We start from the raw sequence: 144,179 nt of genomic DNA on the forward strand, positions 1-144,179 counted from the left end.
TTCTGAGAAAAAGACAAGATGGCTGAGAAGGCCCATTCATGCCACTCATTCTGATCTTGTTCTCATGAATATAATAGCTAGGCTAGTGGAAGAGGAGAGGGTGGGATCGAGCTGTGTGGTTTCTGGTGATAAAATGAATTTATTTTAAGACAACAGACTGACCAGACGGTTTTCAATTTGAATTCATCAAGCAATGAAAGGTGACTTTGATGCTGCTAATCAGCCTTTGGGAATGGTGAAAGTTACTGCTTTAGGATCACATTTTAAAACTTTACAAGTGAAGGCATTGGGACATGTATTCATTATACATAATGCACAATGCTGCAAATACATAATGCTGCTAATTGCAAACAGAATGGTGTGTCCCATGGGCGAGTTTGTGAATATTTGTATGGATCTGTGGCTGAAAACAATAAGAAAAGAATTAATCACCAAAAAAGGCTGTTTTGTTATTTTTAAAAATCCACCTGGGGCACTACAAAGTTTGTTTACTCGTTCCTGATTGGCCCAAAGTGGGACTGCATCCTTTGTAGAGGGTGACATGTTTTTGAGAGGCTCGTTCTACCAAAGCATCTCAGTGGACTAAGTGACTGAGGATTTACTTGCAACCTTCTCATTCACTGTCACTACTGTCACTTTGCAAAAATCTAGTGCAGTTCCACCAATTAATGGCTCATAGTAAAGTAATGCTGCATGTTCCATAGACCACCTCTCATTATTTTGGAGCTGTTTGTTCAGTTACAGCAGAGTCACTGGTGGCTAGAGCTTAACAGATGAGGTCTCTCTCTCTGAGCAGCTGTTGCAGGTTATTGATGACCTCATTAGAATGCTGCCTGCGGCACGACGGCTGACTTTGAAGGACTTCCCATATGCAGCGGCACAAACCGCCAGCGAAACGCGCGCCACTCGCTTCATGCCAAACACCATTTCCTAACGGTCTTTTAGACGGAGAAGTCAAAGGCACGGAATTGCAATGCCGTTCAGTCGTTGAGGGGGTCCCAAATCTTCCCTCAGAACAGGAGGCTTTTTATTGCAGCGTGTGATTTGAGCACTTGGAGGAGATCCAGGAAGCAGCTATCCAGGTCCCATTCCCATCACATATTAATATTTCTTATCCCTTTCCTGTGACCGTTCCCAAGAAATGTTGTTTTTCATCCAATTAAAAAAAAAAAAAAAGTTAAAGATGACACACTATATCTCCACATTTAGTTTTTTCCATGTCACGGAAAAAAGGTAATACACTGTCCCATTTACGCTCGGCTACAGGTGCCGTCTCTTTATCTTTTTATATCTGGGACTCTAGCTTGCATTAACAAAGGCTCATTGAGCAATGATGTTCTGTAATTAAATATGACTTTACATTTGGCCTTCCTCATAAACACCGGCAACAAGGAGCTGCAAAAATAAAACACAATGGGGGACATAAATAGTTATTTCCAGCGGCACCGCATTAACATTTTTGTAGCTTTGTGTGGATATTAAAAACAAGTCTTGCACATCGGAAGTCATCTGCAATAAATACCCAAAGTGAGACGCACATTTTAATCATGCACTTTACTGCTACAGTGTGCAGGGCTTTGTGTGTGGCATGGGGAGATGTTAGTTAACTGTCTGAAGCGAGGGGAAACCCTGCCAAGATCTGTTACAGAAATCGGGTCCAAAAGACTTGAAATCGACTGTGGATGGAAATGTATCAGAATATCCCGTGAAAAGATTAATCATGAATAAATGAATAAGAGTAAAGAAATGTAATTCATTATCGTTCACATGTCCAGAGTCTGTTGAATATTCAGGACAACGCATGCTTCATTTGTCACCATTAAAATAGGACTTTGATTTATCTAAATAAATGGCGTATATAAGATATGACAAACTCTTTTTTTTCTTCATCGACATTAACTCGACACTGCCAAGCACCACCTCGGTCTGAGGAGTCCAAAGCAGCTGTTCTTTCACTTAACCACCACATATTGGGTTAAACAAAGCACCCAGCCATCACTTGCCATCCCGCTTGAGGTGCCAAGAGCGTGTGCCAAGTCCCTCCAACTGTCACTTCCTTATTTAATATTAATGAGCAATTTACCGCTCACCAATCCGTGCCACTGCCACTCAAAAAGTCAAATAGTTTTGAACAGGAGTTTTGTTGCCTTGGTGACGGCAGCTTTTTTTTTTTTTTTCCTTCAACGTCCTATTGGAGAGCGATAGAGGGAGAAAAGGGGCCATGGCGGTTTTGGACTCCATCTGCAGGCTGCTCAAATTGGCCTTCACAGCCCATAAACTTTCCCCTACCCAGCCAGACACCCTCTAGCACCTTCCCTGTGGACAGGCCATATAATGTCCTCTTATAGACGAGAGACATGAGAGCTGTCTGGCTTCCATCACTGAGGATTTTTTTTTTTTTTCTACTGAGGAGGCAAAGAGAGCAAAAGATATACTTGAATGTAGTTTCTGGTATAATTACTTCCTCTCTGCATTGGTAAAAAGCAGAATTGGCCTCACCCTCTTGTAGCAAAAGAAAGCCTCCATTAAAGTTATCATTGTGATCAAATCATTACAGCGAGTGTGCCGAGCCAGGGTGGAAGCTGCTAGCCAATTCTGAATATGTACTTTTAGCCCACAGCTGACAAGGCTGTGCAGAGCAGCCAGCACATACCCATTCACCCATAATGTTCGAGGCTAAGACAAACCATTAACGGTAAACATACCCTCTGTTCAATCTCGATGTTTTTTCAGAACCACTCTTTGAATATTGTAAGGACATTTTATGAAGGTTTACATGCTGGGTGCATTGGCAGCTTCCCAAGCTGAAGGATGGAAATGTAGGGATGGAGTTTGACAGAGAATAGCAAATCATCTGCTGGTGAACTTCATCCCCCTCTGGAACCGAATGAAGTCTGGTCCTGGGCCAACATCAAACAGCCTCACTGTAGGCTGCTGGAAACCTTGGGATAAAACACTGACAGTATATCCTCAGGTACTGTGAGCAAACAGGTTTGGAGTTCCTGTTTGATGATGTGAAAGACCTGCCTTACACAACAAATCCAAACTTTAAAAAAAACATACTCAGTTGCTGCTGTATTAGATAAACCTAGCCAGAGCCACTCAGGCAGGTCCAACTGTTTTGTTACAGATGCAGAGCAACTCAAGATACTGGCTAGTTACTTAGACTCGCTCACAAACTGATCCATATTTGTCAGATCCTCCATGTGGGGGAGCTGTTCAGTCATCGCTAAAGGGAATGACAGCAACAGCAGCTACAGTTTAATCTAAGATGTAATTGTAACCCCTCACAGGCGAGCAAAGTAGTACCTGCTTCTGTACCAATTTCAGCTCCATAGCGTCCTCCAGATGATGAACTTCACAGCTCTTCATGCTCCTGAAAACAAGCTTCAACCAATTATGATTTGCATCATTGTCATTAAGGCAATGACATCAGTTAACGATGATTCAAAGCTTTACCTGATTCATCTTGAACACTGAATTTTTTCTACGCACGGTCTCAACAACATGCTAGAAGCAAAGGATCCTCAGCCTTTGATGACTGGATAACATCAAGCGTTTTTCTGAAGCAACTTCAGTGAAACATTCATGCTGCTAACGTTTCATCCAGCTCTTCTCCGGGGTGCTTTGCCGATTGGTGATGGATTGTGTGGTCTGATAAATATTAGTTAGTCTTCTGGCAGCAAACAAAAAAAATGTCTGAATGTGTAGGGGGAGAGGATTGTGTTGAAAATCACATCAAATCAGCACTGTTAAACAAATCTTGTTACTTTGGTGGCAGCTGAGCAAAACAATGTGTGGACTTTTGCAGTCTAAAAGGGAAAGTTTATCCCTGTAGTGCTGCTTTTATTTAGATTATTTTGCTTTGAGTTGCTGAGTATTGTAGTTATCGCCCCAAGAGATGTCTTCCTTTAGAATATAAAAGAAAAGGATGGCACTCGCTTGTGGTGTTTTAAAGTGCCAAAAAACTTGAACTTTTCGGAAATCAATAATCCATGGACCTTTTTGTAAGCAGTTTCATATAGAAACATCTTTCTTACCATATCACTGCACAGACGGAGGCGTGCATCTACTCAATCCCCTCCTTCCTCTCTACGTTACCACATGAATGCACAGCAGAAATCGCCAGACATGGCAGCAAACAAGAGGATCCTGCTTCCGCGGGTTCACGAGTAGACAGGACCGCCTCTTTCTGGAGTTCTCTGTCCTGATTGGACAAAGTGGGCAGGGATACCAGAAAGTTTATTTCCTCTCTTACTGCATGAGCAGAGGGGGGGGAGAGACATGGGTTACAGACGAAACACTCTATAACAGTTATTAATGTTAATATTAATGGAATATAGAGCTATTTAACACTTAATTTATTAAAAAATAAATCACTTACAGCAGCTTTAAGCTAGCTAATGTTACAGATCAGCCGATAAAGATGTCATGAATGGCACAAGCACGGGCCTCTCAATATCCGGCTGATATCTCCAAAACTCTGCAACTCACACCAAAATAATCTAAATGGATATATGTCGCTACAGGTAAGAGGAAAAATATGTATCTTTTGATTTTGGGGTGGACTGTACCTTTAAGTTCCTGAAACCATTATCTGACAGACAATATCTACTTTTTACTACAGTATGATAAACTATGAACTATAAACTACAAATATGAATACTATACTTAGTATAAATGCACTGTAATTACGTCTTATATCTGTGCGATTGTTCCATGTTAGCTGATATTTCACTATAAAATAGACATTGAATTAAGTATTTACATGTGCAGAATACTTGACATTAGTTTACAGCTATACATAGCGAGCGACAATGTGTAGCAATGTAGGAATAGTCGAGCCTTCAAATTCTCGGTACGAAATGGTGGAATGAATGCAATCCAGTATCAACACATCACCACCAGCACCACCGCTGCTGCTGCTGCTCCCATCAGATGGAGTCATATTGTTCACATCTCATTCATCAGCATGTTGCAGTAGAAACCCCCTGCAGCATTTTCCCATTCCACCGTCAAACTGTGCCGCTGTAGCTCGAGCTACTTTTCTGGTTTAACCTCAACATTACAAATGTGCCGTGATATTCTTCGTGTGGACTTGTGGCCCGCGTATCAGCTTGAACGCGTCCTGTCATTCTGACACCCCTTACGAACAAGGTGTTTTTTGCCCTCGGTATTGCAGCTGATTGCATGTGTTTTGTCTGCTGCATACAATTCCTGGTAAGGTCTCTCAGATGCTAGCGCAGACCATTGTTCATTTTTTCGAAAGTAAACAGCATGTAATTATTGCGTCATGTGCATTCCCACATTTGGCTTGACTGTGTGTGTGTGTGTGTGTGTGTGTGTGTGTGCTTTTACGTTGTGCTCAGCCTTCGTTTACATGTGACTCGCTCTCGAGAGGGGTGAGTGATTTACATAAATGAAGAGTTGTATCTAATAGAGTGGCCACTGAGTGATGTTAAACTGCAAAAACACAGTACCTTCTTGACAAACACTACTCCACGTTAAATGTTTGAGAGTGTTATTTTATGCACACGGGGGGGAAAATTGCCTTTCATCCAGTTTTATGTTTATATTCATGAAAAGCCTCCACTCCAGTCATTATCAGGGTCAAAGACAGAGAACAGACAGAGCAAGTCACCAAGGCATTTTGTGGGCAATGTCTCTATCAGGCTATTTCACCTGAAGCCAAATGGATAATTCAATATGATGGTGTGAAGATAAAGCTCTGATACTCGTGGTGTCAGTGATTTGCAATAAAAGAGATGGGGGTCTGGAATAAACAATGGTTTTGTCTCATTCCGACATTGTGCCATATGGCGTCTCCCTGTACAAATACGATACATGTAATGCCAAGCTCATTATGGAAGGTAGAATATGCATGAGTATTCCCACTGTGGTACCACTTCATTAGAGCATTATGGTGAGCTGTAATTACACACTCATTAATTGTTCATCATTTTTAATGTTATTGGGATGGACAGTGCTATCGACCTTATTAGTCTTGTAATCCAGCTTTGGCACGCTGCCCGCAAATGAAAGTGAAAATGTATCCGTGTCAATACAATTGACGTTTGACTTGAATCACGTGAATGCGTGTGATGGTTTTTGCTCAGGATTCTTCTTCAGTTTTGGCGTGTTGGCGGGCCGTGTCCTTCAAAGGCTGCATTTCAAGACCGACTGCGTCACAGTGGCGCAGCAAGGCCGTCCCATTTCGAAGGCTGCTTCGAATGCATCTGATGAATGCGGCCTTCCTTTCCCCGTGCCCACCGTATCCCAAGATTCATTGCACCCTGCTGACAGTTGGATTTGCTTTTCCAAAAGACAGCTAAGTGAAATAACAGCTGAATGCACTTTTTTAAAAACGTAAGTACGGGTTGCGAGTCACTCAAAAAGCTAACGACAGAATTCAAGGATGCTAGGCGACAGGAGTGGCACTTTGTGACGCGGGGCGGGGGAGCTTGTGACATATATAGGAAATTAGACTGCGTCCTTCAAAGGATACAGCCACCGGATTTAGACACAGCTAAAATGTCTACTCCTCCATGATCGATAATTGTAAAATACACTTGCAGTGGAGGTCACTGAAAATATGCTGTTCCCCAATTACAGCAGGCTTTTATTGTGAAGCAGCAGTAAGAAATGTGCATTTTAACACAGCTGGGATAAAATGACAGTAAAGTTGGACTACAGGCTGCATCTTATCCTGTGAATCAGTCATGCATTTAAAGGCAATCTGAATCCAATGCAGACAATGAAATGAAATCTACCACATAGAGAAGTAATTACTCAATGTGAATACATTGAATGGCTATTGCTGAAAAAAAAGTCGACCATTCGTAACATCAAAACCTGGGTTTGATTCCATGAAAATCTTAAGGATTATGACTTTAAAGTTAACTTCCCAAACTCCGGGTTGTGCAGTAATGCCCTCTGCTTTTTTGTTCGAAGGTGATACCTACTTTCATTCCTGCAGAACAATTTTTATTCAGCTGTATCCTTTACAGCTACATATCCTGCGCTTCCTGGAGGGAATTCAGTTTTCTGGGATGATGACAGTGCCTATAATAAGGTTCAGCGCACACTGGCCCCTCCTATCAAGCCAAACCTCTGGTGCTGCTTGAGCTGAGATGGGTCTCTCGCCCAGTGGGTCCACAGAGATGGACGTAGCATGGGTCGGACATTCATTCACCCCCGAAAGGGTCGATGATGCACAGCCACGGGGCTCCAGCACATCGCCCCCCGAGTGTCAAGCAGAACATCACCCACTGACGCGCCCTGTCAAGGTCATCAAAAAAAGCACTAGTCTGGACATGTGCCATCAAAGTGAGAAAACCACCAGGAGCATGCATGTGCAGCAGACCGAGGCAGTCTGTATAGGGGCAAAGATGCTGGAGGTCAGCTTTAGGTTGTACTTTCTCCATGCACCGCTTCACTTATAGTACATGGTGCAGCACGGTGCAATATGTGAGAAAACATTTGGAGACATTAGGTTGAGGACTGCAAAGGTACTGCAAAGTCCTAATGTCATTCATTGCCTCAGCTCTTCACAACACGGGGAGCGCTATGTAAAACCACTCCAGATAAATAGTTTATGGTTCTACATTAGGCTGCAGCCCATTACCGTTAAATCAAACATAGACTTTCCATCATAAAAAAAAGGAAAATTTCCCTTTTCTTAAAAGCCACTCTAACATAATTGAGCACCACCACGTACAACTGCATTTGAATGGAATAATTCTTTTCATTGAAAGCCATTTAGTAGCTGTGCAGTTTATTTTCAAAAAGGCTCATTTCTTAAAATAGTCTATACTCGGTGACCTACTTCCCGAGATTGTTATCTACATTATTGCACCACCAGTCCAGCCTAGAGTTTCAAAGCTGAACATATAGCTAATCTTTTAAAGCGTGTGCACAAAGTAGCTCGTAGTGTTGTATCAGTCGTGGCTTCTCTTTGTTTCACTCATTTTTTTTTTTTTTCCTCTTTTTACTTCTATCTCATCTAATTCCTGCATTGTCTTCCCTCACCGACTGTATCTCCTTTTCCTCTCTGTCATTAACCCGTTGTTCTTCTCCTCCTCAATCTCTGTATAGCTCTCAAATCTTTATGGGTCTCATGATCAAATCACTCCTTCATTCTCCTCGGCTTTCTCCTGCTCTCGCCCGATCTTTTTTTCAATTCACCCCGCTGCTCCGGCTCCCTCCACCTCCCGTGTCCTTTCACATCTCTTTTTCTTCATCTGGCTGGCTCCCATCCTCCCTCGGCCTGCCTCTCTCTCTTTTACATACTCCTGATGCGCTCCTGCTGGCCCCAGTCTGTCCGAAGGGATTAATTGATAGTGAGAGATAATAAATCTTCCCATTAGGCGCAAGGCCCCTGCCCATCGCTCATTATGCGCCCGCTGCTCCTCAACGCCGTGGCCTGGGGTTTCCCCTGCTTTTTTAACACGCGCGTCTGCCATCCCAACGCCAGCAAGGTCAATCTTTGCCTATCACAGTCGATTGGCTACCTCAAGTCACAACACATATTCCCTCATGCACGAACACCACATGAAGCGCATGTGTTTATTCCTTTCTCCCTCTAGTTTTTGCATTGCTGTCTTCTACACGATACACCTGAGTAGCTGTTGCATGCACTGTTGTGGATTTGTGGTCCTAACAAAGTGTACTTTTTCTCTTTTCTTATCTAGTACTTGATGATAGATAAGAAAAAATAAGAAAATCCATTCCATCGGAAAGGTTTAATGGGACTGAATTATTCCTGTTACCTTGAAACGCTTATGGGAGATTTTCAGTCTTTAAAGGTTTCTTTATTTCTTGTTTCAGGACACAGAGCTGCCACATGCATTAGCCAGTTACCAACCTGGATAACTATCCAGGCAGCTGTTTTCTCATCTGTCCTCTCATATCTAATCTCTATTTGAGCGATATAGCATTATCACTTTTGCTTTGTTTGACCTGAATAATAACTGTGGCAATATGAATCATGCTTATTATGACAGGCCTTTGTTTGAGGCCATTGAAAAAGTCATGTTATTATGTTTGTGTACCTTTTTGTTTGACTTTCAGTCACATAATGCTGAAAGTACTTAATTTAGAAAGTCAAAATACTTAATCAGTCGACATTAAATTCCCATCCGTCCTTTGATTGTATTCTTTTATTTATCTCTATTTTTGCATTACTTTTCCTCTCTTTCTTGTTCTGTGATCTTTAGCTTGTTTTATGGCTTTCATACCTTTTACTTGGAATAACTTATATTGTCTTTTTGTGTTTTTACATTTTCTGTTCTGCCTTCTTGTATTAACTCACCTTAGACTGGGTTTCCTTATGTTTGGCCTGACTGAGTGTTTATTCGGCAATAAACCGTTTCCCGCTTTTGCTTGTTTGTGAAAGCAATTGTAAACTGTTTTTAAAGGTCCTATATAAATAAAGTTTAGTCTTCATTATTGGTATCGGTTTCATTAAACTTCTGCTGTCCATCACTTGTACTATAGAATAAAAAAATAAAGTAAATGTGACAGACATTCTGTGCGTCTGACCTCTGGATAATAACGATTGTGGTTTATCCTTATCTCCATTTGCTTAAATTATTTTTCAGTACAATTGCTTAATTATTGGGGTCTTTAAAAATCAAATCTCATTATTTTTGCTGCTAATTTGGAAAAAAACAGCATAAAAGGTCAGGTCAGCTAAGTCAGTGCCAGTGTTTATCTTGGTATTAACTTTCTACATGGGAAACCTAAACTTCAATTTAGTATTACAAACAGGCATTTGCGTTAATTACCAATAAGGAAGCATCCTACAGCATTGCTGATATGTAACTTCTTAATTCTAAATGGTAAATGGTCTGCATTTATATAGCGCTTTTCCAGTCCTCTTGGACAGCTCAAAGCGCTTCACAATACATGCCACATTCACCCATTCACACACACATTCATACACTGATGCCGGAGGCTGCCATGCAAGGCGCCAGCTGCTCATCAGGAGCAATTTGGGCTTCAGTATCTTGCTCAAGGATGCTTCGACATGTAGCTGGGGGAAGCCGGGATTCGAACCAGTGACCTTCCAATCACTAGACGACCCGCTCTACCTACAGCTACAGCCGCCCTCTAAGATTTAAATGAGAGCCCAAAAATAGTAATTTGACCTTTGATAAGCAGATACTGACCAAGGTGATAACATCCACATACATGGGACAAATGTTTCACTTGCTGCATGTTTTCCGCACGGTAACACAACACCAATCAATCAGTAGCTCAACAGGAGATATAAATAGTTTGTATTTTTTATTTAAAACTTCATATAACCCATACAGCAAACTGTACAATTGAATTATTCACAATGTGTTAAAAAGAAAATAATTCAATAGCTTTGTCTATAATATTTCATTGAATTTCCCCATGTTTTACTCAGATGTCGGTTATTCTAATGTTCTCTTAACACATACAGTTACTAGGAAAACAAAATCTTTTTTTTCTTTTTTTTTTACAAAACCTTACAAAAACTATATTCATAGAAATTCTGCATGTCCACAAAGAAAACCCTGGTTGGCACCAACATATTTTCCATTTTGTTTCGAAAGGTTTTCTGCCAAATGATAGAAGCTGTGCAACTGAAAAGAAAAGGTATACATAAAAAAGGCATACCGTCGTGACTGCTGGAAAATCAAAACTCATATCACACACTGCTAATGGAACACAGGTTATGTAGCTTACATTTTGCATTACTTTTCTCTCACATTTCATACAATTTTTGTGTAAAATGACATTATTATTCACATTAATTTATAAAAAGGATGTATATATTCAGTAACCAAACTGACTGACTCAGCCAAATCAGAAACCCTGTTGAAATTCCAACTAATTTTTGATTATGATGAAATTTTCAATTATTTTTCACATATTACAGAGGTGAAATACGAGCAAACTTGAGTCTTTGAATCACCTGCATGGAAAGCTACAGTACACGTGAGGGTAACAGTAATATAGTATAACCACGTTATCGGCCGCGGCCATACTTCAGACCAGGTCCTAATCGGGATTTCAAGAGCAGTAAAGGTCCAGTTACATGAGATAAACTCTGCTCTCCCTACTTGAGGAGGGGGGCCCCCAAATTCTTGGGGAAGCTCAATATTTCCACTTCACCTTTTTAGAAATATAATAGCCATCATAAAAGAAGATTTACATACATTTTTCACCTGGATGATGGTAATCCAATATACTTTAATATAATTAATTTTCATTAAATAAAAAAAAAAAAACAAGGTTTGGGGCTGTGGAACTGGGGTAAAGTGAGGGAGTAGGTTAAAGTGACCTCTAATGAAATAAATTGCATCTATAACATATTTGAATGTGAACAGAATTCATTTATAACCGTATAAATTTAGCAAAATACATTTTCTCCTGCTGATCTTATCTACATACTCTACTTTGCAGAAGGGAATCGATAAACAATTATACAGTGAATCTCTACCAAACCAACGCTAAGTTTTACAGATTGGAGTTTCCTTGAATCGGAGATATTTACGATTTTTTTTTTTTTCTGTATCAACAACGTAAACCTCACAGAGGTTTGCTGTTCATTCGGGTCCCAGGTGACGGCAGCTCACAGACTCCTCGAATCTTCCGACGGCATGACACTTGCTGAAGACGCACACTTACGCAATAGTCATTAAAGTCAACATGAACACACAAAATCGTCTGTCTTCCTTCTACTCACCACATTATCTGTCAGCGTGTTCACACAATTACAAGTAGGGTTTAACTCGGTTCACATAAGATAATTAAACAGAAAAAGCCTTTGACTTTCAAGTCTGAGATAACCTCTGTAATCTTTGCACGATGTCAAACCACACCCTCGCCTAGTTTTCATGACGCTTATGATTCAAAACATCAGTTTCCTGCCAAAATGCCTCGAGATCACATCTGATGGATGCAGTAACTATTCAAAACTGTATTCAGAAGTACAAGGGACATTCGACGGTCCTGTAGCCACACACATGTAGGTCGACGGATACAGTTAAATGCACTCAAAAAATGCACTTCAGTTTTAAGGTCACAGTCTCTTACCTTGTCTCTGCGACTTACAATGCTTTCAAAAGCAGGAAAAACAGATCCAATGCCTTCCAACCCAGTCTGTGCGTTTAACTTGAGGACAAACAATTTTTATATTCAATTGGTTCATGTAATTGCTCAATATCTCTGTGATTATCCCTGTAAGCTTTACAGAAGACCAAGGTTGTGTTTTCACAAAGACATTGTATCAGGAAATTCATCTGCGTTCTTTTCTTATGTGACGATTGTGAATTCACTTTGGATACTATATATTACCCTGCGTGGTTGGAGAAACTCTAATAGCTGATGCTTTAATCATCCCATTTAAACCACTCCAATTGACGTTGCACTGAACACAAAATAAGTGCTCTCTAAAAGGCTAAGCGAGCAGGAACTGGGCCGTACTGTACTCTGTAAAGTTCTGTTGAATTTTCGGATCTTTGGCAATTTAACTGATTTTTAAAATTCAATCATTTTGACATAACAGTACAAATCTAACCCCATAACAACACGATCTAATGGTCCGTGGTTGAATCTCCACGTTCCAGTTAATTGTTTCTGTGGAATTTCACAAGACAACTTCAAAAACGTTACGGTGGAACAGTTGCGTCTCGCCACGTGTTCCCACCAATAACAATGCTGCAGATACTGAATGCTTATCCCTAGAGGTTATCATGTGTCCCTGTGAAGCATGCTTTCAAAAGATCCTGCAGCTTATGACTCAGCCACTCAAGCCTGGACAACATGTTTGAGGTAACATTATTTTCTGCTGTCAAAGGCCATCCGGGAGTTTGTGTAAATCAACGGGATAAAGGTAAGAACTCGATGTCGTAATTTTACTGTGTGGCAAAACTGATCTCCAATGAAAACTGCTCTTTCTTTTGCTCCTCGTATATCTACTGTTTATTGCCATTCTTACCAAAGCGTGTCTTCTTGCTTCAGTCCATAATTCTCCGATAAAATCCTCAGTCTTTTCACTGATTGAGGATTCCGTGAACAGTGTGTATTTTCTTGTGTTTTTGTGTTGCGCACGTAAACATCAGACTTGAAACTGATTATTTGGGTATACTGTTTTCCCAGAACCTCCCCCAAAGATTTCTTTTGTGGTTTGGAATACAGTGGTGAAGGTTGTCATACCTGTGTGGCTGATGCTGCCATTTTCAGTTGCCCATGTTTTGTTAGTGTCCCCATGTCACTGTGGTTAATGGTGAATCTGGTGATTCCGTCTATGCCATTGTCTCTAGTCTCTGGCACCACCCCTGACACGTTGCTCAGGAGGCTCTTGCCCTGGGGGGAACACATTGTCAGGGGAACACGGGGGTCATCCCAGTGCTGCAGCTCATGTTGTCCTTTCCCGGGAGTCGTCGGTCGTTGTAAGCGTGCATGTTGATCACTGCATCCGTCTTCACCATGACTGGAGGCTGAGGCTTGTGCTTCACCCGCCTCTCGCAGGTGAACGACAGTCTGATCTCGTCCACCATGGCACTGCACAAAGACCTCTGGGCAAAAAGGGAGGATTGCGGGGAGGGGGAGCAAGAAGGAGAATAGGGGAAAGGGACGGGGGGTAAATGCCTTAGCTTTAAATTGTTCTGACAGCAGAGAGTGTTGACAGTCTAAAGAGCACAAAATGCATTAGAACATAACATTCATGCTGTGTTACTGCTGGTGTGTGTATGTGTGCATGCGCATCCGTGGCTGTCAGCAATGTCAAATCGCACCACCGCCACATGTAGCCGGTGCACGGTTCATTATTGCTGCTGTGTCAGAAAGAGTGAACAAGTGTGGTGCATGAGCATGCATGCAACGACTCACTTAGCATGACTCAAATTAGTGATTTACAACAGTAAAGGATTCATGCTATTCTGACATCTCCAATGACTAATAATGGATTAATTCTCTATGCTCCAATTTGCAATTATGCCTGTTTAAATAAGTAAATGTTGTGGCGTTATGGCCAAGTACTCCTAGGGATTAGCTGAAGGCATGCAAATCCTTTTTAGAAGATGTTTGAACTAAAAGCCATGAATAGAGCACAGCTTTGATTCGGAGGCTATGTGTATCATGACAAAACGAGCACTGTTAGCAACTTCTTTACTAAAAATCTTGGGTGAAATAAACTGAAATCCTGCTGCAGTCTAATTAAATTAATGTGAGATTAATTCTCCATCCATCCAAATCACAGAGCGAAGATCAAATTCTGAAAATGATTTATGGGGACATCTACCTGCTCACGTTCTGCAGTCTTCCTCAGCTTGTAGATGAATTCAGCAATTGCCACAAAAACCGACAGCACTAGGCCAGATGCCAGCACAATGAATATGCCACCCAGGTTCTGGATACCCATGGGGCCTGTCTCGCGACGCTCTTCATCCAAGCAGCTGCTCCCACTCCACCACTTCTCCTTCAGCATGTGTAGGCGCCCATCCTCCAAGATGCTTAGGATTGCTATGGTGATTTTGTCCCTGTACGGGGAGCCTGGAAGCAACATAAGGCCTGTTTTACTTTGGAACAAACGCCAGCTGGATTCTGCGATAATAAGGTTCATAAACACGTTGTGGCATACTGTCTGACTAGTAGCTAAAATAACACGTGTTATGCCTCTGCGTTGTCTATAAAGTAATCCCTCATCCTTCAAGCAGCAACACATCTTTAGAAAAAAAAAGGCTTGAATTTTTTATTACTCGGTGTCTAAAATATATTCTCTGGCCACTGGCAGGTCTTACCGAGGGGAGTGCCGATGCCGTAGCCTTTGCTGTCGATGAGCCCTCCCACCTGTGTCAGGTTACAGTTCCTCCTGGTGATATAATCGATGGTTGTGGACTCCATAATGAGGGCATAGTCAGACTTTAGCACCCTCTGAATGCCATCTTCAATAGACTTCACCAGCGACGTGCTTGGCTTGCTGCTCATGAAGGCCCACATCTTCTCAAAAGTAGAAACCTTCGATTTCTGGAAGGGAATGAAGGAGAGCCAGTTTTAAAAATGTGCCTTTGAACCTCATTTCAACAATCTGCCTTTGCTGTAGGTGAGGGAAAAAAAGCAGCTGAAAAGTATACAATGATACCACACAGGGAAAAAAAAAAAAAGGTTAAGCTTGGACGAAATTGCTTTTAAACATTATGGCCCACGGTGTTAAAACTGAAAATAGAGCTAACCATGAAATCTCGCTAGTCCTTCTGCGGCCAAATGGCAGAATAAATTTTTTTTTAAACGCTGTCAAAGATCACAGACGTGTAATATATAAGGACACAGATTCTTTCTCGCCAGTGACCAAATAGATTTATCTGAATACTCCCTCTGATCTCCATCGTCACAGGATTAAAGGACAGTAAATTGAAGCTTTGCGCACATCTATTCTCATAAGTGCTACCGATGCAGCAATAATAGAATGCCTCTCCATTAGTCGTGCATCAGGCTATGTGGTATTTCATGCAATTTTATACGAGGTCACATCTCTGCCATGTCTAATCCTAGATAATTACTGTCTAAAGACTATAAGCCATTTCAAATCGTGAAAGATGCTATTATAAGAAGCCCCGCCATTATGTGTTACTACGGCAGAAGCACAGGCCTGGTTGCGTAAAAGTGAGATATTATAGTCCGATATTAAAACTTAAAACTACCAATTAGGATGGAGAGCAAGTGTTGCCAAGGTGGCATCTTTTTTTCCCCCACGAGTAAGCAAGGGCAGAAAGGAAAATGGACCATATAGCAACTCAGTACACAGCCCCTCTTGGTCTCATGGTAATGTATATAGATCCCTTGTCTCTGCTAGCATAGAAACACATCTAGTAATTTCCTTCAACCTTTTAACAGCAGGTGAAAGCTACCTTTTCTTGGAAGCAGCTGACTTGCTGCTGTATGTCCTTCAACGCTCTTGCGCGTCGCAACGTGCAATTTAACAAAACAACAGCTCATCATATCCTCGCTCTCAGGTGACGTGACAACCTCCTGGACAACGGTGGCTACAGATCTGTGGTTAAGTTTCTCAAGCAATGTGTTTGTTTCAACAGTATCATAATGCCTTCTTGTAAGCTCTCTGAGCAACAGCTCAGCCATCACTGAAACATGTGCCAGCTGATGAATTAATTCATGTCTAGTAGTTATAAATTACTGTCTATACCGTGAGTCCAGGATCCATATTTAGAGGTGTACATGTGAGGACACCTACGGTATACAGGAGTGTGTTTCTTCAATCGGGAGAAATGACAAACCAAGGACAGATTTCCACACCAATCCACTCATGTCTTGTGCAGGTGGTGGAGGAAGTGATTCAAATATATAAAAAAACAACAAAAATAGCAAATCAAAGTGGAACAAAGGCCCAACAGGCAAAGATTTGCCACTGGTGGATTTTGCCATAACCACAACGAGAGTTGTCTCCAGACACGTATTCTTGTTTCAGTGTCACAGAACAACACCTGGCTCATAACTGACCATCTGCTATCTGGTGGCTAGTTATAGAGTAGATTAGCCTTCAAGCCACAATCACATCTGAATGGATTTGAGGGAAAAAATTCAAGAACACAAAATTGTCAAACGAATCTCAAGCAAACTTTTAAAATGTCTCAAAAAAAATAGTTAGGTGTGTTTCAATGAAGTAGCTTGGACCAAATAAACTAGGCTAGACAAAGAGTAGTTGCATGAAAAGATGACAGTATATGCAATGTTACGCACAGCTGTAATTGATACAGTAGAACAAGTAGAGGCCGCAAACGGGAACAAGACCAGTTGTTTGCCAACCGCCAATAAACCTCAGAGAAGAAGAAGAAACAAAACCAGTTGCCTTGACCATTTAGGAGGGAACTGATCTCGGAGTGGAGACAGGTAATCAATAAACTTGTGTGAGTTAAATCAGAATACCTTTCAGCACCTCCTTAGTGGTGGATTTGTTTGAACAGGAAGTAACCTCTCCGTAGTTATCTTGACCCGGGAGGCAGCCATTTTCACCTCACGTGGGCCAAGGAGCAGACACATATATCATCCGCTGCCATCTTTTCATTTAAGCTTGTGAAAGCATCATCTGTAAGTATTTTTTTGTGTTATGTAAACTCATATTCCAATCATATGTGGTGATATTTGTGAGGAAGATGCTTTTGTGAACATTTTAAGATGTACGATGTAATTTCTGAGACGTAACATGCTTACCTAGCGTGGAGCTGGCATAAGTAGAATATAGACTGCCTGGGGAACTTTGTATGTGAAGTGTAAGTGCGTCATCCTAATTTAATGTACATTTATGATAAAAATTCCCACATTTTGGTTTATTTAAAATTCATGTAGTGTGTAGCGGCAAGCTATCGCTACCATGTCATTACACAAGCTTGTACATCTTTTTTTTAGTATCTTATATATTTTGTTGCATTGCAAGAGTGAAACTGGAGCAAAAATTCATCCTCGATTGCATCTTCATCATTAAGAGGCACTGCTAAGATGATCCCTGACTCTAATGCACTCATTGGATGGAGTTTGGCCTGCTGTTAAATTGTGTTGCCACATGATGAGAACAAGATAAAGGAAGGAAATTCAGGAAGTATTTTCTTTTTTTTTTATTTATGCCGTTTCTGTCAACCTTTTTTAATGTCATACTTCAAAATGTGCCGAAAAAAAGAATACCTTGATGAAAACGCAGCTACAGACGGTTCCATTCAGTTTAGTACTAACTTTCATACCAAGTCCATTCAGTTACATACATCTGCAAAGCCTTTCTCTACTCCCCAGTCTCCTCAGCATTTATCATACTTCTCCGCCTCATTGAGTCGACATCATTAGGCCTTTCTGTAAGAGCAAGAGGGAGCAGAGGGCACTTGTGCCATGCGACTCTGATGAGGTAATTAAACACCTGTGTCTCCTTCTATTTATGATGCTACAATCAAAACCCAGATTTCATCAATGTACACAGAACGATACAGAATAACTTTCGTTTACACGGCTATTCAGACGAAGCCAAAGGCTGATCTCTTTTCAAAGGGTCAACGAGTTGAGTTGGATCCAGACGCGCTAATTATCATTACATTTCATATTCATGGGATTCAAGGTAAAATGTGAGGAATTTTACAATATAGTGATTGTGATACTTTTTTGGACAACCATGATAGGTTGCAGCTCCAACACATCATGATACCAGTAAAAACCCTGAATCCAATAACACGATAAAGCTAGGGGATCCATTATATTCATATCATTCAGCAGATTCAACAATGAGGCGTACGGCATTTACAAGCTGAACTACAAATTTTGGGGGGCATAAAAACTGGGGCAGACGGATACCCTGGAAGAATCCAAATTTTTTCTTTCTTTCTATTGAATGTCATAAAATCGTGGACCATCTTCAATAGAAATGTGCAGTGTTTTCATTTTCTTATTCGGAGGAACTGTAACTCTGTTACATGTGTTATTCAGCACCACAGCAGCAGCAGCATCTGAAGCAAAGCTCAAAAAATAAAATAAAGTCAAAGACCCTGCAGGCAAAGGCTGAAACTTCGGAATAAAAAAATCATTGTGGAGGAACACTTCAAACAGTGTAGAGAAGAGGAGAAGCTGAAGAATTTGCCTTTGCTCTGGGAATTAAGCTCTAACTTAAAAAAAAATACACACACATATACTATCCAGAAGATTTCTGAAAAGTCAATTTAAAACCCGAGATTTAACATCTTGCTTCATTTCTCAACACATACATTTTTAAACATCATTACTGTACATGTTTTTACTCATGCGTGTTTCAACTACGGTATGACTGTTTCCACACTGTAAAATATAGGAAATCAAATCATCTTCAGTGACTAACTCTATTGTGGTTTATTTATTTTTATTCCATATCTGTGTAGAACATCAGTAATTAATCATATAAAAGCTTGACCCAGTCATAACTACTCATTATTGTGTGTACTGTACCTTGAAGAAAGACATGGTTGCGCCATCTTTGACCACCCCATACTCGATCTTAGTCTGCTTAGCGATGTCATCGGCTGAGTCCACGGGCGAGTCCATTCTCTCCACGGTGAGAAAAGCGGCTAAATTAGCTGTGTAGGATGATATGATGATGAGCGTGAAGAACCACCAGATCCCACCGATGATCCTGGTCGACAGGGCTTTGGGCATCAGCTCTGAGCCTGTACGCAACACAAACCATGAGAGTATTGAGCAATTAACTAGATAGAATTGTACCTGCCAACACTGTAACTGAATGAAACAAATGCAGAAACATGATCGCTTGCATTTTTGTTAATTAGCCTGCAAATGTTGTTGGCAGTGCCACTGGTGTTGATCAAGGTACTGTCAGTGAGGAAACAGAAATTGAAGCCAGTTTGGCAGGTTAGCCAAACTCTATGCAAAGAATTCAGAATAGGCAGATCAGAGCGGTCCACTGGATGTTCCTCAGGCTTCTGTATTAGGTGTAAAAGCCTTTCATGTTCACCTTTTAGAGTTGACAGCATGAACTTCTCACTGTGTACTCTATCAAACGCCATAAGTTTGCTGCAGACAATCATTTCATACTTGTTTTTAGATCTAACTTACTGAAAGGAGACCCTTTTATGCTTTTACATTCTTTTCCCTTTCCTTCAGTGTTTTATATAGGTCCTCGTGCATGTAAAAAATCTTTTAAAGTTAAAAAAGGCCAAATGTCCACACCTACAGAAGCTCCTGTCTCCCGCTGAAAACACTGCTCCTGAAGCGTCTGAGACAGTAGTCAGTAGTGGAAGTTTAATTCCATGACATCATACTAATTTGAATAGAAATCGAGGCCATTTCTATTCAAATATCTGTTGTCCCGACAATCGAACAGGAGAGAGAAGATATTACAGAATAACTGTGATGACAAATGAGAAATTCCGACTAATAGTAACATTGTTAGACAGTAAGTATTGAAGAAAATTCCCTTTTTTGCATCAAATCGTGTTAATAATTAGGCTGTGCATGGCAGAGTTTTTCTTCCATTATGACAGGAAGGAACAAGTCTTCAAATCCTTTTATTAAAGTAAAAGCACCAATACCACACTGTGAAAATACTCAAGTAATGGTCCTACATATTAAACTTTATTTAACTAAAAGTATGTAAGTGCTGTCAGCAAAAATCAATTAAACTATCAAAAGCAAAGAGTACTCATTCTGCAGACAGTGTTTTACCATTATATGATGTTTTTGTGTTAATAATACAGCAGTGTTATGGTGTATGTTGTTTTTTGCTTGTGTACATGTTTAAGGTTGAGCTAAACTTAAAGGTAACCTATTGTATTTTATTTTTTTCAGTGTTTCATACAGGTTCTTGTGCATATAAAAGGCCTTGAAAGTTAAAAAGGTCTGCACCAACAGAAGCTCCTCTCTCCCACAGAAAACACTGCTCCTGAAACGCCTCCTCAGTAGTCCCACCTTTAATTCTGTGACGTTGTGACATCACACTACATCACCATGTCACACATTCGAGAGCTGATTTAGCACAGCTGCTCTGTTGTTGTTGTTGTTAGCTATGCTGGGTCAGGTGTGTGTGAGCTGACCAATCAGAGCAGGAGGGGGGGCCTTAAAGAGACGGGAGCTCAAACAGAGCATTTCAGACAGAGGGCCAATACTTTGCTGCAGCACTGAACAGAATGAGAAAAGTGATGTGTTTTCTGAACAGTAAAGCATCTCAACCCTGAACTCTGAAAATTTGCATAATATGTCTGCTTTAAAAAACAAAGTTTTATTCCAAAATGAAATATGTATCAAAAGCTCTTCATGGGAGAATATAAAAACTACCCCCACACCTAATTGTATTATTTATATCGTAGAGTAGTTTCTGTATTTGGACAATATAACATGGAGGAAAGCTTTCCCCTTTCATTCAAACATTTTCTCTAAGAGCCTGATTCATACTCTGCAATTAGACAACTGTTCACCACTGTAATCACACTTAACAGCTTTCCACTGCTAAAGCACTGCAGGCATTAAGGTACCAATTTAGATTTATCTAGTGCGGATTAACGGTATTTGCAGCTGATCCTAGTCTATTACTGAATCTTTTGCCTGAAATGAGTTTTGTTGAACCAGTTGGCAGACAATTTGATCTGTGGAAACAGCACCGGGATGCGAAATGACACTTCAAATATAAATGAGCAAAATCGAAACATCGCAATGCTCCGCTACGCATGTAATTCACACTATAATCAGGCAGTTTCCTACTGCATTCCTGTTATGTAATTTCAGGCTTATAATATGGACACAATAATGTATTTTGCAAACGAGTGATCATAGCATGTGGAGAAAATGGAGCTGAAACGATCAAGATATAGTACATAGCCAGACTGACAGTACACTTCTGCATCAGCCTTGACTTTGAGTGGTCCTCTGCTGAGTAATACTATGTTTACAATGGCTCACTGACTGGTGTTAAAGTTACTTTATATCTCATCTCTGACAACCTTTAAAATACCCTTGTGCTTTGTGCACTCTGTTACTTTACTGAGAAGATTTATGAGGGCAATTCTAAAGAGTAACAAGCCCACAGAAGGGGGGCAGAGTGGTCCGCTCTTTAACCTCTCCTACCAAATTTGATTGGATTTGTCCTTTGTGGTTTGACAAAGACTCTACGTGGTTACAAACAAGGGAAGACAGTAGCATCCTTTAATTCACTATGACTTCAGAGAGGGACAATCCAGATGCATTCTGTGGTTGCACTAAAAATGTAGTGAAGCAACGGGTAACTCAATTGAATTCCACACTATAAAGTGCTGTTGTCAGCAGGGAACAGTATATGGCGCTGCATCAGAACACTCTAATAAATACAAAAAGCAGATCAGTCATATGGTGCCAGGGAAATAAAACGGTGTCAATATGCCATACATTTCCTTGAGGAAGGACTCGCATCTTGTAAACCAAGGAAATATTAATGCGCCTTCAGTGAGGACGGCACTGATACTATTTCAGTAACCAAAACATCGCATCTATCTCACTGGGTGCTGCGCTGTTCATTCAAATAAACGTAAAGCAGACGCTTCGCACTATACATACTATTACGAAACACTGAGATGCAAATAGCCTATCAATGTGGGATTTGTGTTGTGCATCACAAAGTCATTATGAAACAAGCTATGAGATACAAGGAAAAGTTAAAGAAAGAAACTCTAAACCTCACTAACATCTGGCTTTTGTCTTCAGCGGGAAAGGGTTCAATCTGCATTTATTTCTGGGTCAAGTGACTCTGCAGCAGTAATGGTTGTTTATCAGCTCCAACTCTGATCAGCAGTGATGAAACATGGCACAGGGGTGGACATGCTAATTCCCCCCCCTGTCCTTCACTGATGCAATGCTATGACACGTGTTGAAGTTTCCGGACGTTTGCGCTTAACGCTGTCAGTCTGTAATCAGTTCTGAAAGACGGACTGAGGTAAAAGATATTTAAAAGTAACCGCCGTAACATTGGCACTGGCCTCCATGCTGCTTTCTACTGTTGTTTTTCTGCTCTTCCATGACGTCGAATGCCAGAAGATAAAACGGAAAGGGAAACATCGTCTACCGGCAATGGTAAAGGAGTCACTCGTCTATTTTTAGCGGGTTTACTCACATTTAAGAAAAACCTGCATATACCTGCTAATTAGGGTGTACAAATTGCAGTAGATGAACAAAGACTGTGTAAAATGGGCTTTAAATGAGCAAAAGGTAATCCCTTTCTGTCTCATGTGTCCCTCAGCTTTCGCTCTTTATGCGAGGGTAATCACCTGGCTCCAGCTCCAAACTTTAACTGACAGAAGCGACAGTACGTGATTTTCATCGAACTCTTGGGCAGAAAGTGGACAAGCTTATTTCCTGAACTTTCTCGTTTTAAGGGAGTTATACAGCTTACGACATTTTCTCTTTTTTTGCATTAGAAAGGAAGCAATGAGAGAGGCTGCATTAGCGTAGGTAGCTAACATTAACTAACAAACATTTGCTCGCCACAGCTCTCAATTGTCGACATTTTATAAACATCCAGCGGTAACAAAGAAGGATTGTGACTTGTGTTAAAGTATATTTCTCATAAAAATTTATACAATTCTGAATACCTTTTACACCTTAGTCTGTAGGCTATTCAGCGGCTGACATTATATTGTTATAAAAATCATTATATTGTTATCTAAACATTTGACTGATGGAAGATGGAGAAATTTGTTTTCCATATTTTATGAAATTTGGAGATGGCTTCAACAGAGGTTATAATAGGGAGGCTTTAATATAAAAAAGTAGTCTGTTTTTTCGAAATTTGAAGATTGCTTGAGTTGAGGTCTGTGGCAGCGCTGTTGCATTTTTAACTCCTTTTTAGATCAGTTTTATCATCCAGTTTTATGTTTTATATATCAAAGCGAGCACGGAGTACTTGATGCTCTCCGTTTCCATTCTATGTTTCCACTGTTTCTCTGTGATGCATAAATATTCTTAGTTAACCAGCACTCAGGGAAACTGTCAGTGCTTTTAGACTAAATGCTGACCGAGGCTGAAAGAATTTGAGCGGTCCATTCATTTCTTGTGTGAGCTCCCTTGAATACTATAGACAATAAGGGAGTTAATGTATAATAGATGCACTCTGTCTGCAGTCACTGCTAACATGACAGTGCACATTTCTTAAGAGATCACAAAGAAGTCACTCTGGCACTACTATTCTCCTTTGAATAAATGAACAGAATGTTTTGTATCTAATGATACTGAAATGTTAGTCTGGGGGAGAAAAAAAAAAAGAGCCATTCTCTGTGGACTCTGTAATGCATCGTGCTAAACATGATGCCCCGGTTTTTCTGGAGTGTTTCTTCCCACCAGCGATGCCTCACCTTACCATGAGAGAACAAGGCTTTCCCATGAGAATGATTACCTGCACTTAGCTTTCTCTCTGAGGAGTCATCGCGCAGAAACTCCCTTTTAGAGCTTGAGGCTTTACTCGTAGTTAATTGCTTTTAAATAACGACACTTGGAAATGGAAATGTTTATTCCGAGGCAAGTAAATCTTGAATCTTTAAGAAGAGGCAAGGTCACAACTCTGATTTCTTAACCACTGATTAGTTCTTGCATAAAGAATAGAATGAGCGAGGCTTCAAAAATCATGCATCTTGGTGATATGCAGAGTAGAAATATATTTTTTGAGAATCAAGAAAGAAATGTCAGTGGGAATGAGAGAATTTGGAATAAGGCAACTCACAAATCAAACATACTTTCAAAAATTAATTTATATGGGGAAACCAATTTACGGGAAATGATCAGACATATGTTTGTTGTGAGCGAAAGCCTACCGAGACCCCTAAGAACGCTTTTGAAGTACACAGAGTGTTTGCTTTTGCACCTCCTCACATTTTGTGTTCTTTGTGTTGTGTATGACACCTCCCTCCCACAGACAAGCTGGTAGATTTCTTTTTTTTTTTTTGGATCTTCTCAAACACGTCCATTTGCATTTTAAACATGTCAAGGAAATGGCTTCCGTCTCAGCTGCTGTCACTGTGTTTGGCAGACAAGCAGGGGATGTCTGTTTATGTGACACAGACAAAATACACCTCGCCGCAGATACCGCCATGCAGCATGTGTTACAAGGTGCCGGAGCACAAATGGGCGTCGGGGAAAGACAGAAACAGCCCGTGTCGTGTTTTTTTTTTAAACTCAGACAAATTATGTTCAGGATCATTGTCAAGATATGTTTAACAATGCTCGATGAGAAATTCATGTCGTAATGATCGTGCAACCACAAAAATTCTGCATCATATTTTCTTTATAAATAATAAATCTGTTATAGAGCGAACTGTACTTCATATTAACTCCCTGATGTGAAAAAAATATTCAGGGAACTGTGAATAAAAACTAATTGGGAGCAGCAGCTTCTGTTTACTACTGTAAATATGACAAACGGTGGAGCTCAGGTATAGACAGACAACACTGTGAGCCACACTATGAATTTTAATGGGGAATTCTCCCCTGTTTAGTTTAATAATATAGGCAACTAACTAGCTCATCTTGTTTTGATTCGCTCTCTCCTCTCCCTCCCGGCACGCCGGTGCTAAACTCGTAACCCTCTGCATGCACCGCAAATTGGCAGAGCTGCTATGCAGTTTCACAAGAGTGCTGCCGAGCTTCTGTGCTTAATGAATTGCTGAATGTGTTTGCTATCCTTACGGGCAAAGATCCACTGCTGAGTCTCGCTAAGCCTCCTTGATTTGTCTTGTTACATTGAGGTTAAACATTTTATTACTTGGGTCTTTTTCCTCTGCGTTTTTTTTTTCCTGGCTTTCATTTGCTTACCTGTCCTTTTGAGGCTCACCTAGCAACTGATTTGTATCCCTTTCTTTTTAGAATAAAATCTGCAATAGGAGTTTTAGTTTTAATCGTGGGTTTTTGTATTGAAAGACGAAAATTGCTACTTTTGCTCTGGCTGGTTTAAAAAATTACACATGAGCATCAAACAAGATCGCAGTGACATTTAATTGGCAGGCTACTTGTTGGACAGTTCAAAGCGAGACATATGGATTCCCTACAGCGGGTCACTCTGAGTGCAAGTCGCACAGCGCTGGAAACATCACACCAGCCAGTTCTAGCATGGCTGACAGCCGGTATCTGTCAGACATGCTCCTCAACTTACCCTTTTCGTCCTAACACTCGGAAAGCTCTTGAGCAGGGCCAGCGACTGCGTTATGGGGAAATAAATGCAGCGATGTTTTCCATCCTCAGCTGACAATCTCTGACAAGTGTCTGGCACCTACTCTTCCCTTTTTAAACAGCAGGTAGGTGACAACAGTCTTTCTTTGTCATGTAAGACTGAGCTCTGCAGTTGTTCTTGACAGGTAAATGTCTTATGAAACAGTCACGGAATGGAAATCATGGAGCTTGTCAGTTAAAGAGGCAGAAAGTGGGAGCTAGCAGCGCACAGGAAGAGAGGTGCGGTGTGATAGCATTGTTTCTGACAGGATAGAGGATGTGCGCACCGGCATACCTTGTTGCATTAAGGAGCCGACTCCGAACCAGAAGCTGTTGAGGAGGGTGAAGTTGTTCTCCACCACGTCTGATCCGGGGTTACAAGGATGGGCGTCGTACCATTCATAAGGGCTGAACCTGGGAACGAGACAGGAAGTCATAAAGCTGTTTTTAAAGCTGCATCGGTTGCGAGCTCTGAGAAAATGCGAGAATGGTATCTTTATCCTTCTTGAACACTATTCTCTCCTTAGGAAGAATCACAAAAATTGTATTAGCTTAAGGAGCTATTCTGAGTCACAGCTCCTTTAGAGTTCTGCTTTTGGTTTTGAGTCACAAAATGACTGCATGAGAGCAGCAGCTCCTCGAGGCAGAAGTTGAAGAGGCATTAACAGATTTTTTTGGCCACTTGGAAGCAACAGAAAAAAGCTGTAAACACAACATTGATAATCATTGCAAAGTAGCTGTGGTAAACATTTTAGCAAACAGTCACCAATCCAGAAAAATTTAAATATCCAATTAATACATAGCAACACTAGCACAGAGCAAACAGAGTAATTTGCCTAAAACACTGACCTTGAGTGTTTTAAATACATGTAAATTTTCCATCTAATGCTGTTATATAAGCTCACTGTAAAGGGTCACATTTAATTATTTTTATTAATAATTAAGTTTTTTTTAATCATGTCGAGTGTATAAATTAAATAACTGCATGTGTTATATATCATATCACCTGAGACAGTATCACACATTTGAAATGCATTTATGTATAAAACTTGAATAATAAACACTTGAAAAACACTGAGTGTAGAAGTTCGTTTAACTTTATAATAATTGAATAAACACACAAGTTGTAAGTATGTCTGCATTAATTTAATTTATTCTGACGTTATACATTGACTCAACGTAATAGAGAAAATGTTACACTTAATGTGACACTTTACATACATTAAGCATATGTAATACAATTAGATGGAGAAGGTACAGATAGTACAGAAGTTAAGTTTATGAAATAATAGTTTTTTATGCCTCTGCGCTGGCGATAGCTGCGACCGCAGGCGTTACGTTTTCGGGTTGTCTGTCCGCTTCTCGTGATGCCGTATCTCAAGAAGGCCTTTGAATTTTATGAAAACTGGCACTACCATCCACTTGGACTCAGGGATGAACTGATATGATTCATATTGAAAATATGACAATATCTTACACAGATGGGATTAAATGATAAAGCTATGACAGTTTATATCCAAAAGGTCAAATGTTAACTTCACTTCATAATATACTGCAAAAAAATGTTCTGCCTTTTATTCAATGCCAAAGCTCAGGAACAGCAACTTGACTGGTGAGGCTGTAATTCTAGTCTGAGTGTTGTCTCTGCGGACCCAAGATTGTAAGTTTCAGCTCTGTTTTGGTCTCCACCCACTCCTCAGAGTAGGCGGAGATCCCTTAACCATCGACACGCTCCACTACAGTATGTTCACTAGTTAGGTCATAACTTCTGTCTACCATTTGCTGGTGGGCAGTTATTTTTTTCACTGAAAACAGACGGCTGCTGTTTTCAGTGAGTGCAGATGATTAAAACTCTGTAAAGCTGAGGGCAAGAGCGGAGTTGAGTTATCCATTGTTCACACAGAAAAACTGAATAGCATAGATTTAATAAAGTGACTTTGGGCAGTCTTAATGTGTAGGGAAACAATGTGACCACCCATCCATATATGTTTGAGTTATTACGCAGTTTCATTGGATTTATGTGTATAAAAAGTTTGTCCATCACATCAAAAATATTTTAAAAATCTGATCCTGGTCTTATCTTTAGATATCTTCTCCTGAAGGTGACCAACGAGGCACAAAAATATATATCTTCAGAGGTGTATATAAAATGTCATGTTTGAGATTGTGAGGCATTAAGGCTCCTCTTAAAGTCACATGAAACCCTACAGCATGCATCCCGTCCGTATCTCTGCCATTTAGTTTGACACCTACTAAAAACGCTGTGCACCATCATTTTCAGAGGCAGATGCTGAGATAAAACATGCTAAATGTCACTACTTTCGTCTTTTAAAAATGCATTAATATAATGTGAAGAAATCTTTTTTCTGGTTGTTCTGTTGAGTAGAATTGGATCCCTTAGACTGCAGATAGTATCTCCTCAAAATGTAGCATATCTGTCGCTTTGATGAGATATAGTAGTAAGCGGTAATGGCAGAAAAAAACACTTTCTCCGAAACCAGATAACTAACTAAAACGATCCACAACCCTGGAGCCCACAGTGGTGAATTCTCAAGTGCATATTTTTTAGCTCTGAAGGACCACAGTGGGAGGAATGTAGACAGATTTGATTGAAATATATATTGTTGAAGAGATAGATACACTTCAATCTAATTACATGCTGCAGGAATATTTTCTAATACATCAGCAGTCTATTTTAATCAGACCCTGAACAGGCCTAATGGTTAATCGTGAAAAAGCTTTATAATGGAGTCTTTTCCAGCCGTCGTTGATTGTTGAATCTTAGTTAAGCAATCAGACATCTGAAAGGACGGACAATACAAGTGTTTTTGTTCAGTGTTTCTTGTGCTTTAAAATGACTTCTTTCAAAAATATTTAATAGCATTTTCATCTCAAAGTGGTTCTTTTAATATTCCCAACTCATGTGCCTGTAACGTTTGCAGACATCAGAGAGGCCTTGGGCAGCGCTTGTACAAATGTGGTACTCCCTGCCCTTTCAATTAATCCATTCAGTCTCATCTTGTTTTTTCCTTTAATGTTAAATTGAAAGCCGTGGTCCAACAATGTGTGCTAGTGAAGAGGCATGTGAAGTATTAGAGGCTTTATGCCCATCCAAAGTACACATGAACTGGACTTTAACAGGCCACAAATGAAGAAAAGAGCAATGTCTTTTTTTCACTATGTTGAGTGCAATTTCCACACAGACAATGTTACAGTGCTGATTCAATTCCCCTGCTAATTTCTAAAAAGGTTGTGCTGGCAAACGGAGCCATAAGCTTGCTTCAGACTGCGTGCTGAACAATCCTATACAAAACTGTCTGCTAAACAACACTATTAGCTGCTGGCCAAGAGTACAGCCTACACAGAGGAGCTGGTCTGGAAACAGCTTGGCGTCCAAACATAACAGGAAGCAAAGTATTATGTTGAATTTGTACTACAGCCCTATAATGTACTGTCATGTATTGTTTAAGACTTCTAATCTTTGATGCATGGCCACAAATAAATAATATCATGGGTACATTAAAGGAACAAAGTGTTGCCATCTAAATTCGTAAGATGTACAGAAAAGGGCTGTAACCATAGAGAAACAAGCAATACATTTGGATCCACAAACGTATTTAATACGTTGGACCTATGTGAAGAACGAAACTCAATCGTTTTTCTTGTACAATTCGTTGTAAAAGCTTTATTTATTTCCTCCAGCTAAACAAGAGTAACTACTTTTAAATCTCTCAACATTATTAAATGTAAAGGCAAATACATTATCTCCTTACATCCTCTTAAATCCTTAGTTTTAAGGCACAGGCTTACATGTGAAAATGAAAAGAAGCTTTTGTTTTAACATGCACATTAGCCACGTCATTTATCTTCAACTGTGGACTAAAATGTGCCTTTGGACAAATAAATATAAGGTTCCTTACATCATAATTATTATGGTGCAGCAGCACTGCAAAGTGTCTTCTCCCTAATGCAGTTGGTAATGCCTTGACATCTCTGTCCAGCATTTAAAATTACCTACTTGTGCTGAAGTAGCCCTCTTATTGTTCGCCGTCGTCTCTTTAATGCTCAAATGGCGCACTTGTAGGGATGCAGCTTATTCAGCGATCTAGGCCGGCCTCCAAAAAACTGATGCAACAATTTAAGATGATTTTGTACTTATAAGAAGCCACTCCAGAATTTGTTTGGTCTCACAACAACGACTGAGGATAGAGGAGTGCAGCTGTTTGCTCTCAAGCCCCAGAACTGCTCTCAAAGCTCGCTTTTCTAGAACTTCCTCAAGCACCACTTTGCATGAGAAGCAGCAGGAAACACTGACAATGATGCTAACAGGATATTCATCATATTCATGACCACAAAAAATTTACAAGTGAGATACTTTTCAGCCAATCAAACAGATAATCTCCATCCATGATAATTTTATGGCTTATTACTGCCAGCAATTTCATTTTCTATGCTGATGATCAACTATAAATAGCATCACATCACATCAGGTGTGTATTTTTTTTCTTTTCGTGCCGCTAAACATGATGATTAGAGAAGTGATCATTTTTTGCCTCAGCAAGTATTCATTTTAAATAACCTTTTTAAAGGTAAACCGTCTAAAGCTCTATTACCATTTTTCAAAGACATCACACAGGAAACAAGATTTTGCTCGCTGAATGAGACTTTGCAACTCTTCCTCCTCCCACTGCTGGGCTGTAGAGAGCCCATGCAGACATAACTGCCTTGATCACTACCCATTGAGCAAACACAGTATGAGAAACTGGCTGGTGTAAATTACTATGTCTATTGAAAGACCTCATGGAAAATGTATGAAGGACTGAAAGGACAAATAGTATGTAACTTGTGGACTTACCTGGCAATGACAAAAAGGACACAGCTAACTCCCAGATAGGCCAAGAGGATGTAGACCCAGATGTCAGGAGTCATGGGGTTCAGGAAGGAGAAGAAGCCGTTGTTGGTGGTGTTGGGTTTGCGATACAGGATGCTGATGCCCATGCTCATGAAGGGCTTGGAGAAATCAACGACCTTTTCACGCATGTAGGTGATGGTGAGAGGAGCCACTGCCAAGTCTGCTCTCTGTAGTGGAAAAGCATACATGGACAGTTGTTCTGATTCCTATTTTCATATTGGCAGTGTCGTATATAGCTAGCTCTAGAGGTAGAGGTCCACCACTTTGGTCCAGAATGAAATATTTCAGCCACCTTTGGATGGACTGCCATGAAATTTGGTATAGCTGACAATTACGGTCTCCAGGGGACGAATCCTTTGGGAACTTTGGTAAATCCTTGATTTTTTTTTTTTCCCATTTGTGGCCTTGTGTAAAATGTCTGAACAACTATTGGATGAATGAAGAAGCATCAAGTTCGGTACAGACGTTCCTGTCCCCTTCCGGGTTATTCAATTTGATGATTCCTTAACTTTTCATCTAGTGTGTCTGCTTTGCTGACGCTGGTATCATTGTTGAAACAACCCTAGTTAACATCAGCATTGTCATTTTGATTAGTTACCATTCTGACATTAGCATTTAGCTCAAAATATAGCTGTGCCTAAGCATAGTGTGGGAAATGAGGGTATAGGCTCTTAGACATGTAGCATCAGTGATACTGTGAATTATCCATTAGGAGGTTACAGCAGGGCTGTGCATACTGTATAACATTTGTCATTTATTCAAAGTTTGGAGACAATAATATATGGCTGTGACATTCTCTGTGTATATGAATTTGATAATGTGAATGTGAAATATGTTTCTGTCTCTTTGATGATGTCTTTTGGAAACGGTGGAGACAGATGCAGCTCCATCTATAAAGCCATTATCTCGTGTCACCAGAATGACATATGACACCATATAGCTTTATGCAACGGGCAGGGCTGAGCATGACGGATAAGTTTCAGTCACCTATTATATGCGTATGACTGCATATTCAGAAGGTTACCATTTATATTGGGGCCCCCACAACTCCCCTGCACCATGGCTGGACAGGAGGTTAATGAAACCAGCTGCTCGGTTCACGCTTGAATACCTCTTTCCTCCAAGAAACGACACAACTCACAAAAGGGAGGCTTTCCTTTTTTCTCCCTACGTACTGAGCTGCGAGACAGGAACAGGGCTTGTTCATATATAACTATTTCCCGTTACAGCGTTGTCACCAAGTAAAATGAGATCTTATGTTTGTTTGGGAACTTTATGCAAAGCCATTAGACCTAACCCCACAGGAACTGAATCTGCTTGTTTCAGAAACGCACAACCTGAGTAAAAAAAAAGGTAGCTGAGTGATGCAGCCTTCTTCTTCTTGTGAGGGCATCTTCGTTGTTTCGTAACACCTTAATACATTCATTTTTTTTGCACAATAACGTCTGTTTCTCGACCCTAAGGCTATTCTTAACATGAATTTAACTCACCCCGTGGCTTGGACAGCTCTTTCCTTAGATTCATGCGATAACTACCGCCTGGCAGTAAACAAAGGTCAAAGAGAAAACATTCCCACTTTGAGTGTGGCACTGCGGATTACGTACTCCCGTGGTCAGCGCCGCGGTGGCTAAATACACGGTGGCCTCTGAAGAGATGGAAAGATGGGAAAACCAGTGCATCCTGCAGTGCGTCTGCTGTCTCTCTTAAACTATTCAAATTTGTACATCACATACTGCTCCCTCTGTTCTCCGCTGCCAGCTGAAGCTTTGAACCAACCTGCCACTCAGCCGGAAGATCAACCAGCATGCAGTTCCAGACATCCCTACGGTGGGCTAATATACATGCCGCATGTCCTTGTTCTGCTCACTGCTTAGGCACACAAACTGGGCACAAGCGAGATAACCTGATAGTGCCCCGCTGCGTGCCACATGGCTCAGTGTTATCTGGGTTTGCAGATGGTGAGCTTAGTGGTGTCCTCCCTCCGGACCTCCTCACCTGACGATCGCCGGGGGGATTCACGAAGTCACAACTGACGTGATTCATGCGTTTCTATCTACTGAACATACTTCTTTCACAGCGAGCTGCGTGATAGTCTTTGTTTTTGCAATTGCTCCGGTTCTCGTCATACATTAATAACACACTGCTTACAAAGAAGGCTTTTTATCCCTCAACAAACACACAACAGTTTGTATATGCATTTTACAACTTATGATCACAATGCTAACAAAAGGATTGTCTAGCGCTTCCAGATAGCGCTGTTGTGTTGCTCCTTTTGTTCATTTTATGAACGTTTAGAGCAGACACAAAAGCACAATTTGCTTCAGTGCAATTGCAAAAACACACTTTGCTGAACCGTGCCATGGTTGCCGCAGATAACAGACAGCAATTTTTGCTGTGGGGATGCTGAGGGAATATATAAAAAGTCTGACTGGCCAGTTGTACAATCATTTACGAAACCCACAGCGAGAAGTGAATGCACAGCGTGACACTTCCGTGCACAACAGTAAAGATAATGCCTGAACCCTATTACATAATGAAGTCTAGTATCAAAATACAGAAAGGGCTAATGATGAAGCATACACAATGCAATCAAGAAATTGTTGTTATGCATAAGCAGCGTGTTCAGAGCGTCGTGGCCTAGAATAGTGATTCCCTCAAGGGGGCTTTGGCAGGCGAGACGGACGTGTTTGCTGTTGAGGCAGTTGAACTTTTGCCCTTGCAGCTTTGGGTCAGACACACCAGGTCATCCTGCTGTCGCAGATAAAAATCAAAATCACACTTGTGCACCCACTTGCAGTCACATGCTTCTATAATTTACAGAAACAAAAACCTTAACAGAATGTGTGTTTAACCCGCATACAAATAAAGAAGTGTAGATTTGCATTCAGTCCTAAATCTGCTCGACTATTATCTATCTGTGTCGACAAATAGGGTGTGGGCTGGCTACAGCCTTCAGTCGAAGCATATATTAATTGCCATGACAGAAACAAATGATGTGCTAAGCATGCTATTAACATTTGCATCACGGCATGATTAAAGTGATCATCCATTGTGACTAAATCAAGTTTAACAAGGCCTGTTGCATCATTTAGCACCTTCCAAACAATGCCCTTTGGCACTGCAGTGAGCTTTGTTACTACACAGAGGAAAGTGAAGAGCTGTGTGCTGCACAATGCTGAATCTTTGCACTCGGGAACACTGCAGTTTATCATTACATGCAGAGTAAATCACATAATATTTAACATATCGTTGGACAAACATGATGAGGCAAACATACGCTCTCTTTTAGAGCTTTACTCTATTTCTGTCAAATAACTGTCTCTGTGTTGACCTACAGAGATGAATGAAGCTTACAAACTCACGTCTTGTTCTCTTAAAACGATGTCCGTCAAACAATTTTGCTTAATTCCGCAGTGCAACTATGATTTATGAGGCTACACCATGTGAGCCGATGCCGTGGATGCATGAGCCTTGTGTTTCAGCGGCAGTTTATCAGCCGAAACCAACCGTTTTCCCTTGTTTTCTACCTCAAACTTTATCTAACTCTGTTACCCTTTTTTAAGTAAAGGAACGGATTCCCAGTCAGCTGTTATAGCTCATCTTATCTATGTGTGTTACAAAGATAGCACGATGGGTTTTTAAGAGGTAAATAGAAAGTGGTTATGAGTACAAATTGTACAGATAGCAACTGTGACAGCGGACATTTACTTTTCCATTTTCTATCTATCCCTGTAATTCGAGCAAATGCATATACGCTATGTTCCATTGTATTTGGTATAGAACAGATAAATAAGAGAAGGTACAGTTCTTGTTATATTTGGGAAGAAACACAGCCCAAACATATTACCTCAGTGGAGGAGATGTGGAGGTTTACTCAGCCTCTCATATCAATCCAGGGTCAGATCTCTTGAGCTTGCCTTAAAGTTTATGTTTCAGGTCTGCTGAATCACGATCAGCTTATCCTCACCGACAGAGGGTAAGGGGAGCACTAGACCACAAAATAGAAACGACTAAAAATCGACAAAGAAGACGTCATGCGTCCTTGGCCATGCGATAAGGAGCGGTAAAAGCAATAACTAGCAGTATGGATTCTAATCTTCACTTCTGCCGCTATTTACAAAGGCAATAGACCAAAACAGTTTTTTTTTTTTTTTTTAAATGAACGTACTGTACACTCTTAAAATTCATGCTAAAATGTCTCTAACCGTATCTAATTTAAATTCATATTCCATAAAACACAAGCAAATGGAGCCACTTGTTGGTGTGGATGTGTGCGTTCAGCAGCTTATATTTATATTTACAGTAAGATCAGTCCAGAGGTCTCAATCAGCAGATGCTGCGTCTTCACAAAACGCATGTAAACCTTATGTCATGGTCAAAACAACACTACTTTTTTTTTTTTTCAATCTGGATGCAAAATATTGAACAGATTGTCTGTGGCCACCTGCACATCCTCCCTTTTTAAACCAAAGAACAGACTAATACAAAGAGCATATGTGCCGTTTAATGATGGAGTCATGCATCTCCATTTCGTGCCAGCTTTCTCTGCCTTTAGTAATCCATTTGTTCCCCTCAAGGTTATTGTTATTAACATGGATCTCACAAAAAGCTTGGATGGAGAAATAAAGTGCTGCAGTGGGAGCCCACCTTTCCCAACCCTTTCAGCACCAAGCCATTGACTCCTGCCATACGATTCCCTGCACTAAATGCCACTTAAGCTATTACAAGTTTTCAGCTGAGTACAGCGCTGACCCGATGGGGCTGAGGACAAAGAGAGAGCACTGACAGGGACACTTATGAAATGCCAGGAGAGAATTGCCGCCATCACTTGGATGTGAGGCTGTTTCATGGCCGCTCAGGCTTTGAGTTCGACACGGACAGCTGCGATTGCCCACCACGCCTCAGCAAGATGATTGCCGGTGTTTTCGCCCGCATCCTTACAATATATGCCGTATCGTATGCTCATCCCAGATCCCCCGCTTTATCCAGCTGAAGGAAGTGGTTTGTCTCGCTGAATGGCATCAGTACACTTGTAACTTTTAGGCAACCTTGACATAATTGTGCCATAAATGTAACTGACAGCTTTGCAGGCTCTTCCTGACTTGTGCTCAATCATAACTATATCACTGCCCGCACAGAGGACATAACCTGCATGCAGTTCAATGGCATGCTGTTGTTGCTTTTTTTTGCGTGATGATGTAAAAAAAAAAAAAAAAAACTTTAATTATAGGGATGCAGCACATGATAAAGGAACATATTTACATTTTGGGAAAAATGTCTCATTCTCTGTTTTGCCAAGAGTTAGATAAGAAGATTGAGCCCACAGCTGATTAGCTCAGCTTTGCATAAAGACTGGAAACAGGCAGAAACAGCTAGCCTGCTCAGTCCAAAAGTAACATCTCTTAATCTCACGTATTAACACATGAAACCTCATTTGCTTTAATCACTAAAAAATGAAAATGTGTCATTTAAAGGAGGGGTTTATTCCAGAGGATTCCTTAGCTGGGTGCAGTAACCTCTTGTAGTCTCCCTCTGTTGCCTTGAAACTGCTCAGCTAAGCTATCCAGCTAGGTACTTAGCTATGACATTTGATATCTAAAAGGTCAGAGGTTAAATACACTGTGACATCATAATATTCTGCAAAAACATTTATGCCCATTTATATTCTTTTGCACAGCACTTTGGTCATCTTATGTTGTGTTCAAATGGGCTCTAGAAACTCGACATAAACAATGTAAGGCAGACAACTTGAAGCACAACTTACATGTTCTATGAGTTCCCTGATCATGCCGTTCCACTGGCCCTTCTCATCCTGGGAGCCGTATTTCCCATCAGGCACCAGACGGATCTCATACGTGAAGCCCAGGATGGTGGCCAGCTCTTTGAGCAAGTCGATGCAGAATCCTTCAAAACGGTCGTTCCCCACCAGCGCCTTGTCAGACTTCTTAAGCATGACATATGGCTCCTCCTGCACAGACCCAAAAGATCAAATGAAAAGCAATGGTGAGGTCAGCTTTTTCAATTTGTCTCAGCACATGGATCTAATTGAAGCAAAGTGATCCGAGCTGATGACTCGCTGTCGCGTTTAACAGGCAGTGACAGCAGATTCAAGTTCAGTGTGCGGGTACGGGGAGTGTTAAAATATGAAGGAAGGCTGAGGTTTTTTCCTACACTGATGCATTAACAAGAAGAGAGGAGCGTAATGCAAGTCTTGTAAATTGCAAAGCTGCGACCAGTATTTCATACATTGATGGTAACGCGCGCAGAAAGACTGTTTATACTATCCATTGTGCCTGCAGTGTGTTGAGCTAGCTAAACCCACTGTCTCCCTCACACTGCTGTGCGTTGACCTATATAGCTGGTGCACAGGTCGGTTCATTTTATGGTCAGGTGGCTGACACTCTTTACTGGCCTGTAATATCCTGCCTGGCTGCTCATAATTTGGGTTGTATAAAAGCCTGATTAGGAACAGAATGCCGCAGTGAAATGGAACATGCCCACGACGTAGCCTTCATCAATTGACACCAACCTCCGAGGGAGAGCGACGGAGCTGATGCCTGCAGTGACAATGACTAACACAGAATAGCTCATAAATGATTTCCTTTATTTAGTGCCTGTTACCATTTCCCTGCCAGATAGACTTGCGTATCCCACTGTGCATTTCAAAAACACGTCGGTCCATTTATGCAAGGGCTGTAATACAATTTATTGCCTCGAATAGCCAGATGTATAATTTACAAACTGAGCTCAGAAGCCCAGTAATTGATTCTCTAGTGAAGGTGACCCCTGCTTTGTGTTTTTCTTTTTCTAACTGCAGCTTGTGTGGCACTAAGTAAACAGATGCAGTCAAAGAGCAGAGAATAGGTAGCCACAGCACTGTTTATTCCCTCGGGAAATAGTTTATCATGGTCGGGGGGAGGAGTGGAGGTGGCACGGGTGGAGGTGGGGGCGACAATAATTTAACATCATCTGCTGTTGGCATGTGGACACAGTAATGATGGCCGTTGAGCCGCCTGTAAAGAAAAGTGTAAATCAAACTAACATCCAGCAGGGTGTAATTTATTCAATAAATTCCAACAAAATAAAAACAGTTAACGATCAACATCTTTAATTGTTTGCTCTCAAAAATAAAAAATAAAAAAAAGGAAGTTACTCGGACATTAAGATGGCCTCTTAAATAAATAATAAGTTATGAATACTTGATGACAATGCGTTTAGGGAGCGGGTGCATCATCGCCACAAACTTCGCTAAAGTTGTCCAATTAACTTGATCAAAAAGTTTGCATGTTAAGGGAAAAAGTCATTACCATCTGTTTCTAGCCCTCCAATTCTTGCTATTCCCTAAGGTTTGGACTCAAATCAAAGTGTTTGTACCAGCTCTACCCTCACAGTCGCAGCATGGGCGTGCATAACAGAAAGAGGAGGGAGGTGGGCTTGCGCAGAGACATCACAGGCAATGGAGTGCAAACAATTAATGTAAGTGGGAAAACACATTAAGTGCCTTAATCTCTTCGACAAAGTTATCACTATAAAGCTGTCAGACGTCTTGTTCATGCATCACTGGAATCAGTTTGATGCAATGTCATTACACTAAGAGGCGGGATTGATATTAAAGTTGAAACTGTCTTCAGCAATTTGAAAGTAGCCAGTTTTATCATCTTAAACTAATGATTCCGAACGAAATAGCAAATCGAGTCAGAAAATATTCAAAGGCATAAAGATCCGAAAATTTCTTTTTGGAGATGTGTAAAAAGCCACAGAAACACTTGAACTACTTGGTGAGGAACACATCCACATTAATACCACTCTGGCTGCAACATGAAATCAGCAAATACTGACACTTCCCAGTGCAGCAGTTCAACATCTCACCACTTAAATCCTTTTCCCACTTCTGCTCTTTGAGACAGAATTAACATAGATGGCGCCTGATAGGCATTAATTATGTCTCGCCTTGACCTCACTTGTCATAATTATAGCCTTGTGGTCCAATATAGTCGTAATGATAGTGCTTATCGTTGTGGCTTGTGTATCTGTCCTGAAAAGGTGCACTGTGTCAGCACCTCCTCGATGGCTCCACAAAGACATCCAAACATCCAGTGACAGTGTTAAGTACATACAACTGGGGATCTGGGCTACGATGTGGAGCTGAGGGAGGGAACTCCTCGTTCTCTCTATCCGCACATGTAATTAATGCATTCTCAGGAACAGTTCATTGTGCTTTACTGTCTCCTCCTTTATTTATTTTTTGCTCCAGGCTTTGTACACTTAAGTATGATCATGATGTTAACATCCCATCTGAATCATTGGTAACTGAGTGCCTGTTCTCGAGTCTCCTACCCTCTGACGCTGGGGTAATGTTGCCAAGCTTCCTGTTCCTGCATGGCACATATATGCAGTTTCTGACAATGGTGTCAATTTTTTAACATTTGAAATTCTTTGTTAAACAATATGCAGGCTTCTTAATTCTAGCCGGTGTTTAACTGTAACAACAACTGTTTTTTTTTTATCAGCTGTAGACTAGCTAGCTAATTAAGCTAAGGTTAGTGGTTGAACATGTCTTCCTCTGTGACTTCTTGTGTTTCCAGCTGATTTGTTTTAACACCAGAACCCTGTAAAAGGGGTCTTAGATCCCCTTCACACATGTGTTAAGAGCTACACTTTCTCTAAAGTGTGTCTGACATAGTTTTTGCAGAAAAAAAGTATAATTACCACATTAAAATCCTTAAAACGGCACCTTCTCCCTCGTTAAAACATCCAGAAAACATGAATATGCAAATATTTTCACACCTTTTATTGCTGGACACAACATGTCTCCAACTTTACTGTAAAGTCCATTCTCAGTGTGTGTGCGCTGTAGGCTTCAAATTTCCACGTCACACTTGTGTATGCTACATATTGGACTGCGATTGGCCTTAAATATACACAAGATGGCTGCATGTACGACTGTGGTAGAGGACGGAGGCTAAAGCCAACAGCACTGTTTTTGTTATGCAGTGCAGAGCTAGGTAGTATCAGAATGAGGGAAAATGTAAGATCAGACTCTTATTTTATTCTGACATCGGTTGTATGCATACATGCTGAGAGTTGAGAGTTTAGCTTTTTGCTTTATTCTTCATATTCTCAAAAACTGATCATCCCATTAATGTTTCCCTTTTAAGATTAAAATAAAAAAGGCTTTGAGGAAGAGGCTTAGCAATGATTTAAGACAAGCATAAAGCTATATCTGGTTGTTGGAGTGTAAACTTCCCCATATGCAATAAAGAGCGAGACAGAAGAACAAATATTATAATAAAACTCCAATATCCTGGCTTCCAGACAGTGGGGAAATATGTAAGCTAGCTAGCCAGACATGTTAATTTTCGACTCTTGCCTAAGTGCAGATAAAAGCACTGTTTCAATATTTTTCTCTCCCATTTTTGCTCTTGTGTTTTTGGTTTGGAAAGACAAAAAAAGGAATCATCCACCCAGACCATCCAAACTTTCTTGAATGTATCACACTAACGACAGCACCGTGCGCACCAATGTGTGGGGAAATCCAAAGCTTGACAGGGCCTGCTGTGCCTAGTTTACGAAGTTAACTGCATCATAATACAGTATCTAATGGGAAATCTATGCTGTGTTTATATTTAGCAAATATCTTATGTGTCAGTCTCAGAGAAAAGAAATGAGCACACGTCTTCCAAATGCTGCAGTGAAATCAGAATATAACATGCCTGACGCTTCCTCCTTTGCAACCAATATCCCTTTAGGAAAGAGCTGCTGTTGTAAAGCTTGATTTTCAGTGTATTATCTGGAAGGAGACATGAAGGGTAGGACATCTTTTTTACGGCAGGCTACACAGGTGACCTACCAGGATGGTGGAGATGACGAGGGAGCGGTTAGCCAGGGAATCTGTGATGTTCATCCCTTTTCGCTTCGGCACTTCTGTGATGTTAAGACCTCCTGACACACTCCACTTCCCCACCTGCGGAAGATGAAAAGCATGTAGCTAAGTGTTCTGCGTTTGTTGGCGGGCTGTGACCCCGGCAGCCTCCCCCGCCAACCAGTCTCCCACATTAGTGCCACGTTGAACACATCTCCGGCAGCATTAGATGATTGGCTCAGTCACCTTTTCTATCAGCAGGCCAGGGTGTTTTGGAAAGCAGGGGGGGAGTTGGGTGTTGGGGTGAAATCAAGCAGGACGGACGAATCAAAGAAAGTTGAATCATTTGATGAAATGCATGTTAAAACAGCAGACTTGGTCTAATACTGGAAGATATAGATAAACAGTTTTCAAAAGATTTGAAATAACTGCATCACCTGCCTTCATCTTCAAACTAAATTATGCCAAAAACGATCAAAACAGAAGCACGATAATGTTGAAGTAAAGAGCAACTGTTTAACTCCAACAGATCACGAAACAATTCAGGGAAAATTGCATACGAATAATGACACGCCGTCAATAATACTGATGCATTATATTGGTATATTGATGCTGTGTTTCTTACGTGTGTGTGTGTAGATCCACATGAGAAAAGAAATACGGGGCTAAAGCAAACAGAGCATTATTAAAAACGGCAAATATTGCAAACAGGTTACAGTTAATCTGAATGAAGGTACAGCATGGGGTTGCCGGTTGGATTACGCTGTGAAAGTAATTTTGCTCTGCAGTCTCGGTGAGATAAGCCAAGAGATTTGAACAAATAAAAGCAGTTATACATGCGAGAAGCCCTCAGGCAAAAAGCTCTGCATATTGTAGAGACACAGTCTGGAACATATCATTAGCACAAATAGTCCTGTGGCTGTCGGTAACAATCTCTGTTTGCAAGTCGTTCCCTCCACCAAAACCCTCCTCCCCTGCTCATGCCTCCTGCTTTCTCTATTACAGCAGACACAGCTTTTAATATTCACTGGGGTTTGTGCTTGAGGTGGATCCATTTAAAGACATACAGCCCCCCCACAAAAGAGCATGAACAACTTCTGTTAATGTCCTCCCTGCCTAATCCAGAGAGAGGCATATGCTCTAATTTGAAAAGCATATTAGTTACAGCTTGTCACACAACCAAAGAGGACTCCAGGAGAGAGATTTAAAAATATCTGTGAATGCTTTCCGCTTTGCGAAATTCTTTCTAATTGTACCCCAATTACAATTAGCTCAATTCATTAAACATGATTAGCAAAAGGGCTTGATTCAAAAGTTATTTACTCATGCAACCACACGGAGAGCATTACATGTATTTCCTCCCCTCGCCCTCCCGAGCATGACGACGTTGAGTGAAAGTGGCACTCTGAGAAACCTGCTCATAATTCCCGCACAAGCTCAAACTTGGGCTAATATTCAATTACAATGGATTAGTTGAGAAAAGTCCACATCTTAAACGGCTCAAACTGTTAAAGCCGATTCCACGGATATACAAGAAAAGAAAAAAAAAAAAAGGAAGAAAAAATCCAGCAATCCGGATCAACGTTAACATGCTCGAGCGTAGGATTTGTCGGAGACACAATGAGAAGACGCTAATATGGCATCAAATACTTTTGGAAGATGACTGTGCTTCAACTTAATTGACCGCACGCAGGACAAGACGCCAGCGAAAAGGGGGGAAGAAGAAGACAAATCGTTCAATGCAGTGGTATTACAAGCCTCATTCTTGAACAGAAGGGTTACAAGCTGAAAAGCCCCCGCTATTATATGATGTTGAGCCTTTAGGGAGTACTTGAGGAAGTCATAATGGGACTTATCCCTATTTGATGTATTCATAATGTATAAAAGCCCTCTAGTAGAGAAAAGCTGTTATAGTCCAGAGGGTACTTTGCCTTCCAGTGTAATAAAATAAGTTCTACATTACAAACCTTTTAGTTCTTTTTTTTCCTTTTTTCTAAAACATGTTTATACAGCTCATTACCACCAAACAGCATTTTGGGCATCACCTCAAATTATCATTAAGAGAGGCTGCAATTAACACCCTAATGTGTACCCTAATCCAATTTGCTTTATGATCCACTAACTTATGCTTATGTTGAAACAGCCAATTTGCTTCCTTGTTAGGAGGTAAATGATACTGTCAAATTTGCATTATCCGTTCCACATCCACAGCCGAATCTGAAACCCATTTCTGAAATCAATATCCCATTAAATTCTTTTTATGGGATAGTCATCAGAGAAGTTGTACTTTTTGTATTTGCATTTTTTTTTTTTTTTTTATAGCTTTATTCCATCTCAGCAATGAAATGCCTTAAAAACAAAGAGGTACCTTTTCAAGTCCGTCCTCCTTCAGACTGATGATGTCCAGGTCGAAGTCCGTACGTAGACCAGTTGTCTTGTTGAATGACAGTCTCCCCGTCAATCCATCCCAGTGGGACTGAAAGACAATACATCTGCATTACACATTCATGTAGTAAGTTTTACATAACCAGCTCTGTGGGATACTGCATGTACGAGTCTATGCCCCTGTCCAATCTTATTGCAATCAAGATGATAATCATGCAAGAAATACTCTTTTTGGGGACATATGATGCCTAATTAGTGCAGTTTACATTGCATCAATCTTGTACACAATATTTGGTCTCGTCCATCATTTTGTGCATAACAAAATATACAATATGACAACAATAATGGACAAATAAGCACGTAGAAATTTCTGTCAACACAATACACGTACAACACACTACGACACCCTCTATCTTTCACTGAGAGTAAATTCACACCCACACGCACCGCAAGTACAAACACAAACCATACAGGCTGCATTTCCTTTTTTTAATTACATTTTACATCTCGACGCCTCCAACGTGTTTTCCCTCCAGACTGCGGTGTTAATTAACAACCGTCGCCTTTTGCTTGATTCCCCATGAGGGGGGAAAAACACATAACTGCCCCCTATTACGATTCCCCGATACCCGCCACCTCGTGTTCACAGGAAAAACAAACGCTTCTGCTTCTGCTGCTTTCATGTTCCTCCACCAACGAGGATCGCCATCCTTCAGCACTCACAATGCTTACTCTTACACTGTCCTTGTCTGTTTTAGTTGACTCTTGGCTTGTGTATAATGTAGCATGCTCAGCCATTCGTGGGGGGGAATCCTTTTCTAAAACGCTGTGCCAATATTTATCTTATTTATTTGCTCTTTTGTCTGTTGGGATCTTCATGCCAAAACGCATTTCTAATTGTCTATCGGTGTCACTTTGATTCAGCCCCAGCATGAGTCCCGTTACAATAGAGTAATCAATCCTCGTGTGTCAAGTTGCTGGGCTTTTCTGATATTTAAAACTGAGACAACCCTGCAGGCTATAGCTCTCACCTGTCTTTCCCCGTGGCTTGCCAGAACTTGTTGTGAGAAGATCGAAGCTTCAAGGTGAAATTTGTGGCGCTCGCCTTTTCCAAACCCCCCTCCACCCACCCGTACCTCATCCAATCTGGCCTCTCGCCACCGAGGTGGGTGGCATGTTCAAACAGCTCTAATTCAGAGAGTGACATAAATGCCTCAGCCACGTCACACTCAAAGGGCCAATTCGACCTTCAGAACATGTCACACGCCTGTCTTCTTCGAGAGAGTGTAAATCAGGCCTGAGTAAGTGTTTTTATAACCGAACACTTCAGTATGTTTGGGTAAGGACAATGTAATAATAATTCATTGGCTTTTAGTGACGATCCCTGCAGGTCACCAACATAGCTGCTAATGGTACCGCTTGTTCAGACAGATAACTATGTATCACACACACATCGACACACACACACACACACGAGTCATTGTTTGTTGTGCATTGTAATGGTATAGGCCTTTGTGATATTGTGTTTGCACATTTGGCAGACGAGCACAAATTGTCGCTTCAACTCAGACACAGACAATAGCATTCATGGATGTTGTGCCAATTGGAGATGGTTAGCTCGGAATATAATATGCAACATTAGATTTCGGAGCACATTTCACACAGTGAATTCTTGGTTTTGTAGGAAGGGTTATAAACAGTCACACTATCAGTAAAGTAATTGTATTTTCTCAGCCAAGGTAAAACCTTTTTGTTTTTCGAGCACAGCACTCAAACTTAATGAGTCATTACGAACTGAAGGTTATACTTTCTAACCCTAGTTCTATAATTATGGGCAGGATACTTTCACAGCTCTCCGTACTGGAGGCTTGACCCCTCCTTTTTGCCAAACCACAAACTGAAAATAGGATTACATGTACTTTCAATCCATCCCTATAGGCACTGCTCCCGGCACTGACGCTCTTTCCTCGTTTACTAAAACTTTGGAAACTAAAGAAGCAGCAGGGATGGTTTGTTAAGCCCCTTTCACACTGAGCAAAAAACCCACAAACACCCGCTTATATCTGGCTTTTGTCTTCAGGGCAAAATAACAGCTTCAAAATCATTTCGATGGTACACTGACATGTAATATGGTGAACCATGTGTCAGTCCCAGTATCTATCCCCAATCGCTTGTACTGCACTTTGTAGCTTGGGTGGGCGGGTAGGATCTCCGGGGAGAAGTGCATGATGCTTTATGGCACTAAGTCACACACCACAAACTATTTCGGTGAAACTGAATCATATTTTATGGAGAAAATGTTTGCTGGTTTTCCCTCTCGTGTCCTCTGGCTGCTCTGCCTCAACTCCCTGTGATTTACAGTTTCCTCATGTACTAAGAAAGCCTTGCACGTTGCTAAGGTTAATGCTAGCTGCTGCCAACTGTAATTGCAATTAGCTATTTAGCGCACTGACATTACAAAGCAAAAATGACCATTTCCTAGATTGTGTTGCTTTAATCTGAATGGGTACAATCATCTTTTAGTCTGAGCTGTCTGAGGGTTCCTCTGTCTGAGAAGCTTCATAGATCGAGGGGCAATGCATGATAGCTGTATCAGCTGCTTTGATACTGACAAAACTCAGGTCAACTGATTTTAGCAGAGACATGCAAGAAATAGAACTGTAGATGGTGGTGGGTAAACTTGGCATCACCTCTCTGGCCACAGCACTGAAAACACTACCGCCTCGTCTTTAATCCCGCCAGGTCCCTTTTATAGTGCAGTGCACGTTCCTCAAGAAAGTCCTGAATGCACATCGACTATCATCCTCGCTAAGCAGGAGGAGGAGGGAAACCAGGAGAGTTTATAACATCTATCCTACCCCGCCTATCTTTGCAGCTTAAGAGAAAAAATGGTTAGTTTCTTCCTCATCACAGAAGTGAGCTGAGGATTTGGGCTATGCTGATTCTAGACAGTGTGAGATCAGGCTTTGCTCTCTCAAGGACGATGCCTGCTGGTGAAGAAAACCTTTGGTGGAGCCACAAGCGGTGGCCATTTCAAGCCTCCCACTCACCCACACTTTCCATCAAAGCAAATGCTTTAGGGGAAACAAAAGGTTATACTTTTTCTGCTTTTGAGCCTAGATTCTGCCTCTGCTTACCCCTGAACTGAACTGATCTGAAAGCCAGATCATCAGTTACCCCATACTTAGCTCCCCACATCCTCGTTCCCAAAACTGGATGGGGAATTGCCACTGATATTATAACATGAGTTCGGTCCCCCTGGATTCTTTTCAGTCAGCTGGTTGGGCCACATGTGAAGCCACAAACTCGCTGGGTCAATAGGCCGATAGTATTTGAGAGAGGCTATGTACCCTCTGCTCCCTTGCCTCTATCATTGGAGGCAAAGTACAGGCGAGGCAATGGCACAGTAAGACAAAAGGACTCTGCTTTTTGTGCCAGCTGCAGCTGCACTGGCAGCCTTCTATGACTTTGGCTCTGGGGCCCAATCGTACTCTCTAGTGTCTTTAATATTGTGATGGAGAAGGATGCTGTGGATTAGAGTTGGTTGATGGTTTCGGTTTTAATCTCGTCCAATGGTGGTTACTGGAGAACACCAATAGGCGATCCAATCAGCAGGGGGGCGAAAGGAGTAGGACGGGGTTGGGGGGAGTGGAGATAGGAGAGAAAGAGTTGAGCTTTCTACTGGCACTTTTGGCTGCACCGAGTCAAACCACGCCACTGTGATTTGCTTTTTCATCACCAGTTGAACTGTGCCGAGTTGAGCCGTGCCACGCCCAGTATGGACCCTCTTTGGAGTGGGTCGAAAGCACACCTTTGTCAATGCCCCATTGGTCTCAAAAGACATGTATCATCTTGTATTAACCTTTGCACAAGTCTGTGTGTCTGTGATTAGTGCGACACTGAAAGTTGTGCTTGGCATCCTACGTCATCACACTTATATGGAGAACAGAGGAGCAAGGTTTAAGATCTATAGAAGAGAGGCCACTAACTGGTTTGTAATTTAAGATTTAAAAATCTCTCGTCACCCATGCTCTGCAAATGCAAAAGACCACTTTTTTAACATTTTCGATCTGATAATACCCCTTAATAACAGTACAGGAAAAAGATCAATTGTCGATCATCCCTTCAGTCCAATCTGCACAAGCCTACAGCGGATGGGTGAGTCGTGCTCAACTACCCACTGGCTGTCTCACTGTCATCATTGTAAAGAGGGATCATCACTGAAAAAATAGGCCCAAACTGGCCAAAAGGTATGCTTAAACTAATCACAAATGCTGTCAGCATGCTTTGCACTGAGGCACAAAAAGCACCGGCAGGGTTGGTCAACCGTGGAGACGTACCCTTTGAACGGAGAACAGTTCTGAACAGAAGTTGTCATCCATTTTGCTAATGAAAAGTGGATGAGGAGAGAGGTTTAGCTCTGTCCTTTTATATGGACGGCCCCCAGTAGCCATCATTGTGATTGCTCTGTGGGTATATGCAAATTTATTGGGCTGTTATCACAGATGAGGGATCCTGGTTGGAGGGCAAAGCCTGTTTAAATACAGTAGATCCAGGAGGTTAATGTTTTAATATCACAATAATGGGTGTGATTATAAGAGGGGCAAATAAAATGGAATTCCTGCCATTTTAAATACTTCTAAATCACACCCAGGACACAAACAAATGATTTTATTAGTTTGAACAAATCAGGATACAAACAGTTGCATCTCTGCACGCCCTTAATCTGCCCATTTTCCACATCTTTGTTTGTGTATTCTGAGGCTCTGTCATACTCTCATGTTAGATTAAATAAGAGCCGATTACACTACTTGTGTTTTCAAAAGGTTACAGTACGTGCTTTCTGGAAAAATAGGTTATGAATACAGGGAATTTATAAAGCTGACAACAACGTTGCTTTGATGTGTCTATCAGGGCTTGGTTTGCTTTGTAGGTGGAAATGATTGATTCGCTGGGTAAATATCTAAGTCCCGAATGACTACACAGCACTCACTCCACTCCTGTTGTCACAGTCGCCCTTCAGTCAATGCGCTTCTAATATCAATAACACTTAAATGAAACAGCAACAGGCCAAAGGTTCCCATCACCTCTTTGATGAAACTCATGAAGCGTCCTCCAAATCTCCAGGGTTTGTGGCGGTGGCACTGCAGCGAGTTTACCGTCATCTGCGGCGCGTGCTGGTATGACACGGACACAATGTGGACTGCATCATAGGTCAGAGCTGCATCTGTCTGGAATAAGGGGTGAACATTATTTCAGCTGATGTCTGTGGAAAGACATAAATAGTTTGCTGAACATCAATCTAATCGTCAGACTGTGTATGGAAAGAGCCAAAGGACAAAAGTCTTTTGACAAAGCTTTTTTCCTCAGATCATCCCTTTGACTCCCGTAAAATTAGCATTTAACATGATTTCTTCAAGTTTGTGATTTCTTTCGGCACTTTCATTGTAGACATTAGAGGAGATCTATTATGCTTTTTAGTTTTTTTTCTCCTTTCCTTCAGTGTTTTATATAGGCTTGTATGCATGTAAAAGATCTTTAAAGTTAAAAAGGTCAAAGTCTGCCCCTACCAAAGCTCCTCTCTCCCACAGAAAACACTCTGGAAACGCCTCGTCAGAAGTTTGGTACGTGAGAATTAATTTAGCTCAGCTGCTCTGTTGTTAGCGGTATTATTATTTCAGACTATCAATGTGTTTACTGACAACACTACTGTAGCTTCGCAATCTGTAACAGTCTGAATTCTACTCCAACAGCCTGAAGGCTATGAAACTCTTGCACTATCCTGTCCCTAATGGGCTGTGCTGAGTTTGATGTCTGGATTGTGTGGGCCATCGGAGTAAGCCAAAGTCTCCATCGTTGTCCTAGAAACATACTGAGACAATGCATCATCCATTATAAACTATCCATTTGAAGAAGATCGGCTGTAAAGGGATGCACCTGGTCAGAAACAACGTTTAGGGGGACTGGTGCGTTGAAGGATAATTGGCGCGAAATGAATGTTTTCCAAGCTATTATATCACCCCCATCTGTACTATTGAATGCATGAACACACAGCAGAACAGAACCAAGAATTTTTCTGGCTTTTGTCTCGCCATTAATTTTGGTTCACAGATTTTAGTTCTCACCGTAGCTTAAGCTTTTTGCTAGGTTAATGCGTGTGAACACTCTTGGCTCAATGCTAGCAGGTTGTCCTTTCTGAGTTCCACTCTGTATCTGAATGGTTTACTTAGTTGTTAATTACAAACCCTGAATAGATGCGTTAGCTTGACTGACTCTTGTCTGAATCATTTTTGCCCGTGACAACCCTGAGTTGAGGTGCTACAATAGCTCCTTAGAAAAGACTGGAACGACTCAGTATGGTGCCAATGGAATACCGCTTTTAAAATCTCTTAAAATATGCATCTTTTCCTTTTCAACATTTAGTCGAACTGCAGCTGAACCTCTCAAATCTGTTTGCATACTTTCAACACTATTTGTTTTATTCATACATGAGCCTGAACGAGTCAGCCGTGTGCAAGAGTCAGAAGATGATGGAGTGGTTACTATATGCAATACATAGATAAAATAGTTTATGAGGTTACTCTTTTGGGTTAAAACCATTTGTTACCTTGGGTAAGGGGTATGATAGATAGCTAAGACAGACGGATAGATAAATGTGGTCCCCTTATATTGACATTTTGATGACTGACTTTAAATGGAACAACACAGAAGCAATAAAACATACCGTCATGATGCCCTCCAGCAGGCCTGAGTCAGGTTTAGGTGCTACCTGCCTTTCCATCGACCATTTCTCCACGATAGATGACACCTGGGGATTATCTACGTTGAGGATGCGGAAGCCAGTCATGTTGACACCGCAGAAGCGATATGGCTCCAGGTCAATGGCCATCAGGTCCTTCAGAGAGACAAAAGTAATGAAGGATGGATTTTTATTTAGTCTGCCAGTCTTTGTTTTTAGTATTTTTTTTTCCCCAGATGCTTTCTCCTCACATGAAAAGAAAATGACGCAGCAGCTGATTAAAGACAGACTATATTAAGACCAAAGAGAGTGAAAGGAAGGCGAAATACAGTAGTTTTCAATGTCAAATCAGGAGATTTAAGCATAGAGTCTGAAGCAGCATCTGTGTAGTGAATTGGATCTGAAAAGGCTCCAGAGGCGGAGTCGCCCTTCTGCTGGCAAATCCTTTTATAATTGACGAATTGTTATTGTCCTTGTACCTACATACAGTAACAATGGGTTGCACTGCACAAACTACAAGCTTGTGATATATTTTGTCTGTCTTAATTGAGTGAGCAAATCGTTAAAGGTGGAAAAAGTCTTATTTGTGTATAAATTTAAATTATTGTTGAAAAATTAAAGACGGGACAAATGTCATCAATTCTGTTGGATCATATTAATAATGTAACGCTTGCATTCCCATGGCAACTTCTAAGCAACAAGCAATTCAATTTGAGCCGCTGTAATTTCTGGGGCAGCCATTGTCGCTGAAGTGTGAAGTCACATGTTGACACATGTCGTGTCGGAATGGGCCACGGGGCTTGGAAAAGACATTTGGATGAACATAGATATTTCATTAGCACCCTGTGGGGTTAGTGCTGGGGGAACGAGAGCGTGTAAGACACTTACTAAAGAACAGTCGCCGCCAGTCACTGAAATATTTCTCCTCTATTTTTTTTTTTTCCTTTTCTTTCCCACCAGAATGCATTACAGTACTCTCTTTCATGAACCCGGATCAAAGTAAATCACTGTTGTTCTATATGACATTCACAATTGCTCGGAAAAGTAGATCAGGTTACAAGTTTCTTAGCTTTGAAGCTAAGAATACAAACTAACTGGGACAGAATTGTTTGTAATGAAAAAATATAATTCATCTTTCGTGACATCCTCATTTCTATTAGGGCATTTTGGGATGTCAGAAAAGCAACTTGTTCCAATTATAAGTTCACTTTTTGCAGCGCTGCCTCGTACACACACCTCTAACACAAAATCAGCATAATCCTACAGCAGCATTACACTGAAAATCTTTACCTGGAGAACAAGCTGCGTAATGTTTGAGTGCATACAAAAGTGTTATGGACGTGGCAAACATAAAGCCCTCAGCTTTAGGTTCTCAGAGCTATGGCTAGGCGGGGGCTATGACAGTCTCATTTCAAAGGACAAGGAAGTTATTACCCCATACCCCTCTGCTGCTGCCTTTACATGCTCTAATAAGTCGGCATTTCCCTCACCTCAGAAGATAAAACACAGACATCAGTGGATTCCATCGAGAGGAAATTGTATTGCCATGTATACGATGCAAGTATTCATCATTTTGGATCAAATCAAGCCGCCAGGTATAATCTTCTTAATGGCGTGTCTGTCAATATGACAGCATATTGCGGCTTTAGATATATACCACACTGTGATTCTATGAAGATATCCCTCCGTCGTGTGAAAATATTGACGTTGCAGAAAAAAAACATATCAAATAAAAGTTTTTAAGTTAACCATCTGGTGGATATGTGTCTGTTCCTTCTGCTCGGAAACTGCCACAGTTAAACACGGTTATACATCAGCACGCTAGTTATGTAAAGGAGTTTTTGGTTTCCCCATTAAAGCGACAGACATGCTACACAAACACAATGCATGGCAGACCAATGTCATTGCCACGCTGTCAAGCGTGAAATATGACACACATCATGCCTGCACCTCGGTGTCATATCACATTATCACAACAGACTGGCAGGGTCCGGAGAGACAGGCAGCGTGTGTGTGTGCACGACGGAGTCAGAAACAGAGACAATAACAGAGAGTGAAAGGAACAGCACAGATCATGCTGGTATTCATTCCCATTCAGTCTGTTTGTCACCAGATAGCCGGCGTCTCAGTGAAGAGCAGCAACAGCTCCCTGCTGGGTCTGCTTGTATTAGTCAGACGAGATGATTTCAGCAGAGTGGGAACTTAAAATGATCAAGACGGGATGAAGGTGTAACGTACCCCACTCCCGTTAAACATATCTGATACGGAAAAAAAATCTTCAATCGTTTTTCATTTTAAGAGATAAGGCTGCTGATGCACAGTATTGTTTTGTTGTGAACAGATCTCATGAAAAGATCATAACCAAAAACACATTAGACTCATGATATTTTCCATCTTCTCTGCCCTGTCCGCGGCAACTCATTTGTACATACACACTTATAAACACTGGGTTAACTTGACATAGTGCAGACAGGATGTTCTGAGCCAGTGTCTGGGATGTTTTTGCATTACTGTCAGTTAATGGATCAAAACAACCCTTCTATTAGTTTTCTACCAGTTGGTTGTGACTAAGACTTTTTGACTATTTAAACTCAGTATGGTTTGCTTATTTTTACAGATACTTAACACATACACTTAGTTGTCAGTTTATTAGGTACAGATTGATGATTTTGACTTTTTTACGAAAATGTATGCCAGTTAAGATAAATATATATAATTTAGCACATGGGTGCAATTTTACTCTTTTACAAACTTGGGAGTCAGTTCCGGGACAGCAAGCTGTTGTTTTTTATCCTGCCACCTCAAAGACTACTGTTGACTTAACTATAAAGCGGAGTGTTTACTACAGCACACTGAAGACTCCATTATGCCTCCAGCTTGTCAAACAAAATTGATATTATGGACTGGATCCAAACCCCATTGGCAATTAGCTGCTATTCATCAAAAACTCAAGCGGTGGGGAGATGAGAACAAACGAGACTCTATTTGCATTAACAAGCATGGTACATTACCAGAGTGGTGAAGATATAGTGGTAATACTCTGTCATCATCCCCATGGTCTGGGCCTGCAGGGAGACGGAGACAGAAGATGGGAAAGAAAGGTGTAAATGAATAGAGACAGGATAGAAAATGGTCATTTTGCCACGTTGGGGCAATTTTGAATCAAGAGCACAGTCAGAACAAACAATGCGACACACACGAACAAAAAGACCTTCATCAGTAAAGAAAAACTAGCCCGGTTTCAACGAGCATTTTGTTTTGAGCGCTTGCCGGGATTTCTGAACCATATGCGGTCCGCACAATTACAGAATAGCAACAGTACTTGATGCTTTTCTATGCATTTAAATGGTGTGCAATGGCTCGGGGCATGTGACATTATCCCAGCAGAGAAGAGAGGCTTCAATCAAAAGAGCTCGGTAATCTTTGCCTCATATCCGAGCACTCCATCACCGCCACTTGTTTCACTCAATCTACATTCAAAGGCAGCAGATTCTCATGGCGGCTGTGCTCCCCATTTAATTGTACCATCTGTCGTTAAAAAAATGCCAAGGTTATGTAAATAAGATGCTATGCGACGTGGAGGCAAATTCACTCCCTGATCTATAGACATCAAGCATCAATACATGACATTGAAACTTTTTTTTTTTTTCTTTTTATCAATTGAAGTATTTTTGTCCCACCACTGCAGGATGCATTAACAGTATGATACAAGTCTGTCAGCGTTTCCACTCTTCATCAACCTCTAATTTTACTAAACCTCCATATGTCCCTGTTCCTAACAATGCAGTAGGGTCACAGCACAAAAGTTGGAAATAAAAACACATGGCACGCAGAGTTCTGTTAAAAGACACAAGGAATGCGTTTCCCATTTTCCCCCATCCAGTCTGAGAGTGAATATAACCTGACAGAGGCAGGTGAGCTCGTCAGAGCGAAGACAGGACGCAACGTATTGCAGCTTTTCAGAGGTGATATTAAACCCTTCTTTAAAAAGTTGCATCAGATCCTCCTTTATACACATGCACATGCACCTGCAGTATGTATATATATGTGTGTGTATGTACGTCATGTCACGCTACACATAAATTATTATTTCTACTCTCTGTCTTGAATAGGACCAACCTATTTGTTAAGCTGTAAATGGAGCAGTTTGTAAATCTTATATAGATACTGTAGAGCAGCTGGTTTTTATTCCAAATTTTCTTCAGGTAAGAAAGTAATTTTAGGTGACTATATTTTAGGATTTAATTTAAGAGATCACACTCTGTGCAGTAGTTTTTAATATAAGGCACAGTTACCAGATTTTTATAATATACTGTCATCTATTTTAGTTGTGATTTATTTTATGCTTCTTTTCTCTTTTTTTTTTTAAAGCAAAAAGGCCTAAAATTCTCTGTTTCCAGTCACTCAGATGTCAATGTTTGCTTTTTCTTTCCGTCTTACGTCAATTAACCGGATTTATGAGGTTTTAAGATTGTCTGTTGGCCAATTTTGGGCCGTCTGTGAGCACCTTTCACCCTGGTTTTTGCAATGTGTCGTACACTGTGTGCATTAGTTGTCCCTGAGCATGCTGAAACGGTAGCGGAGTCCGTGTGCGACGTGTTCTCAATCAGAAGCCGCTACATTGGCGAGAGTGGTTTAAAAATCATCAACATGTTTTTTTTTTAAATATGCAGCACTGAGTATTCCTGCTCCCGTTTTGATGCGGGCGCTATGCCGAGTTACTTCCCCTCACACAGACGCAGAATGTACAAGCTAGTTTGCCGTCGGCTGTAGTCTTTGTGGCGTGTTCAGGTGCAACTTTTTAGCTGAGCCACGAGCGACGCGAGGCGATGCAATTATGGGCCTTATCCGCTAGTTCTTCGATGTCAGTTTGATGTGTTTGTGTCTCTTACAGTATCTATATCGGGGGACTATAATAGACAGGTGTGGTGGCTCAGTTTCAAGTGTTATAAATGAAAGGTATCACAGCAAAGCACTGTGTGTGGCACAGCAGAACAACCTTACAATCACAAGCTTAAACGCTGCACAGAACTGACTGTTTTGTGACCGAGCACAGTTGTTGGTATTCTTGGCATCAATCATAACCAATCACCTGTTGGTGTGGGGGGCACAGGCTGTGGTCTGTGCTGTAGCTGCCTGACAAGTTGATCCTGGAAGGAAACTGTGGAGCATTTCTGCCTCCAAACCTTCTCTCACGTCTTCTCTCGGAAGGACGCGGCCACGAGCACATATGTCACCTCGGATCTTAATAACTTGGGAGGACGGAGTTGTTTAAATAACTCAGGAGGAGATGATGCATTTGGTAAACATGTTAACAGAGGCTGACAGCAAACTGAAGAGAGGAGGGGGGGTCCTACCCGCCTGTTCCTGACAACTATAGAGCATTAGACCACCTACACAATCTCTACTCTGTGCACCACGCTGACAGCTCTTTGTTGACTGACGATCATTTATATCAGAATGCACGCATGTACGATTTTGATAATGAAACATTTTGGATCTTATCCCTGTTTGTGGGATGCGTATTGAAGTCAACAATTCACGCTTGAGAAGTGTTTGTAATCTTTTGAACAAGATCAGAATGTGCCAGAGAGTAAAAACAGAGTACGCTGAGTTTGTTGGCATTGTTTTCTATCCTCTATTTTTGATTTTATTGTATTTAACTGGCAAACCCAAGATGCATGAAATCATAAGGGGGCCAAGCTTTATTGTACGAGTGAAGCGTTACATCAATACATTTTCACAGACTGCACAACTAAGTCAGTTCAAACGGATGCAAAAATGAACAGCTGTGCATTGCAAATGATCACGACTCGACATCAAACCGTGAAGTTTCTCTGTTTAAGATTGTACGAACATTGATCAATCCAAGAAGTTCATTTGACATCTAACCTAGGATCCTGGTTTTCTCACTTTTTAAGGTAGTCTGAGGAGGCGAGTAGCACAAGTGGAAAATCCCACAATCTCTGACACCAGAATTTCACTCCTGCTTAATTATTACTGACACTCACGGATGCAGGAACAAGGGCTGCTGAGGGGGTTGCAGCAGCGTGACTATAACATATGGCGAATTTACAAGAAGGCCCAAATAATTAAGAGTTTGTCAGAAAAAGCGCTTCACAAAGTTTACAACTCCACTACTCACTAAATTGCAGATTTTTTAAGGGAGTTTGGGGGATTTCTCTCTCTCTTCCTCCCTTGCTGTTGCTGACTGTAGCTGATGTGGCTACTTTGACCTATAATATGTCGGTGTTCATGTTTGCCGTCTGCTGTAGTGCAAAACATTCTCAACTTGTTGTAAATTATTGTAAATAACGATCAGATACATACTATACTGGCAATTCAAATTAACACAAAACGTGAATGTCACGCACCATTTACCATGACGTCATTGTATAGACTGACCCCTCAGCACCCCCAACTGTGACCGACTTCCCGCATCCCTGCTGACACTCCTTCTGCTGCTACTCTTCTCCCACCTAGCCACTGCCAAGTCCGAGCCATCACGTTTTCATTCATAACAAGTCTGCTAAGAATCAACCATGTGCTTAGATTTGTCCAGTTGATGCCACACTCTGTAGGACTCTCACTGACCTGTTTGAGAATCTGTGCAGCCATCTGGTGATTGCAGTCAAAAATGATGCGGAACTCCCGGCCTCTCTTCATCTCTTTGAGGAGGGGTCTCGTGTCCTGCGAGTCGAGAGGAAGCTGACGAATCTTTAGCCGGATGTTGTACCTTGACGGGGCCATGATCAGCTCCTGTAGTCTTATCAGACCTAAAGAGGAGAAATGGCACAAATGAAGGCAGAGCCAACAATATCACACTGAAAATGCAGTGACAATGAAGTATACATTATATTATAGTCACCTGTGCTGTCATCATATACGACAGTGGCTGTTTTCCATTTGAGAAACTGCACCAGATCCAGGATAGCATAGCTTAGTGAAGAATAATCCGGGTATAAATTGGCATAAAAGCTGTCCCTGTTGTCCATGGGGTGATGTTTCCACCGCACCTGGACATGCGGCACTTCCAACGCGTTGCAGATGGACTGCACAGCATTTGACGATGAACTATGTGAAGGCCCAAATATTGCAACCACACCTAAAGACAACTGGTCACAAGCTAGAGGAGAGCAAGAGAGGAACGCTTAGTCACAAATACTTAAAAGGTGCAATATGTAAGAATTGGCCACCTGTGGAATTTGTACTTCAAACAAATAGAGGCAGCATATGACCAGAGTAGCGGCTAACTGTAGCTGCTGTTAGCTGGTTGGCGCAGTTAGCCGCACAGCTAGCAGTAAGGACTAGGAGCTAGGGGACCAGGGGTGTACTGGTGTTTACACTGCCAGCACAGGAGCTTTGGACCTGTATGGGCCAGGGCTAGCTGGGTTAGGGTTGGGATTACACTATGTGGCCCAAGTTTTTGCAGTGTGCACAACATTGGTATTGACTGAACATGTTAGCTGTAGTATCCATGTTTTCAGCCATTTAGCACAATTTCTCCTTAGTTATGCGAACTTAAGTAAATGTCTAATAGAATACATAAACAATATAACATCAAAACTATTATGTCTTCATATACTGTTGGTAATTATTGTTTTTTCTTACATATTGCATGTATAAGGTTTATCCGACTGAATTCAATATTTTCATTTTTGAGCCAAACACAATCCTCATCATCAAACTAATAGTGATATCTTTTTGACTGACCAGCTTCTCGTCTTCCTCCACACTGTAATCACACCCTTGTATAAACACAGAACAAGCCACTCACCTTTTCTTGACGCCTCAAAGCTGTCGAAGATATTAATCCTCTGTATGTCATATGTTAGTGTTGTGTTTGGCAACAAAGTCCTGTTTCTGTTAATGTTATTGACAGCAAATTTGAAGGCAAGCTCCTCAGCGCTAACAACTGAAGTGAGTGGAACAGGTCCTTCTATTTGTTCGAAAATCCCACCTGAAAAACAGAAGAGAGAGAGAGACGTAAGGCCCAAGACAATTAGTCTCAAACATAATCACAAGCAAAAGGAGAAACTCAGACACAATTCCAGGTAGGGCTGAATGGAGAAAATTTTTGAGAGGCATTTGCACTTAGGGGGACGAGTGCACAGTACACAAGATATTAAATTTGCTCAGCAAACATGGAGCGACCCTCCATTTTCAGGGAATGGAAAAAAAACCAATGAGCTTTGAAGTCTAAAGCCATCATGGATTTAAAGTGTGTGTGTGTGTGTGTGTGTGTGTGTGTGCCATCAGGGCAGCAGAATATCTCAGACTCTTGTCTCTCCATTAAGATGCCCTTTTATTTCACCAGGATACCACATCTGTGGAGCAGATAACAGGACTTCGGCACTCTTCTTTTACATAAAATTCAAAGGATTTTTCCTCTTTTTTTTTTTTAGATGGGCCGGACCACTGCTCAAAACTTACAAAACATGTCTATATGCACATCAAAGTAGAGTTTTGCTTGATCTGGTGGTGTATCAGACCATCAGTGCTGCACAAAGTGCAGATGAAAAACTTTTTTTCAATAGTTGAAATGGGGATATATTGGGCCCACAGGACAGACTGCAACACTTGAACAATCAAAATGACGTAATGTAAATTAAAATTGGGTTACTTAACGAGGAATACCACACATTTTATTTACATCAGTTTGATTGTTATGGAGAAGACTACTCAACTTTTCAAAACAGTTACCTAATGTCTTCTGTAATTTTAAAAGGTGCTTTCAAAGGGCTGAGAAATGAATGATGATGTCATCAAGATTATTACTTTAAACAAACTAAATAAACAAACTCTTCATTTTCATGGCTGAATAAATGAATAAACAAACTGACCTTAAAGGACAACATCATTTCATATTGTTTTCCTTTGTTTATATGTCCTGTTTCTGTACCTTTCTAGCTTCAAACAGTGATCTAGGGACCTTATTTTCCTCTGAAATACAGTTTGTTTATTCAGTTATGGAAAATATGCATATTTCTGAGTTTGTGTTCTCACCTCATTAATATTGTAAATATCACAATTCTAAGTTTGAATTTCTTATAGTGCCCCTTTCATAGAAGTTTATATTCATCAGACGGGGGGTCAACAAAGTGATGCTAGTTTTTTTTAAGCTTATTCCACATTGGGGCGGAAGGCCTTTTCCACACATACAAGGATAATATGCAAAACAATATTTTTTCTGAGCATTTTGCTCTCTTGTATACACACAAATGATGTTTTAGGTCACTTCAACAGAGATTTAAAAAAGAAACACCTTCTAAAGTGCATATTTTTCAAAACTCTGTATTGTGTATGTACATGTAAAAACAGAGCATTTGAAAAATTATGAAAGTCATCGCCTCAAAAAAAGTGTTTGTGTAGACATGGCCTATAAATCCAGATGTATTGGCCACTGTTTGATTTCCTCTAATGCCCATTTAGATATGCTCTATCACTTACTGTACAAAAATCCAGTTATTTTTGTTTCACTTTAACACAGATTGTTGCAAAGTCAAAGCACCTTCTTTTTGGCAATATTTCGCTGTCATGTCCTCGGTATCCAACATTAAAATAGTCTAAGTCTCCCTATTTGTGTATAATTGGTAAAGTAACAAACATGTTCTGTCAACTGTAAGACAACAAAGTCCCTCTGTGGCTCAGCTGCAGCCTTTAAGAAGACAGTTTAGACAGCTTCTTAAAAGACGCCTGTAGGAACATCAGCTTATGGGGAGATTGGCTCCTCCACCTCCACTCTCATCATATTATCCATTTCAATAACAAAGCAAAATGTCTCTGCCATCTCCCTGTCAATTCTGGAAGAAAAAGTTCGCTGTCATCAAAAGTTCCAAATGTCTCAACTTAAGTTTAACTTTAATGGGCGTCGTTTGAGCTATAGAGAAAACATTTTGAAACCCGCTCTCCCTGCATTGAGATCACATTTCTGAAAATCACCGTATAAGATATCTTTAAAGTCATTTCTGCTGCCTGTTAGTGCGTGTTAAAGCTCATTTTGACTCAGATCTGTCTTTAGGAGCCGATCATCAGCTTCAGTCTCCATCTCGGCCTCCACTCTGTCAGAAAAACTGAGACTTTAATGGCAATTTTTGATCGGATTTACTGTGTCGAAGTGCATTTGAAAGTGACTAATCATCTTCACCCCCTCAGCCATCATCACTCCAACGTGTTTCCAAATGATTTAGTATTCAACTGATGCATCTTGTTGGTTGGATGAGGTACATTTCTTGGTCCAGTTTCAGTCAACGTCCATTTTGACCCGAAACAAGCTTTTATAAATCGCCGGCTTTTAGGACTTATTTTCTCATTTTAAGTAATTATTTTAATGAACTATTAATCTGTTGCAAAGAGAAAAGCAGCAAATCCTCCCAGTTAAGAAGTGGGAAATGTTCTGCATTTTTGCTTAATAATTGACATAAATACATCGTCCAGTTGATCAATTTATGAATTATTTGAATAATGTTGTTGTAGGATAAGAGCTTTGACAACAGTTCACTGCAACATTGATATTTAATGCCTTCAGTTGGAGGACTGAAATACTAGGTGCACTTCACCAGCCAATTCATAATCCAAAACAATAACCGGTTTCATATGCATACTATTACCATTATCATACCATAAAGGGGCACATAGAAATGCAAAAAAGCTTGAATTTAATTTGTCCCAATGGGATTTAAAGAGCATGAAACGATTTGTTTAATTTCATTTTAGTGTTTTGGAGTCTTTAATTTTGCACTCCTATGGCCTAGCCCACATTTACCGCCCGTCAGTCTGGTGTTATTGCACTAATCCTAGAGCAAACCTGGCTGCACAGAGCTGAGCCCCAAAATACCACCTGTGACCTGATGATGCCCCCCAAACAGACCTCGAGTACCTGGATCACAGAATCACATATCTGCTGCTGCTGTGGGCAGAGTGGCAATCCTGGAAGCCAAGCTCATCTTACTATTTATGACTCAAAGCCTCCCCGGATTGCGAAGGGGGGACGTGATGCATAAACCGCCCAGTGGAATGCGTCACATTAAAATAAATGAATCCTTCCATTTCGCGGGGAAATCTCATTAGAGTACATTAAGTAATTGCTGGAGTATATAGTAATTTGACTGTTAAGAGGATAAAATGTGCATTGCTCAGAAGCACTTTAACAAATTTAATAAACGGGGGAGAAACCTGCTCCTTGGGAGGAAAAACCCTGCGGATAATTTGCTTTGCCGTTTTCGGAATTCTGCCACGAGCACGGTAGCGGGGCTTAATGTACAAGAGCTCCTGCGACTCCATCGAATAAGGGATAAGCAGTTTCTTTCCGGCATCAAACAGAAATTCACTCTAATGATGCAGAGATTGGAATATTATAGAATGTGTTTACAAGTCAACATTTTAACAACTACACTGAGTGTTTCGTTATTGCAGCGGACGCAAATTGAGATGCATGAATTTCAGACTTGTTCTTGTGAATCTCAGTCAAAAGGCTTCAAATTAGCATGTCTCCGATAGACGAGAACACAAAGGCCTTTAATTAGTCTCCAAGGTCCTACCACAATATATAAATCAGCCACTAATTGCAGCTGTTTCCATAATTTGTCCTTTGAGGACTTTGTGAATCAGCTGCGTTCGGGAAGCCACAGACTGATGTATGCGAGGAGAGGACGACTCGCATTCAACAGGAAAACTGCAGAAACCAGGTCATCCGGACCAAATAGAAATATTAACAGACAGTAAGGACGACTGGTTGTTAATGTTAAACTGCGACAGTGCTGTGCAGAATTTCCCTTTTTCCTCACCTACAAATCCGTACCGCTGGTTTTACAGGATTTTTTTTACTGGATTCAGACTTCTGTAGCTGGTAAACCTTATCCCACTGATATTTTAATGACACCCACATGTTTTATCACGTTTGTTAAACTGGAAGTAGAATTATGACACCATCGACTCTTAGACTGGTTCCCTATAATCCTTGCTTTTACTGTGCTATTCTGTCTGCCACCAGGCATGCAATCTGGACTGGACTGGGTATTGGGTCAGGCTGGCATGGAGACATGAAAGGTTCTGCCTGCTTTCATGTCTTAATCAATGGATACGCTCACAATTTTGTCCTGTGTTTTTGGTAGTTGCTACTCCAAGGTAAAATGGAAATGATCCAGTTGCCTTTGCGACAGCGGCTTCAATAATGAGACGACTTGGAAACGCAAGGGCGTAAGGTTCCTCGATGTCTACCGAATCGGCAAATGACGATGTCCACAGTGAGGCATTGTGATGGACGATGAAATCACTCTACAACATCTGAATGTCTCTCTCCCATCACCACCGACATATACCCCGTGTTAGGTTTAAAAGGGTCTTCATCCCTGCACCAGATGTCCGTAACATAGCTGTATTCAGCCTCAGACATCATTCAACTCGCTAGCCAGCTAGTTATACTGAGGTAGCTATGCTAAGAAAACTCAAATAACAACAGTATGACTGAAAGAAACACACTAATAACGGCCCACAGAAAATAACACTGCTGCCATTAATGTAACCCTGCATCTTGTGTTCACCTTACTGGGCAGGTTTAGTAAGAAAACAATAGATGGACATGGAGATGTAATGTTAGGGCACTGAGCAGCAGCAGAGATATTTTCATTGTCACTCCCACATGTCACAAAGACCAAGAAATCCTGTCAGCCATCGGCGATGGATGATGTCTTCATCTATCGGCCCAACCCTACAAGTCGGTTTCCACATTAAGCCTCCTAGATTTGCAGATCTAGTCACACAAATCAAAGGCATCAAGAAAGTACAAAGACAGGATATATGCAAGCATTTAACCTACTACAAAGTAATAGCTAAAAACAGTTCAAGTAAATGTGACCAAAATGGCAATTACAAGAGCAAAAGTGATATTATTTAAGCTAATAAATTATACATCAATAAAATATTTGGCCTGCATGCAAATGAAAGCCTTTGGTAATCTGTGTGGTGTGAATGAAAATCAAGCTGAATTTTTATCCTCAAACAGAAGCTGTGAGTGCAGAGTCTGGGTCTGCAAGGCCTTAAGGAACTGACAGAGACATGCTGTGGCGAGTCAAAATCAGAGTTTTCACATTTCAGCTGTACATGCCCTTGCAAAAATCCATGTTGTAGCATGAAAGCTCGACATGTTATGTACCCGCAAACAACGTGGGCAAGTGCACAAGCATAAGCCAACCTCTGCTGTTATGTAGTGGCAGACTGCCTGCGAGCCAGCTTAGCTGGTTAGGATGGAATCATCAGGGTTCCACTGAAAACACTTATTTTTAACATCTCCTGCATTTACAGACTTCAAAGAGCGTGATCTGAGTGACAGAATGACAGTCTGCCAAAACAAAGCCACATTAAAATAGACTGATGTCGGGGTTGTTTTTGCTATTTTTGTGTTTTGGTTTGATGACTTTTACAACATCATATTAAAGTTATACATTATCCGGTTTTAACATTGCTTATTTTAATTTAACAACTCCATGTTCTTCTGTACTTCACACATACTGACTTTCTGATGAAACGAGACAACTGTGAAGAGATTTTCTGGCTACTGTCTGACTCGTATGGACTCAATTCAACCGGAGAAACACATCACATATTTCTTTAATTACCTGAATTAATTCTTTATCTGAAATGAACGTGGGCAGCGTTTAATTCAGCTTGATCTCAAAGCGACACCGCGGTAGGATCTAGTGTGTTGTCGTCCAACTGTCTGGGCTTATAAGTCATATTTATTTGTAATGCGCTGCAAACAAACAGGCGTTTTATGGGAATTATTTTTTCCGTCTCCTTACAACAATCACACGACAGCACAAGCCTAAGATTGCCAGATAAGCACCCACTGTCTCAAGGAATAGGAAGCTTTTCCTCACTTTGTGGTTTAAACAGCTGACTGTTTTTCATTTCCTTCTTTCCAACAATCTTTATAAACTAAATGCAGTACACACAATTTAAAAGCAAGGCAAGGTCAATTTTTGGTATCTGCTTTATTTATTTATTTTACCACTGACGCTGGTAATGTGATACCATGTGTTGCCCTTGTAGAACATGAAATTTGTGCAGAAGACAGGCAAGATCAATGACCTTTCTGTTATTTTCCACCAAGCAAGAATCTGACCTTACTCGCAGTCAGAACCAGCTTCACAACAACACTGGAAATCATTTTATTCCCTCACTTGTCCTTCTTAACCTTATATTTTGGAGGGTTATAAATGAGGTTGATTTTGCACCAAATGGGCTTCACTGAATAATAAACTTAAAGTTAATAGAAAATAATAATCTGCATATAAATACAAGGGATGTTATGTTTTTGTTGTTTTTTGTTTTTTTTAAATCTAAGCTTCCATGAGGATTTCATTGTTTTTTTTAAATCTAAGCTTCCATGAGGATTTCAAGTGAATCTTTAACTGTCTTTTGGCAGATTGTATGACATCATCACCCTAAAAAAATAAAAAATAACAAAATAATACATACATGGTATAACCTTTACAGTTGCTTAATAAATGCTTTATAAAGCATTCCACTGTTTCCACAGTTGAATTAACTATAATTTTGCCATTTATTAATAATGGGATGATTTGTAATTATTTAATTCTTAGTTAGGTTGAAGCTCCAATTCAGAATTTCCCACTTTTCAAAATTTGACAGACCTGACCTACAATCCCAAAGCATCAGTATTTGACGAGTTGGGAATGAGATTCAAAATATAAGTCATTTTATACAATTGAGTTTGTTGTTAAACTGTTAAATATCCTGCCTCTGTTACATATCTTTGTCACATGTGTTTGATAAACACAGAATTTTTTACCCCCCAGCATTGGCATCGGCATCAGCCCCAAAAACTGAATATTGGTCTGGCTCTGCTTGTTAATACTGGCGCGTGCCTCCTTTTGTGTGTGGCAAGTGGGTGAGCAAACAGGTTTTTGACTGCAGTGAAAATGTTGTTTTTGCAAAAAATATGGATTGAAGCAGAACAAAACAAGTTCTGAATTTTGAAAATGACTCTTTTTTTCGAATACATATTTACTTTTGGACTTTCTGGAGTGGTTGGAAATGTTTGAGCCCAAAAGAAGTCGGAAACAATCGCAGCCACCACTGGAATTCAATTATACAAGCAGTTTTGTAGCCTAATATTTTTATGCAAATGTGCAGAAATACTGGGTTTAAACAGAATGATTGGACATGCGAGAAAAAATCATGTCAATGTCACGAATAAAGGGTTGAAGCTTCAAACTATTCAGCTCAGCCCTAATAAATACAATATAGATTTTGAAGATAGTGCTCTGATACAACATAGATCCATGACCCACCAGGTAGTTAGAAAGGTAAATGGAGTAATACATATATATTTTATTTTTATTGCCCTCAATTGTATAATACATTGAGCTTGTTAAAACAAAATCCTTGCTGCCAGACAAACCATTGCACAGGCCCAAACAATGAAACTAGCTCATTATGCTCTTGGATACGTGTGTGCTCGCCCACTGCATTTCTGAGTGTTGCTCTTTTGTACTTTCTTTTCACTGGTGGGATTCCTAATCTCCCCATGAATAGCTTCCTGTCTCCCTGGATGTGCAACAGCACTCAGTTTCACAATGATGGCAGCAAACAATGACCAGCACAAAGCACACGCGCACAAACCAGCACGAACACTGTGGAAATGCAGCCAATGTCGGGAAGAATATGTTCCTCCATAATTACGGGTAACAACACAACACTTGGGACTAACTGTTATACAATACCAAGACCACTGGCTGAGCTGGCCAGTGCTGCATTTTGTACCACACATAGCAACAAAAAAAAAAAAAAGGCAGGCCGGGAATCTGTTACATTTAATCAATGATAAGTATCATGAGAGGAAATTAACGGTGCTGCTTAATTAAGGGTGTCTGGCAGCATGTTGGCTCATTAGTTAGCAAAGTCACCTCACAGCAAGAAGGTTCTGGGTTTGATCTTAGCTGTGGTTCTTCTCCCCATGTTCGCTCGGGTTCCCCCCCCCCACTGCTTGTTTCCACGGATCAAACGCATGCAGGTCAGGTGAAACTGGGTCTCTAAAATTCCCCGTAGGTGTTGGTGTGAATGTGTCCGTCTGTCTGTCAGCCATGCAAACGATCAGTGACCGGTTCAGTGTGTTTCGCTCTCTTTCTCCCAATGCACCGATCACCCTGTAGCCCTTATCGGGAGGAAAGGAGCATTGATGAATGGATTGTTTTTTCACTCTAGCGGAAGGTCTGAAAACGTATTATTTAAAATCTCAACGAAACAATGTTTAAATCTTCACATTAGAGAAATGGCAATAGTAGGACTGCAAGGTTATGGTTTCAGTTTGTTGGTTTGTCAGCAGGTTTACACAAAAACTACTGGACGGGTTCCCACGTAATTTGGATGGAGGATGGGTCTTAGCCCAGAATAGACTCCATTAACTTTTGGAGCAGATCCGGGATGTTATAGTCACTTTTTTTAATATTGCAAAACAGAGTTGTTTTTGAATCCTTTTTTTTTTCTTCTTTCTTTTCAGGGAATGAAATGTGTATGTAAAAATCAGGCATCTACGAGTGAGCATAAATGGGACTGTTTGGCCTTGACGGCAGTATGTGCTCTACTTGGTGCCATTCTAGTTTTCATTATCGATTAATCCGGTGACTATTTTCACAATCAACTGATGAATTGTGAAAAAAGCTCATCTCTCGGCTCTGCTCCTTTGGTACAACAGTCCAAAAAAAGAGACTCTTCGTTTGCTGTCATAAATGACAAAGAGAGGCAGCAAATCCTTACATTTAAGAAGCTGGAACCACCAAATGTTTTACATTTTAGCTTGAAGATCAACTGAAATGATTAATCCAGTAAAGAAAGAGTTCGGCATTAATTTTCTTTCGATTGACTAATCTATTCATGGAGCAGTCATCGCAGCTCTAAACTTTGTTTCTGAGCAGTCATGTTTTGTCATTTTGCCATGATGGACGGGTTCAAGTACCCCACTGCCCGTGAGCCTCGGCCTTCGTTGCCATAGAGGAATAAGCCGGTCAGAGGTCTGAATTAAAAACTTGTTCAGCCTTGCAGTTTACAAGAAAAACACAGTGCTGGAGTCGCTGAATTCATCCAACATTTAAACTGAATTGATTTGGTTTACTTCCTTTAGCAAAACACAAAACAAAGATTGAATCTAGGTGATGCCAAAATGCATCTTGGCAGTTAACAACCTGATATTTTCTAATGTAGCTTCATGTCCATCCAAGCCATAGAAGTGCTGCTGCTGGGCCATGGGAGGAAAAATATGCAAATTTGACTCATGTTGCTACCACTACATCATGCAGTATACTGTATGTGAGTGTGGTATAGAATAGTGAATCAGCTTCCCACATGCTACTCTCGCTAATGTCTATAGTTGGCTCCAATCCTCCACAACAGGCTGTGTTTATTGGCCTAAAAAGAGACGTTAACTGTCGGATTATAAACGTCTCTACTGTTGATATTGGTGAAAAGTGTGATAAGGGTGATGGCAACTGACGGGTCTGTGATGCTGACACGCTAACGTTTGCACACATGTTAATTGCAAAATAACACAACTCACTATGAACAATGTAAAGGACTGCTCATCTTTTATCGGAGCCATGCACGAGGCAGGCTGTGACAGCACCATGTAGGCTTATTGACAGATGATATTAACAAATGAACATGGAATAGGTTTTGTTTAAAATGTTAAATTGAAAGATTTAACTTCAATATGTTTTTTTAGGATCAAAAGGAGACTATTCTTGTTGTTAATGAATCAGTTTTTCTGAGTACATCAAGATAAAATAAAGGTCCAGGTGACTTTTGTATTAAGGATGATTATGTTACATGTGTAAACCAAAGGCTTAAATAGCTTAAACAATAAAATCAACACGGATTGAAGAATAAAGCCGGCTGGTAAGTAGCAGCAATGTGCATCCTTCATTCTAGTCAGTCAGCACTGACATTATTTTAAGCTCTAATTAATGCCCTTTAATCCCTGTAAAAAGAACTGACCTGTTATATCCAGACTTGTTACTACATGGGGATTTGTGTTCTCTTGCATAGTAATTATGCTTTAATGGTGCCACATTCAGATGACACCAGGCGTGGGAACATACGGCAACAATACTGCCAGATTCTGCTCACAACATGTGATACTCTTCTCTAATCATTTAAAAATAACTGTCTCTCATAATACCTCAGTCATATCAGTTTCCACCAGTTTAATGTTGTGTATTTGGATTTAATAAATGTATAACTATAAATTCCATTGATATAATGTAGCTGCTCATTTAGCTAAAATTGTATTTTACAAGGCTGATGGTCAAATGAGCCGCACCAGGAATATTCAAATATCTGAATCAGATTAGCCTTGACAAATGACCCTCCGTATCAGCAACTTGAACCGTGGCAGTGAGGGGATGGGTTATATGTCGCTTGACTTATTGTTATTAGGCAATTAATATTTATTAACTTGACACTGAATTGATCACCGAGATATTCTGCACCAGAATTCTGCCAAGGAATATACTGTATCAACAACATTTCGATATCATCCATTTATTATCCATGAGCTCCCTTTTGTGAAGGCTTGAGTATAAACACATTCAGCAGCCACTTTAACCTCATATTTGACAGACTGCTCGATGATGGCACTAATTAAAAGCCATTTAACTATTATGATTATAAAAAAAACACAACATTCAGTTTAGTTTTTAAAGCGTGTCAACAGAAATCTATCAAGAGGGCTTCAGTCCCCTCCCAGTGTGAAAAAGTGGCTTCTGGTCCAAATAAAACAAAATCATTTGTGGTCTTATGTGTGGAAAAACTTATTCCAAATGCAATATTAACTGCTTGACAAAACATGAAACCAACTGTGACATAAAAGTGCCTTACAACAGACGATTATTGACGCTATTAGTGTGAAGACCATCGCACTGAAACAGATATAACCACCATTATCTTTTTGAAATCTCAAGCAATAAACATCAGGTGAAATATTTCCCCCGTAGATTTATCACCTGGGGGAATAAAAACCCACTGTATATTTATTCATGGTGCAATAGATTTGCAGCGGGTTCACACACACACACACACACACACATGCACACAGTTTCTTCTTGCAGCACAGATAAAGCTTACTTCAGTGCCTTGTCTCTCACACACACACACTGTCTCTCTGCTAAGCCGGCTGGAATTAGAGCTTCCATTCGTCATTCAGACTGATTCATTGTTCTCTTAATGATGTATTTAACTCACTATTTGTTCCACCAATAATGTGCCGGAGAATTGTTTCCTCGAATACTCTGCCTCATAGCGATCCATTATGTAGAACGACTGTTCATAGTTCTTACTTTGACGTGTTATGCATACAGTAAGTGTTTGTTTTGTCATTTATATAACTTATTTCTTTCTATCCGCTGAAGGCATTAGTGGTTTTTCAACTAGTCTGACTGTATCACAGGAGCCAAAGCAGTCAGCCTATCATAAAACAATCACATATCTGTAATGGATAGCGAGAGAAACATCAAGCAGTAGGTGATGCAGGTTCAAGTATTTGTAGGATAGTCTCAGTCTGTTCTGTACCATGTTACAAACGTTATGGGATAATAACAGAAATGCACATCATGAAGAGAAAGATAACTGACAAACGGTTAGATTTTCTTCAAAACGTGAGATCAGCAGCCACAGACGATGATAAAAGTGTCGCCGCGTTTAGACAAACGTGTCGTAATGTGTACAGCTTTCACAGAGCATAATATATTATCATATAAATTGAATTTGGGCTTCTAATGTTTGAGTCCATAATGAGAGAGGCTGTTTTAATTATGTTATTTCTCCCTCTAACTCACTGTCCACATTGAATCTCCACCCAGCTCCATCACAGCTGAGAGGCATTCTTATTTATTTGATACGATTAGTAGTACTCATGCAGCCCTATAATGTTGTGATATCTCCTCTGTCAGAGGACTGTCAGGTAACAACACATTTGTAAAATCTAATTTTATGCTCAAGTGGTTCTGCTTCTGCAATTTATCGCAGCTATCGCTCACCCTCTCCCCTGCCTGCTTTCCCTCACTCCCTCTCCCTCTCCAGTCTCCACCCTCTCTTCCCAGCTTAGTGAGGTGTTTTGATCTCATTATCATTCCCAAACATTCACACCGGATAATCTGTCAGGGCGGGAGCCTGTGCTCTGCACCGTACAGGGCACCCCGGTCATGATTAGGGGTGTCGAGGCGTGCCTGCAATGAAAGTACCTTTTTTTTTTTTTTTTTTTTTGTCCTTTAAAACAGCACTAGAAATAATGGGTATATCTTTCTCCCTGTATGCTATAAAACCTGTGTCAATTAGATCCTCCAGTAAAGAGAAACTGCCTCATACTGTACGAGGACAATTGTGGGACAGCCCAGCGAGGACGCGGAATTGATTAGCCAAACCGAGCAGCGGGACTCGGATGCCCTTTTACAAACCGCAAATCCCTTTCCAGAAACCTCGCACAATGCACAGCGAACCTCCATTAGACAATCCCGTTCCACAATGAACGACACAAACAGCCACCTCCCCCCGCCTGTGGCCTATTGTTATCGCGGAGGTAAAACCCTCCCTATGCCAAATCCTCACCTCACCGCCAGTTCAATCAAAGGCTGTGCCAGGAAAACGCGGAGCGAGACAATGGTGACTAATGCCAGGTGGATGGGGGGCTCTGAGCTGTGCCAAGCTACCTGTGTCCGTCACCTTCCCTTCCCCATCCATCTCCTCACCCGCTGCCACCTTTCTTTGTCCACATATGGTGGCAGAAAATATGCAGACCTGCAGCCTTGGCACTTTGTCATAGTGGGACGTAAAGGTGGCCAACAGCGGGGGAAAAAAAGCTCCACACTGTGCATCAACAACAGCTTTGGAGGGATCACCTTCAATAACGTGTGTGTGTGTGTTTAGGAAGTGGACTTACATACAGATAATTACAGGATACGGTCAAATTTTGTATCCATGGCAACATTTGTCCATAAGCAATTTAATGACCCCAAACAAGCTTACTCACCAGCTCTGCTGCGGCTGCTTCCTCTTTCTCTGGGTTAAAAATACAGTCCCTGCCGTGTATGTGTTAACTTGCCTCCAAACTTCTGTAACACTCGACTACATGTTGTTTTGCAAATATCTAGTCCGAACAGATATTTCCAACTTGGCTATGAGCTGTTTCAAAGTCTTATCTGCAGAAATAACTTTAACAAAAAATCGGTTTACCCTCGCTGCAACGTGATATCGTGTCTTGTTCACACGAAGCAGATGTGAAGCCTCGTAATTTTTCTGCCGTTGGCCACGTACACCCTCTCTCTCTACTTCAACATGCCCAATATTGTCAGTGGCATTTATGTGTGAAAATCCTCAAACATTTCTGTCAATAAAAGCGGACTGGAATTGGCCTTGTAACAGTTCACTTTCAAAAGGTAATTCAACACTCATTCAGGTGGTGCAGAAACCTGCTGGTTCTCTACTGAACGTGGCTAAACCTTCTGGCCACAGCTGAAGTGATGTCACATCAGGTGTTCGTCACCTGTCATGAACGAGTACACATATAACAATTATATTTCATAAGGCATAATTTACAGTATCTTCTCAGAAACTGACATCATTTTTGCAAGAAGGCCCAACTACTGACTGGGTGCTTTCCCCTGGCCTTCAAACGAAACAACAATTTGAAGAATGAAACATTTTACTCATCGTTCTCGACACTCAAACTCTCGCCAAGTGCGAAAAAACAAAGTGACAAAACCATCAAGTAAACACTAAACAAACTGTTGTCTTTGCGGGACAGCTGAGAATTGTTTTACTTGAGATTGGTTTGAAAATATAGGTTGCCGCTGAAAAAACACATGGCCGTGTCCCTTTTTCCCAGACAGCACCCGTTGTGGGCTTGATTTGCCAGGCAAGCAAAACAAAGAGATTACGCTGAGCATCTCAGCTGCTCCTGCAGCACAGTGAGGCCTTGTTCATATAGATAACCATGTGGGGGAGAATATGTAGAACCTTCCTGAGTTCCAATGAGATTGAAACAGCAAAAGATGCCATCGCAGAGGGCTTTGAAATAATTGATTTACTGTTTATTTGTATACGGACGTGGCATGAAACTTAAAAATACATAAAACTGATCAACAAATACACAAACAGGCAGACAGAACAATACAAAACATGAACTGTAATACAAGACAATTGATGCAGGCTTGTTGGGCAAAAAAGAAGAGTCTGGCCCCACTTCTTCTGCATTGTATTGTGACACATACATACATATACGTTGACATATGGAAAAGTGCTGCGATGGAGAATTAAATACATGCATTATTTTTCCCTTTGTGACATGAACAAGCATTTCTGCTTTTTTTAACCTGTTTTCAGGCATAGAGGATAAAATGATAGTCGCTGATAACCTTTCCAGAGTTGTGACGTCTGTCCTCACCTTATCAGAGTATATTTACAGTGTTAAGGCATCTGATAAGCCTTGAACGTAATGCATCTACCAGGTTAAATCTCATTTCCCATCACCTTTTCCAGCAAATTAGTTTGTTCTTGAACTAGTAACACTCAGATTCTTTAAGCCTCAGTGATATCGAATGTACCAGCTCGGGTTATTGGGGTTCCAGCTGGTCGACAAACGGTTCGAAATTTTGTGGAAAAACCCTCATTGTTTCACTGCTACTTGCAATAACACGCCCCCTCCGATGAAGCCCCTTGTATTTTCAATGCAGGTGTATGTTTTCTATCTGGTAACACGCTGACCACTTACTACTTTTTAATGTCAAACAGCCTTCAGAAGTTTCAAGTCTTTTTTTTCTCTTCGTCAGTCGTTCCGATCAGGTGATAAAAGGAGAGCTGATAGTAAAACTTTGAAGTTACTAAAAACTAATTACGTGAAGAACAAATCGAAGAAGTACTTTAAAGTCTGTCATTCTTTCATTACTCGGCTTTCGTTTTATGTTACAATCAATATATTGTGATGAGTGTCAGTGAAACAGCGGCGCTGAAGGCTGGGTGTAATAGCCGTCCACCTCAAGGCTTCACCATAGAGTTTTATGTTCATATTCTTTGTGACGGGTCACTCGGGGGGCTCCGGGGCTTCATTTTCATTAGCAGCACTTTGGAAAGACCTTTAATTTTACTGTCACAAACCTGTTGCCGTGCAATTGACTTATCCTGAGGGTTAAAGCGCCACAGTTGGCTGCAGCGTCTCCAAAGTGAAAGGTTAGGTAACTACTCTGGGTCACAATAAAGCAGTGCGGTGTAATTGACATTGATTTTACAACTAAAGGTGCAATTAATATCAAGGCTTGTGTTTATCCCTGCAAGCTGCTTCAAAGTCCATACTAAAATGGAAAGACAGTGTTTAATTTAGGCCATCTTATTACTGTGCAGTTTTGACAACCACTTAGTTGCTTTAATGCTTAACATAATTAGAACAAGACTTTGAGTTCAGCTACGTATAAAACTCTTTGACAGTGCTATTATCGTCCCCCACCCACAGAAATTAGTGCTGTTTGCCGGGGGCGGAAAGAAAACGGGACGTAAGTATTTTTTATGATCTCTTGTCTTGCTTTTGTAAAAGGCAGTAAACACCTCAGACAGGCTTTTATTACATTTTGGATTTCGAGACTGAAAACGCCACATAGAGCTCGATTGTAACCCAACTGAGGACAAAGAGGCGGTTCAATATTAGTAATAAACTTGATTAATATAAAAAATTAAAAATACGGCTCGAAATTATCGAGACGAACGAGAGCCCGGAGCTAGGAGGCTGACCCGGGTCTGAAGACAAGAGTCACCCTGTTTTTCAAAGTCATTGCAGGCGCGGCTAAATATAAATCTGCCCCACTTATTATTGGACGGACCACACATGCAAAGTTAATGTAGACAAATGAGGGGGGAGGTGCAGGTCAGGTCATTTGGGACACCTCTGGCTAGTTTCTGGGACAGGAGGCACTCAAATGGAAATTCACTTGTGTCTGCGAGAGCGTTCACAACCTCTGGAACAAGACCAATCTTAACCCATCTGAATTGGAGGCCCCGGGCGCTCGTTTTTCTCCACATTCTCCAACTTTTTCTGGTTGTATGAGGAGAGAGATTACTCCCCTCAGGGCACGTAGAAGGGCCGTGTACTCGTGAGGATTAGCAGAGAGCACCGGAGCAATGAATGTGAGGGACCAGTCAAGCGAGGGACATTAACTGATACCTCCTGAACGAAATTCGACGTTCATAGAATCTAAATTTAAGTTACGACCACAGGACTTTTTTTTTTTATTTGAGCACACAGCTGTAAGAATCTGTCATATTAAAAGCCGGCAGACTGTTAAAAAAAAAAAAAAAAAAAAAAGCCTTCATGATCAACTTCAAAAGCACATCCCCTCATGACTGTATGTAAATCAACACGTTTGACTGGATTACTGTGATTGACAGCCTACACGGAGCCTCTCTGGTAAACACACCATCCATGGGTGTAGTTTTATGAAACAGATAAGGCCAGATGGGTCTAAAAATTGAATCGCACAGATAAGGATTTTTTTTATGATCTCTATTTCAAAACCTACTTTGTTAAATACGCATATCAATCTACGGCTTCCAGACACATCAGGGTTGTTCTGGGGGATGATAAGACAAAAACACAAATGATAAGACGAGAGATATTGTGTGAGAAAACTGTTGCGTCCTGAATGAGAGTCATTTGTTCTCAGTGTGGGGAACAAAATGCGCACAGCTTATATTTGAGTTCTTTTTCAAACATGGCTCGACTATTGTAGGTTTATAATAAAAGCTGCCTGTTTTATCACACAGCACAAGCATTATTCCTGAGCACTTTGCACCGTCTTTTCAAAGCCGATTAGAGCGCGGAGAAGGAGGCCAGCTCATCCTCGCAAAGGCAGGATATTTACATTTCAGTGCCATGTGCAGTGAATTTTAATTTGGCTGCTGCGATTTAACACGCCGGCTTCCTAGCAGTTTCACACATGAGTGCTTAATGGCTTCGTTAACATCCTGAGGGACTTTCCTCATTACCTGATCTGGTCAACTCTGACAGGTGCAACGAGTCTCATCACTGATCTTTGTTCGGAGTGCCAAGTTCCCCCGCACCATCGATCGCAGAGGAATCGAAATCAAAGCAACACATGTGAGTCAAAAAGCCAGAGCACAAAAAGAAACGTCAGTCCGCGGTATAAGGGAATAATTCTAATGAGGTCGCTGCCCTTGACAAAAATATACGGCCCAAAGTTAAATGTCTAAATTATTCCTGTATTGCCTTTCTGAGTATCTTTTGGACAGAGACCAAGAACACCATTAGGACATTTTAAACAAACCCATTAAGCATGTGTTTCATTACACGGGGACTGATAAAGTCCTGAGGCAATGCTGTGGAAAATGCCTGAGATTTTTTTTATTTGTTTTTCTCTATTAAATAAAACCAAAAGATATCAGATCATCAGCTGAACGTGTCCTTGAAACTGAGATGCTCTACTATATTTTTTATGGTCCTCCTGCACATATTCATCTGTACAAGGAAACCCCCCCCCCCCCAACCATATTTCAAAATATTTCAACACATCACATTAGCGAAGGTCGCTGAAGTCATCTGTAACTGAAGACGGTTCATCTTCCCAAAACAATAATATAAAAGCCCTTGTGTGACATATTTAAAAAAAGGTCATGTTTGTCTTAAGGTTTTCTAAACATGGATAGACTAAAAATTATCCGGCTGACTCCTTTAACATTGCCAGTGAATGACTTTGACTCCCTCTTTTTTTATATATTTTACTTCAGTCCCTCATTTAAACCAAACTCCAATGAAACAATGTTCAATGCTGCTAACGTCGAAAACTTCAACAAATCATAGCAGCGTGCCAGAAAAGGGGCAAAATTACCATGTCAACTTGGGTGTCATGTTTCCATTTAGGCATGATTATCCTGGCCGAAATAATTGCGACTGATAATGTGATACTAATCAGTGTTTCCCACACATAGTGTTTACTTTGGCAGGCTGCCCAGGTATATTAGCAGCTGCCCATGTATATTTAGCGACCCATTTTAGCATGTTATACTTTCATTTTTTAGTTTTGGTTTCAAAAAGACCCCATCCATGATTGATTAACGACTTGATAACGTGTCCTCGCTCTTCCCCTCTCTTTGCAGAGATGGAGGCACTCTCTGTTATTACATCCCACCAATAAACACACTGGAGTGAAAATTAGGGGGTGTTGGTCTGAGTCTATAGTATTCCCACTTTGTGGGGGGATACAATGGGCAAGAGGAGCCTTTACGCATGGTGAGGTGAGGCTTAAGATTTTGGAATGACTGGAAAGAGACGGGTTATGGCGATTCAAAATAACGTATTTAACCCTTATCCCGATTCGTGATCACCCTGATAATGGAGCTTCATCACGATCGAGTTATCTTGAGTGTTTTTTCACACAATCCACCCTGAAAGTTGTTTATTGTGCCATCCCTATTTCCATCACTGCTGATCAGAGCTGGAACCAATAAACCTGTGACAAATGAGAGTCGTTTGACCTGCAAATGAATGCTAATTGTACCCTTTCACTGAAGACAAAAGCCAGATGTTAGTGGTTGTTAGTTGGGTCTTTGTCCAGTGTGAAAGGGGTATTTGTGTTGGATAATCTGTGTGACAAAGCGTACCTCTATTTTTCTATTGATGTCAATCCTTATCAAACTAAACTTTTCACATGTACACAGTTAATACTTTATTTGAAAAACCAAGTTGAGGAAAGAGCTGGAATCCAACATCTTCTGACCGCTGCAACAACTTGTTTTCCCACATCACTTCCTCCACCCTCGCCCTCCGAGTGATGGTCACACACGCTGCACAGCATAAATTGTCTTCACTGTTCACTTTGATCCCTGACATGGACACTGCACCCCACTAAAGCAGCTCCATGCGGAGTACTGACAATCAGCCAGCACTTTGTTGTTGCAAGAGCACATAACACGTGTGCACGTTGTGAAACGCCTATATATCAGGCTGCGCGTCATGTCTGGACGTTCAGATGTCAGACAACATTGAGACTGGAAACTGGAAGGCAGACTCGATGTGTGATATGTTGACTGTGAGATGTAAATTTAGAATAGTTCTTTATTGTTTGTCGGCATGAAAATGTTTGTTGTATAACTGAAATCACTGTCACTCCAATTGCAGGTCAAGTAAGGCAATCATTTATAACAAGCAACCAGCGGAGCTGCTAATATTCTCTCATAATTTTGAGTATGATAACTTTTAATAAAACCTGGCTCCATAGTATGATTTTTATTTTGCGATGAAGCCTGCCATTATTGCATTCTTGACCTTGTTTAAGTGCTCACTCTGGGCTGTCTATCATTTCTGATAATGTTGCTTCTTTTTTAATGCGAGCCACAGTTTTTCAAATCTATCATAGCATTTTATTTTTGGGTAAATGTTTCATAAGCAGACAGAATGATGTGAATGGGGTTGAAAATAATGCTTATTTTCATTATTTAACTACTGCTGATTATATTCTCAAACAAATTAATTATTAATTTCGTCTGTAAAATGTCGAAAAATAGTGCAAAACTTGCATCACTAATTTCTAAAAGCACAGTCCAAACCCCAAATTATTCAGTTTATAATGATATAAGGATAATGACATGTCCTTATAAAGTGAACAACTAAAATAATAAAAATCTAATGATCTATTAATCCGTCAAAAAACACATTTACTGAGGCCCATCTGCCTCCAGAGCTCCTGTGCTAGAAGTGTAAGCACCAAAATTACACTGGCCCCCGAGCTCCTAGTCAAGACTGCTAACTGCACGGCTAACGAAGCTAACTAGCAAATGGCAGCTACAGTCAGCCGCAGCCGCAGCTTTACTGTGGTGATATGCTGCCCCCTATTTGTTTTGAATAGAGAAAAGGCTGCCAATTCTTATATATTGCACCTTTTAATCAACTAGTCCAACCAGTTCTATAGATTAATGGCTATAGCTGGTGAAGATACTTGAGGTGTAACAACAACAATAAACCCCATTTAGAACCATGTTCTGTAGATGCATGCTCATGGCAGTTTAAATTATAGGTAATTAACCAATTAGTCAATGATCTTGACAATTACTGGGTGATTAATGTTATAATGTGATGATGTTATGTATTGTGGGTTTTATGATGTATTTTTTTATGTTAGCCCAGTTACAGTGCAATTGTATTGTTAAAGTGAGGTGTTGTCACATGGTCAGGGCAGTTATTGTATCAACAGTGGCTCCTTTTTGTCCAGGAATTTGCTTCAAAGTATCACAAGGCCGTACAAGGTATCATAAAAACTTCATCCCACCCACGGCAGAGCAATAAATGTTACCTGAGCCGATGGCATTTTCCTCCGCCAAATGAAAAAGGCGAGAAATCTCAAATGAAGTGAAAAAGGACTGAGGCAAATCCATACTGCATACTAACCTCACCTTCTTGTGCAGTCAAGTCTCAGTGCTTTTATCTGGCAGGCCCTAATGCTATTGATGGGCTGTTGAAAAAGAATAGAAAATCCCCTCGCTACAACGGCATTTTGGCTGCTTAGCATTTGAGGGAATACACAGTAGGAGCATTATGGGAGCAGATTATTTATTTTGAATGAGAGGCAATTCGATAGCTCGGGTCCAATGGGAGAAGCTAAAATGTGTTCCTGGTGCAAAGCGAGCGGCTGAGCGGAGACCTGAGAAATCAGTCGGGGTGGGGGGGGGGAGAAGAGCGACCAAGGTGCTGAATTGAATAATAACTAAAAACAACAAAGCCAACAAACTCTAAAACCTCCGAGCTGACAAGTTCATTACCAGCTGAAACCACCTGGCTAGCAGCTTTTCTTATGAGGCTTTTTACTAATAACAGGTTTCACAAATAACTGCACACGTTGCGTTTTCTGTCAGGCCACAACAATGCTCGTGGCTCGGTGTCAAATCAAGGTCGTGTTTTTAATCCCATACTTCCCCTTCTCGCACTGGAGCTTTTCAATAGCTGCTGTTACTTATCAAGCCAAGTATGTTTTTGTTCCATTATTTAACTGCAGAGGCTGCAGCTTGTCCAGTTCATACAAAATGCATTTTGATGAATACGAATGAGAGCTAAATCGAGCTATTTTTACTGATTGGAAAGATTAGACGGAATAAGAAATATCAATGCTCCTTAGCGGTGGGATGAAGTCGTGGACACATACTGTATATGTAAATGTACAAGACACATGCAGGTGCATTCAAACTGGAAAGCACAATAAAATTGAGATTGTGAAATTATTACGTTTGTTATGCCAAGAAAGTTACCACCCAACCTTGTCGTCGACTGCCCTCTCCAACATCAAATATGCCATGCACCAGATGCTAAATATCTCTGGAAAGCTACACGGTCGCGATTCACCTTTTTGAAAATACTATTGTGCTTATGAGGCATTTGTGTCCCTTTCAGCAGTTCTGTAATCCAGCTTTGAACTGCAGTGACTTTATGGAGACTTTTATCCATTTTATGCGATGAAAGCTCGATGATGCCTTGGGCTGCGTCAGTTGACCAATTAGAGGCTGTGCTTCTGACTGAGAGCCTTCATTAGGCCATACAATATCGCCCACCACTGTATTACAATAAACTTAAACTTCCTCCATTTTATAATGCCTCGTCATACTTGTGTTGTTAACAACACTGGGAACTGTTATTTTAAGTATCTGCCAAATCACAAAATGTTGACGCTAGAAGCATCAGCGAAAAAACGTATCTTGTTTGTTTTCCAACAATATCCATTCCATTAAATGTTAATTCAACTGTTCAACTTTTTGTGGTAATGTTGAGGCACTCACAGCACTTAGCACGAGAAACAACACTTTTTCCTTATTAAAATCTAACCAAAAGACATAGTTGTCCCCTGAGCTTAAACGTGCCCTGTGTATTCCTGTAAACCAACAGAAGTTACATTCAGTGTTTCTCACCAAGCATGTTCATCCTGAAGGTCTAACAAACATGTCACATTCATTTCTTTCCTCATAAAACACTGTTTTGTACCAGTGTTTACTAGCTTGCAGTCTTCTTCTCATGTGATATGTTGGCACATAACATTTTGTATATTGCATTACACCAACGGCACGGTGTGAATCCCGCCGCCAGCGTGCTTCCATGTTTGCATTTATGTTCTCGTGTGTGTACGATACAAAAGACAAACTGCTACCTACAACTAAAGCCATGGCTCTATAACTCTATCAGTGGTCAAAACCACCACAGGGTACCTTATTAATCGGGCTGCTTTTGTTGCATAAATCTGCCCACATGCAGGACTCTGGCTTTGTTCACCCGGCATACTGTCAATGTCGTAGTTTCTGTAAAAAAAAAAATAACACTACCAGGGAACATAATCCAGGCACCATTACATTCCTCCCGTTTGGCAAAATGCATTAATATAATACAAACGTTATGTCTAGGGGACTGTACTGTGGGAGGTCGGTGAATGCTGCTGGTATTTATTGCTGACACCCCTGAAACTTGGTGGGACCCTGCCCTGTAGCCTGCAAAAGAGAGCGAAAAGTGCAATTGTTTTCTTCTGCCAATCTAACACAGTATAATAAAGGCCATATGCCAGAAGGCAACTACTAAATCCGCCTGGCCAATCTCAAGGGTGCTTGTGGGATCAAGAGACCAAAGCAAGCATAACGCCTGGCCTTAAGAGAGCCAACAGTGTGGCGAGAAGAGAGACTAGCAAACGGAGAAACAACCGTGATACACTCGCTTCCTTAAGGACTTTCACACGGCACTAGTTTAGTAACAGTCACTCCAACGGCGGTACTTGAAACGTGAAAGCAGAGATAGTGTAAAGCCAGTGAGTGGATGGAGTCAAGGACCTATTTTCCATTCAAAGCAGAGACAGCCTGAAGCGCTCAGATGTTTGAAGGAACTTAAATATGAACTGCTCTACCTTTTCCATAATATCCTGTTACAGTTTTCTGAGGGGGCATGGCAGACTGCGGAAAATCAAGTTGTGCAGCTGCATAACTGTTGTGCATCACTGAGTCCAGATCCCAAACATCAAGGGAGCCTCACTGTCAACTTTAAAAGGACACTGCACTAAATCATTTTGGGTGTCTAGAGGAATCCATAAGGAACGATTCATGAGTCATTACATGTGATGCGTAATGTTTGAGGCACTGTCATAATCCGTTAACACACTTAATTAAAAAGCTGAGTGACTACGCAATCATAATTCGGTCCTACTCCCAAACCGACGTTTCCTGTTTGTTTATATAACCTGGATTCAAATGAGGACAGTCAGCCGAAATCAAGTCATCACTTGGTAATGCCCTTGTGAATGCGTAGCGCGCGCCACCAATGACTCATGAAATATGTTACTCCGATCACAGGTTACATCCACACCATCAATCCTCAAGATTAATTTGGCTTGGGAGATGAGTTATTCAATAATTCATTGTGTAATATTTGCCTGCAAATTAATCTTTATTCAATGTGACAAGGAGAATTAAATGATTGCTTACCAGGTAATTTGGACATAATTATTCTTCTTTCAAGCTACTGTGGTCTACTGTGCAAAATCTACAGGCTTTATCTTGTTTCTTCCAGGTGCTGTTGTAAAAGACAAGGAACCTGTCTGTATGCATTTCCCAAAAGATGAAAACAGCTAAGTTTAGAGTAGAGCATACGAAAAAGACGCATGTGCTCCAGATGTTGCTCGTCTCCTTGGAAGAGATTTATGATTGTTACGTGTCCTGATCAAACGTAGTATTTTCCTACAAGTTTAAGACTTAAAATCTAGTGTACACAGGGAAGACATTTCCCATCTTCCCCTTCAAACCTTAAGAAATACAAAACAATTAAGCTTACTCAGCACCTACCTCTCTTGCCTTCTGGTGACCCACATTTAGCCTCCATATCTGGTTACAAACTTACTGTATGAAATTTGACACTAACAGCAGATTTTATTTGCCTTTGAGAGTGTTCTTGCAAAACAAAATTAAGACGGAACAATGCTCAGGTAAGCATTTATTTCACACTTAAAGGGTAACTTCACTAATGTACACATTAATGTGTGTTTACAGGTCTTGAGGGGTACTACTGCATAAAGTAGAAAAAAGTAGAATAAAGGCTTTTTATGGCTCCAGACGAAGCTGAATGTAATCTGAAAAATTACCTCCAGTGATGTCACTCAGTGGCTAAATTGGATTGTGGGTAATGTAGGCGCCAGGTTTTTGAAAAGGACGAAGAATCCATGGAATAAAAAAAAGGTGGTTTGAACCGTCCATAATGAGTCCAACAGTGTTGTAGGAGTGCAATGACAGACCAGTGGACTGCTTTGCAAAACTTGGCGCTTGCATTACCCACAATGCAGCTTAGCCACAGAGTGACATCACTGAAAGCAAATTATCAGATTACATGCAGCTTCCTCTCTAGCCACAAAAGGCTTTACACTACTTTTTTTTTTAGGGGTGTCACGATTTGGATTTCAAATCAAAAACTGATCAAATGAGCCTCTCAAACGCAGGATCGACGATTGCTGAGCTCATGCACATTACACTGGAGAATTTGCTGCCAGCTCTAAAGTCGCAGATACATAACGCGTCTCATTTTTTCTTCAGTACACAGTTTCTATAACTATTGTAAATGTAGTTCTGAGAATGTGTCTGAAACAGAGTCCGCCAAGTGCCAAATGTGGGCATAATTTCTGTTTGGCGAGTAAATCTTGTAAGGCTCTCCGCCACACTGACAGTTTGCACTGAAAGTCATGTAATAAAAAACTCTGCTGATTGTCTCTCCGCTCCGTAGATTTATCTATGCTTCTCCCCTCTGCTGTCTGTCTGTGCCAGAGTCTCACACACTCAGAGGGACTTAATGGTGCATTCAGGGGAATGTGTTCAACTCTGAAATCTACATCACTTCGTACAGCAGTACAGGATATGTGTGCCAGAAGGGATGTCATGGTGCGTTCAAGTGCACCTCATCAAAAATGTAAATTACATTTGTCCGGGCATAAAAGTCTGACAGTAGTATAAAAAAAATAAAAATTGTTCTGCACAAATCAAAGAGCAATATATTTCAGACCTACCCTTACTGTAAATGAGTTAGCATATAATCCTTGCTGCTCTTTTTCAAAATACAAATCACATTCTCAGGACTCACAATAAAGTGCTATTTTACACTGAAGTAGCTGCTGTACTTGTGAATCCAATTCCAACTGAAGGTCAACACGATTAAGAGTAAAGTTGGACAGGAAGCAATTCACGTGAAGCTGTTAACTCCAGCGTGAACTCTAATCACACGAGTCTACGGAATGGAAACAGAAACACTTCAACGAAGTGACCTCAAAGGCAGTTTTTCATTCGCGGCCTTTTCCAATACAGTTGAAAGACTGAGAGTTATTGCACCATGTTGTCACAATTACTGTTGAACATCAAACCCTCACTTTGACATTTTAAAAGTGCAACTTGAAATCTACAAAGCGCACAAACTGGAACGGGAAGAACAGATGGATTTATTACCTTAAATGAATTGGAATAAAGAGAGGGCTAACAACAGACCACGCACATCACAGTCCACATGTCCTGTTTTACAAACAGCCCACCGATTAAACAAAAACAAACAGAGATATCAGAAACACTCGCAGCCCACTCTGCACAGGAACAAGTATATCCTTTTTACTCACACCTGCTGTCTACCTGTCAAAAGCCTTCACTGTACTGCTACTCCCCTCCTTCACTGCCAGCCCCCCTCGCTAGTCGAGCCTATTCACAATTGCCGGCCCCCTATTGCGGCCTGTCAGATGCCAGCCTCAGACATAGTGCACCACTGTGCTGGAGTCTCCGGAGCTAACTGTCACTTATTTTTCCTTGTGCTTCTCATGAGAAGAGGGAGTGGAAAAAAATCACCACAACGCACTCAGGGAGGAGAGATACGGCCGAAGCTGTCAGGCTGTGCTAGAAATCATTAAGGCATACACATGTTGGGAGGCATGTAACATTAGTATTGTCAGTGATGCTGCTACGGGAGAATTTGATGGCAAAGAGAGGGCTGCTTGTGTCTGTGTCTGAGTGTGTATGTGATATTATTATCCCGTGTATCATTTATATATAACAGATGGGCGATTATCAGTATTTTAGGAAGGATAGGAGGGAACCTTTTCTCAAGAAACTGAATAGTTAGAGGTCCAGTGTGTAGGAATTCGGGAAACCTATTGGCAGAAGAGCCCACCATCTTGCCCCGCCATGATTCTATGGTAGGCCAGGTGGGACAAACCAAACAGATGGTCTTTCCAGCCACCAAAAGGAGGTGTGACAAGAGGGATATTTAGTTGGTTGTAATCTGTAATCTCACTGCAAAATGACACTAAATCCCACATATTGAACCTTTACATTATGAGTTTATCTCATTAATGTGGGCTAATATCAAATCGTCACTAATCAACATTTTTGTATTACCAATGAATCAAGTTGCCATAATGTGAAAGGTGTCACTCATAAGGACAAACCCCCCAAAGAAATATCACCAGACTACAGTGCCCCTGAACATTATTGAGCATTTTAGTGCCTTTTAGCGCTTTGTTTTGGTTTGAAACTACAACTTCTCTGTTGGTTAACTCCTGTCAACCCCAGTCTCAGCCATAGTGGGCAGCTATTTTCACCAAAAATGTTCCACTTCACACGACCTACCCAACACCAAACACTTTGAAGTAAAAGTTAGCAACTAGCTCTTAAAGACATTGCATTTACATTTTTTCAGGTGACCAGAAACCTGACTCTGTATCTATTAAGATGTGTAAATAAGCAAATGTGTGCTAACACATTTGCCATGACTGCTTTATGAGATGAATATGTCAAGCATGTGTTCACAGCTTGTTGCGTTGCCCCGACAACAGTCAACTCATCTGGGCTTAAACTTCCATCAATAAATAGCTACATAACCAGGGCATAAAGGTGCCGCCATGATATAAAGAAACCTCATGAGGTGTTTGGCTCAGTAACTCGAGGCTCATCTGTTGGAAATTGTAAGGTTTCCTTCAGTAAATCTTTATTTGGACAAACGTCTTTGTGCTCAGGGAACCAGTATGTGGACCTCCTTACACAGAACTTAAAAAAGGATCATATCTTATTGCATAGGTGTTCTGCGTTTGCTTTCCTGAGCTGTATCTCCTTGTATAAAGAGCCGTCCAAGGACAGGCATCACAAATGCAGGCTATAAATGCTGTAATTTCTGGTAATGAATTGAGAAAAGTTTAATCACAGCTTAAGAAAATGTGTTAAGGTCACGCTTTACAATTAGATAAAATATACAGTGATAAAGAAAAAATACTTTAATAATGTGATATTGATTCAATTGGATGAACCGACCCCCTGTATGAAGTACCTACTATATAACGCCATATAGCATCAAGTTGCCTCCTCGTCCTCGAACCCTCCTGTGCTCTCCCCCCTTGTGTCCACCACTTGAGTTGCTGCTTTTGTTGTACATGATATTGGGAAAGTACAGCCCAGCTGAGTTAATCTGTTTTCTGCATCAGTGACTTGCAACAAGTCCACTCTCTTTTTCATTAAGTGACTGAGGGATCCTGGAGGCTGAGCAGAGCAGAGCAGAGAGCAGAGCTGCTGTCAAAACACTCTGGCCAGCCATCACACATTAGCGAGCACCCATTTTGAGAAAAAGCAAGGCTCTCTTACATGTGTTCATATAAATGGACACCCACAATCACAAACAATAACACATAAAGGCATTTTTGTATCTTTGCAACAAGTCAGCAAGGTAAGTTTTCCACAGCAGAGGAATCCAGTTTGAAATGTTTCCAAAACTATGTGCTTACAAAAAAAGACCTATCAGATGGATTATCCTGAGGCTAAACTATTTGGCAATGTTTGTGTTTAGTATTTTTCTTCTTCTTTTTTGTTGTTGTTGTTGTTGTACTCTTTCTCGGTTAGGAAACTATTGTTTACAGCTTCTCTGCTTCTATAACTAGAGGAAAGAACAGGAGGGATCAGCCTCCCTGGCCACGAGGTGCCACCATCTCCTCTCTCCATCTGCCTGCCCACTCTTCCGGGGGCTAATTATCCTAATCCCTTGAATCCAGAATGTAGGCTGGTGGCACACGCCTCGGTCCCAGGACGCTAGCGTTTTGCCTCCCAGTTAAAATGTGGAAATTAATTACCGCCTGCCCTGCTGCCAGTGGGAGGAGGACGAGGAGAGGAAACCACAGGAAGGCCTGTCCCTGGCAGGTGTGGGAGGGTGCTAGGGACTTGTGTTGAGAGGCTGATGTAGGGGCCATGACTGCAGTTCAGTTTGTTGAGCAGTCTACGGTACCACTGGAGTCCTATTAGGTATTCGATGTCTCTGCGGGCCACTGTACTGTTGACTACACCGAGCTACTATAGAAAAGGTTTATCCTGATGTATACTTACATATATAAATTCAACAGCAACAACAGAAAATAAAGTCTTTTTTGTGATTGTTTTTAAAGTGAAACTAAAGCGCATTATTTTGTTAAGCATGGACGAATTAATCAATATATGTATATGTTTATTTCCTTGGTGTATCTGGTAAATCGTTACCAAAACAAAAAACAGTTAAGTTTAATTTATTTCCCTGCCAGTGCCTCCTATAGCGATGCATTCCAGGGAGTAGATTTTTTGCTTCCAAACTACTATGTCGGTACTTATAATTTAATTAGTGTAATTCACATGAAGCCAAGCACTAAAAGTACTTTGTAATATCACTTAAACTCCTATTGCTACACAGGCAGGTGGCCAAGTTGAGGGCTGTGGACATTGTTAGCCACTGCCTGGTTCCATCTCTGACTTGAGCTCTCCCTGCATCACTTTGTGAGTCCCTGCTATTGATTCGAAGCGTGGGGTAATGTCCAGAGCGCTGCGGTAACGGAACAACTCAGTGCTCTGAGTTTTTGACAGCCTGGTCATTGGCCATCACCACCACTGGACCCATGAAAGAGAGGCAGCTGACACGAGCTGGACCAGCGCCTTTCAATAATGTGGGACAAAAACACCAGTAAGTGTGCTGGTGCTGCCAATAATGAAAAGCAATGTACAGTTTATTGGGCATCAGTGCAACGTTTGCAAGTTAGGCTAACTAGCTTCCACTTTCCAAATGGATCATGGGCGTAGGAAGCATCTGTGGGTGGGACAATCTAACGAGGGTCTGGGGTATATGTAACATCCTGTATTCTGGTTCCTTTTAACGAGTGGACTGATGTTTTTATCCGGATGAACTAGCATGATTAAAAAAAACATGGATACATTTGTATTTTCATCCAGATCACATAGTTGAAGATATTAAAAAGCTGAAATTTATTTGATGATGAATTTATAATAGCTTTGGGGCACAGGCTCATGATATAAATACTTCTTTTTGGCTAAAAATACATATTTACTAACATTTAAAATGGCAAATAACTTAAATCTCATGAAATTCCTAAATTAATTTGACACAATTAATCACCAACAATGACTGGAGGGGTTTGGTGCTTTTACTGTCATTTTATTTAATACATTTCATAAATTCATGTAATTACCAGGTGCCCAGTCGTATCAACAGATGTAATGGTGGCACAGCAGCAATAAAAAAAAGTTTACAGCTTCAGCATCCTGTTTTGTTGAGTTCATTCTTTTCCTCATTTCTTTCATCTTCATTTCACCCCCTTTCTTTCTCTCCCTTTAGACATGTTTGCCATCTTACTTTCCTCTTTCCTGTCATGTTTCCCTGTCTTCCGACCTAGTATACCTCAAGGCATGTTGTGGTGACAGTGTGTGACCCACGTTAACTCAACTGCCTGTCATCGGGCCGTCAACGACGGGTAAACGTTAGCGTGCTCATGTGTGATCTGTGTGTACTGAATCTGCTCGGTTGAGAGGAGTTTTCGAGGTTTTTCCCACATAGAAAGTGGAATAGATTTGATAGTGATGTTCCACACAAAAATGCTGAATATTGTTCAGATAAGGGACAGATAGGTTTGACCACTAAAGGTACTGTAGCTGAGTTCTGGGATTTGATAAGAATATTTTTATTGATATGTTTTATATTCTATATTTAACATTTGCGGCATCCTCATTCAGACCATGGCATACCTTAAGGCGTTTAATTGGGTGCAACAGCGTAATGAAGCATGCACTAGTGTGATATACAGTATGTTTGAAGACTGATGGATGGGGAACTGACACGGATACAAAACAAACTGAGCTCAACAGAAAACTCTTATTCACCATTAGGATGACAAGCAGAAGAGAATGACTTCATTTTACAGTTCAGGAGAGACGTCAGCCATTGCGATCCGTGGAGAGCCATTTCCAAAATACTTTTATGAGGGGAGAAACATAATAAATGATTTACGACATTTGTTTTCGCCGTTTTTCTCAACACGGTTGATTGAATGAAAAAATAACCTGCGAGATATGTGAAAGCTTGCACTCCACAACACCCACGTGGCCAAATGACACAGAAATACTATTATTACGTGACTACTAATATGTCACGCTTCTATCCTGCCAAGGGAAGCGGGGTGAAAAATACCACTATTAAAATGATATTCATAGTTGAGAAATTACAGTTTTTGGCATCCAGAAAATCACACTTTCTATTTTTCTCAGGAGGGCCTGCTCTCATTAACGCAAGTACTGGTCTTGAAAATGAACTGCCTGAAACGATGCCAGTATTTAGACAAGGACTTTGTGGATTTACAGTCTATACCAGACCAACATGTTTGCATTTGATGTACTATCGTGTCCTAGTTCCTCTGTACATGGCAGAACCTCACACCTGTAGACATGGGAGATGTAAAAAAGGTAATGAAGGTGAGTGTTTTCTTATGATCAAATCTTCATCACAGACACCACCCTCAAGGTTTTGGCTAAATACAAGCCAGGTAGTTGTTGCCGGTATCTAGTGTCATGAGAGCAATCTAAGTAAAGTTGTCATTCTCTGTATTTTGATCAAAACCTTGAGATTTCTGCTCAAGTGAATCTGGCAACAGTTTGTAGTTTGCTACAGTTTGCTGGTGACTCCACTGAAAACAAAGCATGAAGCCTTGAGAGACGATAAATTATCTTGCAGCATGTAGTCTGCTAGAAAATCCTTAGAGGAACAGACAATAGTCTGTACTACAGCCCAACCATTACCACAGCCAGGCTGATATATCAGCTGTATTAGCCTCATACAGATATATCAATATACAATAAATTGATGTCTAGAAAGGCCGAAGATATGTTTCAGGTACATAAGGCTACTTATTACATATTACATTCAGAATCTTTATGTTGTGTTTTTTATGTATAAACACTGTGCTTGTATATCCTTATTGGATTACTTCAACTCTCAAATATCAGTGTCAGCGTCACTGTCAAAAATCCAGCATCAGTCACGCAAAGCTCAGTCAGTCAGGGACTGGATCCTCCAAAATTCAAATGAAGCTTTGTTTTGCCTGGATTTGGAGGACACAGCCAGAATAATTGGCAGTTCTCTGTGCCCCATGCTCCATTGCTTCAGTCATGAAGTCAGAAAAAAAGCTACTGCAAGGCAGAACCCGGGCGTAACAGAGAGATGTTTGTTATTTGTCAATGTTATGACTGTTAACTTGGTACAATATTTGCCCAAATTCCATTATGTGTTGCAGAAAAACTTCTAAACTGTACTGTTGGGTCCGATGGATTTTTCTTTGTGTCTTCCGTTGAGAACAACTTCCTGACCATTTTGGAAAGTGTCGACAAGGGACAGCCTCTTTGGGGCATATATTATAAATATATATATTTATATAAGTGTCTATTTTTTATGTTGTAAGCATGTAAACTTTTGTGTCATCTTATCTCTTGTTTTTTTTTTTATTTGTTTCACCTGGTATGTCATGATCTGGGTCATGCCACCTATTGGCTGTGGCCATTATATAGGTGGGGTCACATCCTGTTGTTTATTCTTTGTAGCCGTGATGAAGTCTGATTTAGCCACTATAATAAAGCCATTCGGCTTTGTTTTAATTTTGTTCACTGTGAGGCTAGACCATCTTATTTGGGGAGGTTATGCAGGATCGGCGTAGACATCAGAAAAACTTTACATTACAATGTGTATATATAAATCCACTGTTGATGTCCTTCGTCACAGACCACCTGGCGATATACCTTTGCATAATATAAATGTGTATTATTAGAAATCCTTGTATGTTTTTTGAACCTTTGATTACCAAACGTATACCAGCGGAGAGCGGAGTGAAGCAGTGTGGAAATGTGCAATGCAGGACGTCAACTGCTTCCAATGCCCAAAGTAAAAATAAATATTTCATCTGCACACAGATCTTTCAGGAGATAAATCTAAAAATAATACCGCATGAAGCGGAGCAGCCGATGATTGAATCAACATATAGATGCACAGATGGTTTCATTGTGGCTGAGGACCCTCTTTCATCCTTACCTCTCGCTCTATATGTTCTGTGGCCTTGTGCGTGAGATTGTCAGGAAGTACATTTTGTTTGACGCAATACGTGCTCGACCTGTGGGGCCAGGTAGGTAATGGGGGTCATCAGTGAGCAGGTTGCTACGGAGATAATCAAATACCCAAAGGTGCTGAGGAGAGTTTGCCGTGTCAGTGGTATCATGCTCTTTCCTGCCCCAGACTGTGTTCTCTTCCTAAAGCCGAGACAGAGCGGGGCTCAATTCACGCAGCGCCTACACAGCTCATTTAATGATTTTGGTTTCACACTGAAATAAATGTGTTCAGACAGTATATATCGCATTATTTATTTTTAAAAAGAGAAAGGCAGTTGGATAACTAAAATCAAACAACTAAAATGCAACAAGCATTTTGAGGGGTAATCCAGTCAACCCTTTTGTACAAGGTGGTGTGAAATGTTGTCAGATGGTTGGTAGCTAGGTTCGTGCCAGGGTTTACGTAATCCGGTGATTACAGTTTTTTTATCGGGAAAATCTGTTGAAGCCTGACATGGTTAAATCTCTCCTGTCATAATGTCTAAGCACAATTGAATTGTATTAAAGGTGGAGTGACTCTGCAGAAACATAGTTTGTTGAGTCTCATCCCCAGGTCCTCTAATGCTGATTGGATAATATTTGATTTGAATGCCTCCCATTATGGGTACCTGGGAAGTACAACAGTGGCATGCACTGCTGTCAACGACAGTGTCTCCTTTATGGTCCCCAATGTCAGAAATTTCATAATCTTACATGGAACTTTTTCACAGCTTAGGTCTAACAAATGTCATTCATATCTAGCAAACACATCGCAATGCATTTATAGTCATGTACTCTCAGCTTTGGTTTCCTCCAATTCCGGTATCTGATTAAAGTCTTTTACTTGCTAAATGCTAGTGAGTCGCTAGGTTTGTCAGTGTGGTGCTGAGCAGCTTTCATTCAGTTGTTTTCCCACTTTTGCACGAAATGGCGAACCAACCTTCCAACCAACCTGCACCCCTACTCTCACCCTCCCTTAGTGTGACTCAATGTTTGGTTTGTCCATTCTGGGCTGCTATGGAAACGTAAGCAGTGCAACATGGTGGACCCGCTCACTCTGCAGATATAAAAGGCTCATTCTAAGGACATGGAAACACAGTGATTTGTAGTTTCATTTGATTATACACCACTGAAACAGACATTAAAACACTGGCTGGAAAATGGCGTTTCAATGTATTTTTAAAGCTTGAAACATACGGTGCACAGCATATACTTATATGGAGGAATAGCTAGAAGAATGTAAAATGCATGGCTTAAACAGTGAATCTGAATTGAATCTTTTTGAATGACTTTTTGTCTCACAGGCTCCTTAACAGAACTTTTATTTTTTTAATCAGCCGATTTTGTAGCTGCCAAAAAAAGAACTGGCCGAGATCAGCTCGTTGTCTCCAAATCTCCATTAGAGGCAGGGATAAGCAACCGCGTGACAGGGAATGGCCAAGAGTGTGCAGGTATTCATTCCAACCAAACAGTGCACAGGGCGATTTCACTGATTAGCATGCCTTCTAGCTGACAGAAGGAACTAATTAGTGTAATCACCTGCTGTACCACGCCACATGGTTTCCCAGCACTGCTTTAAAGTGAAGCAACTTTGTTTCTCCCTGAAATAGTGCTAGCTAAGTTGATTACAGCGTCTAATGACCTTGATAGTGTGATGAGTGGGCCTGTGTGCATTCATGGCTTTTAGCATACTGCTGGAATCTTAACACTGCACTTGACTTCCAGAGATGTGATCCCACCTTCACATATCCTCATTAGGAACTCTTTGCTGATCATTACCGCCTTAAGTGCCTTTAATTGATAGTCATCTCTCACAGATGACTTTCCCATTATTTGCTGACTAGCCCCTGCACTTGTTAGCCCTACAATTCCCCACTCTCCCACCTTTCCAGCCCTGACTAGATTACACGGTGATGCATTGAAACGTTGCTTACCGCTCCTTGGAAATCACAGCATCTCCTACTCTATACTGCGTGGCACCTATAGCAGGTCATCTGTTTTACTATTCAAAAATCGTTTTCCCATAATGTAGCGCGTGATGCCTCCAATGGCGCGTATCATTTTGAAGGTGAGTCAAATTAAATGATATTTTGGGGTCTGCTCCCATCAACTAAGCGCCATAGAGTGAGTGACAAATGACACGAGGTGACTGCTACTGTCACAGCCCTCATTACTTTTTCTCCCTTTCTCCTTGTTAACCTCTCCCTGACTACGACCATCTATCTTTTCCTTTATCCGGCATCATCTACATCATCTGTTGCTGTGGTTTCCATCCATCTTCCTATAAATCTCTGCCTGTAATCTACAACAGTGACGCGGGTTAGGATCCTTTGTGCTCCTTCACAAACTACCGACGGTCTTACACACTTACAATTCACACACTTCACTCTTTCATATCTTACAGTATGATGAGAAAATGAATTACCAACAATTTTGATATCGTTTATCAAAATGGTTATAATTTGAGTCATTTTTCAAGAAAAAAATGTCAAAAAATGTCTGGTTCCAGCTCCTTAAAAGTGAGGATTTGCTGCTTTTCTATGTCATTCATGATAGTAAATGAAGGCTCATTGGGTTTTAAGAACATTGGTTGGACAGAAGACACAATTTAAAGATGACTAACATTTTCACAATTTATCTAACATTTTATAGAATAAACGATTATCGGATTTAGGGCTGAACAATATATCGTTTCATCATTGACATCACAATGTGCACATGCACAATAGCCACAGTGCAGGATGAGCGTTGTCAAGTAAGGCAAATTAACTTTTTTGCATTTTAGATTTGTTTTTTTTGTTTTTTTGCAGCATTCAAGCAGAGCGTTAAGATTGCAGCGCTTGATAAGTATTAACAATGTTGCCACTTCATAGTTTTTATGCCATTCAGTGGTTTTCCCCATGGTGATATCCACCAGCCTCTATATGAATTTGTGTATTTTTTATAATCACAATGTACGTTTTTTTTTCCAAAATTGCTCAGCCCTCATTGGATTACTCAGGAAAATAATCAGCAGATTGATCGATGATGACAATGATAGTTAATTGCAGCCCATATATCTTATATACTGTATCTATAACCGTATGTGGAGGCCAAACACATCAAAGCAAACTCATCCATAATGTATACTGAACTCTCCTTCACTAGCTCTTTTCAGCAGATCTCAATATGACTGATTTGCTTTAGTTGATGTGATGGGCAGCCTCAACAGCCTCTCCTACAACAGACCTACATTAGCCGAGCTCTGAGTGGTGACAACAATAGAAAAAAAATATTTCTCCTTAAAATAGCAATTTTGTTCCATTACTTTTCTCATTACCAAACATTATTGCCAAAGACTTACACTCATTTTATTAATATTAAATACTAATACATCATTCAGTGTATTTTAAGTGAGAGAGTAATACATTTGCTCCTAATGCACACAGGCGACTTTGCTATTGCTTGAATGAATGTAAGCTGCAGCTCTGAGGAATTGGTCGATTGTCTGTTCTTGACGCAATAAATGTGAACACATTATTACTGCGTATCCCGACTTATATCCTGACGAAATATTTAAAATCTCATATAGACATGTCTTCGGTAGCATTTTATCTGTTCACAAATGAACGCACAGACATCTAGAGCAGGCTCTTTTTCTGCAGCAGCGAGAATTTGGCAGCCAGTGTCTGACCTCCAGGCACGCTAACAGGCTAACGATACGCTAATGTGTCCCATTACGCCCGATTTGCCAGGAGGGGATTCTTTTTGTTGAGCATCATGCTGCTGGTGGATTTCAGATGGGCACTGTATAATGATGCGCGCCTTTCTTCCTGGCTCATAAAAGATACAAGGAGTAGTCCTGCTGAGAGTCATTAGGAGGGCCATTTACACTGCGCTTTTCTTATTCACACACTTTTTTTCCGTGGTCTTTGAAGAGAGCCACAAGGCTACGCAGACATCCTGAAAATGAAACGAGAGCCGCCGCTTGGGCTGAAAGAACTTCTTGTGAAAGAACTCCTAAACAGCTGTTCAGCTCGTGCCATTATGACCAAAACTAGCGTTTGAGGTTAATGCTTTTAAAGTAACCAAAATAATTAAATAAATAAAGTAATGACAAACAAAAAAATCGAATCGTGCACCACGGATGGGGAGGAGAAAAATTGTGGTTTGGCTTGCATTTGCAGAGCATGAAACACAAATTAGCATGGTGTGATGCAAGCGTGTGGGGGAAATCGCATACCATTTTCTGCCTCCTCTCCATGGCCTTACTATTACCATTCCATCGACAAATTGAATCCAAGGCTAATTTGAATTGCACCACTGTATAACCTCTTATTTATTCATTGCTTTTCCTCTCCCCTACATACTATTAAATCTAATCATTCTTTTTTCAGTACAGCAGCAGCCCGCAAACTGTGAACACCAGAGTGATTCCATGCTTCCCAGCGCGTGCTTCCCAGTGAAAAGAAAAAAGTCACATGAAAATCCGCCACCCGGTTATTACCTCATCGTTTTCACCTTGGATCCTATTTTGAAATCATTTTCCTTCATGCTGATCAGTTTTGACCAAAATCGTGACAATTACTTTGCTTTAGAGGCACTTGTTTCTTGACCTTGTGTGTGCCTGTGGCTCTGAAATACAAACAGCGATAAAATCCTCCATCACAGTGTACACTGTATGATATTATTTTATCCCATTAAAGGGGCACTACGTAGTTTTGGAGAAGAAATATCCATACTCAGAATTGTAATATTCACAAGATTAATGAGGTGTTAATACAAACTCAGGTTTTTTATGCATAACTGAATAAATAAGCTTTTCCTTTATGCAGTTTATACAGTCATGAAAACAAAAGAGTTTGTTTATTTTGTTTGTTTAGGCATAAAATATTTTTCTCTTCTGAAATTTCTCTTCCCCAAAACTACGTAGTGCACCTTTCACTATAACAACAGTGATATCATTTATTTCTTTTGGGAGAATCGATTGAAAAATTGCCCATAGATAAGTTAAGCAGGCAGAAATGTATGTCATCGTTTGATCCAGAAAATGTAATACCTGAAATCAAAGTACCTAATCACAAAGATCCAACATTGTCATAAAGCAGTCCTACTCACTCATTCATTTGCCCCAAGAATATTAAAGGGATAGCTACCATGGTATCAACAGTATGGGAAACTATCATACATAAGAGGAATTTATATTATCTTAAGGTTTATGTCGTTACATCTGCAGTTTTGATTTGCATTGAAAAACAAAGTATTATAATGTTCTTTTACAAGTATGACTATTATTTAGGCTGACAAAGATGAGAATCAACTTGTGCTAATCGGTAGCATCAATCTGTGTATTCAAAAACCTACGTAATGGATGCTTTTTGCGAATAAACTGGAAAATAGCACCAAGGTGAAAATTGGACTTGCCTGTGCTTTAACAAACCAGGTAGCAAAAAGATGCTGGTGATTAAAAATTAATGCCTTATTTGAAGATTCCTTTTGATTCTGTTGAGCCAGAGTGTTTTCTGAGCGGCCCTGTGCAGTCCCTCACCGACGGGTAATTACTCCATTACAGTGATACATCTAAAAATCTGTCCACTGTTTACTCTGTGCTTGCCCTCTCGCATTAGGGCTGTCTGCTATGCTTGACAAGAAAATTATGAAAGAGGCCGGGCAAGGCAGCACTGAGGTGTGCGTGTTTGCGTGAGAGAGAGAGAGTGTGTGTGTGTGGTGATTGTATCAAATGGGGCTGTGATATTTGCCACTACAGAACCAATCAGGTTCTTATAATGGATGACTTGTCTCATATTCATCCTTGCCTGCCGTGAGAATATAGCTGGGAAAAAACACAAATGTCTTATCTGAGTGTGTGGGTGTGTGTGTGCGTGTGTGTGTGTGTGTGTGTGTGTGTGTTTGTGAAAAAGAAGGAGGGAGAGAGAGAGATGGCTAATGGACATGCTGATACTGTGTGTAAAGTGTGTAGTTTTTTGCACAAGTTTCACTTCACATCAACACACTCTATGATCAATGCTGATCATGAACTTGCTAAGAAAATTTACAGACACCCTTTTTCAATTAAACACTGTCAAAGAGCATGACAACCATGAGGTGATATGAGGGGGAATGTAATGCATACCCCTTTGTTAATTAAGGAGAAACTAGAGTGAGGAGCGGTATCACTTTCCCGCTTTGAGCAAACTTTGCACTGATTACATTTCGGAGATACATTGACATCAGTCTGGCAGAAATTTAATTGAAGGTCATTTCTCAAAATTGTGTCTTCGACGGAGACATGCGGGTTGAAACAGCGGGTGTAATTACACTTTAATAATAAATATGTTCAACTGATAATGTTTACACTCTGCTGGATATGCGCAGAATGACAAAGCACCAGGAGGGTTCGAGCCGAAGGAGGCTGCAGGGGGTGGAAAGTAGGACTTGCATTGAGTTAATAACCAGTAGCCGCGGCGCTGACTTTCCGCTCCTGAACCAAATTCAGTGCAGAAAAAAAATGGCTTCCATATTTTCCTGACCTGAAGTGAGCACACATATTAAATGTGCGGTATATCACACCTCTGGACACGTTAATCACCATGATCACATGCCAACAGCAACCCCTATTGATTGCCTCATTCCACGCAGCTCCAGAGAGTTCATGAAATTAAAATGTTTTCTGGGAAACTATACAGTAGGTAGGGAATTACCGTACAGTATGTGCATCATCATTGACCTTTCGCATTGGAAGGGGCAAGGCCCTGATGCACACTATCGCCACCAGGCAGTGCTTTGCTGTTCAGCATTCATGTGGCTTAACGCCTGGAGACAAGGTCAGCCAAGTGGTTTTGCAACCAGAAGGTCAGCGATGTAGCCTGAAGGAGCTCTTATCTCAGTCACTCAAAAAAACACAATACAGTTGCCCTCGAGCAAAACAGTTAACTAAGACATGCCTACAAGAGATACTTTGTGATAAAAACTTTTTTTTATAGCTTTGTGAACATTGTTTAAAAACATACAAACATCCAAAGTCTTTGGAACATCTCATTAAAGGTAGTCTGAGGAGTTTTTGACCACCAGTGTGATATAATGTACTAGTGCACAACTTCAGGGGGAAATAATTCAAATGTATTCATGTCATAAAACACTATCTACATACACTGATTTTTAAACATTAATTTAGCATTTTTTATTAGTAGTATTATCGTATTTGATTTTATTACATTTTAATTTATTTAACATATTTTATTATAAATACATTTGATGTGTAGTTGCATCATTTTATTTGATCGTTCATTTTAATTTCTTCTATGTCTCATTCTTTATCTTATATATAATATTCAACTATCCATTATTCTTGTCTTGGCGCACATTAGTCTCTCAATCCATTTTTGTTTTTTAATATCTCACTTTGTCGCTTGTAAAGCACTTTGAATTACATTTTGATGTTTAAAAATGTGCTATATGAATTAAGTCTGATTGATAAGTCTTGATAAAACACGAAGGATAAGAAGCATATAAAACAATAATTTCAAAAAATGATTGATGAGTTTTAGGTTAATATAGCAAACGTAGTCGGACTGGCTACATCATGATGTTCACTATATATCTCTATTTTAAAATCTCAAAACCACTTCATAAATTATAAGACTGAGGGACAAAATCAAATATCACTATAATATTTGACCACATACCGTATATAAATATATGCAATATGTAAGGATGACTCTTTACTTACTTTCAAAATATATTAATACAATGACATTTTTAATAAATAATCATGTGGATATCATGAATAAGTGAGCAGAGGCCAGTATTAGAACAGTCTTGTAAGTTCAGAAAATTACATCACTTCACTGTAATGCAGCCTTTAAAACCAGGTAAAAGAAAAAAACCCATCATAATATAATGATATCCAAAATCTAAGACAATATTGCCAAGCTCTAAAACACAGATATGATTTTTAGGAAATATACCTCTCAGGCGGGAACATAGATCAGTTGCTAACTAGGCCTGCATAATAAACCACCCAATGAGATCTCAAAAAACAGCACTGCAAATGTTATGTGAGCAAGGAAATGCATTGAAACCAAGCAACATCTTCCCAGCTACTGTAAATCAAGTGTGCATAAGGAACTGTCTCTGTTTTGAACCTTGCATCACCTCTATCATTACTTGGCCTTTGATTTTCAGCCACATCTCGATTCTCCAGTTAAGTTATCGGGGCATGCAGCACTGACAGGCTCTCTGTCACAATGCTGACTTTTCTGAGAGAGAATACAACGTTGCATGTCTTCCCAGGCATAAGCATGCTCACAGACACCGAGCCTACAGCTTGTCAACAATATGACATGCCTTTCTTTGAACTGAGGTTAGTGTATCTGTCTCCGGCAGTGACACATTACCAGGAAGGTGTGCAGCTTTGCAAGGTTTAACATATTATTCAGTCCCTGAAGGAGAAATACACTGAGGGTGGACATGGGACTGAGGAGACGTGCTCCATCAATAGGTGAAAAGCCTTTCATTCATTTTCTTGCCAGTACTGTGTCTTCCAAGGTACATACAGTGATGTTTCAAGAATTATAAATTCAGGGATTATGAATAATTTGGGTGATTATGATTTTATTTATTCATTTATTTATTTATTTTTTGGCAAAAACGTCAAATATCTAACAAGTTACAACCCCCCTCACCGAGCCTATCAGTTCCTGTGTGTATTGAATACCAATTTTTCTGGAATTGTATTTGAGCCGTAAAAGAAACCAGAATATGTTGAAAGCACAATCCCCTTATCATATGTTTACCAAATGCCGACTAATACCCAGCAGCAATCAGGCACCATTTCCAGTGGAAGCAGAGTTAGTGTTTTGGCATCTGCTCAACTCGGAGCTGTAACGAGGTCTGAAGCAGTCGAGCATATGTTAATTCAAACACAATACTCCTTGTCACAGCATCTTGTTGTTCCTTAGTCATCGATGTGAGTGACTGCTTACATTCCAGTTTTCTATAAAATACATCCACACAGGAGGGATGATATAACAGCAACGCCCACAGTGAGCTGATTTGTTGAGACGAGTGCGACATGCTGTGCCTACTGCAGTTTACATGAAAACATAAAACTTCCAACATGTTAAGTGAAGCAACACCTTTTCGGGCTTTGTTATATTGGAATTTAAAAAATCGATTAATTTCAATGCAGCAGTGGGTTTTAAGTAACTCGACACGGTGCTTTCACGCAGCGATACATTTTGTTGAACTCTGACATGTGTAATTGCACCGCTGACCAACTGCAAATCATCATGACAGTCGTGACCCTTAACGGCCCACTGCGTCGGATTTAGTGGCATCTAGCGGTGAGTCACAGGATTGCAGGAAATTCAATACCTCCCCTGGTGGCCATGAAAAAAAAACATGCAAAACGCTAAAGGTCCTCTCTAGAAGCAGTATTTTGTTTGTCCATTCTGGGCTACTGTAAAAACATGGCAGTGCAACATGGCATTTTTCATGGATCTTTAAGGCAAATCTGGATACAGCTTCAGAGGCAGAGCCACGTAAAATCCTATGAATGTTGCTTATTGGCGCATGAAGCCAAAAAAGTTTGACTTTCATGGTGTAAAATGAACCGCATCTAGTGCATACTGTCCGTATTGTGCAGCCCAGAGAGCGTGCACATTTGAGACGGCCACCAACTGAATGACTAACACCCGGTTTAGCCCTGCGCTAACGTGAATGGGAATAAAACAATTTAATGGTGCAGCTTTTCTGCACTTTTAAAATGTTATCGAGGGTAGTGATGCTCTGAAAATGTATCAAGTGTTTTATGGGCACTTTTTTTCACAATGTAAACTTATGGGGAAAGCGACTTGGTGTAATTACAATATTTGGCCACTATGTCAAATTGGCTTCAGAGCCCGACACTGTTCTTTGGGGCCTTTGATAGATATAAAAGTATCATTTTAAGGAAACAAAAACACAACAACTCTAATTCTTAGGTGAATTTACACTAGTGATCGGCCAATAGAATCCCTGAAGTCATTTGCACAGGATTAGACAGAACTGAAGAGTCCAAAATGGAGCAGGCAATCACACCAGATATGACGCGCCACTGAATTGGAAAAAAACTTGCTTTGCAAAATGAGAAGCAACACCAATAGACCTTTACTCTTTAACTCCATTTCTACTGCCTGACATGCAAGTAGTCACTATGTCAACAAGCTACAACACCACCTACTTCACAATGATGAGCTGCCGTACTCTACAATGAATCAAAAAGTGAAAAAGATGAAGCGTGTTTGTTAATTAATGGCCACTTCTACGGGATACTGGCCGTGTTTGGTGTGATAAGGCTCTATGAACACTGTTGCTCCGTCCCGGTTCATGATTAAGTGCAAAAGGCATTGCTTGTCTTACCTGGATTTGCAGCAAGTTCCCCATGTATTTCCTTCTCTCCCTTTGGTCAACATTTCACTTAAGTAAAAAGTTTACCTTCAATTTGCCTGACCGTTCAAACAGACTGTGCAGAGGCTTAGATTGATCAGTAGCTCTCGACACACTCGAGCTCAACTTTCACCTCTTAACCTCACATCATTCGAAACACCTTGACATGTAATTCTAGCAATGGCCTGTCAATAAACCAGAACGGAGCCCGCTATGAGCAAGACTGAGTTTGTGCAGCAAGAGTACAAATGTTTCAGCTGTCGAAAGATTTTCATCAGCATCATCACGAGCCTTGAGATCACAAAGATGTGAACTCGTGCTTCCCCTGCCAATGAAACAGCACATGCAATCTTCAGATGCATCACATAGAGGTTGGTATGACAAGGGCAACAAAATCAAACAAAAAGCTGTGCATTTGATCCCCATGAATCGCTGTTATGACCTAAATAATTTGACCGATGTAAGAAGAAAATGTTCCACAGCCAGTTCGTGCAAAAATGCAATACTATCACTACTTTATCTCCATTATCTTTCCGTTGCACGCTCCGACACAAACACCCAAGGAGAGCCGGTGTAAACCAACATGTCATTTTTACCCTGGATACAGCAGCATTTAGGGACCCTTGACAAAGCCAATATTTTCTCCGAGGCTTCCCTTTTGACGCACCGCGAACACTTCGACTCATTTCCTGACTGAACAAATGTGTAATGTTACGACAAGCCCCTCATCTGCTCCAGCCCTCGTCGTCTTATGTAAATGCCTGGGCTGAATATGATGGTGGATTTACTTTTCAATACAACTCTCCTCCGGCACAGTAAAGTCTATCACCCTGTACAAGGCTGACACTGAGTCCTATTTCATTCGAGAGCTGTGACACTATAATCTCTATCAAACACACACAATGGAAAAAGTCATGTTTTGTGCTCCAAGTCTAGTAAACATGTGGCAGGTGAAATCACTGAAACTGTAATGGGTGAAAAAAGTAAATGTGCCCAATTAGAGCGCACAAGAAGATTACACAAAAGCAGAGAAGCAAGAAAAAGCCAGTGCAAAAGTAAGCCATCGAAGACCATGTTTTTACTTCTGAATAAGAATAAAAGAAGGAAAATGCACCAACAAACACGAGTGAGTGATTTTCTCCTAAGCTTGACAACAGGAAAAAACCTATTTGGTGAGTATAAAGTCTGGACATAAATAAGCCTGTGGCTGCAGTCACCACTTAGATAAAAGCTGGTATGCAGTTAATAGCAAATGCACACATCACAAACAGCGGTCGAGTTTTTCTATAAAACACGGAGCTCGTCTTTTACATTTTAAAGTTTTACTCCGTAGGTGCTGTGTGTGCCTTGAGTGTCTTCGAGGAGCCAAATCGGCAGAGGGATGTCATTTCATGTGTCTTGGTTGAGTGAAAAGCAGCTGCTGAGCTGAGTGACTGGAGGTCATCTCAACTATCTGGAGAGTGGAAGTGACACGGCAGACAGGCTGGACCTTCAACTAAAGGCAAAAATAATAAACAGGTACCTTGTGGTTGCGTACTTGGTCTCTTTATGTACTTCCTGTCCACAGACGACTGTGTGGTCAGAAACTACTCTAACTCCATAGCACCAAAAGAACAGCTACGTGCGACCTGATTTCCGTCACCCTTCGGTTGAAGTACCTAGCACACTGATCCGATGACAAAAGGTGGCGTCCTTACACCGCAGACCACTGACCGGTCAGTCAGAACAACCAGAGACGTCTCTCCGTTTGTGCTCTGATGTAGGATTTCACAAACTCTACTTCTGTCTTTTCTAAAGCAACGCTCGCTTGTATATGTTGTAAATGGGCAGTAATGTATCAGGTCATGTCAGCTAATAAATGCAGCAACTTCTTAAGAGTTAAGTATCTCCTATTCTTTCCCACCTGCTAGAATAGTGAAAGAGGTTACCTCTAAAGCCGGCAAATAAGTGCTTAGGTACAGTTACCACGGGTTACATAGGGGTTCATAGGTGACTATATTGAAAGCACTTTTGTGGAAATGCAGCTTTATTCAGGGTCAGCAAATGGTGGACCTGGTGGTAGATTGTTGGAGGAAGCAGTAAAGGAGCTTTACAGCCCTAAGAATCAACGGGACACTGGTGGAAAGAATGAGAACCATTGACCATACATACTGACACCATGAATGGAAAGGTTAATACCTTTACCACCTCAGACAGCTAAAGGAAGTTTCTCTAGGGGTCCTAAAGACCTTTTACTCTGGTCTGCTGTGGAAAGCATCCAAACAGGGGGCATTACCAACCAGTACAGCAACTGCCCTGCTCAGGACCATAGAGCCCTACAGAGAGTGGTTAGTTCGGCCGAGCATACCTTCCAATCTCCACTCCTCACTCTGCAAGACTCACACTAGTACCCCAGCAAAAGACAATTTCCAAAGCCCAACACAGAGAGATTGAGGAAAATCTTCTTCCCTCAGGCTGAGTCAGGATGGTGAACTCTGTCCTCTGACCTCTGTATATCTTTAACCTTGTCCAGCTCAAAATCCTCTGAATCCTTTGCATACCTGCATGTTTGCACTCAAACATGTACAACATGTTTTTGCTCAGTTTGTCTTAAAACTGTGACATATTTTAAATTTGTCATGTCTACACATATTTATAATTCTTTGTCTTGATGTATTTTTTGAATCCTTGAATCCATCCAAACATTTCGGGTCATAACTCACAGTTGTCATAATACTCATTTCAAACTGATGTCAGCCAGTGTATTACAGCTTGATCGCCACGGCATGGGCACAAATCTCAACTTAAAGAAATTCAAGAGTCCCCAGAGGCTGATGCCAGGACATAAAAATAATTAATACAGTTTATGATTTGATGAGTTGCACACCCTGGGCAGTTCACCCACATAAGCTATACGAATCAATAACCTGGGCCAGAACCTGCAGAGTTCTCCGTTCTGACTGCTTTAACTTTCAATCATGTCTACCAACTCAATGATTATAAATGCCACGATGGCAATTCTTTTCCAATTGCCTTACTAAAAAAGACATTACACCGGGCCCATTTGCAGCTGCTGGTGCTGGCAGACAGAGAGAGGGAGAAAGAGGAAGCACTCCTCGACATGAATGTTGTCCGCATTTCTGCAGCCGCCAATTCCGTCCGATCTTTCATCCATACCATTCAATACGCATTTTTATTACACAGCATCCTGTAGACCAGCATTGATCTTTTTCCATTCTTGTACATTGCGACTGAAGAATCTTTTTAGGCCTTGTGTGTGAGAGACCAGTTGAGCTTTACAATGAATACCATGCATTGAATGTCTCAAAGAGCTTTACCGTGTTGTCACCTGTTGGTAATGTGAATCTCCCAGATGGATGAAACTCCCCTTTGACATCTCCCTTCAATGTGTGTACATTCTGAAAAGCAACAGGAGAAGTCGAGCATCGCGTGGCATGTAGATGAGGTGGCACCGGATACTAAAGGGGGGACAATTATGAAGCACCATGCAATCAAGGGGGTCCCTGACAGGCTGAGCTGGGTCTGATGAGCCAGTGTGTCACTCCAGAGCTCCAGGGCTCCACAGCTAATCAACCACCAAGGAGGGGCTTGAGGGGCACGATCACTCAAACCCTCCATCACCAGGCTGGGAGGAAGGCAATCACCAACCCATTTCCATGTGCTGTTATTTCCACCCCGAGCCCCCATGTTCGACTCTCAAATCAAGGTGCACAGATGACCGGGGAAGCACTGGATGGAGGCAAAGGTGGCGGGTGGGTGCAATCAAAATGAAGTGTGAGAAAAAGAAAAGAAAAGAATGAAAAAAGTTTTGGGGTCCTGCAAGCGGTTTATCAAAGCCTTTTAATATCTTTAAGAAATCATAAATAGATTGGAAACATGAGAGGGAACAAATTGAATGAGGCTCAATTGCTTTCCAACCAGCAGCTCATAAGATCCCAGTGATTGGGCTTGCAAATTGAAATGTAAGTCTTGTGAAACAGCGCACTGAGGAGACAGAAGGGGTACGGGTCAAGAAAGGTGAGACAAGGGACTGCTCATTTTACCCTGGCGAGGGATTAACACAATGAGCATATGTTAGCCGAGTCACATCTTCTGTCTGGTAAGAAAAGAGGAAGAACAAGTGAATGAAACCCAAACAAAAGCTTATCTTTTAGCCTCTTAAAAGAACACGACTTCAAATAAATGGTTATTTCTTTTGTCAAGGACGGGACGACGGGTAATAAAGAAGGAGACAAGAAAAGGGGAAGAGGGGGTTCCTTTTTCCATCACCATGATACGTATAATGTGAAACACAAATGAATTAATAAACAGACAAAAGTCTGACAGCCTGGCAGCTTGATAGTGCTCAGACTTCACAGATGCACCACAGCACGTAATTGGAGGTAATACCTCCTCCTGTCCCCTGTTTTAAGTTTGACAGTGGCTGGAGAGGCTCCCTACACTAATGGGCTCCACTCAGAAAAAAGCAACACACACACACACACTCTCAGGCTCATCCTGTCATCCCGTAGTGTCCTCCAATGCATAGGCAGAATATTGACAAAGAAACGTCTCTGATCTGTCTGGGCTTGAGCCTCGGCCATCATTACAGACTGGATACCCATTTTACAAACCCTGCTGATTGTCCATTGGTCTCCTCAAGGCCCTGATAGAGGAACAAATTATAATATTCCTCCCCTTTTAAAGTCATCCCTCCTTCTGGTCCAGTTAAATCTCTGATTTTCCTCCATGCTGGGTACAAGGGACATATGCATATCAACAAAAGGAGACTGTTGAATTCTTATAATAGAATATTCTCTATGGAGACATTTCCATGTCTTTGTGTTGGAGTCCGTATCAAACTGGCCCTCAACTTTAATCTGATAGAAAGGAATTATCTTAGTCATTGATTAACATGTTGATTCTTTGGGACAGCAACTGATGATGGTAACATTTTATAACAACCATCATTAATAAATGGAGGATTTATACTTTTATCATCTATAAACATTATTTGGATGGTCATCATAAAGTTGCAACTAGGGGTGTGAATCTTTGGCAATCTCATAATTCAATTCGATTCCGATTCTTGCGTGTCCAATTCAATTCAGAAACGCTTTTCAATTTAAAACGATTCTCTAGTCGAAATCGATTATCTATTGAATGAAAAGAAAATGAGGCACTATTTTCCAGCTCTGTCAGTCTCACTGGTGTCCTAATCTGCTGAAATACAATATGACACACAACTGGAAACTAAGATAAATGATCTGTAGCCTTTTCATTTTAAAAAAGTTGTGAATTAATTAATTGAAAGCCTGCACGCCTTTTATGTGGATGACAAAATAAGGGGGCGTGCTCTGCTGTTATTAACATTACAAGTCCAGCAGTGAGAGCAGCCTCTCTTCTGCACTGTAAGATCAGGGGGGGTCCATCGTTGTATTTGTCCGGGTGCTGTGCTAGCCTGGCAGTTCAGTCCCGACTTTTTTGTTCCGTCAACATCACGCTATGAACATTGACAATGATCGATTTTTGACATTAATTAATTGATTCTGAATCACAAGAGACAAGAATCTAGATTCAGTCGATATTTTTAACCGCCCCAGTTGCAACTGATGTTTATGAACCTTTACAGTTGTTTAATCATTGATTTATAAAGCCTTTCATTGTGAAATAACTTAACATGTTAATTTACTATAAATTCAACATTCATTAATTAATGATGTAACCCTAATGATTATGTTCATCATACAGTGGCATTATTCCCTTTATAATTCATTTTGTCCATAAAACGTCATTGCCTATTACAATTTCTTACATTTTCTGATATCGCCAAATGTCCAAGAACCCAAAAAATATTGATTTACTACCAACTAAGATGAAGACAATCAGCTTATTCTCACAATTGAGAAGTTGCAACTGGGGTACTCGGGTGTTTTTGCTTGAAAAATAAAATAAAATGAAAGACCAATTAAAAGTCAACTGACTAGTCAACTGATCAACCAATTGTTTCAGTGCTAGATTTTTTTTTTCCTGATCAATTTGTTATTTCATAAAAAAAAGCTTAAATAAATGCCAAATGCCAGCTGTAAGACATATAGTGACCCATTTCCACCCTCTAAATTGCTGCATTAAGAGATTGCTTTTTTCTTTGTTCTGTGTATTGCAGCTCGTGGTCTCCATACAGTGGGAATGGTCCTTCCCACATTTGAAGTAATTACCCTTCTGGCAGACAGGCGATCCATATGTGAACAGTGCAGAGGGAGGCTGAGCAGGACATTAACTGAGCATTAATTCTGTGATGCCAGCGTGGTGCCAATTATTTTAAATGTGGCCAATGTTTCGATGGTTATAAATTTCTCCCAAGCACCAATCAAGCTAACAAAAGCCTCCTTGATGTAAAATGGAAAATGCGCTCAAAAAGGCAAGTTTGGTGTTTAAACGAAACGGAAAGAGGAGAACGTTTGTCTGAACTGTAAATTGGGGAGGATTTAAAATTTGCATCTTACACGCGTGGTATAAATGTAAGTCAGAGGTATAATGGCCTCATGATGGCTATAGATGTTCTCATTAACCACCATTAGGAAACCTTGCTCTCACTTGCATACAGTTGGTGACATTTGTAATTGGCCTTTTCAAGGCTTTTCGAATATTGTCGTGTGCCATTTTCTTAGCAGATTTCTAAGTCGAGACATGTATTTACGGTGATGAGCCTTTTTTTCTTTTCCTTGTTTTGACTCACAAAAGAATATGTTTTACATTGTTGTTCAACCTACAATTATATTCAACCTTTATTACAAGAGAAGAGGCTCAGGTTTGAGGCTACCCACACACTCCAGTGTTAACTGATACATTTATTAAATATTCTGCATATTGCAAATGTGCTTTTAAAGATGCCTGATCTGATGTTAATGTTTCATGGGATTTGTGAGTAAAATGGCAGGCAAGGAGGACATGCATTGTTTGCTTTACCAATGAAAAAAATCAGCCTAATACACTGCAGATGTCTCATTAAATTTGCATACGATCATTGCAGCGTTACTTCAGTTGATCCCTTTCATCAAACCAGATAATACTTGCTGATTGCAGATTATTTTGGCGCAGGCAAATTTCATGGTATTATTTTCACTCTTGGTGAAAAGCAATTAGGAGCATAGCTCGTAGTTCGGCTGGTGTTATTCGGCTCTCACGGATTTAATTCTCTTTCTCTCCACGATATGGTAAAATATAAAATCACATTGCTGTTAATTTGACAGATGTTACAATTGCGACATTTGTGCATGACATTTTTCATTTTCATTGAAAAACACTATTAAAATCATGATGATGTGACATTTGTCGGGGTTTGTGGTAAACAAATGTTTGCTCTTACATCTGGAGAAGATGGAGATTTATAGACGTCTCTGCAGTACCACAGTACTTCATTATAATACTGTTTTGTCACACATTTTCCAAAACATTGCAGCTTCTGTGATTTGAATATTGCACTTGGACATCTTGCTAGTTTGATAATATTTTAATCAATTGCACAGCACTACTCCGGATGTGTTGTATCCCTGTGCACTTTGATTGACTAACACTGAGGAGGACAAGGAAAAAGGGCTGATTTTCTTTCCTTGCATCTGGAAAACTAGTTCTTCTCTACATGCTCTTATACGTGCATTAAAATCATAACTCCTGACTGCTCTAAATTCACAAATTATGAGAAAATGATAATGTTTTTGAGGGGTTTCAGGCGAAGGTGGGTGCAGCGACGAAAAAAATAACACACAACAGCAACACACGAGACAAGCAAGACTGATGAGCAAAAGGAGGTAAAAACACTTGAGGCTGGCAGAGAAGAAACAGAAGCACTTGAGACTGGAAAACATGATTTAGGAACAAAACAATCAGAAGCCTAATTTTTCATTAACTCTCTGTGATAGAGAATTGATTTAACCAAAAAAAAAAAAAGAAAAAGAAAAACCTGCTGCTTAGATGACTAATCACATGCTATTATCTGCACCAATCATACTCTACTAGGTGAGCTTTGGTTACTATGACAGCAATCATCTGAGAGGGTGAACACCTGCAGGACAGTTAGCTAACACCATCTCAGGCTTTACATTTGAAGCCCTAATTCACACAAGCAACACTAATAGCTTTACTTAAAAAAATGCGCTGCTGGCCTTAAACCGCCCACAGTCTCCCCTCCTCCTCCTCCTCTTCGTCGCCCTGTCAATGATAATCTCCGTCTCGTTCCATATATCTGAACCTGGTCGCATGCAGACAAGCTGTCTTCAGATGAGTCACCGGGGAGCGTTTTGCGGTTAACCGCGCTGCTCTCCGGGGGCAACCTGGACAGTAGATCGGCAGCCGGTAAAACATTCGCTGAGACAGGAGAGACCATCCCATATTGTCTTCCCTGCACGCAGCTCGAGTGCTGAGTGGAATCTTCTGGGTATTGGCTGTGTTAACTAAATTGACATTGGCTTTCAACCTCCCGGCTATCCATCAGCAGAGGGATGAGCACACGGGCTGGAGAGGTAACCCCAGAGTCTTATACACTTACTGCGGTCGCATTTGTTACTGCTGGGGTTGAAAAAGGAGAAGGGGCAGAATACGAGGCAGCGTGTGGGGGGGAAAAAAGATCTCTGTTCCCCCCCAACCCTCCCTGATATTTTTTGGTGATAGCCATTCATTTGTAGTGGTTTTGGCCTGAAGAGGTTTGTCTTATCTGTTCCCTCGCTTTGTCTCTGGGGGGAAAATAGAGGGTGAGTCTTCTCTAGCCTACTCTCTCACAGTTGATTAGTAACTCCTGCTCTACCCCTACGCTCCAGGGATTCTATGCCAGCTCCCCTTATACATCCCCTTGTCATGCACATACTCACACTTCCTCTCTTCTCTCTCTCTCTCGCCTAAACACACACTCATGCGCACACATCTCCCTACAGTCATGGAACAGCAATTTGAGGGAATCACACATCCAAGACCTGACATTTATAACAATGAGGGCTTGATTAAAAGGGCAGAATGAAACGGTGTCACCCTCCATTCATTGTCCTTAGCCCAAGTTAAATAGGATTTAAACCTGTGCATTGCGGCTGATACCCCCACTGTCAATTCCTGATTGCTCTGAAGCGGTGAGAAGAAAAGGTCTTGTTATTGCGATGCATGTGCGTGGCAGTACGTAACTGGGGTGTCAGAGGTGACCAAGTTTACACAGAGCGTCTGGGAATAGATAAGGACGACGCTAACGCAGAGCAGGAAAGCAAAGCTAATACTGCTCCGGTGAATGCCACGGTGTTTGAAAGGCACGAGAATAAAGCTTAGTTTTATCTGGCTTGGGGCAACACACAAAAGGCGGCAGCATTGCAACGTGGCGGGTTTTAAAATTGGGATCAAAAGGTTCAAGCTAATTAACAAGCTAAATAAGAGTCCCCTAGCTTCATCTATGTAGCCACCCTCGCTCTTTCTCCCTCACTCCGTCTCTTTTGCCGCAGCACTTGCTGCCTGCGCCTACTGTGTGTGTGTGTGTGTGTGTGTGTGTGTGTGTGTGTGTGTGTGTGTGTGTGTGTGTGTGTGTGTGTGTGTGTGTGTGTGTGTGTGTGTGTGTGTGTGTGTGTGTGTGTGTGTGTGTGTGTGTGTGTGTGGTTTGCCAACATACAGTGTGTCTGGGAAAAGTCAAGACAAATTACACCCCGTGCAGAAATGTACAAAAAATAATCACCAAATTACCTCCAACAAGATCATTTTAATTAACTATGTTATATTGCTAGCATGACCCTGAGAGAGAAAATGCCCCGTGATCAAGCTTTTTTCTTCTCCAACTGTTTTGATGTTATTCGACTTTTCCAGCGGAGCCCCGAGGAGGGCTGAGATGGGAGAGTCAAATGGAAAGGACAAGGGCACATAATAAAGACAAATGGCTAGAGCATGAAATTTGATTCATTGCCTTGGTACAGAAACATTCACAGGGAAATAGCCAGCATTGACATGCCATGAATTTCAAAACACTGTCAAATCCAAAAAGCACACGTCCTGCTATAATGACACTGAGTCTCTCAGGGGCCCGCAGGGCAACTCGGGCAGATTGTGGAGCAAATCAATCAGGCTGTTGTTTCTGATGGACGGCTCCACATTGAGTTGTATGAAGATATTTACAAAACACAATGGAAGATTTCTATTCTAGAATGTTTAAAAGTGACCTATATAACATATTTCGTTTGTGGAGTTTTGTACTTGAATTATCGTAAATGTTAACAATGTTTGAACCCAGAGAAGAGTGAGGATTTTGGCAAATGTGGAAAAAAACCTAAATGCCTAATCACCCCTTCCTTTAACATTTCAGCAGCAAATGGTGGTTGTTTAACAATGACAACAGAAACACAATCGCACGATGCCACGCTACCTCACGACGTCATCGAACTACATCTTGTGTTTTCATTGTTTTTGATTGAGGGACTCCTAGTGGCAGAAGTTACATACTGTGCATTTAAAGGGCTGCTTCACCCGTCAGAAGAACTTTACTATCTGTTGTTTAGTTTTGGTTTCTTCCATTTCCTTCCCTTAATTTAAGCATAGATTTTTTTCTGTACTCATTTTATGTCGGTATTGTTTTGTCCTTTATTTTAACTATGAATTTTATGTTTACACCTGTGTCCGTTTGTTGGTTGGTTTGTTGGTTAGCTGGTTGGTTAGTTTGTCAGCAGGATTACACTGAAAGGATTTCAATGAAACTTGGATGGAGGATGGGTCTCAGTCCAGAATAGGCCCCATAAACTTTTGGAGCAGATCCGGATAAAGGGACGGATCCAGGAATGTTTCCTCATTTTCTCTAACATTGTGAGACAGAGCGTTTTTTCGACACTGGTAATTTCTCAGGGAATAATACATGGATCTTGATGACAACAATCTGGTGTGTTTAGGTGGCTAGAATCTCTGAGTGAGTATAAACTGATGCGCATCCTTAGATCAGGCTATCTTAAATTGTGGTTAAGCAGTTTTTGGTGGTTTAAGATTTAGTGTGATACGGGGCCATCAGTTCCTATTAGATTAGGCTTGATTGAATTAAAGGGGACTGTTAGGGTTAGGCGTTGGCAGAGGTATACACTCTACTGCCATACTGAAGCACAGTTGAGTTAATGTTTTTAGAACGTGCTTTATAGATAAATATAGTACTGCCTGTGAGATATCTGCCTAATTTCAATAGCACTGTGTCTTTTCAGAGTAAATGTCTTGGTTACTGTGGATAATCACCATAAACTATTTTCATTGGAGCTTCTTTAAACCAAAAAAATGTCCTTGTCATGTGGATTATCTAGAGTAAAACTAAAATTTGTTTAAAAAATCATTTCTGAAGTGTTCAAAGTTACACTACCTCTGTTGTCATAGAGTAGAAATCTCAAGGTCGACATCTCCAAACCAAAACACATGAAACCAAAACTATCTGCATGGCTTTCTGGGTAAATAAAAGTATATTTTTTTGTAATTTGGGTAAAATTACCTTTTAAGCTCCTGGCCTATCTCCACATGGTTACAAATGACACCCAAATAATTATTCTATGCAAAATAACATCCACCATCTTCATAACAGCAAAGTGAACTCCTCATTCTTGATAGAAAAAGATGAAGTTCATCGCCATAAGGAACCACCTTATTTATTTCAATAGGCATCAGAAGCATATGCTCGCAGCAGACCTTTCACTGCAGAGCACCCACTTTGTAGTACGATATGAAAACACCATCTGGTGTATTAGCAGCGGCTAGGCTAAGCTAGCTGGGGCTAGATGGGACCCTGCTGTGTCACAGGATTATCTTACTGGTTGGTAGATCCGCTCTATTAGCCCCTAGTGGCTTGGATTATTGGATGATCATTATTATGTGCGACTGAACAAGGAGCTAAGTACCTGCACTTCCTTGACTTGTTAGTGTTAGTGATCAGACACTTCAGGAGCACGTTGCAGAGCCTTGCACATTTATTTCACCTTATCTGAGACGTAAACACAAGGTTTATTTAATACACTTTGCTTGGACTCCCACAGCGTGTTTAATGCGTGTTGACTAGCTCTACTGACTAAACTTAAAAAACAGGCTCCGCGCCTTCAGAAAAACACAGTCCACTGCACGCCATGAGCACATATTTGTTTGTGGAAGTAGAATGTTGTTTTCTAATACGTCTAAGCAGGATCACAGGCGACTACAGGAGACAGCACGTTCAGAGACGGGCCCCTCTGCTCAACAAAACGAACATCTGCCGTTTCTCATCAGCGAGATTGAAGCTAATGACGAGCCGCGAGTGTGCTGACAGAGAGAATGGAATTGGATTGTGTACAAGAGGCCCAGTGAGACCAGACATATGTTTTGGAAAACGTTGTGGATGGAGTATGGCTTTATATAGTGCGCGTCCGCGCGTGTGGAGGCTAAGGTACTGCTGCCTGAGATGTGGGAGAGGCAGAAAATAGACCTCCGCTGTTTCCTTTGCAGTGCATTTATCCATCCATGTTTATACAAGTGGATGCAGGGGGTGGGGTGTTAGCGCAGGTAAAACAAGTGCTGTATTCCTCCCTCCTTCAATCTCTGCTGTCGCTAACAGATAATGGAATTACACATCAAAGAAGCCTCTCCCTGTATCCAATTCTTCAGTGACCTCTACCAGCCTTTGTTCATATTCACCACCACAACTCCCCGGACCCAAAACCTCCACCAGCAGGCTTCTCCCTGCTCCCTCTCTCTGTCTGGGGAGAGATTAAATTTAGATGAAAATGAAATATTCATTTGCACTCGGCAACTGATGGCCATCTTAATTTGATACAACTTTTGATGCAACGTCTCTCCTCATTGTTCCTTTTCATCGCCAAACGCTTCTTTAAATGTCCTCCCCCTCCCTCTCTCTCGTCGCCAGCCAATCCGTCCTCCTGTGGGCAATTCTCAATACAAGCGGCCCTTTGGGTTTGACTTTGTTAAAAGTAGAATTGCAAAGTACCATTACAGCTTTTCCCGGTCTCTTGAAATATGTCTGAGTCATTTCAGATGAGACATTTGCACAAACTCCGGCGAGGAGGATCTCGGGGAGAATGCACTCTCTTATGCTCGCTAGAAGAGTTAATCACATGAAAACTTCTCTGTCTCTCTGCTGCTGCTGCTGCCGCTGCTGCTGCTGCTGCTGGTGTGGGGATAAAGACAAGCCTCTGAAGTGGCTCTGTGTGTTTGCGGACTTCAACCGAAGTGGTGACCACAAACCCTGATTTATCCCACTGAAGCTCACGAGTGGTCGCACCGCACACGGCTTCGAGTGGTGCACATTTGTCAGCTTACATTTAAATGTTCGGCCTGTTTCACGCACGATAATTAAGTCTGCAGTCATGGCTGCCCAAAGCGTTTTAGGGAGAGCGAAAATGAAAAATGCATGTGACCAGGTGTTGTAAGGGGGCAGAGCGAGGAGCCAAGGAAATGAAATCAACATGAAATCATGAGGGAGATTGATTAACTGGCACTGATTAAGTGCTTTAAGTATTAGGTAGATAAAGTAATTGATTATTCAATAAATCCCTGTCAGGCAGTGAATAACCTCAGCCAGAGAGAGAGAGGGGAGACAACAAATGATGAATTAGTTTCATCAATCTACAGATGAATAGAGAAAACGTATAATCTGTCACTACTGTACGCTTTAACAAAAAGATATAGGACACAAACGGATGAATACATTTGTGTGACGGGAAATTGATGACTTCTGCGGGACAGAAAGGCATGCTCAAAAACTCATATTCAATTGCTTCAACCTGCTTCTGATTTCCATGTTGGCAAACACGCAAATTATTGATAGACTCATGCTGCCTCCTGAGAGACGAATCACATCCACATCCTCCAGCACTTTCATCTTTATTATAACAACACTGCATTATCAACCGAAATGGCAACTAGATGAGACGAGAGGTTGCGAAACATGTCAGGCGGAGTGAAAAAGAAAAAAAAAAATGACGAAAGGCAGGCGGAGGGAGACTAAAGAGAAGCACAGCGGGTAAGAGGACAAATACAGGAGGAGTCGTCTTTTATCCCCTCCAACAAATAGAAGCTGGAGAATGAGACGGAGCGACCATCTGGCCTCAACTTAGAGCGATGCGCTGTAGAAGCACTAAAATCAATGGCAACAACTCTACCTTGGATGCCCACCATTACCCAGATGGTGTACTTGGAGAACTGCACAGGCCACCTAACCAAGAGCAGACACAGCACAGACAGAGAGCGCCGTGCTCAAACACCACCGCCCACCTCGATGATTCTCACTGGTTTGTTTGTGTTGGTAACCAGTGCTGAGGAGCGACGTCGGCCATCGTGCGCCGACTATGAGAGAGCCCTCTGTTGGTTTTTCGAGCAGGGTGGTTGTGACACAGAGCACACCCACTTGCACACCAAGTACCAAATTACAAAAAAAAAAAAAAAAAGGGGGGGGGGGAGGAGGGAAGGGGCAAAAAAATGTCCACTACACAGCCACTCAAAAAAGCGCTCATCCCTAAACGAATCAACAGACTGTGAATACTAACGTCCCCTCGCTGGGGATACTACAACATGTCTGCATTAATACACACACACATTGCATATTTTATGCACAGCCTCAAGCTTGTACACGATTTAAACAAAAATAGAAAAAAAAGGTCATTCGGCAAATGCAATTTTAGAGAATGTTGCGAGAAATGTCTCCATTTCCACACAGAAACGAACAAAATAAAACGGTAACGCACGTGTGCATAAACGCTCGGCATCAAAAGATCATGTGAAGACGTGAGCCTTTTTGAATTTCTTTATTCTTTTTTTTTTTTTTTTGCGTTGAGGCAAATTCAGCAACCTTCCCTTTGCATGTCCCTCCACTCAGCTTCCTCAAATACAATCTCAGGAACACACACACACACACAGAAAAAAAATAAACAAGCCACTCCTTCACCGCGAGCAATGATAAGATTCTATAAAAAGCAATATTGCGGCTGTGGCACATTTCAAGGTAAAATTGTCTCAGCACTTTGACATTTTTTTTAAAAAACAAAGCCTGTCAAGTCTATTTCAGGTCTTCATCTGAGCTGCTGCCACTGTTAGAAAAAAAAAAAAATTGTCCCTTTGACCAAATGATTTCAGTTCAGATCAGTAGACGGGGGGAGCTTTGAGGATCTTGTGCAGCTTCTAAGATATCACCAAAAAAAAAGTCCACACACAGCAATGTCAGAGGAGTCAGGGCTCCTCGGGGTGCAGCAGTCAGTCACAGGGACATCCTGGGCCTGCTGGACAGCTGCATGACATACTCAAGTATTGCAATTTTTTTTCTTTTTTGTTCGCCTTTCTGCTGAGTCTCTCTCTCCCAGTTTACATTAGAATATACAGAAATCTTGACAGCATCCACTCAAGGTGAGAGAGCTCTATAATTAATCCTGTTAAAGTCTAATAACTTTCATTTGAAGGGATGTAGCTTCTCGCTGCCCACCCACTGAGCCTGACAGAAATTATGTATTACAAAATTCAGACTTGCAGATGTGTCAGCTGGTCTGAGGGGGGGGGGGGGAGAAAAGGGCCATTTAGCTCTCTGTTCGAGCACTCTGCAGTTGTGTTACATTATTCCACTTTCGCCCATTATTTATACCTCGAAGACAAAAAAGCCCCCCATGCCATTAAAAGATGCTCTCGCTCCCTGCCTGCCTTGTACTCCCGGCTGTTGTGGTGGTATGTTAATGTGGCCCAGTGCCATTTTGAGTAATTGTCCTGCATGGCACTCCGCCAAATGTCAAAAACGATTTGCCTCGTGACAAAAACCGTATTGATCTTCATTCTGCTCCTGTCTCTTGGCGGCGCAAAATGCTTCATCGCGTCGCCAGCCCCTCCGAATGACAATTCTCACATTGTCCCTCGGTGTGAGATTGGGAAAAGAGACAAGAGCAGCACAAAAACACACTGCTTCTTGTGTTTTTTTGTGTCTCGCACCACACAAATGTGAAAGATCAGGGGGGAGGGCAACTCCGGACATGATGAGTGTTTATGTCTCCTGCGTGTGTGTGTGTGTGTGTGTGTGCATAATCAGAAGATAAAACTTATCTCCACACACACACACACACACAGTTTGAAACTTTTTTTCTGATGGTGCTTTTTTCTTCATTTAATACTGTAACTTCTAATTTAACAGACTGTCCTTAAAAGCACCAAACTTACTTCCAGAAGGCATGGCAATGAGCCTGAATTTAAACTGGTGACTCAACACGCTGGCTGCAGAAAAATGGAACAGACAAAGCAGCGAGTGCACAGAGGTCACACTAACCCACAGTGTTTCACTGCGCGGTCCCTGAGTGGAGAAGGCATCCTCAATTTTGCAGGCAATACGTCTGCGATAACGCACCGCTCTCTCTTGTTGCACACTGCTTGACCCCCTCGTTTAAGTAAAAAAAACTGCGAATTCACACACGAGACGAGAATGAAAAGGGCTGCTCGTTTAGTCCCCCACCAAAAAACAAAAAAAACAACCCACTACTGGCTGCCGCTGTGAGCGCACGGATGGTGACCCGCACTGGGAAAACGAGCTGATAAGGGGAGCAACTTTCAAGGTTATAACGCAAACGTGTGCGTGTGTGTGCGTGCCGTTTGTGTAACTTACCTATTCGAATTACATGAGGCATCCCGTAAGAGTAGTGAATCCAAAAGAGACACGCAATCAGCCATGTCCAGTATTCCCAAATCGCACTCCGGGGAGACAGCCAAGTATTTCGCATGGTTGTAAAGTCGCGGGATCCACTTTTTTAAAATTCCAAAGACGACTCAGAATTGCTCATCAAAACTGAATTCGACGGAGCATATATGGATTTTGGTGCCTGCGACAAATTTGCGCTCATTGTACTTGGTGCAACATTCTCTCGGCTCTCTCTTTCTTTTTTCTCTCTCTCTGTTCCTCACAAGTCTGAGAGCGGCTCGATCAGGATGAAGCCCCTCAGTCCCTCACAGGCGGATCGGTGATACACCTGCGATCGCAGGCTGCTACAATTAGCCTGCAGGAGTCTCTGTATCCCCCTCCTACCGCCGATGCTATCTGTCTACTGGCAAGTACCACGGCAACAGCCGAGCCTGACTCCCGCGCCGCTGTGGAGGAGGAGAACTGCGCCTGCGGAACTTTGGGTCGCCTCGAACGATCCTGTCGCCCGAAAGACAAACAGAGAAACGCGTCACAAGACGAGTGTGCTGAGGAATTTGAACGCACTTCGGACGTTCAGAGAAAGTCTCACTGCAGCTCGAGCACTCCAGTCCCTCGCTCCGCTCATGAGAACTGTTCACATCACACACAGAGACTTTGTGAAGGTGGACAAGCCGCTCCGCGACGCTCCTCTCCAGTTGCGCGCGGCGATGGCGCGATGCTGGCTGTTGAAGAAGGTCCAAAATCTGCTCCAAAAGGGGCTCTTTGTTACACAGTGGTGTTTAAAAAAAAATATCTTCTAGTTGCTTGCTGGACGGAAAGGTAGTGCAGAAAGCCGTGCATCTGCGTGCGTCTGACGGACCCTCCTTCCACGGTGCCACTAGAGGCACGCGTCGTTACGCATACTTGTCAACTATGTCCAAGAAGTATTTTATGGAGGTGAGAGGGATCCGAATAATGACCCGGTTATCTACTTTCCCCGGTCATTGTACACACGTGCAGTATGTTAACCGCTATTTTCCAACACATTTTATATGAAGAGATTTTGTGTTTTTTTGTGTGAATGACATGAGATTGTAGATTTCTTCCTTATTTACTGCACTCAGATTGGAAATTGCAATTTTTTTTTTCTTTGCCATGAGCAAAACAGACACACAGGAAACCGCCCCCCCGGGCTGCCTACTGTATTGTGAATGGGATGAATTATTTGCAGGAGGGAAATAAGCGTCAGCTGAGGATTGGGCCATTGACAAAGCAGGCTTCTTATCGCTCTTATTTGGGACATTTTGTCTGTGTCAATGAGTACATTAAACCCCCGTAACTGCTCGGTGCCTATCTCGGCTGTCCATATTTCATGCCCCTGCAAAGAGCCGTCAGATGCAAGCTGCAGGTTACATATACAATCACATGGAGAGGGAGAGCTGCTCGTGGCTCCCTCACCACTGCAGTGAAGGAGGGATGAAAGTATTGCATTACCTGTTTGGGGTACAGATTTTAGTTTAGTGTTTTAATGCTTAAACAGATGCCTGAAACTTGTGGCATCATCAAAAAGGCTGAATTGACTTGATTAATTTATAACTCTTATTAGAGATGGAATCATTTTTAACATGCAGATACAGAGAGAGATGGATATTTCCCAGACAAATAGGCATCTATTTGACATCACACATAATCAAGATGGTTGTAAACATCTTTTATTTTTTTATTTTGAATAAGCCAACGCTGAAAATTGTAATATTTTCTGTTAATGATTCACAGCTTTTAAGCATATTCTGAAAAATGCACTGCTACATTTCTTTGTGCTTAATAGAACGCTGTTGATGAGATGGTGCTGCGGCTCATTGGTTTTATTTTTCTGTTTAGAATGGGGGAGAGGAATAAACTGTGCATCAGGGGGCATGCAAGCAAGAACAAGCCAGACTGACTGCCACTGCATATTCATGTCTCCCGCAGCAGATTTATCGCCTCTTGGCACAATGTAAGGACTATCAACGTGAGTTATGTGGCCCGGCTCTCGCATTATCGAGATTCATTGACTTGCTGCTCTTTCAAATACAAAATGTACACAGCTCTAGCAAACAAGACATTCTGGGTCTGTGGGTGCCCTCTATGGAGAGATGGCGGTGTGTGCTCTCAATCACCTGCGCTGATAACTGGAGGGAGTCAGGCCCCTGGAGCAGGAGAGTTTCCCCCCGCTGTGACACAAAGAGAAGAGATGTGAAGCACACGATGCAGCGTCTCAGTTAGATTTCTACGTTTTGAAATGGCTGTTGACGCAAACTGGATTTTAATTGTTTGTGTTTCTCGCAGCAGTTGGCATTCGGTCTCCATGCAGTCATCAGTTCTGTCTCCCGTTCACCCCTTGTCTTTGGAAGAAGTGCCATATGTTATGACGTCTCCGGTCATTACAGGAAATGGTGGAGATGCACTTTGGCAGTGGGAGGAAGTGGAGCCAGGAGGATTATTAGAAGAGACCAGAGCAGCGGTGGTGTCACATCATTAACATGTTATGTTTTACAGGCTGAAATCAGCGTTCAAGCAGGAGTATTCTGATCTTTCACTTAGGTAGAAGTACAAATACAACAATTTAAAAATGGTCCAATTTTAAAACGTAATAGTCCTGCATTCAAAACCCTGCTTCGGATCCACAGTGGAAGTACTCATTCTGCAGAAAATTGACCATTTTCGCTTCATGGAGATGTTGTCTCTGTCTCCTGCCCAGGAACTGCAGATGTAAATTAGCTAAAAGCTAATTTACATCTGCAGTAGAGCTAAGAAGCTGTGCACTGTTCCTGTCAAATACATTTTTCATTTTTTTTGTATAATACATTACTACATCATGCAATAATGTGTGAGTAGTATACTTTACTGCTGTAGCTGGTCATAGTGGAGCTAATTTTAACTTCTTCACCACCTAATCTGACTTTAAAGGAACAGTTCACCCAAAAATGAAAATTCAGTCATCGTCTACTCGCCCCCATGTAGACGGAAAGTAAGGTGAAGTTTCGTAGTCCGCCAAACATTTTTGGAGTTTCACAGCAAAACAGTGTTGTAGCAAACAAACTAAATTAGATGGAGACTTGTTTTAAAAAAAACAACAACACCAAAAAAGCTTGTAGTTACAAGGAAGATTTCGGCTTATAAGGGACATTACCTGAGAAGGTGTCTATTTTCAGGAAATAATGGCGACTTTGAGGCCAGAATCATCCGACACGCAGCCTCTGCTGGAATAAGTGGGATAATATCCTTATGTCGCTCATACCAGCAGAAGTCACATGGTCACTTGCCGAAGAAACATTGAGACCATTAATATATATTTTAACGTGTTTAGTGATCAAAATACAACGTTTTTCACAAGCCACAACTCTGTGTCCCCAGCAACACCTGAGATTTTGACTAACAGCTGAAACAATCATTACCGTCCTGTAAGGTTCTTATGTAGTGAAAACATTGTTGACCCCAATGCCGATTTTCCATCGGCATTGGGGTGGGTAGATAAGGCCTACATTTTCATTTTTGGGCGAACTTTTCCTTTAACTTACTATTAAAATAATAACATGCAAGAGTCGAGGAAGAGAGGGAGGCAGCGCTTCTGTCCACTGTATGGATTTATCGCAACACATACTGAGCACAAGACACCAAGCTGGTCTCTGTGCGTCACTGAATCTCCTTGTTGCACCGTCTGCTCTCTCTGAGCAGGTGTTGTTTTATCAGCCGCTGCAACTCTTTACCCCATACAGGTCAAATTCCACTCCTCCAAGTTTGGCATCGACATTTTTCCCCTCTGCTACCTTGTTGTTGTACATTTTGGCATCTAACTCATCCCAACGGGAGTGCTTTCGGACATCCAGTCACGCAAAGGCAGCTCACATAACATTTTCAGATCCTGCCTCTCCAGCATCTTATCATCCCTCTCACTCTCCTGTGTATCAGTTATCATCGGTGATGGATGTTTCTGTCTTATACTCCTAGCTGTACATTAGGGCAGATGCTTCCTGTTTTTCCCAATCTCAGTGAGAGTCTGTACTTTCTCTGTTCTCTGACCAGTTTACTTTTATCAAAACATTTAAAGTGTCTATACGTTTCCCTCAGTTACTAGGTGTTGGCAGAATATCCCATACTTTACATTTAAGTTCAGTAGTTTAGTCCAGTGGCTCTCTATCTACAGGTCAGTCCCCTCCAAAAGGTCACAGGATAAATGTGACGGGTCTCGAGATGATTAATAGAGGGAGACATAAATTTAAATGTTTCTTTTGTCAAATAAAAAAATATATATTGGATGATTTGACCTCTTTAAACAACTCTTGGAACAACTCACAGGCAACTGGAACAAGCTCACAAGCCAAAAGCCTGGGAATGTGTGTTTAATAAACAACAATGCAATGCATTTCTATAAGCTTCATCAATCTAGGGTTGCACAGTTATATCAGCATGTTAGCAGTATCAGTGATAAAGGCTCTGTAAATTAAATATGGCATTTGCCAAAAATGAACATTTGCATTTACTGCATCTGCCAGTGGATGAAAAGAAGGTAACGCCTGCACACTTAACACCAATAGGCTGACAAGCTCTTCTGTATGATGGCTGAGGTGGTTCATCATCCGCACTGTCCTGAGTAATAAGCATCCAAATCATCCAAAGTTGTACATAGGAGAAAATACACAACAACAGAAATATAAAACCATATATCCAAACGCCAAACATATGTCTCATAAGGTAAGTGTGTAGGGGTTATCTTCTTTTCATTCATTTCAGTGTCTTGATAGTCGTGCAATTACATGATGTGCACATAACCAGCCTCCTTTTCCTGCATCTGATATGTGAATTCCACTACAGGAGAGACTGTAGTGGAAAATATGTGCGTATCGGCAATCAGCTGGAAAATATTGGATATTAAAAAAAAAAAATTCAAAGTCATATATCCCTGATCCAAACCAACGTTTTCAATGTAAAAATCTGAAATTAATCTGAAAATTGAGTGTTAGCTCTAGCTGTCGGATAAATATAGTGGAGTAAATCATGCAGTATATCTCTCTAAAATGTAGGGTGCAAATATAAACTGGCATCAAATGGGAATATTCGCTACCCAAGATCTATGCATGTACAGTCCAGTACTCCAGTAAATGCACCGCAGCCACGGTCTGTTCACCCTGCTGCCATCTGGCAAAAGGTACAGAAGGTATCTGCTGCCATACCAGCAGACTACAGAGCAGCTTCATCCCCCAGGCTGTGAGACTCCGCAATTCATCATCAACACTCCATTTTCTAAAATAGATGCGGCACAAAGGATTCAAAAATAGTTTCTTAAAATAGTTTTTCAAGAACTGTACAAGGTAAATTTTTTTAACAGTGTATCGAAACACACACAAAACAGCAATGGTAATAATAATGATAAAAATCTTCTCATTTTCAATTAAAACAAAAAATAAGCATATTTGCATAGAAAAAGAACTACACCATCACTTTAATCTGAATAAAGCAGGTTGCACACTTCCTACAGGTTCCTGTTTACTTAACATTGGTTTCAAAAGTGGCAGTGTGTCTCCTTCGTGTTATTCTGATGTGGCCGTGGTTGATGCAAAAAGAAACAGAAATAACACTGAGGCCTATTAAAACAACATCAAAACCACTGCTGAAATAACTCAGTCCAGTCTCTACTTTGAGTAAATTAAAAAGTCATTTAAGTGGGCGCTTTTTAAGCTGGTCACACGTCTATATACGACCGCGCAGTCAGCTCCATTCTTTTCCCCGTGAAATGATTGCTGTTGCATTTACAACCGGCCGGCGATCAATGCCTCGTCTGGCAAGTTGGTCATAACTAATGGCTCCAGAAACACCAAGTCTCCTTTGAGAAGCTGGAGACATTGACAAGAGGTGTACTTAGTTGACGGGATTGATCAGCACTCTGTTTATTTTTTTTAAGATTGCGAGAGAGGAGAAAAGAAGACAATCAATTTCCACACGGCGCCTTTCACTGCTTGCTTATACACCTATGATTGGCTGGAGAAGATGTGCAATCCAAAATGCTCGATTGTTCATAATTATTTGGAAAAATTGCAGCGCTTCGATTGAGCCTTAAGAATGAATCATGTGAAACATTTTCACCATTGATTTTGCTTGTCTTTTCAAGAGAAACATAAAGAACTCTGCCACCAGACTGAACATAATGCCGAAGATCGAACATCTCCCCTCAACAATCGCTCGATAGGAACTCATCTCTAAGTCTAAGTCTGTGGTTATAAATTACATGCCTTTTATCAAGTCTTCTTGCTGGGATTCACAATTTTTTTGATGGCGGAGCTTTAGCTTTGTTAAAAGAAAAGATGATTGTTTCATCAAAAGGCCACCGAGCCAACTTTTCAAACTATGAGGGAGTTGCATTGATCTCTTAGAAGAAAAGAGTGACAATTCAGAAATCGGTTTGAAGGCATAGACGCCCGACGCTTGGGATTAGAAAAAAAAAATCATTGTGAGTAGAATAAAGTACACCTGAGATGTCTATTTTGCGTCTGCTTCTTTCGTCGGAGCCCCGTGTCTTCACTGAATTAAAACATTTCGTGTTGAAAAAACCCTGTCCGCTGTCGTGCAGAGTAGCACATACTTCATGAAGAAAGCTGCAATGTCATATAGCTGCTGGTTGTACACATCGCTGCCACGACAGGGTTTGTGGCAACTCCATTACATCAGGTCTACAATGCCCATGCAGCTTTTTTGTGGGCAGACACAGACAATTAAATGTCGATTTACTCTATTCAACTGTACTGAGGCAATATAGCTGCTTTGCTGACAGATTGAATACTTGCTACAGCCCCGCGCTCTTATGATTCAAGGCAAGGTGCCATGTGCAGACAAGGTTATGAGGAATTGGCCCAATTCTTTCCCTGATTGCAACGTTTACTGGGGCTCCATACCGCTCCGGCTCGGCGTTGGAGACTGCTCAAGATGTATGTGCCGCTGCTGACGTATGTGGCGGCGGTGTGTTGGGGAGAGGGTAGACAATCACAACCCTGATCAGTCATCCAGACAGCCTGTGAGATGGGAAATGACTGCTAGCGGGGTTCAGCCACTGGTTATAGATGAGACAGGCACAGAGTAATAATAGATTCCTGACCAACCTGATTCATCAATTGAAATATTAGAGTTATCGCCCTCATCATCCCCATTATCTATAACCGCTGAATGCCAGTTTAAAATTGTGGAGCAGTTTGTATGCTCGTATAGGGGAAAAAAAAAACCCCAGCGACAGTTTGTGACCTTTAAATCAACACTTCTATATTTGGCGCGAATAGGTGCTTCTGTGAGAGAACACGATGAATGTCATGGTTGCGAAAGATGCTTATATGAGCCTGTCAAATGTAGAACAATTCATCCGCTACAACAAAATCTGAAGCTGTTCAGCTCTCGAGTGACGGGTGCTCGATGTTCGAGCGAACCTTTAAGGTCAAGGAGGCAAACTGGGGAATTAAAATCACACTCGAACGCTTGTGTTGGAGAACCTATGGAGTGCAATCAGGGAGTGATTAATTTTCTCGCAAAACTCTCTGTGATTATACTTGACCCTGCGTGCACCGTATGCATCAGTGGTCCTGACCTACACTCAGGCTGTCATCAGGATGTAGTCATGGCTGGGATGTTGTTTTTTGTCCTATGCCGAGGGCATATTATTTGCATAGTTATTGTCATGCTTCGGATTTGTTGGTGAAGGCTTGTTTTTTTTATACATTTTTGTTTTTTGAAAGGGCCCTCAGCGCTTTATCCAACCGTATGTGGCTGTAAACATGATACGAGCATGTATTCAGACGCTGCGCACAATTATAACAGAAATAAAATACTGCTGTACATTGATTAATGATCAGAGGAACGTTACTAAATGCTGGTATCACTGATGCATGTTGGTTTTTAAGGTGCACTTGTGATCCTACGTTCGACGTCCTTTGCTGTGTGTCATCTTCGTCATTTCCTGTCTCCACCGTCAAACCATCAAACAAAGGCAGAAATGAAAGAGCATGAAAACATGTTCAAAACATTATTACATTTCATATTCAAAAAGAAAGGAAGATCTTTCTTTCTTGACCTATGTTTCACCTTTTCCTACATGTCACAGGGTATCTGCTTTGTACACATGGAGAAAAAGCATCTTCTGTCACTTTAGTTTTTCCTGATGGAGAACCATACAACATTTGACAGGTTGCCTGTACCTAGCTTTTAATTCAGTAAGTGCAAAGTATCAAAGATAAGAAAATAATTGAATTTATTGAACATACAGAACACAAAGTAACATCAACCCTACTACAAATCCATGCATATAGATCAGGGCTGCCCACCAGATGTTTGTAGAGAAAGAAAATATATATTTAAAGGTGCAATATGTCAGAATTTTAGTTGGAAATATTCAAAAATTAACCAGAATTATCAACCTACAGTTCCCTGTTTTTTTAAGCTCACAGTCTGGACCACTAGCTCCATCGCTTCCTGAGCTAACTATCTATTGGTAGCCTCTGTTAGCAGCATTTAGCGCTAATGCTGCCCCTATTTTTTCTAACTATGAATGCGACAGGTGGCAAATTCTTACACATTGCACCTTTTAAATAATTGTGATATAAATGTCTGTTTATGGTATTTTATTTAATTTATTTATACAAGAAAAAAATGCTCTTTAAATACATAGGATCCCTAATTAATTTAATTTAATTTAATTAATTCAGCTTTTGGCCGTTAAGTTTCAGTTTTGGCCGTAAGGGAGAAAGTCTGGGCCTCCCTGATATAGATAATACAATAATATAAAAGGGGAAAGGACAAAGTACTGTACCAATGATTTCAACTAACCATTATTTCCATTATGTAAAAATCTGCTGATTATTTTCTCAGTTAATCAGTTGATTGTTTTGTTTTTGAAATGCCAAAAGTCTCAAATGTCTCTCCAATTTTTGCCAATTTTCTCTTGATTATTTCAAACATACTGAGCCCGAATGAGGCTACGCTGTAACACTTGTCAAGATTAAAATAGCATCAAACCCTGATGTCACGAGGAACTGTAATGTTTCTTAGTCATACTGAACAAACCGATGCTGCTTTCCTCCCTGACAGGTGCACTCAGGCATGGCTTTGCTGAGCTTAACGTATAAGGCTTGCGTAATGTGTAAAAATAAAACCATAATTATGAGTTTTTAGTCCAGAACTATGGGCAGGCCATCAGCGAAGCATCCTTTAAGTATGTTTACTATCTCCAGAGAGTCTGTGCAGTGCTTCAAAGTGAGGCGGAGTGAGAGGCCGGTATCATGACATGCCTTGCAAATGCTCCAGCAGCCGATACCCACAAGGCTTTGTTTCGGAGGTTATCTTCACTCCGCACTCAGTTCACTCGAGTAGCCTATCTATCAGTGACGAAAAGGGAACAGTGGTGACAGCCACAGTACGATTAGACGCCATGTCAGCTAAAATTGCGCAGACAGTTGAACAGGGCCAGCCTTTGTTGTTGTTTACACAGCGTTTGCCCATCATTAGGCTTGGCAGGGCTGGCTGCCGACTCCTTTTATATTAATTAAAATGAATATACAGTAAAGACGGCACGTGTGGCTCCCAGCCAGAATTTTGAAGTAAGACTCAATTAACCTCAATGACCCTGTCGAACACAAACAATGAGAAATTAATTATATGCAGCATCCAACCCAGACAAGCTTAGTGGCTTCAAAACTGCATTATAAATGGTTCTGAATGCATTTCCACCTTGTTTTCGTTTGCGTCTGCCAAATCAATGGCCCATTAAAAAATCTGCAGCAACATAACATGGATATCATGAAAGCATAGGTGTTTGCAGAGCATGAGAGCCTCAAGGATACTCGTGGGTTTTATTGATTTAACTTTAATGTCAGACAGACACGGGCTTGTCAAAAATTTTGAAACAAGAGTGAGCACCATGTTGGTCTGCGCTGTCTTTATATTGTGGTGAGAGGGACCTTGAGGTTTCCCACATTTGATGTCAAGTTTATGAGTCTTGTTTGATACAACAGCACACAAGTTGATTATATCAGTCAACGAGAACATATTCATTTCAGACAGGTCACACAGGATTGCAGCCAAAAAACTGCACGCACCCGCGTGTACTGTGTCACGCATGAACGCGCCCATATCTTGGCGAACGGTTGACTGAACATAACCATTTGCCACCAATGAATGTAAACGGGAGCATCACTGACTCCCATGGGAGTAAACAACGCTTATATGTATGCTCATAATTTGATTGTAGTTCATTACAAATCCAGTGGTTGGCGCTATTGCATAGCCTGATGAAGGCTTTCAGCCAGAAGGAAAGCCTCTGATTGGTCAACAGACGCAGCCAAGGCCTCATGGGACTGCCAGTTGACGGCTAACAATCACGCTAACAACAACAAGACTGTTTCTAACCCTTTTCTTGACAATGTAAATTTAGTTAGTTTTAATCTTTTACTGCTAAAAGTGATATATTGCTGTTGTGATACATGAAAGTGATACACTAGCAAAAAGCTAATGTTAGGCTATAAAGACGACATTGCGGTCGCATGACTTAACGTCACCACCACTAAGCATCTTACTGCACAATTAATATATGTGTTTTGTATTGTTTGATCAATCCACAAGTGGTGAAGTTAGAGTTTGATTAGTTTGCAACTGAAGTCGGCCTGTAAAGATGGACTGGTGAGTAGATGAGTCTCCGTGTTTTGGCACGATGATGTTTAATGTCAATGACAACTTCTGTAGTCTCATTTAGCCACTTGTTAGCAGCCACCATTTTTAAGACAAGAAAGCACGTTATAATTAAATTGTTGGACATTTAATGATGTATTTTGCGCGGAGGAACAAAACATGTAAACATCTTAAGCCTGTGATAACCACATACCTTATTTCAGGCATTTAACCAAAAGCCCATTCAAAAATCCCATTGACTTTGAGACAGGGAAACCGAAGTGCAAAAATCCAAACTGATTTCTGGGTCTCAGGACTGATTACTACAGCACTCGATAGAAAAAATAGTTCTGAGCAGCTCTTTTACAAGGTTGAAAAAAAGAAAAAATGGAAGAAATTAACGTGATTTAATTTTTGGGACTGTGAACCTTTGTGAAGTGAACGTTGAACTAGTTCTTGCGTAGTGTGAACTGGAACAACACTGACACACTGTGTAACTTAATATGTGTCCCACTGTTGCGGGCAGACACACATTCAGACAACCTGTGAAACAGAGTGTCTCACTAATTTGAAACGTGTTTCCATTTGTGCACAATACAGTGATCCGCAGACTTTCATGTTATCACATTGGCAGTTATGAGTAATTGCACCCTGCAGCAGTCCCAACCCCTGGACAACTTTTAATTATGTTACAAAGTGCACATGCTCTCCTGCATTAATGTCTCCGCTGGAGTCTTGAACGATTACGTTCTCTCCGGTGTCGTACAAGGACTAGCTTCCTTAAATCTCAAAACTATGTTTATTAATCTTGCCAGATAAACTCACTCCATGATATTTGTGGATGTGAGTTAGGGATTATGCTTTGTGTTGTGTATGATAAGGAATTAAAAAAAAAAAATGTGCAGAAAAGCCGATGAATGCTTACAACAGCTGAAAGGCACCAGGGGAGCTGAGGTCTCTTTTTTTTTTGAAGAAAAGAAAATAGCAGAGATTGAGTGCTGACAACATGAATGAATGAACCCACTGTAACATATTCCTCGGGCACTGTGGATCATTTATGTCTTGTATGGCCTATGCCTGCAACATTTCTCCCCGTGGAGACGAATGTGTGCGTGTGCTGTCCATCATCGGAGGAGCAGATGAGTGTGAAGGGAAGCTCACACCAACCAGCAGCATGTCACTCACAGTTTCATGTTGGGCAAGCCCCTCTTGTCACACTTGAGTCAAGGAACATGTTGAGGTCTGATGGCTTCACAGTTTGACCAAAACATCAGTATCAGAAACATGAATCTATATTTTCTTTTGGTTTTTTTTCCACACTGCAGATAAGCAAAAACACTATTTTATATATATATATATATATATATATATATATATATATATATATATATATATATATATATATATATCTTGTATGTACATATCTTGTATTTATCCTAATTCAAATCAGTGTTTTTATGCAGCTCACGTCGTGAAACATGTAGATTCTGTTCAATTAAAAAATGTTGCAAGGAGCTCAATTATTTCCCTAGTTCATCAGATACGTACTAGGGTGGATAACGCAAAGGAACAAGCTCAAAAATGTGCAGCTTCATAGCAACCAGGCTCGTAGTCGTACACTTTCTTCCCTCCAGAATTTCTTAATATCCTGAGTGATATGAGACCAATTTTCCAGAGAGGATTAAAGAGTCCTTTGGGATACATCTGTTGAGATAACATGATGCTGAAACCATGAAGGTGTACTGAGGTTTTGAAGTAAGTAGGAGGAGTAGGTTTAAAAATATTGCATTTTCAATTTTTCAATTTCATTGAAGATTTATTCGATATTTAAACGTTGATGATTACAGACTTGTTTAGGTATAAAACACATTAAATGCTTGACCGATAACGGCCGCATACGCTAAAGCACGCTGTAAAAATGACCACCGCACTTACTGAAGTTATCACAGACTGTAACGAGAGACAGGGTTCATCTGGAAACATGCTCTTATAATCAATGTACACTGCAGCGTGCCGGCTTAATCAAAGATCTTGTACATGGATAATCGCTACAAGTGAACCTTGCCTGGCTGACATTTGCATATATTGAGTTACAGGAGTCAGTCTCGCTCACACTCTATCCAGTGGATCACTGCATGTGATCTTATCTGCGTGGAGCTGAAAACATCAAATGCGCTCGCTTCGAATCATTTTTCACACATCAGTGTGGTTATAGCTTGACGCTAATTCTGTTTAATGGAGGGCTAGAATGCAATTCTAAATCCATTATAGAGTTACGCTAATTTTGTTGGAGTGGAAAATGTCGCTGCTTTATGTATTAGTTTGTAAGTGAACTTGTAATTGCGGCTGCGATTGGATAATGTGCAAACATGTGACCGATCGTTAATTATATTGTATTTGAATTAGTGTTTGTCTCTGATGATGTACATTATGGCCATCGTCCAAGGGCCATCTGGGCCCCCACACGAGGTAGAGAGATTAATCTAAGCGGGCGCAAGGTGATAGACAAATATTTCAGGAAAGTCTCTCCTGTCAGAGTCTGTGGAGACAAATTAGCCTTTAACCAATTTAATTAATCCTAACTTTCCAAAATGAAAAGAGGAGCCAAACAATGCCCATACAAACAAACAAGTGACCGAATGGTGGTGACCAGTTTGTTGTTTTCCAACCACAATTAAACTCTCTGTTGAAGAGGAAAACATTCAAGCATTTTTCTGGACAACTACTATCCGTTTACGCCTCTCATCAGAGGAAAAGACACACGAGAGTTAGATCATCTCTGTCAGTTCCAACTGAAAAGCTGAACAGAAAAAGTTCTTACTTTATTTCCTCATAAATAAACAGAATAAACTCTTATTGAATAAAAATACAAGCAGGGTTAAATCACTACATTTCCAGTGGAAATTCTGACATGGATTTTTACTATTTTATTATTTTTCTGCTGTAATGAGTACTAATATGCTCTTAAAAGACAAAAGACTGTTGGGATGGCTTATTTGCAAGATGATTGACTAGAGGGACAAACAGAGAACACATCATAATGCAAGATTCACAATATTCTTCCGATGTGATGTGATTTTCTTTATTTATGCATTTGCCAATAAAACCACAGCTTACAGATTTAATTACAGTTTGTTCAAAAGACTTTCATAATGCTCTTGCAACACTGTTAATCACATCTTAACAGCACAATATAATGACACCATAATGTGAGTTTCATCAGTTGTATAATTAGTTTCGTCAGTCATATATTTACACAGCAGAGTCGATTTCTGCAACCCCACATACAGGTCGCAACTGAACATTTGTTTAGGTTCAATTTCTATTTCTGTCTTGTAAGAATGCTGGGCTTATAATCTGGTTAGGTTTAGGCACAAAAACCCTGTGGTTAGGGTTAGGAAAACATCAAGGTTTTGCTTGTAATACCCACCACACCCATTTTTTTTGCCACAAACACAGCTGGAGATGGCCTGACTTTCCATCAAAAATATAATTTTTTTGTCACCAAACACGGCTGGTGTACAGCTTACAAATGTTGAAACGCAGTGGTCCATCATCTCGTGGTTTCACACTTACAGATGTTGAAACGCAGACTTGAGCTGCGGTCACCGACTTGGCAGCCTTGTCGCCTGTGATTGCACCACCATCCCCTCCACCTCCTGATTTGAAAGTGAGGTAATAAACATCTAGACATGGTATAACGTTTGGTACAAATATCAATATGGTACATAGCCCATGACACGTACAAATGGATTTATTTGTGGTTTGCCAACACTACTTGCTAACATTTTTTTCCTAGTGATTGGGCAGGGAAAAAACACTTTTATCGTGCCGCTAATAGCTGAAAGCTGCATTTGAACTCTGTTTTGTTCATTCTAGAGAGGTTGCCTGAATCTGGTCCAAACCTTCCTGCCACAACAGATCAATAAGCCTAAAGACAAAGTACTACACCAGGATACTACACAAAATATTAGAGTAAACCATCTGTAAAGCTGCTCGCAATGATTGAGACAAAAGATATCACAGGTTACAGGGAGAGGAGGGGTGTTCTGTGACAGGGGTCAGCACCCTCAAATCCTCTCCTATGGGCCAGTGGGAAGAATTTTAAAAAAGTTATAACAATACTAATATTAATGGAACTTTTGCTGAATCAGATATATGGCATTATATCATCTAGGAAGAAGATGTTGCGTCCACTGATTCTTCTGGTCCTTATATCAAAGATGTTTTCTGTTCTTTTGTTACATAAATCTATATGAACATAGTCATCGTAGACCAGTACAAGTCTCATGAGAATTAATTAACCCATATTGTTCATGGTGACATCCCTTGAAAGCCTCGTGGGAAATAGTGCAACTGAGTGCTCCTCCTTTACTTGCATAGTCAATAAGAGGGAGTGACCTGACAAGAATGTAAATTTGTTGCAGACACGTCGTCTAATGAAGCGCCATATTCTTTCCTCTCCCTCTACTCCTGATGGAAATGGCCAATATCCTTTGAAATGACATAGCAACTGGATCATTGCTATTGACAAGAGGACTATATAACAAATCTCCAGTGGTTTGTTTTTGATCACATTTGTCACTCTTTCAAACATACATTTTTCATTCCATCAGTTTTTGTTCCTCGTCGCATCCGTGCACACTGTCAGAGTGGTGGAGCTTCGGTTTTTAAGTGGGCATCCTCCATTTTTGCTAAATAAACCGGAGAGCACCGAGCTCCGGCTCCACCAGAGAGCAGCCTTAAAGATCGGAGCTTCAACTCAAAGACCAGACATTTAAGTGTTTCACCACTGGGAGGTTGCAAAGGTCTAATTAGCCACTGTGTCTGCTCTGTCAGCGATGGCAGACCTGTACAAGGCCCTTCTTTCCGCTGCCAAGTGAGCTGCTGTACAGTGTAGCTCCATATTATGGTGTCAAGCACAACTGCGCCTGTTTCCTGTGTGCTGCTTGGCTCTTCCCATGGGAACGCTTCTGAGGAAAAGGATACAGCAATTATCCATGGACTGCAAAGTGAAAGGTGGAAGGATTTGTATTTACCAGCCAGTGAGTGGTTAATGACAATACAATATGCTGGAATTATGGGGATTAGAGGCCAGGGATTTGTGTACTGTACAGTCGATGGAATTTCAATCAACACCTTAGTGCTACCACAGTAAATTGAGTGAGGGTGGGTTATATGCTATAGGAAAGGACAAATGAGTTGGTAACAAGTTTTTGCTTTTATGCATGTGATGTTTAAGTTTTCCTGTGTGTACTTAAACTATGTAAATGAACAGAACAACAGGAGAGAGATCACAGTATGATGAACGTTAAGGCGGCCCAGGAGGGCGTTCTGGTCCAGTCTATTGCCCTAAATTACATGTAAAGTCTCAAAGGTCTCTGCATCTACTAAATAATGAAACACGAAGTCCCACAGACTTTTTCTCTCATTTAAAATGGTTCCAAAACAATAGGAACATACAGAAAACACAAAAAGACAGAAATTACAGTAATCAAACACAGGTGTAGGTAGTAATAATTAATAGTGTACTACCTGATGGAGGAGCACGACAACATGTATTTTGCTCTTATGTGTAAATACGTGCTGATGAAGGTTCTCAGTCATCCAGGTCATGGTAAGTGCTATATCGTAGGCAACTGGACGTGTTTCAGTGAATAATGTCAACTGAACACCTCCAGTTGTCTACGATACAGCACTTAGTACTATGTGTAAATACATTTCTCTTTGCCTTCCTGTCACTGGTAACGTATGAAGGTGTGTGGCAGCTTTGCAGGCGGCAATGATTACACTTAAGAATGCAATCACACAAAAAGCAGCAGCACTTAGTTCAGCGCTGTAGGGAGATACAACACTAAACATTTGTCTCTTCAAGCTTAATTTCAGGAGGGATGGCACTGCTGCAACCAAACAGCATCAACCACTGTGTGGAGAGCAACTAAATGGCAACAGTTTTTTGGGAAAGCACTCGTCAAGGAGACTTTAAACTTATTAGGCATATTACACTTGACTTTGATTATCCACTGCTGACGTAAAGGCCATCCATCTGTGTTTATCCCAACCTGAACTTTTCCCCAGTAACTCTCCTCCATTTTTAAGGACGAGGGCTAGAGGGCTGTGGGAACCAAATAGAGGGGAAACTTATAAATTACTTTGCAGATTTATTGCAGGAACCTTCAGTGACAACATCCGATGCCAATGTCTGTTTTACACTGCAGTTATCTGAATAAGGTTAGGCAATTAAAATATTTGTTTGAGGTTAGAAAATACCCACTCCAACCTCCAAATCCCTAGTTTTCCACTATATAAAGGACAAACTACTTCCTGCATTCCACTTTCCACAAACGCTAATACGTTACCTACAGTACATAACTCATGCTACGTTATGTGAGGGACACTGTAATGTTAAATTTACTGACCGGTCACTTAACACTTTTATGAGGTTGCGACCACAACATCCACTTTTCTGCAACAAACAGTAATGATCGTTTTTGTAGTCGTCGAATGTTGTTATTATCATGGCTTAGCAAACAATGCCCCTTTTAATTCCCTGTATAGGGATCTCCGACTTGTTCCACTCAAGAGCTGCTTGAATGGAGACGGATTGAAAACTGACAATAGAACTTAAACACACGTCAAACCGTTGTGTCCGAAAAGGGGCGGAAATTAGCGTGTCCACCCTGGTGTTGTGTTTCCATAACTGCCGATCAGAGATAAACACCCACTACTGCAGACACCTTCGATCCGGTAATGAATGCTGATTGTACCCTTTCCAATTGCAGACAAAACCAGGTGTTTGTCACAACCAGGTTGTCTAGTGTGAAAGGGCTTTAAGATTTTACCAAGTGCCCAAGCTACATCAGGTGGCTTGTTTTCAAAGTGGAGAAGTAGTGGTTTGACTCCAAGGTCTTTTCAGGTCACTGAACTCCTTTCTCTGTCATGGGGAAAGAGCCAGGCCACCCTACAGAGAAATCTAATTTCATCTTCTTCCACCCATGATCTTTTTCTTATGGTCACTACCCACAGCTTATATCCATAGATGAGAGTCAGAACAAAGACTAAAGCTTTGTTGTCGAGCATGTTTCTGTGTTTACCAGAGGCTGTATTACTGCAGTGTTTCAGCCTACAGTGGGATATGATCAAAAAAAAAAAGTCTGGAAAAGAAGTTTTTCACACCACTTACAACTTGAATGATTTTCACAAAGGTTGACTCGGAGTAGCACATCAATTGTGACAACGCCATGGTCTAACCGTGCATGTAATTGAAACAATCGATTGCAATTTCATAAACACAAATGTGCATAAAGCACAGAACCGGTAAAGTGAGCTTCTGTTGGTTGAGTGATCAGAATTGCACGCCTATCAATCTCTCCGTCTCTCCCCCTCAGGCTTGTTTATTGTTTTCCCATTGAATGCTGGATAGGGAGGCATTGCGCAGGTCTTCTATCATCTCAAGGAGAGACAGTTTCTTAGCTCTGCCTAAGGATCGGTTATCTCACTTCAAAAGAACAAAAAGGACTCGTATTACAGGCTCAAAATATGTCCTCGATCACTAAATTGAAGCCTTCAGAGAAATAAATGGTGTGTGTGTTTGTAATTTATTTTAGTGATGTGTTAGAATCTCAATGCAGGCTGTGTGCACCAGTCAAGACCAACAAGTCTGTTAAAAGAACGCCAGGAATGTTACCTGAAGACTTTCAGATTTAGTATTTCACAAACATACTAATGAGGGAATATCGAGCAGATTCTCTGCTCAGCAGCAACAAAATACCCAGGTTGTGGTAATCCACAGTTCTTTAAACGCATCCCCCAAGCAATGATTGTCCTATCGTAGCCTTGCAACCGGAATTGGGTATGGCATGTCTGTCAAATTTTAGATTTTCCCCACAAGTGGTGTGCATGGAGCTCTACAGAGACTGAGGCCTTTACAAAGAGTTTGTATCTTTTGTATCACCACTAAGTAGCAAAAATACAAGTTAAAGGTGTTATTGATAACATTCAGACACTAAATGTGGCACTACGCCTCCCCCCTACCATTGCATTGAGGTCACAACACCACTGTTGCTGCACTACCTAACGCTGCTAACACTAGCTAATGTTAACAATGCTAACAATAGCTAATGTCAATGTTGCTATTGTTAGCAAACATTAACATTGCTAACGTTAGCTAATGTTACAGAGACTCTGATGCCGATGAAACACAGATACAACATGCTAATACTATTGGCTCACAGACCTTGTCAGAAGCTGGAACCAACCATCCGATTTCTTTCTCGTAGGTAAACAAAACAATCATTTTGGACCAGACCAAATCTTTTAAATCATTACTGCACAATCATAGTGTGAGGAAGTGAATCAAGTGTAAGGAATGGATATAACAGTGTTTGTCGTCTTAGCCAGTACGTTAGCACACATCACCATATCGACCCAAACGCAAGATGACCCAGATGTATTTTTGTCTTCCTGTCATCTGCTGTAATAGTGGTAATTATCTGATCTTTTATTGACTTGTGAGGATGCTGACTTCTTTTACCTGAGACTTTCTTTTTCTTGCTGAAAGATCCTTGCAGGGTTCTTATTTAATATGAGTCAGAGGAGTTATGTCAGCTGAAGACAATTTTAAACCAAAGCACAGAGTAATAGCTATTAGCATGATCTTCTCTAGTCATCAGAGGCGGGTGTACAAATACTACCCTAACACAGTCTGGTTGATAAGTCATCCAAAGCCAAAAAAAAAGGCCATGAAATATGGAGACATGGGGAAAAATACAGCTAATATTACAGTCTATCTTTCTACCGACCGACCGACCGACCGACTGACCGACCTTCCTACCCGACCTACCTATTTGCCTTTTCTTACTGTTTGTCTGGTGGATCTTTCTCATCTTTCTCCTGCTTGCTAAATCGGTCCATTTCCCTCTCTCTCTCCGTCCTTCGCCCCCCGTCTCTCTGCCTTTCCTGGTGTTAAATTAGATGGGAATAGGTAATGAGAACATTTCATGCCAGAAGCATTAGTAACGATGATAATTAATGTCCATTGTCTTTTGGATCAGCTAAATATTAGGCATCAGGCAGAATTATCTCCCTGTATCAAATCACATTAATCAACATTTGGGGCCACCTGCTAATCACGCTAATGTGCTCCCTATCCTGAAAATTGGAAAACGTGGCTGCATGAATGCACAAGGAACTCCTGAAATCAAATGCGGCAGGGGAGCATTCAGATTTCACCAGGATGCGTATTTCTGAGAGGATTTATTGAACAAACGGGGAATATTTCTATAACAAACTGAGCTGCGTCAAATGAAACAACAGTCATTTTCAATTAATCAAGTCTGTGTTGTGCTATTTGCTATTCATCTTTTAGTCAACCTAAAAATCCATTTACTGTATCACTATCTGTATATGTATCTTGTGTAACTGGCTCACTTTTCTTTCTTTTTTTCCATTTCTGCACAACTGCTCAACTGTTGACCACGTAATGTTACACTGAGATATCTTCAGTGCAGCTATATTTGAGCTTGATAGGGGAAAAAAAAACCTGAGTTGTCCGCAACATAAATGTAAACACCTGGTTTTGTTGTTAGCATCAGAAACTCAGAGAGCAAGGGTCTCTTTCTAGACGTACCTCATTGCCTCCTTGTTCAGCAATCATTCAGGAAGAAATCCATTACAGAGACGAAGGGCAGCTTTTTGAGTGATGGCTGCAACTCACCTTTTTGTGACCTGAAAAAAATTCCCACTTTATTACTTTGACTGTTTTTCTATCACTCTTTTCAACTACACGGATAGAATAAGAGTTCAGGTGCCTTCTCTGAAGTCATTCTGGGACATATATTGTATTTAAAAAGGAGCTGCAGAAAGGAGGCTGGGAGAAAACGGGCACATGAAAAGGGCAAATAACAAGATCTGGCACAAAATGATGCACTGAAAATGACAGAATCTGATCATTTACTTCCATCTCAGATTGTAATTTTCTTCAAGTTACATATTTTACAGTAGGTTGTGTCGATCATGAAAAGGTGCACAGCATTTTTTTCCCCACATTGTTTGAACTGCTGCCACCTCACTCCGCCAGCAGAAATCCTCCCAGATTTTCTACTTTGGAGGTTTTGCCAGCTAGCATATGCATGATGAAAACCACGCCCGCCACAGTCCTGCACAATGTGTTGCGACTGAAACAGCTCAGGTTAGAGCCAAGCAGTTGCTCTGCTCCAGGACGGTGATTAAAGAAGCTAAATGTTAGCCAGAGCACTCTGCAACAATCAGTGGCTAGATTAACTGTACTTTTGTTCCATTTGTGTTTCAGCATGATATGAAGGACGTGAAGGAGACAGTGACATGTAATTTACTGTAGATTCCTGCCGGAGTGGACTCCTCCCCACGTCTAAAGAGAGTACATGTTCGGTTGTGGGGTTATTTTGGACTATATATCAGATTATCTCAGGCAGTGTGGCTAAGGACAGTGTTTGCAGTAGTTATTGGTGACGTGGGAGTAATCATAGAGGATTTGGAGGAACAGCAGTCTTATTTTGGAGTTATTGATTTTTCGCCTGCCACTGGCAATGTTAGAGAAGTGAGGCAGGAATTTCAACCCCCTCCTCCCCAAACTGTTTTTTTTTTTTTTTTTTTTTTTGTGGAGAGTAATAGAGCTCCTCCAGCAGCCACAATGGCACACTCATTCAAAATCTATTCCCCGATAACACTTTTAGATATTTTAGGGTAACTCCCAGACCTCAGTTGCCTTCACTGCCCACTGGCTGTGTTTTGTTGCCAGTGCAATTTACATGTCATGCATCTGGTACACATTCTGACAAGTATAAAAATTGCACGGTTGTGTCAAACCTCAGGCTTCCAGTGCAGCGCTTTGTGAGGCGCTCTTCTAATTTCTCTTCCTGATCCGATCCCTCACGGTTTTGGATCGCTACACACACACACACACACACACACACACACACACACACACACACACACACACACACACACACACAGTTGTGCATTACAACCACTGCCCACTCACAAGCCCCTGCTGCCTTCCTTTTCCTCTGATTTCTGGAATAATTCAAGCAAATCTCAAAGATTTTTACCATTGCACCAGCATCCCTTGATTCTCCCCTTTACCTCCACACAAATGGAAAATGGCAATCCAAGACTCCTGGCTGTCTTCAAACTGCAGCTCACAAGGATTTTACCATTTCTACAGTAGAATCAGCAAGGAGATTTGCATACATTGTGATGTTCTCTGTGTGTGTGTTTGTGTGTGACGTGCAGTTTTCTGTTGCTTGAGCGCTACACTAAGTTAGAGGTGAATCATCATCTGTTTTCTGATGGCGTGACTCTAGGGATGCTAAAGTCAGACAAAGGATCTGCACACTGTACTGTTAGCTCCCAGCAAATTTAATTTAAGAGAGCAAAATGTTTCGATCCAACAGAAATGCCAAGTGGCTCTAGGGATCGCAATGTCAACAGATGGATGGTCCACCACTTTGGCCCAGATTAAACTATTGGATGGTTGCTGTGAAATGTACAAACATTCATGTTCCCCAGAGGATGTAGCCTAATGAGTCTAGTGGTCCCCTGAGGTTTCTTCTTCTCTTGCCATGAGGTTGACAATGTCTTGACAACTGTTTAATGAATTTCCATGAAATTTGGTTCACACATACATGGACCCCAGAGGACGGGTTGTAATAACATTGGTTTTATCCTGACTTGTTATGTTGCCATCATCAAATTAAAATTTGTATTCGTCAAATACTTTGGTTCATGACCAAACCTGCAAAATTAATGATCAGTCTCTGCTTTGCTTGGTGTTTTGTAATAACTAGCAAATATTAGCATGCCAACAGACAAAACTAAGATGCTGAATATGGTCGACATTATGACTGCTAAACATTAGCGTGTCGGCATTGTAATTGTAAGTTTATATTTCTATAACACTTTCTAAACAACAGTTGCAAAGTGCTTCAAACACGCACAGAAAATACACATTGTTAAGCAATAGACATCACAGTCTAAGACACAGCACATCGAGAAACAGACTACACAAAATGAACCAAACAAAGGCAGCGATGGATATCTAAAAAAAAAAGGTTTGCCTACAAACATGACTTTCAGGAAGAAATCTGATCGACTGGGAAGATGATTTTGAGTGATTTGGGGCTAAAATTGCAAAGGCACGATAACCTTTTGTTTTGGAGTTGGAGCGGAGGAGATTTGAGGACTGGAGCAGTCAGGAAATAGAATGAGCAAACAAGAAGATCAGAAATGTAAGTGGGAGCGAGGTCATGCAGAGCCTTATTTGCAATCAACAGGATCTTGTAGATTATTCTAAAATTATTCTTTCTATTTCTATAAACGGACTTGACATTTCCAACATGCTGTGTTCAGCTGTGATTATTTCTCTTGCTTTACTGTGACAATTCTGGTGTAATCACATTGCCATTTGCCATTTACTTATGGGGCATCATATGCCATCAAAAGCGGGGGACGCAACGCTGAAATGTGTGAAAATGTGGGACTGCAAAACTCAGCTATAGTGGAACAATGTAAGATCCGCTAGCTAGCTAGCTACCGAGACACCAGCAAACTAGTAGCAATTGTTTTGTGCTTGGTATAAAAGAAAATGACCATCATAACCCCCAGTTTAAATGGGCCTCCAAATAAACCTCTGTTTGGATGATCATGTAACCCAAACACTTGTCTCTCAGGACCCCCTACCCCTAGGTGTGAATGCGTACAACAGAGGGGTAGGGCTAAGCGGTAAGGGCAAGGGGTGTATTTGAATTGGGCCTTTATCTTGTTTAAATATTATTAGTCAACCCTAGATTCCGGTTTGCAAGGGTAAAACTCTTAGGTAAAATCAATGATAGCTATCACTTTCAAAGATCTGCCCCCACTTATGAAGATGGCACCAGTAAATTAGCCTCGATCAGTAATTCATCAGGGTGTAATGTCAGGCTGAGGGACGGGCTGCAAAATGCATTATGACACTGCTTCAAAGTAAGCCGAATTCATCATGTTCCCTCCTGCAATGAACACGGTCAGAGGATTCCTCGTCTGCCCGTCCTCATCACACTCACCGGCCAGGAATGAGGCTCCTGCCGAGGTCGTGAACTGCGGAGCAACAATCACTTCCATATCAGGAATCATCTTGTGATTACTGTAATGCTAATCAGCCAGTAATCACCTTAAGAGCCTGTCAAGCCTTTGACGGAGCGTTTTGTGAGCCACCATTCTCATCAATGTGACCACCCAGCCGACAGGAGTCTCATCCTGTTAGAGGGCCTCATTTGAACTCCCTCCAGCAGGAATATGCTGACTGAGATATCCATCCTCCAGCTATTGTTCCTCTTCTAATCTCCTCACACAGAGCATTTTCAATTTGAGCTATTCACAGAAGCTACTGTGAGGACCTCCAGGTCTGATCTCAGATTTCTCAAAGAAAAGGCACTTTCGGTTATACGCAGATTAGGGCTGCGACATATTGTAACCAGATGGATTATTTTAGGACTATTTGGAGGTGACAACTTCAAATTACTCGTTTTGTCGCAAAACAAGAACAGTCAAAACTCAAAGATAATCACTGAATACTGATGTGAAATGGAGAAACACAGCAAACCCTCACTTTTTGAGAAGCTGAAACTCGCAGATGTTTGGCATTTTTGCTTGTCAAGTTATTCTTCTCCTTGGTTGTTATTCTTTCTGCTGAGCAAGTGTTTGATCGACCAGTCGTTTCGGCGCTCATGAAGGGAGCACAGCCTCTGCTAAATTAAAACAGAGGGAGACATCTCTAAAGCCTCTCCTCCGAATTAATGCCCAACGTTTTAAAATAAAAGCTGTTTTCAACGTTGAAGTGCCGAGCGGTCGGGTAACATGAGGTTCTTTTGATGAACAGACATGATAAGTCAAGCGTGAGTGACTCATTTGTCCCAGAAGACTGTATAACATTATGGTAGCTGCTCATTTGGTAGCTCAATTGTACTGCTATGCATTCTGTTGTTGTTCTTTGCAAACATGTTATCTTTTTATTCCAGAGCTGCCGCTATGTCTCGGCGGTAAACAGTTGTCCTACAGTTCATTAAAATGGTCATGAGCTAAATACACTGTGAGTCGCTGTCAAAGTGTATTTACTTCTCATTTGTGGGAGATATTAAGCACAATTTTAATATCTAAAGTTTTAAATACTTTTATTCACACAGTGCTGGTTCCCAGAATATTAAACTTGGTGATGAGGGGGGGGGAGCATGCCTGTTTTATTTCAATACCTTGTGTGAGTGATTGGTGAATGTGCGCATCCCCAATACATTATCTCCAGCTGAGGCATTGTTCATTAAAATCCCCGGAGAAACAATTAAAATTTTAGAAAATACTGGAGATGGCATAATGGATTTGGGTTTTCTTTCCCCCCTCGTATTAAGACACATTTTGTGAACGCAAAGATGCATTCAGTGGACCTTGCGAGCTCTAGTTAATTAGGGGGTTTTTATATACTGTATTTTTCATGCTGCTCAGAGGCAGAATTACAAAAGCAGTCAGAAGCCAAACAGCAAATATGGCACATAGAGCAAGTTATAAGGGTTTATTTTATGTCATATGCAGCCTGAGGCGCTGTCTGTTCTCGAGCTCTTTTTAAAATTACTCCTCCTTACCTCTTTCTAAGGCCAATTTCTCCACCATTAAGCTGACAGATTTACTCCTGTGATTTAATTCAATCAATTGGAAGGGGCAACGAGATATATTATAGCCGTGGGACAAAGGTCTGCATCATTCGTCTGCGCTCAGTCCGACCAAAACAATTATACAAATGACCTTTGAACACATTACCTTATTTACTTCATTAGGTTAAGTGGTTCCTTTGAGCTACGCGGCCAGATAATCTCCGCTCGCCTCTGACTTGGCTACTTTTGCAATGAGCTTGATCGGAGGAAAAGGCAGAGAATAAAAAGGTCAAAAGTCATCTGACAGCATATATCAGCCGGTCTACATCCTCCCCCCGATTGCCTTGCCGTTCACATATTCTCACTGAAATCCTACCCCTATGTCAGCAAGAGCTTTTAGTCACCTTTTTATTGTGAGGCTCTGGATGGAAGAAGGGAGTGCAGCATTTTAGGGGGAAAGTGGTTAGCGGCGAATATAGACTGTCACTGCTGGGAGAGCAAGAGGGAACGAAATGAGAGAAAACAGGTACATCTCCCCCAGGTCTATAATCCTGAGATTACTGTTTGCTCTGGGGCCTGTCTGACTGCACTCCAGGCCGCCTGTGCTTCACTTCTAATCTCCTCGGCCCCAGCTGTCCAAGAATTGATTTGAAGATTCTCTGAATCAATTACTCTCCTGTCCAAGGTCCCATTGCCTGAGAGATATACTCACGCATGCACATGCGCACACGTACGCGTGGGAAACAAACGCTGAGAAGGGCGCGTGCGCACACACACGCAGCCCATTCATCCCGCTGTAGTAAACACTCATTCACAGAGGTTAATTACACAACCTCTGACACACACGCAGGCTTGAACCAGACCTTGAATCTCTTTGTGGTACATTATACAGTCGGGTAGGTGGCCCTTAACCTCCTCAAATGAGTTTTGATCTGTTTAGTTAGTCCAACTTCTCCACTAATGTGATTGTATCTCTCCACCTTCATTTTTCATTGAGAGAATATTCTACAATTTTCTGTTTTTTCAATAAGTGGGGTTCGGGTGAACATACAGTACAGGCAAAGCTTCTACACTAGATGCTATCATTCACCATAATGCATTTTTATCTAAAACTTTGGATTTGGACTATAGATTTTCAAGCTGTTGTAATGATCAGATTAAGTGGATAGATACCAAAAGGTACACAAAATAGCACCTTTTTTACTTTTTACCAATTGTGGTTTTCTTCTGTGCACAATTCCCTATCAACGCTCAGGTTTCCACCACACTTGCATTCCTAAACGTATGAATAATGCATGCCAGCGGGGAATAGGGAGGTTTCTGTGTAAGGGAGAAGAAGCTGGCGCATGAATGTCTACCAAGTGCCTTCAATTGAGCTTATTATTTATTCATCTATTTTTTATTGAGTCATGGAAAGCCACGGACAAGCCCACAAATGTATTATTGTTAAATCAGGGGAGAAGAAATTGACTCCTTTGGTGCAGGGGGAACTTTTTGAGGTGAACTTGCCCACCCCCTCAGCAGTAATTATTATCTCTCCATACAGCCGTGCAGGACGGAGAGGGAGGAATCCTGGGAAGCTGGAGCTGGCATTCTTTTCATTCGCCGGTCCAACGCGCTGTTTGTAGCAGCTCAGAAATGCAGTTTGCAGCTGCAAAAATAATTGCAGTTTATTGCCAATTAAACTAATGAGTTCTAAAATAGCCTCAAGTGTGTTGTCTGACAAAGCTGCGTAAAACCGTACTGTGAGAAAGAATAGTAATGTAAGAAAATTAGCAGGAAGA

The 144,179-nt window shown here is 41.0% G+C and overlaps 1 protein-coding gene across 1 annotated transcript; it reads right to left on the bottom strand.

Moving 5' to 3' along the window:
• Positions 1-10,272: 10,272 nt before the first annotated feature.
• Positions 10,273-117,987, bottom strand: grik3 (glutamate ionotropic receptor kainate type subunit 3). Its single transcript, XM_084356682.1, has 16 exons — positions 117,047-117,987; positions 57,353-57,535; positions 56,444-56,701; positions 56,170-56,351; positions 52,587-52,640; positions 49,561-49,731; positions 47,924-48,067; positions 42,820-42,927; positions 40,440-40,553; positions 36,354-36,557; positions 30,533-30,756; positions 25,973-26,091; positions 18,949-19,166; positions 14,778-15,003; positions 14,279-14,529; positions 10,273-13,551 (listed from the first exon to the last, which is right to left on the bottom strand). Exons 1-16 carry the CDS (start codon positions 117,159-117,161, stop codon positions 13,186-13,188), a joined length of 2,937 nt encoding a protein of 978 aa, XP_084212808.1. The 5' UTR covers positions 117,162-117,987; the 3' UTR covers positions 10,273-13,185.
• Positions 117,988-144,179: the final 26,192 nt, after the last annotated feature.

This window comes from Pagrus pagrus (assembly GCF_965226575.1).
Source record: "Pagrus pagrus genome assembly, chromosome: 7".
NCBI classification, from domain to species: domain Eukaryota; kingdom Metazoa; phylum Chordata; class Actinopteri; order Spariformes; family Sparidae; genus Pagrus; species Pagrus pagrus.

Coding starts and splice junctions, on each gene's coding strand:
- grik3 (XM_084356682.1), bottom strand. CDS start 117,161: ATGCGAAATACTTGGCTGTCTCCCCGGAGTGCGATTTGGGAATACTGG. Junction 36,558..40,439: donor TCGTCATCTCCACCATCCTG/GTAGGTCACCTG, acceptor GGGTCTGTGCAG/GAGGAGCCATATGTCATGCT. Junction 15,004..18,948: donor CAACCATGTCTTTCTTCAAG/GTACAGTACACA, acceptor ATTCCCTTCCAG/AAATCGAAGGTTTCTACTTT.